Genomic DNA, 144,179 nt, shown 5'->3' on the forward strand with positions numbered 1-144,179 from the left:
TTCCCAGTCTCTAGCATCATAGAGGAGGACAAGTACAGAATTTTATTATAAATGCAACATTTATGAAAGTAACTAAAAGCAAGACAATAGAAAATGTTTGCTTCAGCAACTAAATTCCCTCTTATTCCCTAACATTTAATATTATAGATTTTAAATTGCTTCCTTTGGGTAAAGCAGAACACTTGATTAATTTTACTCTATTTATTTAATCTTATTACTATGATAACTAAAGCAATGCATGCTAATTTGGAGGAATATTTAAAACTAAATATAATGCAAAGAAGAGAATTCTTAGCTTCTAATTAAGACATAGACAATTATAAAAGATTGTCTCTTTTTCCCTAACAGTCAAAATAAGACAAACTACAAAAATCCACAGTTTTTCTGAACTCACCACAGAGGTCTGGATGCAAACAAACCATGATATGAGCTCTAAAATGTTATGCGTTTTTTATAAGACAGAGGATCTTGACATATCTCCACATGAGAGAATGAGTAACTTGCCATTAATGGAAGTAGGAAAAAATTAACTGAATACACTTTTAAGAGCTTGGCTTACATGAAAAATTAGAATTTCAAGGAACAAAAAAAAAAAAAAAAAAGAATTTCAAGGAACCCCAGACATAGAACAAGTCTGTACTCATTTACCAAGTCTTCCAAGGGTCTATACTATTTGCTTTGAGGCTACATGACAAGGGCTAGGGTGCAGAACAGGAGAATTGAGAAAGAGACTGTCAATAAGGACTGTGTGGCCTCCCACAACTATGAAGAAGTCACCTTCTGAAGATGGAAACAGAGCAAATACCTGAGGAAATAAACACAGATTTTACCTGGGAAGGGATAGAAACAAAGCATGATGTCATATCAGTCAGAAATTTTTTCTGAGTGTGCAAAGCCTAAAGCAGGTTTTGAGACCAAAGGAAACTCCCCAGAAACCAAAGAATCTGCCTAGTTTAGTAGAAATCACAGAGAAGGGGCGCCTGGGTGGCTCAGTCGTTAAGCGTCTGCCTTCAGCTCAGGTCATGATCCCAGGGTCCTGGGATCGAGCCCCACATCGGGCTCCTTGCTCGGCGGGAAGCCTGCTTCTCCCTCTCCACTCTCCCTGCTTGTGTTCCTTCTCTCACTGTGTCTCTCTCCATCAAATAAATAAATAAAATCTTTAAAAAAAAAAAAAAAAGAAATCACAGAGAAGTATTCCACAATTTGGAAAGCTGATAGCTCAACTATAAAGCACAGAGTTATCTCAAGAATTTCACAAGTTCTCTGACCCCACGCAACATAGAAGGAAAAAGACCAGTGCTCGATTTCTAAACATGAGGAAACAGAAATGAAGCAACACAAACTAAATCCATTCAGAGTGGGTATGTCAAAAAATCCCAGGCCTAGCTCAATACAAATGAAATTGAATAAGGCCCCAATTATAGTAGTTTATCACAAGAAGGTATATTCTTTTTTTCTAAATGTAAATATACTTTATTTCTGTCTATACTGTTCTTTTTCAGAAAAGACAGTCATATACTAACAAATTTACAAAATCCACAAATAAGCAGAAATAGAGTGAAAGAAAGACAGGTCCATAGTCAAGAAAGGTAATAATCAATAAAAGTAGATGCAGAGATGGTGCAATATTAAAATTATCATTCAGTGACTTCAAGATAACTGTTTGTTTTTTTGTAAGAACTCTGAAATTTGTGAGGAAGTAGAAGTCTTAAAAGAAATAAGTAAAAACAGGCAAAAAATAACTGATAAAAGTACTAAGGGATATAGTTGAAAATGTGAGAAACATAAGTTATGGAGAATTTTAGCAGAGTTGTAGAAATTATAATATCTGAAATGAATATTCATTATATGCATTTAATAGCACATCGAATTCAGTACAGAGAAGAATTAGATAATTTGAATACAGAGCAATAGAAAGCACCAAACAGAAACCTAAAAAGGAAGAAAAAAGTGTGAAAAAATAGAATAAAGAACAGATCTGTAAAAAATCAAATGATCTAATGTGTGAAATGGGATCCTCAGAAGGAAAGGAAATTGAAAATGGAGAAGACAACATATTTCAAGAGGTAAGGAAACAACACCAAAGATATATCCCCAAATCACTATATTGATCAGAGTAAATCTCACACACACACACACAATCAACTCTGTCATTTCAGTTTTATAACCTCCAAGAACAAATGAAGCTAATTTATGATGATCAAAGCTAGGAAATTGTTGCATCACAATGACGCAGGGAAAAAAGAAAAGAGGCAAAATGAATTTTTTTTGGTGATAAAACAAATTGTCTTGTTTTCTGTGGATTTTCAAGGGTATATAGAATTGTTGAACGGAACTGAACACTAAGGTTATGTGTGTGATTTTCAGTTAAAAAATTGTAAGCAGGGAAAATAAAGAACTTCATAGAATGATCACCCAGGAAATACCATGGCTAATCCCTTTATTTTGCATTTCATTTTTTAATGAGGATATATACATTGTGATAGTAATAATGAAAATAATGTTTTATATATCTAGTTAACATGGTTTTATACAAGCACATTTCCATTTATATGCCCAAGGAAATCAATAAAAACTTGCAATGTATCTAGGATTAAAATAGGAGAAGACCACATTTCTATCTATTTCAACAAAGGATTTAGGCACATGCCATTTTGGTTAAGAAGTTGCCAAAATTAGCTTACAGAAAAGAAAAAGGTAAGAAAACAGGGTAAGGGTTTTCTCTAGAAGCCCAAGGAAAAAGGGTATAATGAAGACTTATGAGGGGCTTAACCCAGAAACTAGAATATCTAACCACATACCCTACACTTTATTGAACTTGGGTCATATCGCCTCACTGAGATCCATCTTAATTCTCTCAGAGGTCCATTTTCTTAATGATTTCTTTGGTGTGACGACTGGCTTCTTTTCAGGATTGACTCATCCTAAATATTGTCATGGATTTATTTATTTGATGGCCCTATACAATAGCCTCAAAGCCATGAATTTTGCCCTGTAGCTTTTTTGTTTCTGTCCACTCTGTTTCTGACCTATCCAGCATCTTAAGCCAGTAAAATATTCAGTGCCAACGAAAGAAATGGGCTCAGCATAAAAATCGAATTTAGTGAAGCTACAAGACACAGTGTAAGACAAGGTGCAGACCCACATCCTATTCAAGAGTATTTTTCATACCCAGAATTGCAGGACTTTGAAACATTTGCCAAGGAAATTTCAGAATGGCTAAAGACCATGATTGGTATGTGTCTCCTATCCATCCTCTTCACAAATGGGGATGTTTCGTGTTGGTTTCTTATTTTTCCTTGTTTCACTGCTTTATTGTGGGTTGAAGAGGAGGGGTCGGGGGGGATGATTTGTTTCTTTACTTTATACTTCTCCTTATCAAGAAGATCCACATACTAAGATCCACATGCTAAGATAGAGCATGAATTCCTGGGCTTTGAGACTGCAGACATGGTTAAATAAACAGAGACTTCTGGGGGTCTAGAAAAGCAGCAAGTGTATTTTACATTTGAGGACACCAGTGATTGGTCTAGAGGGAAGACTTTGGTCACTGATTGTTATTCTGGCACAAATTAATCCACACCCCTTGCCCTGTAATATTGTGTTCTGCATCCATACTCTGACTCTGGGATGGCCTCTTAACTTGTTTGGACTAATGGGACATGGCAGGAGCGACTATGTGCAGGTTCTGTGTCTCAGCCTCAGAAGGCTTTGCATGTTTAGCCTGATTTCTTGTGCTTTGGAGCTTGCTTGCACTTCTGCTTTATGGCAACCTAGGCTGTTGGTTGGAAGGATAGGAGAGACTTATAGAAATAAGACAAAGGGAAAAGAACCAAGGTGATCTGATTGACACCAGCGATGCCCCAGAAACAGAGCTGCCTACTTGGTTCACAGCTGATCGAAGACTCATGATGGAGCCAAGCCAAGAAGAACCTGATCTGCCAACCCTAAAGAATCATGAGCTACAACTTAATATTATTTGAGGACATTAAGTTTTTGAATAGTTATTCAGCAATTCCCAATAGTAATATCCCCAAATTCTCCCTTATTGTGTTATACTCATTCTTAGAAGCCATAGCTCACAGGCATAGTTACTTCGCATCCTAATTTTAAATTCTTACCAATTTTCTACTGTCCCTGAATTAGTTCATCTCAAATTAGATCTCCATCTTCTGAAATATAAGGTATGCTGTGAGAAGGAGATCAGATAGTGAGTAGTACACTGCTGTCTCTAAAACCACAGGAAGGGTATATTTAAACCATAATAAGAGACTTTGGAAGGGAAATCCTAATAGCAACACTGCACATCCATATGAACAAAGTCCATTTTTTCTCACATATAGTTAATACTTTTAAATATTTGTATTTTTCAAAAAATTGGATTAAAAAAATAAAGTAAGTATTAAATGAAAGAAAGAGAGAAATAACAAAATAAAACCCAACCCAAACCAATGTAATGTTGGGGGAAAATAATGAAGATAAAAAAAATCCCAGAAATTAATAAAATACAAAGTGAGAAGTCAACGGTCAACAGGGCAAAGGAAAATGTATAAATAACTAATAAATAAATAAGGCATGGCACATTACAAAATAGTGGACATGTTTTTAACAAATATAACTTGGAAAAAATGGGAAAATACGAAGATAACAAAGTAGAAAGAAGATTAAACTAAATAGATATTGAAGAAACTATTAAATAGAACAAACAGACCTCCAGGTATGTATTGGCAAAGTAAACATTTCTTAACCCAGTTCTGAAAGCAGTAAGAAAGAAGAAAGAGAAAAATAGAAATTGGTATTTCATCTTCAGTGATAATAGAATTTAAAGATAAAATCTAAACTAAGTGTAAAATGTAGTAAAAAGGAAATGAAAGAAAAAAAAACAGAAAAAGGAAGCAGGCAGTCTAGTGAAACATTTATCAGGGTGAAGAAGGACACCAAGTTGGGACTTCTTCAAGAGCATGGGTATGTCCAAAGTAGGCAGCACATAAGAAGGGCAGAGCCCAGAAGCACTTGCACAGGTCCAGCACTAAGCGTCTAGCTATGGAGCCTCCTTGGCCCTGGTTGGAACACACCGTATGGCAATGGAGGCAGTGCTGAAGTGGGCATGGCATCAACAGAGAGACTCCTAGACATGCCACCTGGCCAAATGTGTCACATTACAGAGGAAAATGTGTGAATGGTGACCCTGTGGGAAGGGTTTTCAGAAAACAGAAATATAGAACAACCAGTTAAAGTTGAATTTCAGATTTAATAAATAGGATGCTATTTTGTATAAATATGGTGCAAATATTGCATGAGACATTCTTAGCCACACTCAAAAAGGCTATTGTTTATCTGAAATTCAATTTTAATTGGGTATTCTGTATTTTCTTTTTTTTGCTAAACTTGGCAACCTACTTATAGCTACTTATCTTTGTCAACTGAAACAATGTAATTATCTATTAGATACACTGAAATCTCCCTTTCAAATAGACTAGACGTTTGTGAGACACTTTTTACTAGCCAAGGTAGTGTCCTGGATCTTCCTTAATACCAAGTGTTCACAAAATACCACTTGTTTGGGAAGAATTCACCATATATAAAAATAAGTAGTAGTAAAATAAACAAACCTAAAATTTTAGGCTCTACACAAAGTACAATTAGAAAAATACAGAAAGAAACACAGGGGAAAAGGTAAATAGAACTTACATAGCAGTAAGAATTTGCCAGGAAATTGAAAATCAGGAAATACTTCTCAATTTATTCTAGAGGCCATCTCATCAGAAAAAAAACACATCACACACACATACACACACACACACACACACAAACACATTACAGACCAATACCTCTTATAGACATAGGTTCAAAATATCCAAATTTTCAAAATGTCTACAATTTTAGTAAATTTAATCCAACAATACGCAGGATGGATATTACATCATGGGAAAATGGCATTTAGCTAAGGAGAGCAAAGTTAATTTAACATTAAAAAATCAATAATGTTGGGAAGATGTTGAAGTAGCAAGTGCCAGAAACCTGTGTCCTCGGCTAGACAACAATTGCACTGGAAGAATTTTTCTGATACAACTATTTTAGAACTCTGGAGTCTATTGAAGCCTTACAACTTCCTGGGGAAGACTTGGAGAGTAAATTGTGGTTCATTTCATTCAATTTCAGCTTTTAACACAGTAGTAGCTTTCAACCTCCCTGACCCTAGCCACGCACTTGTTAATAGAGCAGCTTACACAGAGCTTGCAGGATCCATCATGAACAGAAAGGAACCTGTCCTCCAAATACTGGGAACCTGTTCTCTGACCTCTGATTGCTGCTTCTGACCACAGGGCTGTAGCCAAACAGGTGAGTGGATACTATTCTTGCAGATCCCCACCCCTTTTATTGTTGCAAGCCCCTCCCTATGTGACTGAGGTGACTTCCAGGGGATATGGATTTAAAGAGCCAGTGCCCAGCACCCCCCCTTCATTTTTCTCTTTACCCCCTTTCTGGGAGCCAGATACTAAAGGCCAGGTTATTCAAAAGCAACTGCATATAAGAGGAAAATTAGAAAGTGATTATCTATGCCTAGGGCAAGTCTCAGAAAAGACCTGAGAAGACCGTAAATTTATACCACAAGCTAATCTTTTATTTTTTTTCAGATTTTATTTATTTATTTGACAGAGAGAGAGAGCACAAGCAGGGGGAGCAGCAGGCTGAGGGAGAGGGAGAAGTAGACGCCCTACTGAGCAGACAGCCCGACACAGGGCTCCATCCCAGGACCCTGGAATCATGACCTGAGCCGAAAGCAGATGCTTAACCAACTGGGCCACACAGGCACCCCTCCCCCACCGCCACAAGCTAATCTTAAGCACAGAGATAGCCTGCAACAATATAAATAAATAAATAAATAAATAAATAAATAAAATACAGAAGATAATAAAACCTGGTGAAAGGGGAGAATCTGATTTCCAGAGTTGCCATATGATTCATAGCAGCATTATTCACAATAGCTAAAATGTAGAAGAAACCTAAGTGTCCATTCACTAACAAATGAAATGTGGTCTATCCACACAATGGAATGGTATTCAGTCTTAAAAGGGACAGGGATTCTGGCATATGCTACAACATGGATAAATAGTGAGGACATTGTGCTAAGTTAAATATGCTAGTCACAAAAAGACAAATACTATATGGTTTTACTTGCATGAAGTCCTTAAAATAGTCATAGTCGGGCGCCTGGGTGGCTCAGTTGGTTAAGCCACTGCCTTCGGCTCAGGTCATGATCCCGGAGTCCCGGGATCGAGTCCCGCATCGGACTCCCCCTTCTCTGTGGGGAGCCTGCTTCTCCCTCTGCCTCTGCCTGCCACTCCCCCTGCTTGTGCTCACTCTGTCTCTCTCTCTATGTCAAATAAATAAATAAAATATTAAAAAAAAAATAGTCATAGTCATGGAGACAGGAAGCAAAGTGGTGGTTGCCAGAGGCTATGGGGAGAGAGGAATGGGGAGTTACTTTTTAATGGGCATAGAGTTTGTTCTGCAAAATGAAAAGAGTTATGAGATGGATGGACAACATTATGAAGGTACTTAATACTGCTGAGCTGTACACTTAGACGTGGGTAAGATGGTGGATTTTATGTTTGTATGTATTTTACCTACAATAGAAAAATAGGAAAGGGGTGTCTGGGTGGCTCAGTCGGTTAAACACCTGACTCATGGTTTCGGCTCAGGTCATGGTTTCAGGGTTGTGGGATTGAGCCCCATGTGGGCCTCTGCCCTAGGTGTGGAGCCTGCTTAAGATTCTCTCTCTCCCTCTGCCCCTCTCGCACACTGTTCTCTCTCTCAAAAAAGGAAAAATCAATAATTGGATCCAGCATATTAACAAACAAACAAATACAGATTATCTTAATAGACATACCAAAGAGCATTACCAAACCCACTATCCATTTCTGATTAAATCTTTCAGGAAACTACGTATAGAGGATATTTTGTCAATCATCAACTGGATTAAAAGGCATCTACAGAAAAGACTGGTTATACTCCTTCATGGCAACAGACTGGATCCTTTGCCCATAAGACCAGAAACAAATCAAGGGTGTCTCTTCCTAGCACTCATATGCACTTATGCTAAAAGATCCAGTCATGCAATAAGGCAAGAACAGACATAAAAGCATACAGATTAGGAAAGGAAGAAGTAAAATTGTTTTTAGTTGCAGACTGCATAGGAGTCTATATTAAAAAATCTAAACAAATATGCATACAGATCAGTAGTCATTTGTGTCATTATATCACGACAAATTCAATAATTTGATCACATTTAAACTGATGGAAACTGAGGTTTATTCATTTAACAAATATTTATGAAGCATCAAGAATAGTATGTCAAGTTCTATTCTAAGCAATGTGCCTCTTGAAAAATAGTAAATAAAAATCTTTGCCCTGTTGCAGCTTATATTCTGGGGGGGACAGATAAAAGGCAAAATAAATACACATAAAAAGTGTAATAGAAGACAGTAAGTACTATGGGAAAAAATACAGTGGGTAAAGAGGCTCTATGATGAGTGGATACATTTGTAATTTCGTAGGGCGATCAGAGATACCTTCCCTGAGAACACCTGATGGTGTTGAGGGAAGAGCTCTGCACCTAGCTAGGGAAGTGTGCCTACATCCTCTGTACTGTTCTTCTTCACTGTAATAACTTCTGGGAGGGAGATAATTGGGAGATGCTGAAATAATATGTATGAGGAATTTCTCCATTGTGTTTCGTATTTGTTTTTTATTCACTGGAAAGTATGGAGATGCTGAATCACAATTGAGAGTAAAAAAGAATGAAACTCAATTTCCACCATATAAGGACGTGGATGTTGTCAAGAGTGTATCCAGTTCCTTCCTTGTTGTCTCTCACCACTCTCAGGAAAAACAGAAAAAAAAAGGATACTTCTCAGAAATAAGAAAGTAGTTTACTTTCAAGCAGTAAAGATGACTAGGCAAGCATGTTACCATGTACTTTTTTTTTTTTAAACAACATTGTGATTGGGAAGTTAGATCCTTACCTGTTAACTCCCAAGCTGTGCTCAATCCACAGCATATCTATCTTAGAAATATCATCAGACTGCCCTTTTGAGCCTCTGTCCCTACACTGATCAGACTGACAGTGCTCTTGTTAACTTTGAAGTGACTGAACTGTGATGTTTTCAGGGTGAACCCAGTGAGAACGGTATAAGATTCTTGCTTCCCCAACGACCCCTGATGGATATCTGCAGCACCACATTATTTATGTGACTGCAGGGCAGGAAAAAGGACTCCTTCAGGAATAAGGGAGACATTTTAGGAAAGCAAAACAAAATGCTTCTTGACATCTGGCATGTAAAATACAGTATAAACATTTGCTTTATTCTTATAGCTCCCTAACTCTAAGCTGTATTTTATTACCTACATAATTACCTAAGTAAATTCAAATGCTTTCTTGTAGTTCACAAGATTCTGCAATACGGAAAAAAAAAAATGAGTATAATGACCAAACCCTTAATAGTGGCTCTTTTTAGGGTGTGAAAAAATACTTACTTGTTTTTGCCCTTCTCTACATTTCTATGTTATGCAAACTTTCAATAGCAACCGTGTATTAGTTTTGTAATGGGAAAAATCTTTATTAACATAGTTTATGTTCATATAATGGTCTCCTTTTGTTCAAATCATGAACTGAAGTAGTATCAAGAACAGTATTAAGAATCAATACTTAAGTGCTTTCTATGTCTGAGCACCTCGGATATTTGATGACTGTAATTCCTGCCAATTTTGTCTTCTAGTGTCCCTTATTGTTTCTCCAATCTCTGTCTCTATCACTGACACCAGTGCCTTGCACTTATCATTCAAATTGCAGACCATAGATGAGCAAACTAGACCTCACACCAGAGTATTCAAAGGTTAGTGCAAGAGACAGAATTGAAAAACCTGAGTTCATAATGAAATGTATTTAACTTGACCTAGATCATAATAATTAATTTTGCCAAAGACAATCAGGGATCTGTAATAGAAACCCAGGAAGATGCCCTTATTTGGTGTGGGACAACTGAGAAGAATATAGTGATGATGACAATAATAAATCACGAGCATTTATTGAGAGAGGCAGGGGGAGGGGAAGAGAGAGCGAGTGAGTTGTGAAATACACCAACCAGAAGGGCTATGAATAGAACAATCTATCTCAAATTTTAATATCAACGGCTATTTATTGCAGACACAATGTTTTTTTTCTTTTTCTTTCTTTCTTCCCCCCCCCCGCCCCTTTGGCAGCTTCCCTTTGAGACTTTATGGAATTTGTAGAATTACCCCTTGAAATTTTAGTCAGACTTAGCTGTCCAAAGGATTATATTTAAAATAGTATAAAGCTCTATTTTACCTACTTTATCTCTTTTTAGATTTCAATTCAGAGCCAAGATGGTTGCCTGCATGTCCAGTATGCAAATATGTTACTGACAGTGACAGTCTCAAGTGGGGAAATGTCTATCTACCTCTTCTCCCTCCTGTACTTCATAGACAATGTGGTAAGCTTGAAAGTACACATAATACCATATTTCTGAAAAAAAAAGCACGAAGCCAGAAAAGGTTACTTTTAATTATACATAAATATATACAGAAAGAAATTCTAAAATGTTTATGGTGATCATTGCCAGCTAAGGAAATACATATTATCTTTATTTTTGCTTTATATTTTCTAACTTCCAAAATAAGCATGTATTTTATAGTCAGAAAAAAAGTTACTAAAGTATAAAATGAAAAAAAAATACAGCATAGATTATTGAGGCAATAGGATATAAAATTCAAAAACTATGTTCAGTGGATGAAGGAGTCCCTCCTGAACTATAATGGTACTCTAGTGCAGTGTCTGGGAGAATCAACAGAATTTAGGAAGAGAGGGAAGAATAGAGCATTCTTCAGAGATGGAACTGTATGAGAAAAAATACACACAAAGTGAAAAACCTTGAGTTGTATTAACCTGTTCAGCAGAAGCATCTCTACAACTTTTTAAATGTCCATTGATTTTCTCAGTAAGCATATATTGAGGACCTATGTTGTGCTAGACCCCTAGGTGCTGGAAATAAAAAGCCAGGTACACTAGAGCCCCTCTCCTTAAGGGACTTACGAATTTAGCAGAGACACCAGATGAGTCAATAATTACATTATGGTAAATATCAAGATAGACATAGTTACATCATATGGTGGAAACATAGGTAGGTCTCTAACCCAGACTTTGGGATCAAGGACAATTTTCTAGGGGAGGTCATGTTGAAACAGATTTTAAATATCGGCAGGCTAAAGATGGTGACTCTAGACAGAGTATCTAGCAGTTTGGGATACATAAACTGTGGAACAGGGGACAGGAATGCAGATAGTTTGTTGTGGCAAGGTCAAAGAGATGGGAAAGAGAGGAGAATTATAAACCTAGGGCAAGATTCCAGAAGGCATTCCATGCTAGCATCCCTGGAATATTTGTTGGCATGAAATAATTGTGGATTTAATGAGTGTGGCATAAGCACATGCGTCCCTGGCTAAGGAGTAGATTTAATTGCTGTAACAAATACATTGTAGACAGTGACTACTGTTGTCCTGTCCTCCTTAGCTACCTGAGTATAAGCTTTAAAAGAGTCTGAAATGATGCAATGCGTTGGTAAGATAAAGGTCTTATCCCGAGGGCTTTAAAAGCTAGCTGGGGAGATAAGACACAAATGAAAATGACCCAGAGACAAGGAGGAGAACAGACTGGAGATAGAAGTGGTGGTTATGGTATTGATGAGTTGTAAGTCCTCAAGGTGTTTACTAATGAAATGTCTCCTGGAGACTCTTCAGCACTAAAGGAGAACCCACAGTCATTTCATTTTTTGTTTGTTTCTTTTTTTGTTTTTTTGTTTTTTTATTATGTTATGTTAATCACCATACATTACATCATTAGTTTTTGATGTAGTGTTCCATGATTCATTGTTTGCATATAACACCCAGTGCTCCATGCAGAACGTGCCCTCTTTAATACCCATCACCAGGCTAACCCATCCTCCCACCCCCCTCCCCTCTAGAACCCTCAGTTTGTTTTTCAGAGTCCATAGTCTCTCCTGGTTTGTCTCCCCTTCTGATTTCCCCCCTTCATTCTTCCCTTCCTGCTATCTTTTTTTTTTTTTGAACATATAATGTATTATTTGCTTCAAAGGTACAGATCTGTGATTCAACAGTCTTGCACACTTCACAGAGCTCACCATAGCACATACCCTCCCCAATGTTTATCACCCAGCCACCCCATCCCTCCCACCCCCTCCACTCTAGCAACCCTCAGTTTGTTTCCTGAGATTAAGAATTCCTCATATCAGTGAGGTCATATGATATATGTCTTTCTCTGATTGACTTATTTCACTCAGCATAATAGCCTCCAGTTCCATCCATGTCGTTGCAAATGGCAAGATTTCATTCTTTTTGATGGCTGCATAATATTCCACTGTGTATATATACCACATCTTCTTTATCCATTCAACTCGACAGTCATTTCTATGAGCTTCTATAATCTTCAAGAGATAAAACACTGAAGCAATTTAGTTTATTTTGAAAAGAAGTTAAAAAGATCTGGTGATGATAGGAACTGAAGGTAGGTCACACAAGGGTTCTCACCATTGACATATCACCTCCTGTTTTAATTATTTACCAGTGCAGCCACAGTGCCCTATCAGATAGAACTCCCCAAGTACAGTATGACATATATTCATTGGCCTGATGAGCAGCTTACGCTCCTCCACGATAAAAAGAAAGTAGTATTCTTCAAAGAGGATTAGTTTAAATGGTCCAGCTTAAAAATACTTTTACGCAGCTGAGCCTTTAGAGGCTGCAAAGCACTTAAAGTTGGAAACAAGCTCCATGGACGAGAGACTTGGAAATCTTCCATTTCAAGCAGCATAATGCTTTGGAAGAGACCTTAAACAGAATCATGGAAAGAAGTTGCCAGGAAACTATAAACTCAAAGTCCAGTGAGAGTTTACAAGCCTCTTGGCAAAGTTCGCCTTATTCTTTGTTCAGACATACTGCGCTGAGTTTAAATTTAGGGCACCTAAATAAAACAAAAACTAAGAAATCTCTCCCTCCCCTGCCTTTTGCCTATATTCTACCACTGAATGGATGATACCAGTTAAAGAACCAAACCGGTACTTTATCCATAAAATTAAATTAGAATTAAATAAAGCAGGTGAAAACACTATGAAAACTGTAAAATGCTACTCAAAATAGGAGTTTGTGTGTTAGGTTAGAACTTTTTTTTAGCAAATCTTCCAGGCTTCTCCCCTACCTTCATGGAAGGAGTATACTTTCCCATCATTGACTCGGAGAGGTGGTCAGTAGGATCTTAGTAGATATGAGGAGAGCAGTGGACTGACACCTGCTTGTATTAATGGAATATAGGACAAAGAAAGCTCACTGAAGGATAATTTGCAGCAATGTTCAAGCCAGCTGTCAAACACAGCCATGATTCAAAATCAGTAAAATTAAAAACGAAAGTAATACATAGTAAAAACTCATCACTTCCTATCTGACTATTATCTATGCTCGTGAGGTTACTTCCATCTATTGAATGTGTATGATTGGAATTCTCTGTAAGGATGTGCTACCGCACGTCTCTTCCCATCTGCATTTGAACACAATTTTTTAAAATTTTTTATTGTTATGTTAATCACCATATATTACATCATTAGTTTTTGATGCAGTGTTCCATGATTCATTGTTTGTTCATAACACCCAGTGCTCCATGCAGAACGTGCCCTCCTCAATACCCATCACCAGGCTAACCCATCCCCCACCCCCCTCCCCTCTAGAACCCTCAGTTTGTTTTTCAGAGTCCATCATTTCTCATGGTTCGTCTCCCCCTCTGACATACTCCCCTTTTCTTCCTCTCCTGTTATCTTCTTCTTTTTCTTTTTTCTTAAAATATGTTGCGTTATTTGTTTCAGAAGTACAGATCTATGATTCAACAGTCTTGCACAATTCACAGCGCTCACCGTAGCACATACCCTCCCCAATGTCTATCACCCAACCACCCCATCCCTCCCACCCCCAACCACTCCAGTAACACTCAGTTTGTTTCCTGAGATTAAGAATTCCTCATATCAGTGAGGTCATGGAACACAATTTTTTTTAAGATTTTATTTATTTATTTGACAGAGAGAGACACAGCGAGAGAGGGAACACAAGCAGGGGGAGTGGGAGAGGGAGAAGCAGGCTTCCCGCTGAACAGGGAGCCCGATGCAGGGCTCGATCCCGGGACCCAGGGATCATGACCTGAGCCGAAGGCAGACGCTTAACGACTGAGCCACCCAGGAGCCCCTTGAACACACATTTTGCCTTCCGATAACACTAGTCATAAGTGATGTGACAAAAATACATATGAATTAAAACAACTAATTTCCTAAAATGGCATTTGGGCAGAGAAGAATTAGCATAGAAAGGCCTGCTTGGGAGGTTCGCTTTTGGCTAGCATCTGTAACTTGGATGTGGAAGAATTCCCACTATTCCCAGAACGAAGAAGAGTGGTTCCCTCTGCCTAAACTGTATACGCAATGTGGTTTATGCTGAACACCTGCTTTCCTTCTGGGAATTTGGATTTTTGGTGCATGCGAGCCAGAGGGTGTCTATGTGAACTTCTCCTGTTATAAACATTGCGCACTGAAGTTCAGATGAGTTTCCCTAGGTGACAACACCTTACATGTGTTATCACTATTGGATGCTGAAGGAATTTAGCATGCTGTATGTGTGACTCCATGGGGAGAACACGCTTGGAAGTGTGGGCCTAGTTTCTCTGGATTTTGTCCCATGTACCTCATTCTTTGCTGCATTTGCTCTTTATTCTCTTGCTGTAATAAATCTTGTGCTGATTCTTTTGAGTTTATCTAGCAAATCACTGAACCTGGGGTGGTTTGGGGCCTCCCAACACAGCATTATATAGGCTCAGTGAGTTAAAAGAATATATAAAGCATAAAAAGGACCTTGTCTGAAGTCAATTCTTACCTTGGATTTCTTGATGCTGGCTTTGAAGATTAAGGACTGCTTTCCTATTTGATACTTGCAATGTTTAAATCCTATAAATTTACTCCCTAAATTTTAATTTACAGTGTCTGGGGACTGTATGTACTAGAGATTTCAGTAAATCTCTAGTTTATGTCTTTGAATGACTTCAACTTTTCATGGTGAACCACAGATAGGGGTTTTGGGTTACATATTAATGCATATAAATTTGACCCTCCTTAAGATATTTTTTTTTTGTTATTTTCAACCAGTGACACAGTATACTTCGTTTTTAATATATTTACAGCATAATGAGCTTATGGGAACCCTGCTATAAATACACTTAAAGACTAAACATAAAAATAGGGTGAATATAGAAACTGACATGCATAATTCATGGATGGTAAGGTATTATGCAAGTTCCATGCTCTAGAGAATGGTTACATAAAATTTTAATGAAAGTTTTGGCAACCCAAAACTCATCTTATGCTCTTGAGTAACACAGGGGAATATCACTTTTCTCAAAGGTGTATCTGGGCAGCAAAATCACAAGTTGTAAAGGAGATAAGTTCATTAAGGTTCTTACAGACTTGGAAGAAATTGGAGTGAATTTCTGTCTTGTAATCTTAACTATCATCTGTTTAATACTTGTGTTTTTTTAGAAGAGTAAAAATAACATTTCAAGAGGCCCATTGAATGTATATTAATGTAAGTGCTAAGGTTATTGTTAATAAGAATACATTACAAAATATCCAATAGTGGATGCGTTTTATGTATAAACCATGTAGGATGAAGGAAGAAACTGTTCTATTTAGGGTAATTATTCTTTAAATTGCACCTAGGAGCTTGGCATGAAATTTTAGTAAGTATGGGTAGAAGGTGGTAATAGTTCATTAGCAGCAAGATTTATTGGTGAGAATATTGTGTTTTACCTAACATTCACAATAAGAAATATAGCTTTTTTTTATAGAAGACACGGATTACATATAGGGCTCAATATGCAGCTCGTTAGTATTATGTATACACAAAATGCATATTTTTAAAAATATTTTTTATTCTGGAATTTTTTTTTTTTTTTTTTACTTTATGCTTCTATCTAGATGGACTTGTCATTTTGGGGACAAGGATCTGAAAAATCATAGGAAACCACAAGATTCATACCCTCGATGAGTTATTCTAGGCAAATCTGTGGTTGAAGCAAATAGACTTTCAGTGAAAAACAAGGAGGTAAAAAGCAAACCAGGGTGAACATAGAGAGTACAGTTACTTTTTTTTTTTTTTTTTTGGTAACATTTTCCCCTTGCTTTTGTCCAGGAACTGTATTTGTAAAGTGAAACGTTTTTGATCCTGATGTTTTTCTTTGATGTGAATCGATCAAGTGAAGATTGATTGATTAACTTATAGTCTATGGATCTTTCAGAAATATTATTTGAAAGAGAAAAATGCCTCACAGGTTAAAAAAATGAACTTTTCTTTTTTTTTAAAAGATTTTATTTATTTGAGAGAGCGAGAATGAGAGAGAGAGAGAGCACATGAGAGGGGGGAGGGTCAGAGGGAGAAGCAGACTCCCCGCTGAGCAGCAGGGAGCCCGATGCAGGACTCGATCCCGGGACTCCAGGATCATGACCTGAGCCGAAGGCAGTCGCTTAACCAACTGAGCCACCCAAGCGCCCCCCCAAAAATGAACTTTTCTTATGCAATGACCGAAATGATATTACTGAGGAAACCACCGGTGATGTTAAGTGGAAAAAGAGAGCTAATTGTAATGTGGGACGTGCTTTACCTGAATAAAGCAGCATGAGCCTCAGGGGAAGGCAGCCATCTAATTATAAATAAACAATGGCTACCTCTGGGTGTTGAGTCTGTATTTAGAATATAGGAAATTATAGCAAATGAACATGTATGATTTTATCATCTGAAACAGTACATTCCTTTTAGCCAAAAAAAGGGTGAATGTATGTCTAAGGCAAGCATGCAGATGGCCATACCCCAGGGCAAGCTCACATCCACACCCTGCTCTTTCCAGCTTGGCTTTCTTGTGATTAAAACTAAGGAGCTCCCACCCCTGACATCTGTCCTTCCCTTCTGCAACTAATTTCAACTTTAGATCCTACTTAACCATAGGGCTCTCGTTTCTGGTTTTGCTCCTCTTTTTAGAGTAAATATTTGCTGAATATTTTAAAACAACTTTTCAGCACTAAGCTTACCGTGACTTTGGACCTGGAATTATTTTTGCTTAACTCCCCACTCTCCCTTGATATGCTTCTGTATATCCACTTTAAACCTCTCCCTCCCTAGCCATGGCCATCCAGACATATTTTTGCATATATCCTTGGTCTATTTTCTCCCTAGACTCCAGGATTACTTCCTATTTGGGACCCATTCGTTTCTTCCCTCAGTCCCCAATTTCAATTTGATAGGTTGCTGTTTCTACAAGCCCTGCATTGATCTTCACTAACTAGTGCATGATAGGTCCTCACCAAATGTTTGTTAGAATTAATGCATAAATAAATGAATGAATTAGTACTTCAGAGAAGCTGCCAGAATTATATATGGCTTCTAAGGATAGTACTTTTTCCTCCTTGATTAAATGCTTCCAGATCTTCAATTCTTGTTTACTAATAATGTGTGCTGTCTGATGCAGCCCAAGACTGGGTTTTCAGGGAGGGCTTGAGCTCATCTCAGATTATGTCTTTAGTGTGACAGCTTACTACGCTATAAATATTTGTGTCCCCCCCAAATTCATATGTTGAAATCCTGATCTCTGATGTGTTGGTATTAGGAGGTGGAGTCTTTGAGAGGTGGTTAGGTCAAGAGGGGAGAGTCCTCATGAATGGATTCATGCCCTTGTACAAGAGGCCCCAGAGAGCTCTCTTGCCCCTTCCACCATGTGAGATTAAAGCAAAAAGTCAGCCGTGTTGGAAAGCTGGCCCTCATTAGACACCAAACCTGTCAGCACCATGACTTTCCAGCCTCCAGAAATTTCAGAAATAAATGTTTGTTGTTTCTAAGCCACACAGTATAAGCTATATTTGTTACAGAAGCCCACACAGACTAAGACATAGCTGTTACTGCTGCTCAAGGAAAACAATAAAAATCAGGTTTTGTGTTTATATCGCCAAGGGAGGGGGAGGTTCAGTCCTAAAATTCTGATTTCTACATTACCCTTTTCCAAACCTTCTCTTGGATTCCTCACTCCTACTATTATGTGAAAATCATCAATAGCAGTGTAAATATGAAAGCAGTTTAAGTTTTTAAGAGTTATGAAATATCATGCTTATGATTTGAGGGTATAAGGCCATAATACCCTATAAGCGATGGCAGATTTGATGGTGAAGGTGTGAACATTATCTTTCCAATAATCTAAAAATTATAGCACATGCAGTTTCCTAGGGGACCTAGAAATGCTGTTTGAGTGTCAAAATATATATCAGCTCTCTAATATTAAATAAGTAGATATAAAAAACAAGTTGTTTCAAGTACTGTATTTTATTAAGTATTCATTGAAGAATGCATTGAATAGTTAAATATGTGTGATTAAAAACCAAAAGGTTTCCTTTTAATTTTCCTATAGATAGTCATAAAGAAAAATGATGATTGTTCTAAATAACAGAAACAGGCTGCATTTAACTTTCTTTGCTTTATTATTCTTCCATTGACATCAAGCCTTGTCTTTGCAACTTTAGCAACTTCCAGCAACAAAACTTGAAATTATGTTGTTTAGCGAGTGTCTAAGAGGGATGGAAGTCAGATAAAGAGCAACTCCCTCCCCAAACTGTGGAAGTGAAGCCTTTCTTGTAATAAATTTCAGTGTAGTCTTTGTAACTTACAGACTGATTGAAGAAGCAACTGTATTGTTGCCTTTCTGCAAGGAATCTAAGATAACATTAGCTACTTGTGCTCTGAAAAGTTCTTGACATCTTGGCTTGCCAGTCTCAGCCATGGTCAAACGGAACTCAAATGTCATTTGCAAAAATAAGTTTCAAAGGGAATGTGCATGTGTATGGAATATTTTTAGCCATCCTGTTTCTTTTTAAGGACATATCCAACAACAAAAGAAGCATAAATAATTCTTAGAATTGCATAAGTGCATTATATTTCCATCCAGCTGTGAATATTTTTTGGTAGGATTCTAGAACAAGTCGGGTTACAAAACATCAATATACTACACATGGAAAATTAAAATTTTAAATATTTATGCTTAACAAAGACAGCTGAAGCATGAGAAAGTCAGGCTGGAGATTTCTGGTAAGAAAAAACTGATATGTCAGATTTGGTGACAGATTACTTATCATTGCAATTACCTATACATTATTTTGGCAGTTTATTCTCACGTGTAGCACTGAGCATTTTTTCTCCTTAGTAGTAGTTTTTCTCCTTAATAGTAGCACAAAATTATTATAGACATTTAAAGATGCAGAATTGGAAAATATTAGTGATATGTGGACAAAATTTTAAAATTCTATGGGTTTTTTTGAGCCTAAATCTCCAAATGGAGTTCTTCCTACATCCTACTTGCCTAATTGAAGACATCCCGATTCAGAAAAGCAAAATGATATTGCATATTATGATAAAACAGCATGAGAATTAAAACAACAGATTGACAGCATTTTTCTAAGTAGATGGAAGCCATTTAGAGCAATCATGTATAGACAAAAAAGGTTTTTAAACTAGCTATTTGCACTAACAAGGCATATTAAAATGAAAGCACTAACTACTACAAAGCAAACAAATGTTCTAATAGCCAGGGGATCCTGGCTGGGGCCAAGTTGACAGTTCAATTATCCAAACAGGTTACAAATGATTGCATTGAAGACAAATGCCCATGGATTTCCATCTGTGAGTACTTCTCAATAAGACTGAAAAACGTCAGAGAAGATATCTTATCTCTAAATAACTATATATTTGTGAAATGTGGTAGATATGTGCGCGCGCGCGCGCGTGTGTGTGTGTGTGTGTGTGTGTGTATTGTTTAAGTAATTAAAAGAACCTAGGGCTTGGGGCATTTTTTTTAAAAGGCAATGTCAGTAAGAGCAGTTCACTGGAATGGAATTTCAACAACTAAAAAAAAAAAAATTCTTTTATCTCTCACCTCCATGACATTTCAATGAAGAATACTGTCATCGTGAATATCCTGAAGTATTAACAAGGTTCCGAACAACCTTTGGAATCACCACATAAAAATTGTGCTTTATCTGGTACTTGATGTGAGTTGTGAGTATAGTGATTCCATCTTTTATTCTTTATTTGTAAAGTAGAAAATACCAAATGACAATTAGGGCAATCACTACCCATAGTATCTGATTAACAAAACACCTCATTTTACCAATTAGATTGTTATTTAGCTAAAAATGAAAGGCACAGCAGCAGAAAGAATATGTAATGGGAGGCTTCACCTTTCTTTTTCTTACAGTGGGATTCTATCTTAAAAAATCATTATATGGACCAAACCAGAAGAAAACTGTGGTGTCTTTCATGTATTATAAATATGTGGATATTCAAATTATATACATAGAATTTGTGGAGCTTTCATAAAAGAAGGAATGCATCATGATAGGGTAGAAGGAGCACACATTTCAGAGCCAAGTCAACTTGGGTTCTAAGCAAGTAGTGCAATCTTGGACAACTTAGTTAACACTGCTAAACTTTATTTTATTTGTCTCTAAACTGGCACTGATAATTTTCTGTATTACTCCCCCACAGGAATAATAAAATGATGCTCCTAAGTTTCCAGGTACAATGTCAGAACATCGTAAATGCTTTGTTGATGTCAGCCACTATCATTATACTGAACTGGGCAGAGACATATGGTCTCTTGCTTGGGAATTGAGTGACACGAGTGTCACATCTTCTTTCATTGATCATCATAGCATTCGATATCTGGGTGTAAGTAAGTAATAAAAGGCACAATCTGGTGAGAGCAATATGCAAGCCAAGAAATATTTCAGTGGGGGTAGAGGTATGCACAGGATACCAAGGAAGCAGTGAGAACAAGGACATAGAATGTAGATTGGCAAATTAACTAAAGAATGGCCTCTTGGTGAAGATAATGGTTGAGTAGGGTCTTAAGAATGAATAAGATTTATCTAGGTGAAAGTGCAGAGCCAATAATTGAGGGGATGTGTTGAAGACATTTGCTAACCCATTTATATTTGGAAAGGAGATTATAAAAAAATGTGTTTCCTAGGGATACACCTGTGGATATCAGTCTAGTCTAGGAAAGGAGCACAAGATTATTATAGACATTTAAAGATGCAGAATTGGAAAATATCAGTGATATGTGGACAAAATTTTAAAATTCTATGGGTTTTTTTGAGTCTAAATCTCCAAGTGGAGTTCTTCCTACATCCTACTTGCCTAATTGAAGACATCCCCATTCAGAAAAGCAAAATGATATTGCATATTATGATAAAACAGCATGAGAATTAAAACAACAGATTGACAGCATTTTTCTAAGTAGATGGAAGCCATTTAGAGCAATCATGTATGGACAAAGAAGTTTTTAAACTAGATATTTTTGTTTTCTCTTGCTGTTTCCATCATGCAGTAATGTGGGGATTAGTATTAATGGGAATAATAAGCACTTGCAGACACATCTATTGTATTGCTGTGTTAAGTTCTATAAAAGGATAAATATATACATACGGTTCTTGCTATAAAACATGAAAGAAACACATGAATACTTAGTATGAGCTATTTATATTACATCAGGCAAAGAACCAAGCACACTATATTTTAATTTTCGGTCTTATAAATAGGGCTTATCATCCCCAATTTGAAGGTTGAAAACATTAAAACCCAAAGAAGAGGAGATGCTTGTCCAAAGTCACACAGTTTGTTGGAGATAAGCTGTTTCCCACCCAGCTTTGTAATCTCAAAGCTCATATCCTTTTCTACACTATGAAGACGTTTCCAAGAGCAACCTATTAAAAACAAACAAATGAATTTTAAAATGAATTCTAGCTAACTTTTGTAAGATGACTTGCTTTTTTTTAAGATTTATTTATTTATTTGAGAGAGAGAGAGAGAGAGAGAGAGAGAGACAGTGTGCAAGCAGAGGTAGGGGCAGAGGGAGATGGGGAGAATCCTCAAGCAGACTCCCCGTTGAGCAGGGAGCCAGGTGCAAGGCTCTTGATCCCAGGACCCTGAAATCAAGAGTCAGGTACTGAACCGGGTGAGCCACCCAGGTGCCCCTATGACTTTTTAATAAAAATGAATACTGAATGACACTCGAATGGTATTTAGAACTTATGGACACATACTTCTCTTGGTTTAATACTGCAGTGATTCAAGGGTGTATGTTAAAATTATATCTAGCTAATTACATGCTTTCTACATACAAAATTGTTATTTCTGTCTGTCATTTTGTGAAATCTTTCATTATTCCTCTAGCCAAAATATTATCATTATTAGTTCTGTGGTGGTATGTTTAATAAGTCTGCAGCTAAACCCCATAAAGCACCAAGAGCCATACCTGTTCCAACATGTTATGGCCCATTGCATAAAAGCCATTGAGACATCTGTGGAGCTTGTTTATTGTGTCTGTGTTTGATTCACACATTTAAAGAATAATTCCCATTGGTATTACTTGTAGTGATATTAAAGTGATGGTTAATAGGTAGTGAAATCGTAAGAAAAACATTAAACTGATGATTCTCAGATATCATCTGGTGTTATCATTACATAGATGAGTTTTCTGTAGTCTCTCCTCACCATTTATTAGTCATTTATGGGCTTCTGTTATTAACTTATATGCCTATTTAAGACCTAGCTCATGCTCATTTTAGTTATTTGAATATAGTAGCACTTTATAAAAATAATTCAGTATCATTTTGAAGAATGAATTTATTTTAAGTAAAAGTTCATATTTAATGCATTAATATCACTCTTACTTCCATTCAAAATGCTTAAATAAGATCATTAAATAACTTCTATAGCCATAAGAAGTCGCATTAAAAGTGTAATTTAATTTGAATGCTAGAGAACTAAGTTTGTTTGCATTTCTAAATCACTGAATTTTAGTTCCTAAATTTTACTCCTGCTTTCCTTCCTCATGTCCCATATTATCCCTTTGCCCACTCTTATTCCATGAGGCTAGAAGAGCTCATAATTTTAGAAAGCCTCCCATTTTCAGTAAGAAAATTAGGAGTGGTAGTAGAGAAGTGTAGATAAAATAGAAAGTGAACAGTGGAGAACCCCAGAATAAGGCTGGGTGGAGAAAGTGTTATCATTCAAATAGGATCCTCCTCTGTGGCTTTGGAGGAGGAGGAGGATTCCAGAAGGGAATATCCAGATGGGAAAAAAAAAAAGAGGTTGGATTATATTTTCTCTGACTTTGTTTCTGAATGTCACCCCCCTTTGTAATTCTCCACTACTTCCAACCCATAGCACCATATATGCTTCTTAAAACGCTGGCTCCAGTGTAGGCAAAAACTCTTCTCCTCGATTTCTCTTATCATAGAGGCTGATGTTTACATGGGGTATTTTTGTAATGATAAAGGTTTTTTTAAAACACAATCCAACAATTTATAGTTCAGATGCTAAACACCCCAGTATAGAGTAAGATCTCATTACAGAATACACCCTCCAGACTTCCTTGTTCCTCTGGTAACTTACAGTTTCTCCTCCAAGCGTCATTGGTGTGAGATCCCCTTCTGTCTTTAATGGTAGCATTTAGGAAGCCATTTAGAGCAATGGAACTAATGGTAGCATTAGAAAGCCATTTAGAGCAATGCACTTCCATGACGTGCATGGGATTTAAAAAAATTCAGTTCTGATTCCGTCACATGTTAACATTGTAACTTTGGCAAAGCCACTTAACCTCCTGAATACAATTCTCTTGAAAATAGCGAAGAAAATACTTTCTCTATAGGATTGTCATAACTTTCAAATGCGATACAGTCTAAAAATAAAGCTTAATAAATATTTGCTCTAAGAGGAACAAACAATGGCATACACTGAAAAGACTGTCACTTAATTCCTTCTCTCCATTTTGTTTTGTTTTCCATATGGAAGACCATATGTTAATACTATACTAGAGGGTGCCTGGGTGGCTCAGTTGGTTAAGTGACTGCCTTCAGCTCAGATCATGATCCTGGAGTCCCGGGATTGAGTCCCGCATCGGGCTCCCTGCTCAGCGGGGAGTCTGCTTCTCCCTCTGACCCTCCCCCCTCTCATGCTCTCTTTCTCTCTCTATCTCATTCTCTCTCTCAAATAAATAAAATCTTAAAAAAAAATACTATACTAGAGAAATTCACCTTTCAGGATAAAACTTTGTTTCTCAGGACCCCCTAGAATTTTTCCACTTAGCTTCTGATTTTTAGACCATATGAACTGCACAGTTGAATTCTTTTTCCAGACCCATCCTGAATGACATTTTTAAAGCCATAATTAAAAGTAAAGCCCTTACAGCCTCAGTTATTACCTTAGTGCTTCTCTGGAGCATTTTCTGATGATACATACAGATGAAGAATGTTCCTCTCAGTCGTCTATTTATGTACACTATACTGCCATCTAGAATACAGGACATTATAAAAATCTATTAGATTTTTTGCTCATTACCCATAATTTAGACAATTATACTGTATTGGGAGACATTTTCAATCCATTGATAATTGAAGTTGACACTCAAATGTTGCAGAATCTCAATGCTTTCTTAACCTAAATAAATGTTTCTGGAATTCTCTTGTTGTCTCAAAAAAAGCAATATGAATTTCTTCTATGTAGTTATCTACAAAATAGTCTTTTAAGTTCCCTGAGCTTTGCCTAACCTTATATACTTCAATGGTAGCCTACCTACATTTAACCGCCTATTATGCTGTTAAAACAGAACCTTCCTTCCGCTAGACAATCCTTTAGTTTCAACTGAACAAAGAGATAAAAAAATTAAAAAACAAAATGCCTAACAGCACCATGTCAGCTGAAGGTAACTACTAGTGCTATATAAGAACCTGAATCTCCCCACATCTCACTTTGTCCCCAGATGTTTGTGCTTGTGCATACACTTGTCCAGCTTACAAGCCCTACACTAATATGTCAGGACATAGGGTGAACCTTTGTTGGTAATTAGATGACAGTGTGATTGAGGGCACAGAAGAACTGGTATCCTTCCCTGCCATGCATAGTGACTTTGTTTTTAACCATGCGTAGAGACTTTGTGGGATTACTCCAAGAACCATATGCAAGGGAAGTCATATGGGAAACAAAGCCTAAGTGTTTTGGCAAAACTGGGCAGCCCTCAGGAACACCTTATGCAGAGCTTTTGTAAAAACTGGTTTAGAACATTAATCTTGGAGGGGCGCCTGGGTGGCTCAGGTGGCTAAGCTTCTGATTTCGGCTCAGGTCATGATCTCAGGGTCCTGGGATCGAGCCCCGTGTTGGGCTCTGTGCTCAGTGGGGAGTCCACTTCCCCTCTCCCTCTGCTTCTCCCCCCACTTGTGCTCTCTCCCTCTCTCTCCAATAAATAAATACAATTTTTTAAAAAAGGAACATTAATCTTGGATTTAAGATAAGCACACTTTCTTATTTCTTATCATCTGTTTCATGAGATTTAATTTTTTTTTTGATGGCAAAGACATAGCACAATGACATTCTGATAGATGAAAGTCAGAACTCTTTGCTACTTAGAGTTCTGAACAAGGAAAGGCTTCCAGGTAGGACCACACAGGGGGATGCAGCAGGGGACAGGGAAACAGCAAGCTGGAGCTCTAGGAGGCAGCTTTTGTATAGCAACCTGGGTGGGGTTAGCTAGGTTTCATGAATGCCTTCATGGATTAGTTGAGTTGAATAATTTTACAGGCTCCACGCCATAAAGGTTGCTCCTAGTTTTCTTGTACCTGGCCCTGCAGTGATTAGGGTGTGTTCCTATGCAGCCTTGGAGCATGAGAACCCCCATAAGGGACATAGTTGAGGAATGGATATAATCAGCTGCCCAAGAAGGGGAAATGACCAGCCTCTGGACTGGCCTTAAAACCAGGTCAAGACAGCATTTCAAAAAAAAAAAGAAAAGAAAAAGAAAGAAAAGAAAGAAAAGGAAGGAAGGAAGGAAGGAAGGAAGGAAGGAAGGAAGGAAGGAAGGAAGAAAGGAAGAAAGGAAGAAAGAAAGAAATTAACTGCAAAAACACAAAATACTTATACTATCCTCCATCACCTCATCCCACATTAAATCTTAGTCCTCTGACTAGCAACATGGAGAAAATAAGTTAAGGTAGGAAGGGGCTCATGTCCACAAGGTCTTTGCAGCATGCTCTGGTCAACAGACTTACGCAGTACATCCAAAGATGAGATGAGAAACCCAAGAGATGATCTAAGAGTGCAGAGTACCTTTGAGCCCACAGCAATGTTGCCTTCTTGCCAACCAAGTCCAGTCAATGTCTTAGACCTCAACTAACTTGTTCGCAGCTGCTCCTCTCTCAGGGAGATAAGAAAATAGGAGGGAGCTGGGAAAAAGTAAGCACAAATCTCTTCTTCTTTCAGGATCTCAAAACAACAAAAGCCCAGACTCTAAAGACATGACATGAAGATATCTGAAATCAAGAGCTCCACTCTTCTTCTCCAAGAAGAATGCATTGTGACAGAATTGTCTCTAACAATCAGTAACTTGGATGGGATTGGTGCTGACATGGACACAAGTCCCAGGGATTGTTTGAAGTCTGTGGATGTCTGGACTCTTTAATTTGGCTTAAAAGGCTTTTCATGGGATAGCTGTCAATAGCCTGCATTTCCTCTTGTCCAGGTACCTCCTGCACTTCATCCACTTTAAAGCTATGAGAGACTGGGGCACCTGGGTGGCTCAGACAGTTAAGTGTCTGCCTTCAGTTCAGGTCATGATCTCAGGGTCCTGGGATCGAGCCCCAGTTCGGGCTCCCTGCTCAGTGGGGAGTCTGCTTCTCCCTCTCCTCCCTGCTTGTGCTCTCTCTCACTGTCTCTGTCACTATCTGTCTGTCTCTCTCTCTCAAATAAATGAATAAAATCTTAAAAAAAAAAAAAGCTGTGTGAGCTTGCATTTTGTTTGTCATCAGGTGCATAGAGAAGTTACAGAATACTTTTGTGTAAAGATGCCATTTCAGGCTGAAGCACAGAGAACGGGTCTGGCTGGAGAGCACACTGTGGTGGCACGTAGTGACATGATGTCAGCAACGTGAACTGAGGTCACAGCATAAAGCATGCTTACTTACCATACTTAAGAGTTTGCATGTATCGTCCCCCCACCCTCACCCCCGGGCAATGGGAAATCATTGAAAAGTTGTAACTATGGAAGAGATACGAGGATATTTGAGTTTTAGTAAGACAGCCCTGACTGTTGTATGGAAGACTGTTAGAAAGTGGTAAAGTGGGATTTTAAAGACCAATGACAAAGCTTTTAAGATGAGAGATGTAGGCCATCCAAACTAAGTTCTCAGAAGGTGGAATGAGAAGAAGTAGGTCCAGCAGGCATTAAGAAGATAGAACTGCTGGGTGATTCATTGGCTGTGGGGAGTAGAAGACAATGGTGGTCAGGAATGACTACTAGGTTGTTGTCTTGAGCAACTGTCCGGAAGAAAAGAAAATCCTGAGATACAGTGGCAGGAACTCTGAGGAATGCTTGCTCTTTCCTGGGCTTGGGTTGCCTTTCTTCCCCTTCCTTCTAGATAAATCCTCCCTGCCTTTTAGCATTCTAATGAAGCATCACTTTTCTGAGGATACATCCCCTAAAGGACATAGTGTGCCAGCATCCTTAGGGATAACTCCATAACAGCATTCATCAAAAATGAATTGTTATTGTTGGTTTCTTCACCATTATTTCATGCTCCTTGGAGCTGCCTGAAGACAGAACCTGAGACTCTCATCTCTGTCTCTGATGCACTGATAATGCATACTACTGGGTGATCAATAAACATGAGTTGAAAGGGAGAGAGGAAGGAGGAGAAGAAGGGAGATTAGTAAATTGGTAATTTTCTGTAGTAAATAACAAAAAATTTCTCATCATCTTAACACAAAAACATATTTATTTATTGCTCACTTTGTAGTGATAGGTAGGTTTTTGAGCTTGTCCTCTATAAGTACCTCACCTCCAAATGATGAATCAAGGATAAGATGGCTTTCATTCTATGGTTCCATCATCCTCTGACTTTAAGGTAATTCAGTTGGCAGATGGGGGACAAAAGCATGGGAAAACCCTACCAGATACCCCTGATCTGAGGGTGAGACCTAGCACCTGTACTCACAGTTCACTGCAAGAACTAGACATATATCCAATCATAGAACAAAGCAGTTTGAGAAATATAATATGAACACATATATAAGAAAAAAGGTAGGGAAACCAAGTAATTGCATATGACCAGAGTGCAGAAAACAAGAGTCCTCATAAGTCCTCATATGCCCTAACATTCAGAAAGAAAAATTAGCTATGCATTGTGTGACTGATGACTTAACACTATGACTAACCAATGTACCAAGAACATCCCTATTAAACAGATCCAGAATCAGGAACATGAACTGTAAAGGAAGTATATACATTCACAAAATATCTTTTTTCTATGTTCAGTTAGCCACTGTATAGGACATCATTAGTTTTTTTTTACATCATTAGTTTTTGATGTAGTGTTCAATGATTCATTAGCTACGTATAACAAAATAACTTTTATATCACTGTACATATAGTATGCCACAATGTCAGTGTATCCATGGCTACATATATTACTTCAAATGTGTCATCTCTTAAACATGCTATTTCACGTATAATAACTGAGTTATTATACTGCCTGAGTTTCCCTTCATTCAGAGAAAAGTTAAAGAGCTGAAACTTGGCATGAGAAATTTTTTTGGTGATGCAATATCAGGCGATGCAATATTTACTGATGCAAAATCAGTAAATTTGCAATTTACTATTTGCAAATGTAACATTGAAGTATGCAGAGCAGAGATTAAAGTACATCAGCCAAAACTCATAAACTGACCTTTTTGCAGTCACTTAATGCAGTATGGTACCTAGAATTTATAGTATGACTTTTGTAATATCAACCTCGGTCTCAGGAGGTATCCTTACTATGCAAAATATTCCCCTAGTTATCCAGTTGTATTTATGTGTTTCAACAGATTTGTTTTGCACATTTATTTTTAAACATAAAATTAGGTTTCCTTGCTTGATTTTTATAGCATAATTAGCATATTCATAACATTGAAGGTATAATGTCCTTATTATTGAAACTCTGCCTCTAGAACTGCACTTTAGTAAATATGTCTTAATGTGTATTCATGAAACTGTAACAGGCATTGACATTGCATAATCTGAAACCACCCAAGATGTGAATGGGTGGGGATGTTAAAGGGAAAATATAAATCTGAAACCAAAGTCAAGCACTTCTAGGTCATTCTGGGGGATAACTGACATGGAGCATCCCCATAAAACCGTTCTTCTCATTTTCAGTGAACTTTCCAAATCCTCAGTTTCTTTGTCTTACTTACTATAGAGATAGGTTTGAGGATAAATTATATATATATATATATATTATATGTATATATATATATATCTCCCAAAAGTTATACAATAGTAAGTTGTAATCACTAAAACCTATCCCTACGGCCAAACTCTTCCAAATTAATACACAAGAAGCAGTTGATAGGATCATATGAAAAATAAGGTCTAATACTAATATGTCTGTTTATAATATCTCCTTCATGTTGGTAGTCTCGGGTCAGGATCCTAGGAATTATAGTAAAAATAACATTCTTTTTTTTTTTTTTAAAGATTTTATTTATTTCTTTGACACACAGAGAGATAGAGAACACAAGCAGGGGGAGCAGCAGGCAGAGGGAGAGGGAGAAGCAGGCTTCCCGCCGAGCAGGGAGCCCGATGCGGGACTCGATCCCAGGACCCTGGGATCATGACCTGAGCTGAAGGCAGACGCTTAACAACTGAGCCACCCAGGCGCCCCTAAAAATAACATTCTTGTGATCCTAGAATAACCGTTATGTTGTTGTGGTTTAGTTTGATAAAATTTTATGTAGGGTGTTTGCATCTTGTTTGTAAGTAAAATTGGTCTATAACATTATTTGCTTTTAGTCTTCGTGTCCACTTTTAATAATAAGTTATACTAGTTATATGAATCTTAGTGTATTAAAAAGTGTATAAAGTATCTTATATCAAGTGTCTGTATAAAGTAATTTGCATGGGGTGTCATTTCTTCTATTTCTAGCCTTTAGAACAATTGTGTAAGATGAAGGTTACCAGATTCTTGAGGTTTTGGTAAAAATTTCCTGTAAAACAATTTGTGCCTGATGCTTATAGGTGTGGAGAGAGAAGGGGTAGTAAATATTAATGCATCTCAATTCTTTAATGATTATAGGCCTACTGATTTTCCTTTTCCTCTTGAGTCAGTTTTGACCTGTTATCTTTCTAAGGCATTGTCCATTTGTTATTTTGTCCATGCGTTAAATTGTTAATTCTGATAAAACTTCTATGTGTACCTGAGTGGAATGGAATCTCTCAGATTGATTGATCCATATATATCCTCTAATTGTTGAGCATCAGATTATATATATTTACAAAATCAAACTACTTTTTATTATTAAAATTGAGTTCAGTTCTTAAGAGAGGGATGTTAAAAAATCTGTCTCTGAACCCAGATTCATTAAAATCTATTTGTAATTTTGTATTTTGTTTTTAATTTTGATTTTCAGCTGTTAAAGACTGTCAAAGATTTGAGTAGTTATGTCCTTATGAGGAGTCGTCCTTTCTATCATTTTGTCCTTACTAGGAATATTTCTTCCTTAATAATGTCTTTTGGACTGTATTAGTATTGCAAACCAGTTATTCTTAGTTAGTGTTTTTCCCAGTGTATTTTTTATTGTAAAACTTCTTAAGTCATTATATATTCTGTCATTATATTTATAAATATCTTGAGCTGATTGTTTTATATCCCATTTGAGACTCTCATTCAATAAGTACCTTTAATGCATTTATATTTAGAGTGACTATTGTTATATTTAGATTTCACTATTATCTATTATTTTTATTTATTTTTTTGTTTGTTTGTTTTAAAGATTTTATTTATTTATTCATGAGAGACAGAGAGAGAGAGAGAGAGAGAGAGAAGCAGGCTCCCCACTGAGCAGGGAGCCCGATGCGGGACTCGATCCCAGGACTCTGGGATCATGACCTGAGCCGAAGGCAGATGCTTAACCATCTGAGCCACCCAGGCGCCCTATCTATTATTTTTAAAGATTTTATTTATTTGAGAGATAGAGAGAAACAGAGAGAAAGAGCACAGGCAAGGGGAGGGGCAGAGGGAGAAATAGACTCCAATGAGGAGGGAGCCCAATACAGTGCTCGATCCCAGGACCCCGGCATCATGACCTGAGCCTAAGGCAGATGCTTAATGACTGAGCCACCTTGGCAACCCTAATATTTTTTTTAATTATCATACTTTTCTTTGGTTTCTTTGTTTTCCTTTTATTAACCATCTTCCTTTTCCCTTCATATTCAATGACCAAACATATCTTAGCTTTAATGATAGTCTCCTTGTTCTACTGGCTACATTATTTTTGTCTAATATTTTATATCTGCTATACCTTAATATCACCACATTGGTTATATATTGTATCATTCATATCCAGGGCTTATTTTGAATTACCAACATATTTGCCAATTTATTTGCACAGGACAGCTTGTGAAAAATAATTATTTGGGCATTTCCTTCCATTCTTCTGTATTTAGAATATTTCTTACTTAAAAAAATCATCATTTAGAAGTTCTTTCAGAGACAATCTCTATTAAGCTCTGTCATTCTCTGTATGAAAATACATTTAACTATCTTTCAGTCCTCATGTAATAATTAAATGTTTAGAATTCTAGCCTGCCAGTTTGTAAAGCACAATGAAAATACTTTATTGTTCTGGCTGATGAGAAGTGTGTTGTCTAGTTGTTTCAGGGTATATAACATATATTGTTTTAGTGGAAGCTTAAAAAAAAAGCAGCAGCTGGAACATATGCTACACTTAATGATCACTTATTAGAGCATTCCAAAAATACAGCATTAGCCTGCTTATAAACAGAACAATATGAAGGCCGTCTTTCCATCCTGATGCCTAGATCTGGGCTGCCTCTCTGCTCTGCTTGGTGGTTGGTTGTGATCTTAATAGTCCTTTCTTTTCTACAGAAGACATGCAAGAGGAGGGGTTAAGTTTCCTAGGTTTTCAGGAGTTCATTATATGCTGTGAGCCTTACATGTGGCAAGGATTTCTTCCCCACTTAAGCCTCATTACCGTCAACATTTCTTCTGTCCTTCCTGAATATTATCCCTTCCTCACTGTATACGTCAACTGTTATCACAAAAATATTGGGTAACAAACTGCCAAGAAATTTAGTTGCTGGGAGAAATCATTGTTTATTATTGATTAGGTGGGTCGGCAGGTGGTCTCCCTAGTTTTGGCTGAGCACATTCATACATCTGCAGTCATCTAAGAGTCTTTAAGGTAGTCCTGCTGATATTGGCTGCACATCCTCATCTGTTTAAGGTTGGCCGCCTGTGGGACGGTTGAGGATGGCTGTGATGTTTCTCCATGTGTCTTTCTCACATCCCTCTGTTGATCTAGCTTATACACGTTCCCAGGGTGGTGGCAAGAGTATAAGAATGGAAACAGCAATATGCAAGTTAATTTTCCAACTTCTGCTTATGTCAAATTTGCTAAAAACCCACTGGCTAAAGGAAGTCATGGAGAAGAAGCCCTGAGTCAGTGCAGGAGGTTACTACCAATCAGCATGGATACAGGGAGATATGAACAATTGGGGCCATTATTAGAATTTGTCACCACCGTTGTTTGGGTTTTTATCCTTTGCAGCCCACCTTCATGAACTCAATAGTGTAGTGGCTAATCTCTAGCTTACCTTCCACCTGTGACAAAACTCAGTGATGTAAGTTCCCCCAAATCACACAGCTGGTCATTGATAAAAGGAGGTTTTGAATCCAGGTCTTCTGACTCAAACTGTCAAGTTCTTCTCTATTTACTATGTTTCATTCTTTCTCACTTGGTATGCATTTTTATTTTTGTTTTTTGTTTGTTTATGCTTTTGTTTTAAGCTAGTAAAGTTATTCCAGTTACAATGAAATTTCAATATGAGGGACAAGTATGATAATACAATAATATTTTTAAACATAAATCCCACAAAATATTTGTTGGTTATGCTTTCATTTCTGTTTTTCTTTCTGCAAGGAATATGTTAATAGTACTTCTATTGAAGCATTCTGGGACATTATTTTTTTTTTTTTGTCTGTCATAAGTATCACATTAGAAGAGTAGGTGGCATGGGTCAAGTCTTCCTTATTTTGCATTCTACTCTTCATAATTTAAGGGATTTTAGACAGCTATTTTATCTTTATGTGTATCAATAATTTTTTAAAAGTTCATACCTTTCACATTAGAAGGAAATAAGAAAGCTTTTTAGCATTTTAATATTTATTTATATAATAAACATTCTTCAGAAACAAATAAAATGTATTACTTAGAAGTTCATGGCCAGGTGAGATCTACCATAAAGCAGTGCTTTTTCTGTACTACTTTCAGCATAATTTCTATTTCAGATAAAAGAACGCTTCTTAGTTCCTTGCAAGGAGTCATTATTGCTTTTTCTTAGTTATTTGAAGCTCATGACCTCATGCCTGAACTACTTCAAGAATTTCAGAACTAATCCTCCCCCATGTCCCTGCCTTCATTCCCTCCCCCATACAACTTTAATCTCTATCCTCTGTTTTTGATCCTTCATATCATACAAAGAATATTATTCATAACATTTTAATTTTCTCATGTTTTTATCTAGTTCAAAACTCACCAAAGAATACCCACAAGCCCACTTGTAAACTGGCAACTTTCCCATATGTGTATTGATCTCAACATTGACTAAAAAAATTAATCTTCTTCCCCTACCTGAAGACCATGGCTATTCCCTTCCCATGAATGTGGTACCCCATCCTCCCAGTTCCCCACAGGAGATGCCTCCCTTGCCTTCCCTTTCCTATCTAATCAATATTTAAATCTTACAGATTGTATCCCATTAATCTCTTTATGAACCTCCCGATCTTCGTTCTAACTACTGCTCCCTATTTTAGTCCCTCATTGGCTCTTACCTATTTAATTACAATAGCTTCTTTCTTAGATACAAGTCAGCCCATAATGCCATCTATGTTTTTCCTGTAATGTGATGGATTACTTATTCTGAGAATGTGTCATGCACTCTCACATCTTAATTTATTTTCACATGCTATTCTTGCTGCATAAGTTTTCTGTTTTCCACTTAAGGTGGTATTTTAGTCTTTAATATCCAGCTCAGTTATTACCACTCATTATAAAGCACCCTCCCAAACAACACAAAAATATTCCTTGTTCTTCCATAGGTTCATGGAAGTTATTCTTTGATACTATACTCATAGAAATTCTTTCCTATACACCTGTGATCTCACAAATGAATGTGAGCCCTTTCAAGGTAGCATTTATATGATAGTCATTTTTGTATCCACAGTGTCTAGCCTCGTATTAGTAATATATCAGGTCCTCAGTATATATTTTACTTGAATTAATGAGTGGATGGATAGTTAGGAGGAGGAAGTGGGTGGTTATGATTCTACCACATGAATACACTCCTCAAAACAGTTAATTCTCAATTTTTTGCAGGCTAATGTTCAAGTTACTTAATGCCATGCTGAAGACACTCCATTATATGGCAGGTTAAACTCTTATACTCTTGTTGATAAATTTTCTAGTTGCGCCATGACCATATCATTTCTGCTTGCCCCAGTTACATACTTTTTCAATCTACACTGCCTGTTCTATATTCAACAGACACATGCAATCTTGTGTGAAAGCAGAACTACATAGTATTCTCTCTTTGGTTGGTATGGCAGTAGGTCCTCTGTGCATCTGCTGTTCCACATGCATATCCATTTTCAAATATCATATTTGTCTTCATTCCAAGCATGTTTTCATGTACTCCTAATTTTGCACTTTCATTCTGCACTAGTGTCCCATTTAATTCTAAGCAAAACCATACCTTGATCATAGTCATGTCCATTCTTGGTGCCAGTACCCATGGTTTCTTAGCTCTTATGTCTTCTATTCCACTCACTGTCTTTTGACCTCATTTCTTTGTTATGGTTACAAAGTGATTACTTTTACCTCCTGAAGCTCATTGAAAGCCTACTATGGGCCAGACACAATTCTATATACTGGGGGTACATCAGTGAATAGAACAGACAAAGATCCCTGCCCTTGTCTAGCTTATATTCTAATGGGGACAAGGAAATAAGAAAAATAAACAATAAACAAAATAAATAAGTAAATTAGATCAAATTTTAGAAAGTGATAAGTCATATAAAAATAAGAAAATGTAGATCAGGGTAGGGAGGATGGAGTAACTGGGTGGTCAGAATTAACTCACTGAGAAGCTGACATTTGAGCACAGGTAGAGAGGAGATGAGGAAGTCTCAAATCTGGAGAAAGAAAATGTGAGGCCAAGGGGACAGTTAGTGGAAGACTCCAATCTGGGAGAGAGCCTGGTGGGTTTGAAGAATAGCAAGGAGCCCTGTGGTTGGAGATGAGTAAAGAAGTGGTGGGGTGGGGAAGGTGGGGAGGGTGGGGAGTTCGTAGAAGAGCAACCTAACCTGTAACTTACAGATCATGTAAGATGTTAGAAATATATCCATAATGCTGTAACTACATAATTATCATTTCTATTTCCTCCCTCACCCTGTTTTGTTGTCTATAGAGCATGTATTACTCTCTGTGATTATCCCACTTATTTATTTGTTAAAAGGATGCTATTTTTCTCCCCTACTAGAATGTAAGGTCTTTGGGATGAGGGACTTCACTGGTACCTAGAATAGTGCCTGGGACAAGTAGTGGCTCAATTATATTTGTTGAAAACACTAACATTGCATGATGTCTTCTTACATTTTCCAGCTGCTATTTATCTATGTTCTTTCTTCAGATCTGCTTTTCCACTCCTTGATATTGATGCTCAAAATATATCTGCTGATCTGAACTACAATGATAGGAAATGGAAGCAGCATAATAGCCTATTATAGGCATGTTTCCAGTCTCTCAGCACCAGAACCTTCCTCGTGTTTATTTATTTGTTTTCCTACAATCTGTATGCATGGAGCCACTGCAGCTACTAATTGGTAAGGAGAGCCTCTGGCTGTGCTTATCAAACACACAAACAAATAATAAATGAGCTATTCTTTTTTTTATAACAATCTAAAGTTGAAACTAGTGTTCTGTTGTCCATATCTCCAGAAGTTAGAACTCTGTTCACTTAGAAATATATTCTCAATGGAAAAAAAGAACATAAGAAAGAAAAGTGGAAAAAAAAAAAACACTAGTCCTCTTCAAATTAGTATTTCTAGGTTTGTAAATTGTTTCTTCACATATGAATAAACATATGAATAAACAGTGAAATAAGGTCATAAACATTTTTAAATGTGCCGAATCATCCACATAGTTTACTCATTTACTACTTGTAATTCTAAGTCGAGTGCTACAAAGTTTAGTTCACAGGTGCCTCTTGACCAATAGGTGGGGGTAGAAATAGGGCCAGTCGGGAACAACATGTTCATCCCACAGCCCTGATAGAACATTGTAATACTGACATTGAAACTAACACTTTATTAGGGGACATTTCAATGATATTTATTGTGAATAACCCAAAGGGAGCAGCACTATGGAGAAAATTTAAAGTAGATATAGTAAGATTTTAAACTGAAGATATAGAATTAATAAGACATAGTCCATTCAGTTGTTTCTGTCAACAAACTATTTTTTTTTATTCTTTATTTAAATTCAATTTAGTTAACATATACTGTATTATTAGTTTCAAGGGTAGAATTTAGTGATTCATCAGTTGCATATAATACCCAGTGCTCATTACTTCAAGTGCTCTCCTTAATGCCCATCACCCAGTTACCCCATGCCCCAGCCCACCTCTTTTCCAGCAACCCTCAGTTTGTTTCCTAGTTCAACATTTCTTATGGTTTGCCTCCCTATTTTCATCTTACTTTATTTTTCTTCCCTTCCCCTATGTTCATTTCTTTTGTTTCTTAAATTCCACATATGAGTAAAATCATATGCTATTTGTCTTTCTCTGACTGAGTTATTTTGCTTAACATAATACCCTCTAGTTCCATCCATATCATTGCAAATGGCAGGATTTCATTCTTTTTGATGGCTGAGTTGTATACACACACACACACACACACACACACACACACCACGTCTTCTTTATCCATTCATCTATTGATGGACATCTGGACTCTTTCCATAGTTTGGCTATAATTGCTGTTATAAATTATAAATATTGGGGTGCATATGCCCTTCAAATCACTATGTTTGTATCCTTTGGATAAATACCCAGTAGTGCAATTGGTGGGTCATAGGGTAGCTTTATTTTTAACTTTTTTGAGGAACTTCCATACTGTTTTCCAGAGTGGCTGCACCAGCTTGCATTGCCACCAGCAGTGGAGGAGGGTTCCCCTTTCTCTGCATCTTCACCAGCATCTATTGTTTCCTGACTTGTTAATTTTAGCCATTTTGACTGGTGTGAGGTGGTATCTCATTGTGGTTTTGATGTGTATTTCCCTGGTGCCGAGTGATGTTGAGCATTTTTTCATTTGTCTGTTGACCATTTGTATGCCTTCTTTGGTGAAACTATTCAAGGAGAAATAAGATGGGAGCCAGCGTAACTTGAGAAGCAGGATAGCCCAGGGTTGACAGCACAGATGTGAGAGCCACAGTGGTTATGCTCAAATGCTGGCAAAACTGTTTTTAAGATCTGTGATCTTGGGCTAGTCTCTGTGCCCTAGTTTCCTTACCTATAAAATGATATTAATAGTCTTTCTCTCATGGAATTGGTATTACATATCCATGAAATACTCAGAATATAGGCTAGTGGGTAATAAATACCTTTTTCCTTTTTTTTCTTTTCAAGTTTTTGTTTAAATTCTAGTTAACCTACAGCATAATTTTAGCTTCAGTTGTAGAATTTAGTGATTCATTACTTACATACAAAACCAGTGCTCATCACAGTAAGTGCCCTCCTTAATACCCATCACCTAATTAGCCCATACATACTTCTTTTAAAAGTTAACTATTTTGCATAGTTATAATGAATATGTGCCAAGAATATTCATTATCTTGTTTAATTCTCATACAAACAGTGCAAGGTAGTATCACTGTTCTTAATTTTTTTTAAGATTTATTTATTTGAGAGAGAGTAAGAGAGAGAGCAGGGAGAGGGGGAGGGGGAGAGGGAGAGAGAATCCCAAGTAGACTCTGTGCTGAGCACAAAGCCTGAACACAGGGCTCAGTCCTAGGACCCTGAGATCATGACCTGAGCTGAAATCAAGAGTTGGCTGCTTAACCGACTGAGCCAGCCAGGTGCCACTCACCATTCTTATTTGTAAAGGTAAGAGAACTGTGGCTCAATTAACTTACTAGTTCAACCCTAGTCCACACATATAGTAGATTCTGAATCCAAAATTTGCACTAGTCTGATCAGCTTTGAAAGCCCTTACTGCTAAAACTCTTTCTCATAACTTCCAAGATGATTACAGGTCACTATCTACCAATATGTAAAGTTGTTGGTGTTCGCAGTCTCTTCCCGCAAGTCCACAGAAGCTTTCATTTATTGATCCTTCCCTTAACTTTTGAGATTAGTTTCATTTTCTGTATATTGCTTCTTTGGATTTCTCAGTTGGCTTTTCAATAAATTTAGACTCCTCCTCATCCCTCTCCCACATTTATTCTCATTTATATTATCTTTATTGACTAGAATATATTTCTATTCTTTAGAAGGAACTAAAAACTACCTCTTGGGAACTCATTTTGCAAGCATAAGAACATATTTGGAGATAATGCACTCAAGAAGATTTTGCTCAGTAGAAAAACAAACAAATAATATGGCCCTTTTTTCTTATCATTTAACTATAACTACTGTTTAAAGCAAAGCATATTCAAAGAGACTTTAATTATTGTCTCAGCCAGTGGGTACATATTATGTACATCATGATACACACACACACACATATATATGTATATTGATTATATGTACAGTATATATAATATGGTATATATGTATATGCCATAATGATAACATATATAAGGCAGAAATGCTGCCTCAAACCTTCTTATTATGAATGGATTATAGCTAATTAATGTACAAAATCCAGGTAGTTGGAAACATCAAGATGTGTGACAAGATTTTTAAAAATAAATGATTCATATACATGTAGCATAAATAATTTGAAAATAAAAATTAGCTACTTTTTAAAAGACAAATGAGAAAAATATCCTGTTCATGCCTCTACTTCTAATTTTTGCATGACATTGTAGGGTGAATTTTCTGTCTAATGCTCATTTTTTATTTTCTATTATTTATCATTAAGGTACATAAAGGACACCTGGTTGGCTCAGGTGGTTAAGCATTTGCCTCTTGATTTCTGTGGAGCATTGGGCTCCGCACTCGGTGTGGAGCCTGCTTAACATTCTCCTTCTCCCTCTGACCACCCTCCCCCGCAAAAAAATAAAAAAAGAAAAGGAAAAGAAAGATATTAACTACTTCAAATATCTTTGCTGCATATAAAATAAGTTTAAGTTCATTCCTTACATCTGGTAACATGTTGCCTAATAAAAGGGACATTAAATAAAAATATGTTCTCTGATAAGTTGGATAACAAGTGATAAAGCCTTACAGAGGAGTCTGACAATGAGTAGTTATACCTTAGAAAACATTTTAGAAGTATCCCAAGGAATTTGGAATGTAGTAAGATAAGCATAGAATTCCAAGCGTTGAAAACAGCATAAACAAAAGTTTAAATTTGGTAATGAGTATGATGTATGCTGTAATAGGACATCAGGCCCATGATGAGTGACAGATATGGCTGAAATCATGATGATGTCTCATAAAATGAAACATTTGTTATCTCCTTCTCACTCACCTGTGACAGATATCAAGTTGGAGTTGTACCTGTTCCAATTGTCAATATTACTTCAGGGATAATGATTTTTGGTGTGAGATTCCTTTCCTTAAAAGAAACTATGTTGGTTTACAGTTTCAAGTTTGCCATTGTTCTGTGATATTCGATGGATATTTCTCCCACTGTAACCTCCATGACAATAGGATCTTGTCAATTATTGACACCCGTTAGACAGGTGTGTCTGGCAGGATACGGCATATACAACATGTCCTGTATATACCCAGTGTGTTACCTGTTTGCCGAAGTTAACTGAATTAGTAGAGATCTGCCTAATAACATGGTCTGCAACAAGGAAGCCTGAGAAATGAGTGTTCAAGGCAAAAGAGACAGAAATTTCAAGGCTCTGAAATAAGAACAATCCTGGATTTTTGAGAGATGACAATATGGCCCTGGTGGCTAAAGCAGAATACAGATGAAAAAACTGTAGTAGGTGGGCTCAGAGGGTACAGGGCACAGATTCTGTAGGATATCGTAGGGTGTGGTAAGAGATGGGGCTAACTCGAAGAGTAGAGACACATGATTCGATTGTTTTAGGGGGAGAGGGTTATGTGATATCATTTATTTATTTAAAGGTGACTTTGGTTGTTCTACTGGGTAGGAAGTAGACTTTTGGGAACCAAATGTGGGAGGCTGCCTTTGCCCAATGCAAGATGCTAGTGTCTCAGTAGTAGAGACGAAGATCTATTTAGGAGCTAAACTGTGCTTGCTGATGATTTGGAAGTGGGAGGTGTGGAGACAGAATAAGAAGAATCTAATCATCCTAATCATTTGTCTTGAGTAACTGGATGACTATCTGCAATTCTAGCACTGGGCAAGATGAGGTTGATACATGGTTTGGGCATATATATATATATCTCACAAGTAGTATTTGGGGCACGTTAATTGAAGGTGTCAAGCAAACAGTTGCAATTGAGTATGAGAGTTGAGATAAATGAATAAAGATTTCCTTAAATCTTTACAAACTGTATTTGATATTATTCATCCTCATGTTAAATTCAGAGTACTTAAGTAACTTGGTTAAGGTCGTGTACATTAGCAAAATCACCTGGTCTGACCTCCAAGCTAAAGTTGACTTGTTTATGCTGCTCTGCTCTCCTTGAAATGTAATGAAGCACCAAACATATATTCAGATGGCAGTAATTTAAAGCAGAGCGGGATTAATAAAAGTTCTATCTGAGAAGGAAGAGCATTTTTTCACTGTGGTAATTCATGATGTCTTCCTCAGGGAAGTAGCTGGTAAGTTGAAAAGGTAAAGTTTCAATTGGCAGACTAGAACCAAAGATTTTCTGTCTCCACTAGATAAGAGAGCCACATCTGAGCAAGAGCAGAGGGGTGAACAATTGTTGGTTTACATTAGGGGGTTTCAACCTCAGCATATTTAGAAGAGAAGGTTTAGGGATGGGCAGGGAAAAGGAGAATGCTGGAATGTTGGTGCTAGGTACTGGGTGGCAAGGTAGATAGATGAGATTTTATTCTAGAAAGGAAAACCTCTGTAAATTTGTGAGGAGGGAGAGATGCTGGCTGTATAAATGTAATATAAGTAAGCATATAATGTAGATGTGTCTCTCATAAAAACCATAAGAAGTCTAAGCCAAAAGGGGAAAATTGTTCAACTATTTAACACACGAAAAAACCTGAAATTAAAAGATTACTCACCAAAAATCATGTGGAAGTTTGTAGTTAATCTAGAATTAGAGCTCAGGTGTCTTAATACATAAATTTCCTTTCCATTTCCTGCCCAGGGTTGGGACTGTTTCTTATAATCCCATCTACTGTTCTTGTTTACCTCCATAATCCATCCACCTTCACCACTTTATCCACCATGCTTTATATCATACCCACTCAAGTGGTATTTTTTCAGAATTCTGTGCTGATGATAGCTGTGACAATACAGTTGTGGGGTATTTTGTTTTTTGGGTTTTTTTTTGTTGTTGTTGTTATTGTTTTGTTCTGTTTTTAATTTCTCTACTTCTTCCCCTAAAACTGAAATCACAACCAAGAGAGCAAAACCCAAACCCCCAAAACAACATCTATAAAATACTAAGTGTTTCCACAAACCTAACAATATAAGGGACAGGAAGCAAACCAGTGAAGGCAGCAAGACACCTATCCCATCAGGGACTGCAGAGAAGCCTCGGGACCTCTGATGACCCGTTATCCAGAGAAACCTGAAATAGTTGATATGTGCTCCCCAGAAATTACAGTAGTCCAGCCTGAGAATGGCAGTCCAAACCAGAAAGAGCTTGTAAGGCTCCCATGTGCAGTTGAGTGCAGGAGACTAAAATGAGATCAAAGGTGTAGGCCCAGTGAACTCTCAGAACTAACCTACTGAAGTTCCTTTGTGGGATGAAGCCACATACTGAGGAGACGCTACAGGAGAGAGAATCTGAAGTGATAAGACAGAGACAATAAGGGGAAAAATCATCCAGATATTATGGGGGTGGGACAATCAGTAGGTTATCACAAATTACAAAACTGTCTTTTATTTTTTTTAAGGTTTTATTTATTTATTTGAGAGAGAGAGAGAGCATGAGCGGGGGGGGGGGGGGGGGGGGGGGAAAGGAAGACTCCCCGCTGAGCAGGGAGCCGAATGTGGGGCTCAGTCTCAGGACACTGGGATCATGACCTGAGCCGAAGGCAGACGCTTAACCAACTGAGCCACCCAGGCACCCCCAAAACTGTCTTTTAAACACTCCTCAAAGAAAGCACAAGAGGGAGGTTAGGACCTGTGAAGCCACATGTAACTGCAAAGGAGCCTAGGACATGTGGTCTGGTTGTGTGCCTGGAAGGAAAGGGCAGCTGCAGATATCGGTCCCCTCTGGCAGCCTCTGCCACACAGAGAGCCATAATCGTTGCTGTATTTACAGAGATGAAGTGGACAAAATTAGATTCGTATTTTCATCTATGTGTATGCAGACATGCTGCCTTTATATCCAAATATTCTATTGTAAGCAGATTCACATGTTATTAAATAATCTGGAAAAAAACATTTTGTTCACTGATCATAACACGTTCCACCTTTGTTTTCCCTTGTTACTTCTCTATCATTTACCCTGTAGGCTGTTACCAACAATTAGCTATTATAAAGTATATGATGAACATGTCTGTGCATAACTATCTGTCCATCCACATTAATGATTATTGTCCAAGGATAAATTCCTAGTGGAGAATTTCTGGGTTAAAATTTGTAAAGAATCTTTATGGTTCTTGCTACATATTGCTTTCTTGTCCTATATAAGTGTTCTAGCAGTTTACATTCCCCCATGAGTGTTATTAGTCTGTTTCCTTGTACTTTGGACCATACTGGGCATTATTGCTTTTTAAAAAGCTCTGCAAATTTGTAGGAAATGTCTCAACATTCATTAAACTTGTATTTATTATCTGATTAAGGATTATAATAATGCCTGTGGCCATGAAATTGAGATAAAGGCAATAAAAATCTAAATTAAGAGCCCAGAATCATGTAAATCCTTTCAAATGTGGGAATCATGTAAGTCCTATTTCTTAAAAGAAGAAAGAAATGTGGAAAGTATGGTTTTAGGAGTGGCTTTAGAAAGAAATGGTTTATATTTGCCCCACATCTGATTCATCTTTTCCAAGAACTTGGAAAAGAACAGTCTTTGGTTATACACCACTATGAACCCACACTCAAGCTGTCCTTTGAGTTATCCCACATAGCAATAAGTTAATATATGTTTCATATAACTGGAACTTACTGAACATCAATCAATAATTTCATGAAGAAAATGCTGTGACCATAAATCCATTCTGCTCTACAATGCCATGGGTTATTAATAATTGTTTAGTTTTATTAGGAAGGATATTCACTTCTTATCTTAAACAGAATATGTAACTGGATTACCACAATATGTGAAACTTCTGAGTTATACCCACACTGTGAAATTCAAGAATGTTATTTACCAACAGTTGTTAATGTGTCTAATAAAAATGAACCATTTGTTGTTATAAGCTAATTATTGGACTTGATATAAATACATCAAAAATTCATTTGTTAATAGAAATATTGCTGCAAAAGAGGAAGGGGGATCAATTTCTAATCTTCTCTGGATTGGAATTCTGCATATTTTTGTCATAACACTTAAGGTATGATTGTTTACTTGTCTATCATGGAAAGACTTTATTTTCATATTTGTATTCCCAACACCTAGCTCATTGCTTGTTATTCAGCAGTTGCTGAGGAAGTACGACAAACCATTTCGATTACCCGAGAACGTAAAAAACAGCTGCAAGGCATTTAAAAAATTACTGTAGCATCACCATCATCATCCTCACTGCTACTATCACTTTTATTTTGTGACTCCCTCAAGGTCAATCTGTTTCATATCTTTAATTTGAAAATGAAAGAAACTCTAAACTCATCATTTTACCAAAAAGGAAAATTTATCATTAGCACACACTGGGGCATCCCTCTACCCCAAGGCATTCTGAGATGAAAATGTGGATAAGACTCAAGAACAATTGGGACCAACACTCAATTACTTACAGTACATTTTTTCCCCCTCTAATCTTATTTCTGCTCTTTTGTGCCTATCTGATTGTCTTCTTTGTTTTCCTCAAATTGGCTCTCTCTACTACTTGAGTCCCTGTATCTTCTTCAGTCCCCCTGGCTTCCATCCGTAGCCAAGACATCATAGGGTCTCTATAGGAGACTGTCTTTTTGTTTAGGCCCTGGTAACTAGAATTGTGAGGGAGATTCTGATTTGCCCAGCTTAAATTAAATGCCTAATCCTGAACAAATTTTTTCCATTCAGGGAACTGGTCATGTTATGATATGGGATACTATCATGTAGCCGGTCACAGAAATGAAGGTTGAAGATTAACCAATGTGATGAATGATTCATTCAGACAAAAGTAATTGCTAGAAGACATTTTCTAAGCCGTCAGTTTGCCAACTGGTTAATTGGTTAAATTTATCAAATATGCTAATTGGCAATTATGGTTTCCAACATGTTTGATGAATCTGTTAAGCTTTAACAAGAATGTATACTTTTGATTACTGCTGATAAAAATTTATATATGTATATTTGTATAAACATAAATTATAAATAAAAATAATAAAATATGTTACATAATATGATTTATATAATAAATATATATTATGTATGTGCAAATACTTTTTAGTAACAATTTTAAATTTAAATTTAACCTAATTAAAGTCAGAATTCACTGCTAAAAATAACACATTTACCTGATTTGCTTTATATTTGGAAGGTTAAAAAAAAAATACCCAAAAGCCTCTAAAAGAAATTGAAGTAGCTGAAAGAATTACATCATTTATGAAGTGCTGAAATTTTGGTTTCTAATAGGAAGCAACTGAAAACATCAACTTGTTACCTGTTCGGAGAATGATTTACTATCAAAAAGCCAAAGTGTCCAAGTGTGGAAGCAAGGCATAGGTGCCCTGAAGGGACCAATATAATGGACTCAATGGATAAAAATAAACTAGGAAGTGATAGGAGCAAGGACATCACATAATAAATTGCACACAATAAATTGTGGCAACTAATTTCTAGATATAACAATTGAAATTTACAATGCTACCTGAAATTGCCAAATGAATCTTAAAACTTTAACAGTTTGCAAATTCAAAATGAGTAAAAGCTTGTTACATTAACCTAACAAATTTTCATATAAAGTAATCAAACTTTGATTGCAGAATCTGTAATTGACATTTGGAAAGAAATATATGCATATATTTAGGATTCTAATATTAATGCTTTGTATTATAATTAATTGCATTGTTCATAAACTTATATTTCAGTAAGAGGGACAAGAATTGTATATCCTTGTGAAGCTCTTAAAATGTTCCTATCAAAGCTCTTAAACCATTCTTGTGTTAAAATTGTAATTGCTGAATTTCATAAATTTGTTAAATCAGTTATTTAGCAAAGTATCCATCAGTAAGACTGATTTTTGGCAGATTTACTACATGGCAAAATAAATTTGACTAATTTGGTTTGGTGAGTTTATTTTCAGAAAATTGGCTTGATTTCATGGATGTCAATTTGAATTCTCATAGTTGTTTTCTACATGGGGGTCCCAGATCATGTCAGTGGTAATTATCAACAAGTAACACCCCAGATATCCCTCTTTCTAGTTTAGCAGATATATCCCTTTTCTTTTTGTGATAGAAAACTGCTCAAGTGCCAGTGAGCTAAAAATATCATGCTCCCAGATGGGATTGCTAAAGGAGTTAAAATAAATTAAGTATTTAAATCACGCCTTTAGAATATTCCCCCGCACATACACATACGCCCAATCCAGTTTTTATCTCCACGTCCATTATGATCCTAGCACTCACTCTGTCAGAAGCCTTGCCATCACACAGACATAACCATTCCCTTTTTAAGTCTTGTTCTGTCTCTGTAGCTGGTTTCAAAAATTAGCAAATTATCTGCTAAGTTTGGCATTAAGGTAGATGTTTTTTTAAAAATTTGTTTTAGTGGTGGGAGGGGCAGAGGAAAAGGAAGAGAATCCTCAAGCAGACTCCCTGCTAAGCTCGGAGCCTGATGGGGAGGCGAGGTGGGGGTTCCATTTCAGGACCCTGAGATCATGATGTGATCCAAAATCAAAGAGTCTCAGGCTTAACTGACTGAGCCACTCAGGACCCCTAAGGCAGATGCTTAATACAGCATCAAAAAATCATTCAGGTAATGATGTCCATTTCAGTGCCATAGACTAAAATCCATTTCTAGTCCCAAGAGATGATCTCACCAAGTAGAAACTTTTTGTGTGTGGATGGACACATGTGAATGCATGTGTGTGTATATGTGTATATGTGTAAGCCTGAGTGTGTCTGTGTGAGTGGTTGTATAAGCTTTTATGTTACAGATGTAATATAAAATAAAAAGAAGGGAGATAGATCACCTAAAATTTAAGAATTTAAGGGAGATCCTTACTCAGAAAGTAAGACGTGAAGGATTTGAGGATTTGAGATATGAGGGACATATGTACTCCAGGGAAAGGGAAGAGGAATGCAAATGATCTCATGTGGGAGCTTGTCTTCCATATTCTAAGAGTAAGAAGGTCAGTGCTGCTGGAGAGGATGAATATGAGGGGAGGTCAGGGAAGTGACGGGAGGACAGATTGTGCAGGGGCTTGTTATTATGACGGAACTATTGTAAGGAATCATAAGGAATTTCAGGCATTGTTGACAATTTCCTTCATGCCTGCCATTCAGTAGGTAACTACATCAGATGGATCTATTCCAGAAATGCCCACCTAATTCTTTCACTTCCCTTACTTCCCACTGCCACTGTTCTAGATCAGCTCTCACCTTCTCTTGCTTGTACAATGACAGTGGTCACCAGACTGGGCACCCTGATTCTCTCCATCCTCCACACAGCCACTAGAGAAGTCTTTCTCAATTTCTTCAAAACCACAAATCTAGGGGCGCCTGGGTGGCTCAGTTGGTTAAGCGACTGCCTTCAGCTCAGGTCATGATCCTGGAGTCCCAGGATTGAGTCCCGCATCGGGCTCCCTGCTGAGCAGGGAGTCTGCTTCTCTCTCTGACCCTCTCATGCTCTCTCTCTCTATCTCATTCTCTCTCTCTCAAATAAATAAGTAATAAAAAAAACCCACAAATCTAATCATATAAAGACCCTACTCACATTTTCACTGCAACATGATAAAGCCCAAACACAAGCATGGCATTCAGACACTGGACAATCTTGTCTCAGCTTAATTTTTCAGCCTTATCTCTTACTTAGAGATAAGGCTTCCCCAACCTCTGCCCCAGTGTTATGTTACAGATGTTGTTGGCTTCCCCAACCTCTCTATACCTGCAACAATCCACCCATGCCTCATTTGAATTGGATACCACTTTCTCCATAGTATCGGGCTTCAGTGTCTTTGCTGTCAATAATATTTTGTCACTGGGGCGCCTGGGTGGCTCAGTCGTTAAGCGTCTGCCTTCGGCTCAGGTCATGATCCCAGAGTCCTGGGATCGAGCCCTGCATTAGGCTCCCTGCTCCACGGGAAGCCTGCTTCTCCCCCCCTACTCCCCCTGCTTGTGTTCCCTCTCTCTGTGTGTCTCTCTCTGTCAAATTAATCAATAAAATTTTTTAAAAAGTAATATTTTGTCATTTATTGTATTACTTAATACTCTTGAAGACAATGGACTGTTTATCCATGTGTTGTTCTTACCTGTGTTATAAGGGTGCTCCCTGCAGGTGGCTTGATGGTGCAGATTCAACCTAATAGGCCATTTCTGGGTATTTCTGGAGTGCAGAAGTGGTGAGATCACCTGGATGCTCCTAGCAAAAATGCCAAGGTGTTTGATGGAAAGGAACAATGCCTGAGTAGTAGTGGCTGACAACAAATTTCTAGATATGGAGCATGTTTAAGAAAGTGGACTCTGAAGTGAGAATGTTTGCTATTGAGAAAGTGATTTAAACTCCTGTATGTAAACTAGAGATTACAATGCCAGATTTACTGAGTTATTGCAAAGATTATGCCTGTTACATAGCATATTCTCAATAAATGATACCTATGTGAATATTATAAACCAGGTTCACATTGCACAGGTGGGGAAAGAATTCATCCTCTTCAGATAGAGTCAGATGTAGGAAAAACATATGAATTCAAGTGAAACATAGTAGCAGGTGCACAGAAAGATAAATAATGTTTCTGCTACAAGGGGGCCTCCTGGATTTGGTGTAGGTACAGTATGGGTACTGGGTGCCGCCATGAATTGGTGGATTCTCTGGGCAGTGGCAGGGCCCCTGGGGACCTTGTTGAGAGAATGCCATGGCACAGTGATATGGCAACTATATACCTCCATGCAAATGCCACTTGTGAAAAGTACCAAAGAGTACTATTGCTGAGAACTAGGGTTAGTCAGAGAAGATAATTTGCAATATATTTGGTGAGTTTGGAGTCATAAAATGATGTTTTGTACTATTTTATAATGCAATTCTACCCCCAAGTTGGTGCAGCCAAGATAATTACTTGCTATTATATATATATTTTCCTGGAGCCTATTGCAAGGAATGACATATAATAGGACTCAATAAGTTTTTGCTGAATGAATTAATGCTGAATCTTCACTTCCTCTTGGCAATCAATATTTTAATTACATTGGTGGCAGTTATGGTTAATTCATGAAGCACTAATGGGAAACAAGCACATTCCACAGGAAGAAAATATAGAACGTAAGGCAACAAATAGCATTATGGATACCATTAGGTAAATATATTAGTCTCTCTTCTTCCCAGCCTGTGAACTATAATCTGAATCCCATATGGACTCAAACAGCAGGCTCCATGCCTTCTGTTATTTCCATTTCTATTCATTTTACAACTATTTCTGCAGTCTTTGAGGCTTAGCATGTTGGTGCCAACTTTGACTCCCTTTTTGACCCTCTCCACTAATCCAATCAACCTATATTTGTTGAGCATCTCCTGTGTACTACGCACACTGTTAGGTTTTGAAGTAACAATGATTAAAGAGGAAGTCCTCACCATGTTCAAGTTTTGTTGTGGAGAGAGAGAAGTAAACAGAAGAATGCTGACTCTTATTCTTGAGAAATACCCAGAGAACTCTGGAGACAAAGAGAGTGATACCTGGGCTGGATCTTGAAGAACGATCCAAGCCAAATCATCTCCGTAATTGATCTTTCAGAAAACGTTGGTATCAATACATTTTTTTTCCTGACAGTTTGGTCAGATAGTATTTTTAAGGTAAGTTTCATTAATCTTCACAGATATGTCTTATGATACCCTCTCTTCTAAGTTGTATGAAAACAGCATGAGGAGTGTTGAGGTGGAATAATAACCCACTGAAGTTTGATGGGCCAGCCCTGCCTTATCCTATTATCCAGTTTAATGGATATTAATGTCCTATTCTACTCTCAGAGTATATTAACTTAAACAATAAATTGTATGGTCACCCTATTAAAGACTGACCAAAAGAGCCTTTATGCTTCCTTTAGCTTGACTAAACTTGAAACTGGTTCTTCCTGCCTCTAGACCCCTGACCTCCCTCTCACCACCCTGCCCTTCCAGGATCCTGGTGGCCTAACCACAGAAGCCCTTCCCCTCCCCGTTCTTAGGACATTTACTTTAGAAAACTCGTAATTATAAACTCTTCTTTCTCTGCTCCTTTGAGATGTAAGCCTTTTTAAAATCCTCTTGCCAGTTTTACAACACAAAAACATCTTTCTCAGGACATCTCCTTAAAACATAACCATCAAGGAAATTCCCAGTCTCTGTGGTAGGGTGAGAGCCTAACTTTGGTGGGTGCCTTGTTCCAAGTTGTAAGACATGAAGATAAAAGAAAGTTTACTTTTCTGTTGGATAAAGTCAATCAGCAAAGAGAAAATGGGCTAATATCTCCCCATCCCCACCCCAGCTCTTAAAAATTCTCCTTTTGGTCCAATAGAGTTCAGTTCTGGTCTCTCTCCACTATTGCAATAGCCTTAAGTAAAGTCTTCCTTGCCTGTTCAACTTCATCCAAGATAATTATTGTGTTTGTGTGTGTGTGTGTGTGTGTGTGTGTTGTTTTGTTTTGTTGCTTTTTAAAACTTATTTATTTATTTCAGAAAAAGAGAGAGAGAGAGTGGGGGGGAGGGGCAGAGGGAGAGGGAGAGAATCTTCAAGCAGACTCCCTACTGAATGCAGAGCCTGACACGGGGCTCTATCCCAGGACCCTGAGATTATGACCTGAGCTGAAATCAACAGTCAGACACTCAACCAACTGAGCCACTAGATGCCCCAAGACATTTCTGTTTTAACAAGACAGTGTCTACTGGATGTGGAGGCAAAATCAAAGAAAGGTCCTTGGCATCTTCTCTGACAATAGATTCTTATATTCAACTGTTGACTGAATATCTCCATGTTGATATCTAAGAGACTTCTGAAACTTCGTAGGTCGAACACATAAATCCTAAAGTCACCAACCCACCTCCCCACCACCATCACCACCACCACATACACAGAAATAGCTCCTTCTGGCTATTCCAGTGAATGGGAGCTTTATTGTTCTAGTTGCTCAGGCAAGGATCCTAGAACTCATCCTTTACTCCTTTCTTTTTTCCTTCCATATCTGATCCATTGACAAAACCCACTGAGTGTAAATACAAAATATATTTAAAAACATATTTTTAAAAATATTTAAATACTTAATATTTAATAAATAAATATTTAAATATATATTTTTAAATATTTTTAAAAATTCCCATTCCCTTCTCACCACTTAACCATCTACCACCTAATTCAAGCCACCATTTTCTCTCAGGGTGGATTATTTTTAAAATATATTCCTAAATTTATTCTTTGCCCCTAATCTTGATACCCCTCCCTTTATGGCCCCCCAGAAAGACAATTCTTGACCAACAACAGAGCTATCCTTTTTGAAAGGGTCTCCTGTTCAAAATCTGTTTTGACTTTCCAATATCAATCAGAATAAGAGCTGGAGACCTAATGCCTTTGTAGTGGAGCGTAATGATACAACCTGGGGAGTAGTCCAAATCAAGGTTAGAGCTGAATATCTTTGTTAACATACCATAAAGACTTAAAGAGGTGCCCTACAGGAGTTGGAAACCAGCTTTTAAGGGCCTGGAAGATGATTTTTTTGCCACATGGTATTTATGAGTGGACATATTGGACAGTTCATTTTCTGCACAGGGATTGTTTTCATCTTCTAAAGAGGGGCACAATTTAGTTTTGCACAGAAGATCACACTAGTTTCTGTATGTGAGAGCATACAGACAAAATCATAGTCCAGCTGCTTCTCTACACAAAGCATTCTTTCATATTTGTACTGTCAACTGACATACTTCTCAGGCCTCCACCATGACTCATTTGATTAAAATGGAAAGTTACGTCAAATAATATCCCTGTTTTAGGTCATCCTCCCCAAAACCCTTTCCCCACCCACCTCAACTGTATCACTCATCTTTAGAATAAAGACTTTTAAGTTCCAAAGTGTTGGAACTGAAGTTTTGTGACTAATCATTGCAGATAAAGGATGGCAAGAGGCCTCTAATGTTTTGTGTGCAACTTGACCTTGCAAAAAAGGCCAAACAGCAATTATAGGAAAAGACAGCAGGCAAAGATTGTTCCTTTTCTTTGTCTGGTACATCATGAACTCTTCAAACATACTTCAGTAATTACCCAGAGGAAATAGCTCTTGTGAGTTTTAAGTAGTTGGCTCAAGGGTTAAATGTACTTTTTGAACACCTAGAGTTGACATGAACCAATTTATAAAATTCAGTAAAAGCTTTTGGAACCCATTACTAATAGGTATTGGTTAAATGTGAATGTGCCTGCCATGCATGTAACTATTTTTTTTTAATGAAAGAAAAGTTAAAATATTCCGAATAAAATTAATAGAGAAGCAGGTGGTTGTAGTCTGCTCCTGAACTGTGTCTACATCTGCTTTCCACAAATCTGAGCACAAGTGTGGTGAAGTGGTGGAATGCCAATTCAGGAGGCTCTTTGCAAGAGTGATTGAGTTGCTTCGTTAGAGACAATTGACTCTACAGCAGTATAGAGAGAAAAGCAAAGCAAGTATGCTCATTATACAACTCTCTTGAAATGGTAGCTCTATGGAGGGAGGAAAAATTCTGAGGACAGCATGCTGTGTAGCACTCAGATTCACCTCTCCAGTATGTGAGCTTATGGTGCCGGTAGTGGGAGAAGGGAGGATGTGGGATAAAGCTTTGAGGCTCAAAGTCCAAATAACTACCATCACCAGGCTAAGGCATTCTCCCTCCTGGACACTGACTGGCTTGGCATCATCTTCAGCTTTCTTTTTCTGCTTTCTGGTGTAGGCTAACTCTCTTCTAGTTGGAACATTTATCTTTCATGCAACCAGATTGTTAACCCAGACTTGATGGAACAAATATGTAAGCAAGTTTGCATTCATATTAATTCTTGAAATGCATAATGCAGAAGCCCACTCCCTGATGACAGGCCATCAACCTCCTGCTCCTTCCTACCCATCTGTAAGCACTCTGACTTTATTGCAAATCACTTTTTGTAGGAATTCTCAGGGTAGTTTCTCAGGTGCTCTGGATAATGTCCTGAGGTCAGTCTTTTGATCAGATACCCTCACCAAGGCTCTGCATCACCATCTCTGTTGTCAGTGTCTATTATCAAAGAAATACCCCTGTCAAGGGCTCAACACTTTAAGGTTCCAGAGCAATACTGGCTTCAATGTAGAAGTGAACACATTATCTTTCTTTCTAAGTTTTCCCTGCATTGTGTCACTTGGCCTTAGAGTTGAACGCTTGCACCTCTATTACAGAGAGTACTTTAAGATAACAGTTTTTGCAGCTTCTGGCTCTGTATTTCTCATCTCAGAATTTAAAGAAGACTCTCAGATCAGTAGGACAAGGCAGACACCATTATAATGCTATTCTCCATTAATACTTATTAATCTAATAATGATAATAGCAATAGCAAACCACCTGCTGAGTATGCAGTGATTGCCAGGTACTTGTCTAAGCACCTAGCATATATCAGCCTTTATTACTGATAATTCTTCAAGTGATGCTATAGGCATGGCCGTATTCTGTCCATTTCACTGATGGGAATCCTGAGTCTTGGAGGAATTGAGAAAAGTCCGGTATGAGAGCTGTGACTGAAACCCAGCTCTATCTGATTCTAAATCCTAACAGTGTACTGTGATTTTCCTACTCCTTCCTTCACCTGTTCTTCTAGGGATTGTATGTGTATTTCTCTTCTCTCTCTTCTAAATAGAATCCATCTGCAATCTGCATATCAGCTCATTAAAAATAAAGTAGAAATAAGGAGAAAAGAAAAGAAAGCAAATTCAAAAGATACCCACAGGTAGTCAAATTTGAATTTCAGTTTGGGACTCAGGGCATTCTACTACATTTGGAAAAAAACAGTATTTTCAATCTACTTAGATCAAATAGTGTAGTTTATGATTCCTTTTTTTTTTTTGGTGTTATTAAGACACAGCAGACTTAGTAAGGCTCTCAATTAATGGATTTATACCTTTATTCAATAGTTCACTATTAAGCACCTAAAATATGCTTCACAATTGTGCTAGGTCCTGGGAATTCTACAATAAAAAAATTTTAAAAATGTTTTAGTCTTTACCTCCATGCACTTAATAGTCTAGTAGGGGCAACTGGCTTTTAGCAAAAATTATACAAGTATCTAATGAATGAAATTGCATTAAGTACTAAAAAAGAAAAACAGTATGACCTGAAAGCATTTAAGGCATAAGATATAATCTTGCCTGAGTTGAACTTTCAAAGGGAAACATTGGGTGGATATACTTTATAGCTGGCTTTTTGATCTTTTTTCCCCCAGATTTCTATTTTGCCATAGCCAATAAAGGTTAATTATTATAATAATTGACATCATAGCAATGATAGCATATGCAGAGCCCTTGGCATCATACTTGACACATAGCCATACTCAGTAAACAATAGTTCCCTTCCTCTGTGATATCTGTCATGTATGTACTCTGCCTCACCTTCATGAATCACCAATTTAACTGACTCTAAAATAACACATTTTGATAATGACAAATGACATTTTTTCTCTCTTTTGACTACCTCATTTTTTTCCCTTCTTCCTTTCTTTCTTTTTTCTTCTTTTCATTTAGATCTTTTAAAAAATATCTTCCTTCATGCATGCTAGGGTACCTGAATGTGCAAAAAACAGGTCATAGGCATAACAATTGTCTCTTATATTCACACATACCTCTTTTTCTTGTATTCCAATCTATCTCCCGCTCTTAATTCATTTTGACTCTTGCATCATCTTGGATATTCCCAAACAGTAACTCTAGTAACTTGGTTTCACAAGTTACTTTATGCTGTCTTGAATGTTCTCACAGTAATGATCTATTCAGATAAAGATTCCTAAGAAAAAAAATCTTACACTGTCCATAATTGCAGGTTTTCTTTTCCAACTAGTTAAGAATAAAAGGGTTGTTGAGGTTATCCATTTCAATTGATAGTAATATACTTCTGCCCAGTTAAAACAGTTTTAAATGTTGCTAAGCAATTAATCCATCCCAAATGTATGGACTGGTCCCCACCTGACTACTGCTTGCAAAGCTGCCAAACTCCTAAGGATCATCCCCTTGAGCATGCATTATAATGGCTACCATATCCTTTAACAAGTTATTGTTAATATAAATTACAGAGTTGTCCGGGGTTATATCATCCCAACCAAGATTTAGCCAAGACAGAGAGAGGTCTTTACAAAACATATGTGCATTCACTTGATTTTTGTTGAAATAAAGGAGAAAATGAAGAAAAATGTGTGACAAGTTACTGTTTTCAAATACTTGAAAGGCAGATTGAATGCATTAAATCTAATCCCATGGGGCAGGTCTAGGGTAAAGAGGGAAAAATCCTGAGACCAATAAGCAAGGTGTACAGAAAGGCACACTGTGATACCACACAAAGAAAGCCTTTATGGTCATTAGAACTGCTGAACAAAAATGAGCTGGTATGTTATATGGTTATGATCTCCTAACTTCTGAGATAACCAGATTGACAGCTGTAAAGGTTTCTGTACACAGGGAGTTTTTGTTGACTGGGGGTTCAGTTCAATACTCTCTAATGTCCTTAGCTCCTCTAAATTCCTATGGCTCTAAAGCAACTTTTTAAAAAATTTCATTACAATCAGGTGTGTGTGGAGATATCAGGGTAAGAAGTCTTTAACAATATATCAAATAAACTTTCATCAAGTAAAAAAAAAATTCTCCAGAGTTAATTCATGCAAAAAGTAATTAATAATGCACTGCTTTCTCAAAAGTTTGTTTTTTTTACCTTATCTTTATTTTTATCTCAGCACAACTTAAAACAGAAGTGGCTTTGAACTCTAGAGCCAAAAAAAAATCGTGATTTTTTTTTTTTTTTTTTTGCCCATAGTGGGCAGTGAATACTAAACAGTAAAGAGGAGATGTGTTTGAACATCTCTGTCAAACCAACATCAAAAATGGATGGAGTGTCCCAGTGTTTCTACACACGTCCTGAACATACAATTCGCCTTTTCACTATGGCAATTGCATTTACAGTTTTGAAACAATACAATGATTTTTTTCCCCAATTCATTTCATCAACAGGGTAGTAAGGATGAAAGAGACCCAAGGGACTGTCTGATCCCACCCCCTCCATTCCGGGAGGAAATATGCTCACAGAAGTGAAGCACGATGAGAAGATAGAGTAAATATTGCTTACATCCTAATCAGCGGTGCTGACTATCTCACCGCATGGCTCCCTTTGCTGAGACCCGCGGGGCCCTGTTAAGCTCTTTCTATGGTCCTGTATGGCTTGGATACCTACTTAGCTAATCTAGTCAAGCATTAACCCAAGTTAGATTGAGCCGGTACTGATGCTGGGAGTCCTGGCATGCTCAGTCCTAATTCATTGTGTTTCAGCAATCCTTTGTTGAGTATTTATTATGTCCCAGCCTCTCTACATAAAGTCCTAAGGTATAGGTATAAAAGACATAAAATCCCCATACTCAAGGAAGTCCCATCTAGGGGAGAAGACAAACAGTATAGAGTCAAAAAGCAGTGAATGCTACAATATCGCAATACAAGATGGGCAGATGGAGTGAGATTTTGGAACTGACTCAGGTACCAAAAGAACAGGGACTTCGTTTTATTTACTGCAAATCTCTAGTGCCTAGAATACCACATGGCACAATTCTAGAAAGAAGGATGTGCAAGGGCACAAAGTCATGAGTCAGGAGAGAACAGGTTGGGTTTAGTATGACTACAATTCAGCGTGCACATAAAACTTGGTGGAAAATGAGGCTGGGGTTGACAGAGGAACAAGATCATGAAGAGTGGAGTGGCCACACCAAGGGGATTCTGTTCCTCCTGGGAGCCAATGGGGAGAGTTTAAGTGGGGCAACACTCTGATGGCTGTGTGTAGGAGAAGGGGGGAAACAACGTATGGAGAGATGGAGGGAGAGCATTGAGCAAGTCACTGGAGAAAAAGAGAACAACTGCGACGTTGGCTCAACAAGCCAAGTTAAAAAAAAAAAAAGAAAAAAAACATTAACATGCTAATAAGGATCCCTGGCCATAACCTGTATGACATGTCCTTATGTGGTTACCTGGTACTTGATATATCACTTATTTCTAATGTCGTTCCTGAATATGAATCTGAATTAACGTGCTACAAGAGTTCATTTTCTCCTTACTCAGAGTGCCCCAGGAAGGATATTCCCGAGAGAGCTTGCAGCATGTAATAAGATTTAGAGAGGAAGAGAACATGGCCCAGGGCTCAGGGGGAGCTGGAAGTTCTTCATGTCCATTTGAAGTGTGGCGTGTGAATCTGAGCTAGGTAGACAGAAGGTACACAGGGAGCAAGATCACAAAGGGCCTTCTGCACTAGGTTAAGGAGTTTGAATATAATTCTGAAGTGGCATAAATACCCTGAAGAACTAAAGCACAAAGGCAGCATAATCCAGGAAATGCCAATAGTCAAAATTTAATAACCTCTGGGCAGACATATGAGCTCTACAATGACTCAAGCTCTTATTATAAGAACACCCCAGGAGAAATACTTTATATGGAGAAAATGGAAAGTAAACAGATAAATAACTCAGTAATTTTAATCTGCTTTTAGGTCTTTAATATGACCTGTTTGTTTGTTTCGTGTTTCATTTTTTTCTCTTAGTCATGTTGAAGGTTGATGCATTTTCTCTTCCCCCGTCCACTTCCTAGGAGTGGTCTGGGAAAGAAAAGTAAGGACAGGAATGTGGGTTGCTTGCCAAAGGCATCTTAGTATAGACTTGGATATGCGAATGCTCAGAAAAAGGTGAAGTGGAGGGAGGGAGTGTCATTACCATGATGAAAGAAAGCTGAGATCGAAGACTCCTTGCTAGAAGTGGATGGTTACCAGGGGCTCACAGGGTTAGTGGATGGTTTAGGATGGCAAAGAGGTGGTTTGAAATGGATGAACAAAGACAGGAATGAATAGGTGAGGTGATAATGGCTAATTCAAAAGTGAGAGATATTTGGACCAGTAAAAAATTCTAAAGAGAAATTTTAAAAATACTTATAGGGATCCAACAGGGACATGGCTAGAAATTATGTGCAGAGCCCATGGTAGTGTTATACTCATGCATGTCAGACTGAAACTGCCTTCTGGCAAATTACAGTCTTATTTTTTCTCTCTTTCTTACTCTCTCATACACACACACATACACACACACACCCCATAGGCACCAGAAAATATTTTGTTGTTACTGTACCCAGTCATGTTATAAAAATAAAAGTATTCTCCTACTCACTTTTTGTGTGCCAAGTTTTACATGACTTATATAATCTAATCCTCCCTCAAATCCTAGCAAATAGGTACAATTTCTGCGTCCAGTTTGAGATCAGGAGCCTGAATCTCAGTGATGTTAAATAACATACAAGAGTAAATGATAAATCTTTTTGGAACACCTATAATTATCATATGACTCTGCAATTCATTCCTAAGTATATACAGAAGAGAAATGAAACATGTCCATACAAAACTTAGAGCAAATGTTCATAGCAACATTATTTATAAAAGGCAAAACTTGGAAACAAGCTAAAAGTGCATCACTTGGTGAATGAATAAACAAAATATGCTACATCCATAAAATGGAATATTATACAGAAATAAAAAGGAATGACATTCTGATATGTGCCACAAGTTGGTGAACCTTGAAACATTTACTGTATGTGCAAGAAGGCTTCACAAAAGACTACATATTGCATGATTCCTCTTAAGTAAAATGCTATAAACAGACAAATCTGTTAACAACTGGAAGTAGATTAGTGTTTGCCTAAGGCTGGGACCCAGAAGTGGGAGGAGAAGAAGAAAAGGTTAATGACTGTTAATGGGTTCTTTTCTGGGATGCCATAAATGTTTAAAATTAGATTGTGGTGATGGCTGCACATAACTCTCTTTAAGTATACTAAAAACACTGAACTGTATACTTCAAATGGGTTGATTGTATGATATGTGAAATTTATCTCAGTAGCTGACATGCCAGAGCCAGGATTTATATTGAGTCCTACTAAAGCACCTAAACTTGTAACTAATACACTAACCAGTCTTCTTCTACACATCTAGGGCTGTTGTCATCCCTAATTGGCATCTATGAAATGAAAAAGACACTGTTTCCATAGGTCTTCTTACCTCCTGGGTTTACCTACATGTTTATGCAGTGCAAGCTATCAAACGAACTCTCCTCTGCTTCAAAATGACAAATGTCCTTTCTCTTTTCTAAGGAAAATTTCTTCACTTAAGTTTCTTGATTTTACTCTCTTCTATCTCTTCTCTCACTGTGCTCCATCTTTCACTCTTCTATGGAAATTCTCTTTCTGTTGCTTGTTCTCTGGCTACCAACATTCTCAGACACTCCTGATTAGAGAAGAACAAGAAATGCAGAACAAGAAACCTTCTGTGTCCCTCCTTCCCTCTTCATTCTGTCACCTTACCTCTTGTTTTATAGCTGTTAAACTTATAAGAGAGATCACTTGGTTCCATTTCTCCAAAATCTACTTAGGTGAAACCTCCTGCCCTCAGAGCGCCTTTCATCTCTACTGCTTATCTGTTCTTTAAATTCGTCTTCTAATTGACTCCCAATGGCCAAATCCAGCAGACTTTCTAATCCCCAAATCTAGAGGCAATGCTGAGTTAGAAGGAGACAGATTTAGGCTTTGGTACAAAAGTCCAAATTCTGCCACTCTGAGTCTAAATTTTCCTCTTTTAGTTAGTATAGCAAAAGGTATTGGAAATATTATGTCAGAAACACTCATCAACCCTACAGAGTGCCAGACATATACTTAGTATGTGTTAAAACAATCTGAGTTAACACTTCTGGATTTCAAGAAGTGAAGAGATAAATGTCAATTCATCTCATTTTTAAGTGGTATCGATTGGGTCTTCGTTAGAAAATATATAATGTGAAGGTAGGAATACTTTGAGGAACAGTACAACTGCTTGTATAGGTTTCATTTGTCTAAGCTTTTGATGTGGTACATATGAAAAGATCTTTAGGATGCTAAAGTGCAATCTAAATTAAACCCAGCCTGTAATAATTATTTTCTATTTCATCTTGCAATCAAATTCTGCTGGTTACGTGTCACTTTCCTTTGAGCAAAGCACACTTACTATCTGTTACGGATGATGTGCATATATTCAAATATCCTTAGATGGAGAGAAAAATTTTAGACCTCTCACTATATTTTGCTAAGAGTGCCAAGGCAAAGCTTTTTAAAACTTACTTTCACTAAACATATTGCATGGAGTCATTAGCAAGGGGGAATAGTGACTTCTAAAACCCAATGGCTCAGCAGAGGCTATTGAGGATATATCCTTAACAAGTACGTGTAAAGTGTCAATAGGAAGCCCAATATCCCTATTTGCATTCTTTATTGGATTACAGATGTCTTGCTGGAGGTTCAAAGATGAAGACATGCACCCAGAAGTAATCACAGTAAATATAAGCTTCATTTAGCTCTATTGTTGATATCAACTGGTTCCTGGGGTTACAATTTTAAAAATAATGGAAGAACTTCATGTTCCATATCATTCCTTAAATTCATTTCCAGTTAAGAGCCAGTAGTAGGAAGAATTTTAGCCCCCATACTCTCGATCCCCTGGTGTTACTCTTGCAAATACATAGTAAAAGGGACTTTGAAGATCTAAGATTATCAATTACTTGACTGTAACATTGTAAGACTATCCTAGAGGATCCAAGTGGACCTAATCTAAACACATGAGTCCTTACAAGATTTTTCTCTGGCTGATAGCAGAAAAGGAAGTCAGAGATTTGAAGAACAGGGATTCAACATGCTCTAGTTTGCTTAAAAATGAATTAAAATTATTGAATTTTTCCAATAGCCTGACTCTATATGGAAGCAGGGTCTTCCCCAGAGCTTGTAGCTAAGAGGGCAGCTCAGCCAGCACTTTGAGTTAGACCTTGTGAAGCTCTGCACAGAGGATCCAACTGAGCCACCATGTGCTTAGACTTCTCACCATGAAACTGTGAGATAATGAATGGAAATCATTATAAGCCACTCAGTTTGTGGTAATTTGTGACAGTGGCAATAAAAAAGTAACAGGAAGCCTTGCCAATAATTTTATAAGGTTGTGATAAGGCTTGCTATGTTTGATACTGGGTACATTTGACATTAAAAATGACAAATACAAAATTTTTAACTGCAGTCTGTCCATGAAAACATACATATGCAGGCTTACAGAAAGAGCTGAAAGACACCATTGCTGGAATAACTATGTTCTATGTTTTATATCCTTGGATATGACAGCAACAGTAATACATCTTTGCTATATATGTATCATGGTGTTATATGTATGCATAAAAGATAAAACCAAACTATTTTTGATTGGAGTATACTTTTGAATTCCATATCTCAACAGATAGTCTTTATGTTCCTCTTGAGGATGAATGAATTAAACTTGGTCTTCAATGTGTTGTTTCTGTACATGTAGCCAGAATAAAGTAGCTGATGTGAAAATAATTCTTCTGCCTACAAATGACGAGGAGAGAATTTGAATAGTTTCAATGGTTTCTCAGTGCGATAAGCCTGGGTTCTGTAACTGAGAAACTCCTTTAAAGATCCTGTACAGCAGTTGAATCTTAATGGCAATTTCAGTAATGATTTAAAGAGCTCCTCACTGTATTTTGGCTGTAGTTTGGTTCTGCTCTGTTAGAAAAATTGCAAGAGCCCAGTCAAAGGAAATTATTAACCACAATTTATACATCATGAAAGCCCAATTACGTGTCAGGCAGAAAAGTAGACAGCAGTTCTGAAACTATCACCTGAGTTGTTCCCTATTAATTATTATTAATAAGTTTCAGGATCCAGAGCGTCAACTTGAATGTAGATAATCAATTCTCAGGGACAATTTATTCCTTTTCCTTTTTCCTTGTCCCCCAAGCTCATGAATATACTACTTTAAATTTTTATTCATTCATTTATTCATTGACCTAGTAAACATTCATCTAGTATCTATTATGGACCAGGAGCTCTGCAATATCAAGAGGAAAGGTTTGTAAAAGTCCTGATCCCCACTCTCAAAGAGTTCAGTATGTAGGAGGAAAGACATATTTAAATATTAATTGAAATATAGTGTGGTTTAAATAAGAATTAGAAATAATTGTGTACCAAATGAAAAGTACTTAATATCATGTTGGGTCAGGGAAGGCCTCACAGCTGAAGAGATATTTGAGAATTTGGAAAGATAATTAGAAATAGGTAAGATGTCACAAATCTATGCCTGGAATGGAAGGGAGTATTTGGAGATTGGATGAGCCTCTTAGCTCTAGTCAGACGAGGAAAAGCCTCTCATGTTCTATATGTAACAGATTTCAGATACCTAGAAAGAGAAAATACACTAAAAGGTATAATCAGGGGGATATAATGCTGAGATCTGTGTTTTAGAAATATAACTCGAGCTACATTGAAGAGAATGGATTTATGATATGGGCAGTTGAATACTTCATTTATAACATTACATTTATAAGAAATTTCCAGAAAAAGCAAATCTACAAAGAGAGATAGATGATTAACAGTTGCTTAAGACTTACAGTGGGAGTGAGGATTGACTCCAGTTCCACACAAGGGATCTTTTTGAGGTGATATAAATGTTCCAAACCAAATTGCGGTGATGGTTGCATAGCTATACATTTACCAAAAAAAAAAAAAAAAAAAAAAATTGAAGTTTACACTCTCAGTAAAGCCTATTTTGTGATTTGTGGAATATCTTAATCAAGATGTTTAAAAAAAATGACTGGTACTACCCTATACTTCTTCCTTAATTGGTCATTGGATATGGGCTATCGAAGCAAGGTTGTTAACTTGGGCGGGGAAGATTTGCAGCTGATGCAATCCCCGAGTGTACTGATAACCAAAGCTGCTAGGACAGCACTCCCAACAATTAAGGCAAAATATCCTTCCTTGAAGGAGGATCTGAGTGTTGTATCATAGTGCCACCACAGACTTCTTTATAATTTCTTAGAGAATATTAAGAAGACCGACTTGACTAAAACAGACATGTTTGGCTGTATTTTGAGGAGTAAAAAGAGATACATTTGGACAACTGACATATAGAGCACTTGAGAATCATACTTTTACTTAATCTAGAAATTCAGAGTTATGTGATTATGAAGGGAAGTGGCATAATTAAATTGGTACTTTAAGAAAGCTATTTAAATGTACAATTCAGAATGATTGGACTGGAGAGAATTTTCAGAATTAAATTTTGTAGGTACCTACACAGACATTTTTTAAAAATAAAGGACATAAATGATTTGGTGAGTGATGAAGAAGAAATCACTATGAATGTATTGGTTTCAGGCTGGATGTCTCCAGGGGCAGAGCATAAATATGCAATGCTTTAGGGGCCATTAGCCAAAAGGCTGAAATGCAAATGAAAAAAAAGTGCTCAAGAAGTTGACTTGCAGATGAGACTCATAAGTAGCAATATTGATCATTGATGGAGACAGAAATGCAAAATTTAGTTCTTCAAAAGTGGAGAACTTTTAAGAAAACAGAAATTTCCAAGTGGGAATGGTTTGTTCAAGATACATGTTAACTATAATAAGATGGTTCAGGAGATAAATCATCAAGTCACCAGACATTTCTTTAATGAGAACTAAGATTTTGATTAGTCAAAGAGATGGACCCTTAAAGAGCCAACTATGACAAACTTCAAAATTTTGACTTTTAAAATTTCAAAGGTGAATCTCTCATGGATTGGAATAAGGAATCACCAAACTCCAGAGCTTGTAGAAACTGCAGAAATTATCTGTTTGTTTTATTTTATTATTTTTTTTTATATTTGCACTTTATTGTTGAAAAGTATTTTGCACATACTATCACAGTTGCTTCCTACCCGGAGTCTTCTTATTACATAAAGAAACATACCTACATTTTCCTTATGAGGTTGTGAGGACTCATGGAGGCATGTGGACTCGAATTATCTATTTGTTTTAAAGAGGGAATACAGAGACACATCAAAATTGGGTTATTAGCCCTAGGACTTATAGCAAAAATTGAATAGATTTATAAAATAAAAATGGTACATATGGACTCGGGAAGAGCATTCAGTTGATTATTGTTGAGTGTGAGGTGATAACAGGACCCTAAAATAAAAGTACCCATTTAGGAAAATGGTAATCAGTGTGGAATTGAAGGCACGTACACAAGGGTCAATCAAATAAGAGTAGACATTCAAGTACAACTCCAAGAACTTAGCATTGGGGGAAGCCTATGTGTAGAAGAAGACAGGAGAAGAAAAGAAAAAGAAAGAAATTGTTGAGATGAAGGACATCAAAATATAGACAGAAAATAGAAGAAAAAGAAAAGGAAGCGCTTGAAGGCAAGGTAGAATGACTTCTAAGATGGGTATTTATCTACAAAGTTATTTTCTGCTCATTTCAGAGAGAATGAAGACTGGGGATAGAGATCAGATAGAAGAGAGGATATATAATAAAACACATCAAGGGATTATATTATAGTAATTAAGAACCTAGGTTCTGGAGTTAGATCTAAATTCAAATCCTGTTCTCTATTTAGCTATTGTGGGAATTTGGATGACTTGCATTTTAAATCTCATTTACAACAAAAAACAAAGACGATCAAATTAACTACCTTTTAGAATTGTGGTGAGGATGAAATAAGGTGGGGCATGGAAACAAACAAACAAAAAAACCTACTTAAATTTTAAAGCAGGGATATGGTCACATTTGCACATTGCAAACACTACTGTCTGCGGTGCAAAGTTGATGTTGGACCTAGAAGACAGAGGGGAAAGAAGACCAGTTGAGAATGTGGTGCGCGTCTGGGAGGGAAAAATGAAAACAGTCAGGTGCAATCAGCAGAAATGAAGAATAGTACAAAGATTGACAAAGGAGGTGAAGTACAATACATCTTAAACCCAGGAGCAATTTGTTTGAGAAATCTGGGTTTTGAGTGAGCCCCCATCAGTGACGATAATCAAAGGCATTTAAATCTATTTAATCCAAGGCTTGGGACATAATAGTATGACATTTGTGTTTTCTCTGTTGTGGATTATGGAGTTGGAGGTATTATAGCAATCGGGATGCTAAGGATGAAGTGTTATGAGTGTCCTTTTGAACTATGTATCTGCAATATGAATTTCCTGAAAACAACTGGTCTGTAGTGCATCCTGAAGTTAATATTTGGAAATATAAGTTATATTTACATCTAAATCACATTTTAGTGTGGTAGCATAAAGGGGAAAATGTTTTTACTGTTCCTGGCAATAATGCTATATTTTGCCTTCACTCTGGAGTTTTAGATAGAAAAATAAAGTGTTAACAAGAAGAAATTAAATGGCTCTGTTGTGATATCTTCTTTGCAGTTTATTATTTTTTAATCCAAATTTCATTCTATGTGTTAGCGTTCTATGAAAAATAAAAAAAAAACTGTAGAGAGACAGATTCAATATCCTTCTTCTCCTTTAGGAATTCATTTACTGATAAAATGGCTATTCTGTCAAGAATTATCATCATAAAAAGAGACAACAAAAGAATCACTTTCTCTATTCCTTTTCGAGCAAATTATTTCTGCTGTTTTTTCATTTGGTGCTTCTGTGACTGAGACAAACCTTATAATGGAAGACTGCATTTCAGCCATTTAGAGTCTTGGTACCAGGGACTGGTCAACCTATTGGACCAAGCTGCTTAACTATTTAATTACTTCAATATTTATGAGAATCTTTGACATGGAAGAATCTGTACTTTCTAAAAAAAGGTGCATACTCTAACTTTCAAAGCATATGAAGTTATCATGAGAAAGATCAAGATGAGACAGCTACTAGAGGTCTCCTTGAGGATGACCTCTTAAAGATGGTCGAGCTATGCTACCAGATGAAGTTTGTCTCATGGCGCCTTGGTTAGACTCCCAGCAAAACAACTGTCTTAATACACATGTATTGAATCACTCTTTATTGCAATGTCACTCTGTGTAACTGTTGATGCTCTTTCATTAAAATTCTATTGAGTATGGTATTAATATCATCACATCAGCCTTCTTTCATTTATATTTGGCAATCTTGCCCACGCCTCTTATTTTATTTTTAAAATTTTTGTGAATTTTTGTGTAAGAAGTAACCTCGCAAGCAACATATACCTAGGGTTTAAAAAAATCTCATCTGAAATACAGGCTTATTCTATTAATATTTATTGTGGTTAATATATTAACACTTGTTTTTTCTGGGTTTTTGCTGTGCTTGGGTAAAGTTTTCTTCATCCCTCCCTTTTTAAATATGCTTTTCCCCTTTACTGGTTTGTAAATTTGAGATAATAATTGTTTTTTTAAAAATTAATTATTTAATTAATTAATTACTTTTTTTAGAAAGAAAGGGCACATGAGCAGGGGAGGGGCAGATGGAGAAGGAGAGAGAACCTTGAGCAGGCTGCACACTCAGCATGGAGTCCCACATGGGGCTCGATCTCACCACCCTGAGATCATGACCTGAGCTGAAATCGAGTCAGATGCTTAACTGACTGAGCCACCCAGGCACCCCTAAGATAATAATTTTAAATGTTCGCTGGTTACACCTAAAATTTTAATATATAGACCTTACTGTACATACTTGTAACAAGCCAAAATTATTTCATTCTATTCTGTTCCTTCCAAGTGGATAAGGACCCCCATGTGTTTTAATGCTCTTTTTTTTTTTTTAAAGATTTATTTATTTGAGAGAGAGAGAGTGAGAGAGCAGGGGGAGAGGAAGTGGGGGAGGGAGAGGGACAAGCAGACTCCCTGCCAGTCTGGGGCTCTGATGACCCTGAGATCATGACCCAAGCTGAAACCAGGAGTAGACACTTGACTGACTACACCACCCAGGCGCCCCTGTTTTAACACTCTTAACACTTCATCTACATGTTCTTTTTTTTATTGTTTTCTAAAAGTTTCAAGCACAAATCAGTTATTATTTTACAGCAAATATTGAATTAAACTTACAAATATATTTCATTATTTTTTTATCACACTATTTTTTCTTCCACCAGACTCCACACTCTTGCCTTTTCTTTATGTTGAAATACCTCCCTTAGTTGTTCTTTCAGGAAGGTCTATGGGTGCTAAACTCCCATTAGTCTGATTTTTTTTCTCTTACTTCATCCTAACTCTTGAATGATAGTTTAACTGGCTACAGAAATCTAAACTGTTAGTTATTTTTCGCTCAACATCTTGGAAATACTACTCCACTATATTCTGGCTCATACTTTTGTTGATGAGAAGCTTGCTACTTATCAGCATCCATATGTATGTAATTTGTCTTTTTATGGGATAATTTTATTTTTTAAATTTTCTAATTAATGTTTTGTCTTTAACCTTAATGTTCCACAGTTTTGCTAAAATGTGTATAGTTATATATTTATTTATTTTTTTCTACTTAGCCCTCAGTGAGCTGGATTAGTCTGTGGACTACATCTTACACTTCAGAAAAATCCCAGCTGTTATCCCTTTCAATATTGCTTCTTTGCCATTCTGTTTTCTTCTTACTGAATGCCTAGTAAATAATTATTGGTGTCTTTTAATCTGTTCTCTGTAACTCTGAACAGTTTTCATCTTTTAAAGTATCCCATCTGCATTTTGAGTGAGTTCCTTGGTAGGACCTTCCAATCTCAATCTTTTTTGTTTTTGTCTACTTATTTATCAATATCCTTTATTCTTTTTATAAATGATATTCTCTCATTTATATCTTTGGAAATTTTAAAATTCTTTACTTAAAAAAAGTAAGTTATTTTTGTTGACTGCCCTTTTAGCATGATTATTTCTCACTTTTTTTGTTTCTTTGTATTTTGATTTTCAGGCATATCTTGACTGAGACTTCAATCCTCTTTCTTCCTCCTTGCCTCATGCTTCATTTACACTGAGATTTCTCTTTCTGTTGGTTATGTATTGATCTTCACACGAGTCCTTGAGATTGTAGTAATACCACCTGGTCTCATAGGGGCAGCTCAGGAGTCCTGACCCATGAGCACAACTGGAATATTGGGAATCCAGTCATTGAACCACTGAGGAGTTTAATCTGCGCTCTGGCTGGTGAGGTTATGAGGTTATGCCTGCTTTCTCTTGGCTGCTTGGGGAAAAGCATCACATAAGCCATCATGTCAGCTAGTGAAGGTCAGCTGCAATGTATTTTAGCCTTCTTTCACCAATTTAGGAGCATTAGCAACCTCTGATATTAAGATATGAGTTTGACTTCTCTCTCCTATGTATGAGCACTATTTTTTCTGATATAATTTTAAATACTGCCTTTACCTGCCTGCAGATTTAAGGCCAAGCAACTTCTCTTTTTAAATACATTTTTGCCCCCTATGTTCTTCCCCATTTCCTCAAATATATGTGAGAGAAAGTAAACCTTGGATCATTGGTGTTATTCTTTTTGACTTCTAAACATCTAAATTGTGGATCCAAGACCATGACTCCTGTTTCTGTATCTATAATAATTTTGCTATGTCCTACCTCAATAGAAAAATCTAAGATCTGAGACACCTGGGTGGCTCAGTCAGTTAAGTGTCTGCCTTCGGCTCAGGTCATGATCCCAGGATCCTAGGATTGAGTTCTACATCGGGCTCCCTGCTCAGTAGGGAGTCTGCTTCTCCCTCTGCCTGCCGCTTCCCCTGCTTGTGTGCATGCTCTTTCTCTCTCTCTGGCAAATAAATAAATAAAATCTTAAAAAAAATCTAAGATTTGGCTTCATATCTGTTTATGCAGATAGAGTTCTCTTCATCTTTTTTTTTTTGATGCCTTCTGACTATAAAAGAGGGGGATGTGTGATTCAGTTATATCTAGATTTTATATTTGGTAACTCCCAACATAAAAATCATAAACACACACACACACACCTCACTTTTGAGAAAAAATGTAAACAAATGGGAAAATGCAAGATGGTTAAGATGGAACACTGACATAGTAACAGTACACTGTTTTTTTGTTTTGTTTTTCAATTTATTTTGTTTTGTGTTTTGCTTTTACTTCTGCTCAATAACAATGCACACTTCCAAAATTAACGTTTCCTTTAATCAGGCCCAGTACCTTGGAAGAGAGCCCATGAGAGCATGGCTGATGATTGAATTCCCACAATTTTCAAAATACTAGTTTCCCTTGCTGAGCTGTCAGCCATCAAAGGCAGAAACTATAGATTGCTAATAAATGGCTATAGTCTAAGTGGTACAGCATATTCCTTGGTCTTGAAGAAATTGAAAAAGAAATCCCAAACTGCCCGTAGCTTGCAGTGGTTTCATGTTCAAAAATTGAGAGGAATTTCCGAATGGAAAATTTATGGCTGATGGAACCTACATAGAGTAGCAGAAGCTCATATGGAAAAACTACAAACAAATCTCAAGTGAAGGTCTTACCCAAGCATACAGATTCGATATCTTGGGCTGAGGGTCCAGGGGTATATTTCAAAGTTAACAAACTGATACAGAAAGCCATTCTTGGGACAGCAGAGGCTGCCTTCCCCAGATCTATTTAAATTGCTCTATTCTTAAGGGACAGCAGAAGCCAATATTTAGTGTGTGTGTGTGTGTGTGTGTGTGGCCTGCCTTGCTATTTTTCCTTTTTTTTTCATTTTAAATCCAATTTTTTAGTGTTTATTCTGGTTTCCCCAATTTCAAGGTACTTCATTTTTTTAGAGTACTTTTAGGTTCATGGAAAAATGGAGCAAAATGTACACAGATCTCATATACCCCCACAAGCCCACTCCTTCAGTTTCTCCCACTTCAACATCCCACACAAAGTAACATTTGTTATAATCAGTGAGCCTACAATGACATATTATCATCCAAAGACCATAATTTTCCTTAGGGTTCATTCTTGGTGTTGTACATTTGTTTGGACACATATGTAAAGATACAGACCTACCATATAGAAGAGTTTCACTGCCCTAAAATCCCTAGTCTTCCCTCCCTGCTTCCTACCAACAACTGGCAACCACTGATTCTATTTGTGTGTGTGTGAAATTTTTTTATTCTTTAAATTTTTTATTGTTATGTTAATCACCATACATTACATCATTAGTTTTTGATGTAGTGTTCCATGATTCATTGTTTGTGCATAACACCCACTGCTCCATGCAGAACATGCGCTCTTTAATACCCATCACCAGGCCTACCCATTCCCCCACCTCCCTCCCCTCTAGAACCCTCAGATTGTTTTTCAGAGTCCATTGTCTTACATGGTTCGTCTCCCCCTCTGATTTACTCCCCTTCATTCTTCCCCTCCTGCTGTCTTCTTTATTTTTTTCTAAACATATATTGCATTATTTGTTTCAGAGGTACAGATCTGAGATTCAACAGTCTTACACAATTCACAGCGCTCACCATAGCATATACCCTCCCCAATGTCTATCACCCAGCTACCCCAACCCTCCCACCCCCCCACCACTTCAGCAACCCACAGTTTGTTTCCTGAGATTAAGAATTCCTCATATCAGTGAGGTCATATGATACATGTCTTTCTCTGATTGACTTATTTCACTCAGCATAACACCCTCCAGTTCCATCAACGTCATTGCAAATGGCAAGATCTCATTCTTTTTGATGGCTGCATAATATTCCACTGTGTATATATACCACATCTTCTTTAGCCATTCATCTGTCGATGGACATCTTGGCTCTTTCCACAGTTTGGCTATTGTGGACATTGCTGCTATAAACATTGGGGTGCGTGTACCGCGTCGGATCCCTGCATTTATATCTTTGAGGTAAATACCCAGTAGTGCAATTGCTGGATCGTATGGTAGCTCTATTTGCAACTGTTTGAGGAACCTCCACATTGTTTTCCAGAGTGCTTGCACCAGCTTGCATTCCCATCAACAGTGTAGGAGGGTTCCCCTTTCTCCGCATCCCCGCCAACATCTGTCGTTTCTCCTGACTTGTTAATTTTAGTCGTTCTGACTGGTGTGAGGTGGTATCTCATTGAGGTTTTGATTTGGATTTCCCTGATGCTGAGCGATGTTGAGCACTTTTTCATGTGCCTGTTGGCCATTTGGATGTCTTCTTTGGAAAAATGTCTCTTCATGTCTTCTGCCCATTTCTTGATTGGATTATTTGTTCTTTGGGTGTGGAGTTTGATAAGTTCTTTATAGATTTTGGATACTAGCCCTCTATCTGATATGTCTTTGGCAAATATTTTCTCCCATTCTGTTGGTTGTCTTTTGGTTTTGTGGACTGTTTCTTTTGCTGTGCAAAAGATTTTTATCTTGATGAAATCCCAATAGTTCATTTTTGCCCTGGCTTCCCTTGCCTTTGGTGATCTTTCTAGGAAGAAGTTGCTGTGGCCGAGGTCGAAGAGGTGGCTGCCTGTGTTCTCCCTTAGGATTTGGATGGACTCCTGTCTCACGTTTAGGTCTTTCAACCATTTGGAGTCTATTTTGTGTGTCATATAAGGAAATGGTCCAGTTTCATTCTTCTGCATGTGGCTGTCCAATTTTCCCAACACCATTTGTTGAAGAGACTGTCTTTTTGCCATTGGACATTCTTTCCTGCTTTGTCAAAGATGAGTTGAGGATAGAGTTGAGGGTCCATTTCTGGGCTCTCGATTCTGTTCCATTGATCTATGTGTCTGTTTTTGTGCCAGTACCATACTGTCTTGATGATGTCATTTTTGTAATACAGCTGGAAGTCTGGAATCGTGATGCCACCAGCTTTGCTTTTCTTCTTCATCATTCCTCTGGCTATTTGGGGTCTCTTCTGGTTCCATACAAATTTTAGGATTATTTGTTCCATTTCTTTGAAAAAAGTGGATGGTATTTTGATGGGGATTAAATTGAATGTGTAGATTGCTATAGGTAGAATTGACATCTTCACAATGTTTGTTCTTCCAATCCATGAGCATGGAACGTTTTTCCATTTCTTTGTGTCTTCCTCAATTTCTTTCCTGAGTATTTTATAGTTTTCTGAGTACAGACTCTTTGCCTCTTTGGTTAGATTTATTCCAAGGTATCTTATGGTTTTGGGTGCAATTGTAAATGGGATTGACTCCTTAATTTGTCTCTCTTCTGTCTTGGTGGTGGTGGATAGGAATACCACTGATTTCTGTGCATTGATTTTATATTCTGCCACTTTACTGAATTCCTGTATGAGTTCTAGCAGTTTTGGGGTGGAGTCTTTTGGGTTTTCCACATACAGTATCATATCATTTGCAAAGAGTGAGAGTTTGACTTCCTCTTTGCCGATTTGGATGCCTTTGATTTCTTTTTGTTGTCTGATTGCTGTGGCTAGGACTTCTAATACTATGTTGAATAGCAGTGGTGAGAGTGGACATCCCTGCCTTGTTCCTGACCTTAGGGGAAAAGCTCTCAGCTTTTCCCCATTGACAATGATATTCACTGTAGGTTTTTCATAGATGGCTTTTATGATATTGAGGTATGTACCCTCTATCCCTATACTCTGAAGAGTTTTGATCAAGAAAGGATGCTGTACTTTGTCAAATGCTTTTTCTGCATCTATGGAGAGGATCATATGATTCTTAATCTTTCTTTTGTTAATGTATTGTATCACGCTGATTGATTTGTGGATGTTGAACCAACCTTGCAGCCCAGGGATAAATCCCACTTGGTCATGGTGAATAATACTTTTAATGTACTGTTGGATCCTATTGGCTAGTATTTTGGTAAGAATTTTTGCCTCCATGCTTATCAAGGATATTGGTCTGTAATTCTCCTTTTTTGATGGGGTCTTTGTCTGGTTTTGGGATCAAGGTAATGGTGGCCTCATAAAATGAGTTTGGAAGTTTTTCTTCCATTTCTATTTTTTGGAACAGTTTCAGGAGAATAGGCATTAATTCTTCTTGAAATGTCTGATAGAATTCCCCTGGGAAGCCATCTGGCCCTGGGCTTTTTATTTTGTTGTTGGGAGATTTTTGATGACTGCTTCAATTTCCTTAGTGGTTATAAGTCTGTTCAGGTTTTCTATTTCTTCCTGGTTCAATTTTGGTAGTTGATACATCTCTAGGAATGCATTCATTTCTTCCAGGTTATCTAATTTGCCTGCATAGAGTTGCTCATAATATGTTCTTATAATTGTATTTCTTTGGTTTTGGTTGTGATCTGTCCTCTTTCATTCATGATTTTGTTGATTTGGGTCATTTCTCTTTTTTTGATAAGTCTGGCCAGGGGTTTATCAATCTTGTTAATTCTTTCAAAGAACCAGCTCCTTGTTTCGTTGATCTGTTCTACTGTTCTTTTGGTTTCTATTTCATTGATTTCTGCTCTGATCTTTATGATTTCTCTTCTCTTGCTGGGTTTAGGCTTTATTTGTTGTTTTTTCTCTAGCTCCTTTAGGTGTAGGGTTAGGTTGTGTATTTGAGACCTTTCTTGTTTCTTGAGAAAGGCTTGTATTGCTATCTACTTTCCTCTCAAGACTGCCTTTGCTGTATCCCAAAGATTTTGAACAGTTGTGTTTTCATTTTCATTGGTTTCCATGAATTTTTTTAATTCTTCTTTCATTTCCTGGTTGACCCATTCATTCTTTAGTAACATGCTCTTTAGCCTCCATGTATTTGAGTTCTTTCTGACTTTCCTCTTGTGATTGAGTTCTAGTTTCAAAGCATTGTGGTCTGAAAATATGGAGGGAATAATCCCAATCTTTTGGTACCAGTTGAGACCTGATTTGTGACCTAGGATGTGATCTATTCTGGAGAATGTTCCATGGGCACTAGGGAAGAATGTGTATTCCATTGCTTTGGGGGCAACCACTGATTCTTCATTGACTCCATAGTTTTGCCTTTTCCAGATTGTTATATAACTGGAATCCTACAATATGTAGTCTTTGCAGATTGATTTCACCTAGTAATATGCATTTAAGGTTCCTCCATATATTTTCATGGCTTGATAGATCATTTCTTTTTAGCACTCAATAGTTTCCCATTGTCTGGGTTTACCACAGTTAATTTACCCATTCACCTTCTAAAGGACATGGTGAATGCTTCCAAATTTTGGCAGTTATAAATAGAGTTACCATAAACATCCATGTATAGATTTTTGGGTGGATCTACATTTTTAATTCATTTAGGTAAATATCAAAGAAAATAATTGCTGGATTGTATGGTAAGAGTGTGTTTACTTTTGCAAGAAATGGCCAGTCTGAGACATTTCTGCAAAGAAGACATCCAAATGGCCAAAAGACACATGAAAACGTGCTCCACATCACTCGGCATCAGGGAAATACAAATCAAAACCTCAGTGAGATACCACCTCACACCAGTCAGAATGCCTAAAATTAACAAGTCAGGAAATGACAGATGTTGGCAAGGATGTTGAAAAAGGGGAAGCCTCCTGCACTGTTGGTGGGAATGCAAGCTGGTGCAGCCACTCTGGAAAACAGTATGGAGGTTCCTCAAAAAGTTGAAAATAGAGCTACTGTATGACCCAGCAATTGCACTACTGGGTATTTACCCCAAAGATACAAATGTAGTGATCTGAAGGGCACGTGCACCGCAGTGTTTATAGCAGCAATGTCCACAATAGCCAAACTATGGAAAGAGCCAAGATGTCCATCAACAAATGAATGGCTAAAGAAGATGTGGTATATATATACAATGAAATATTATGCAGCCCTCAAAAAATGAAATCTTGCCATTTGCAATGACATGGATGGAACTAGAGGGTATTATGCTAAGTGAAATAAGTCAATCAGAGAAAGACAAGTATCATATGATCTCACTGATATGAGGAATTTGAGAAACAAGACAGGATCGTAGGGGAAGGGAGGGAAAAATGAAACAAGATGAAACCAGAGAGAGAGACAAACCATAAGAGAATCTTAATCTCAGGAAACAAACTGAGGGTTGCTGGAGTGCAGGGGGGTGGGAGGGATAGGGTTGGTGGATGATGGACACTGGGGAGGCTGTGTGCTATGGTGAGCGCTGTGAATTGTGTAAGACTGATGAATCACAGACCCCTACCCCTGAAACAAATAATACATTATATGTCAATTAAAATAATTTAATAAAAAAAAAAAAGAAAAAGAAATGGCCAGTCTGTCTTCCAAATTGACTATACCATTTCACATTCCCACCAGGGAATGAATGAAAGTTCTTTGTTGTTCCACATCCTTACCAGCATTTGGTGTTGTCAGTGTTTTGAATTTTGACCAATCTAATAGGTGTGCAGTAGCACCTCATTAATGTTTTAATTTGTAATTCCATAGGGACACATGATGTGGAACATCTTTCATATGCTTAGTTTTCATCTGTATATCTTCTTTGGTAAGATGTCTGTTCAAATCCTTTGTCCATTTTTTTCCTTTACCAGCTTGTTTGTGTTCTTATTGTTGAATTTTAAGAGTTCTTTGTATATAACAGATAAAAGTCCTTTATCAAATATGTCTTATACAAATATTTTCTCCCAGCTGTGCCTTATCTTCTCATCTTCTTCACAGTATCTTTTGCAGAGCATAAGTTTTTAATTTTAATGATGTTTGCTTATCAATGATTTCTTTCATGGATTGCACTTTGGTATTGTATCTAAAAAGTCATCACCATACCCAGGTCATATATATCTTATCCTATGTTATCTTCTAAGAGTTTTATAGTTTCACATTTTACATTTATGTCCATGATCCATTTTGGGTTAATTTTGTTAAAGGGTATAATATCTTTGTTTCCTTCTTCTCTTTCTCTTTCTTCTTCTTCTTCTCCCTCTTCCTCTTTTTCTTCTTGTTTTGCATATGAATATCTAGTCGTTGCCCCACCATTTGTTGAAAAAGACTATCTTCAGTCCATTGTCAAAGAACATTTGACTGTATTATGGGGGTCTATTTCTGGGCTCTTTTCTGTTCCATTGATCTGTTAGTTTATTCTTTCACCAAAACTACACTGTCTTAATGACTATTAGTAAGTCTTAATGTTGGGCAGTGCCAGTGCTCCTGCTGTTTTCCTCCTTCAATACTGTGTTGGCTATTCTGGGTCTTTTGTCTCCCCATATAAACTTTAGAATGAGTTTGTGAATATTCATAAAATAACTTTCTGGAATTTTGATTGGGGTTGCATTGAGTCTATAGGTCAATTTGGGAAGAACCGACATCTAGACAAACTTGAGTTTTTGTATCCATGTATATGGAAAAGCTCTCCATTTATTTAGTTCTTTGATTTATTTAGTTGTCTCATACAGATTTTGTACACATTTTGTTCAACTTCCTTTTTTTAGGATGCTAATGTAAATGATATTTTGTTTTCAATTTCAAATTCTACTTGTTTGTTGCTGTTACATAGAAAAGTAATTGATCTGTATATATTATCCTTTTATCCAGTAATCTTTCTATAATCACCTATTAGTTTCAGAAGTCTTTGTTTGTTTTATTTTGTTTTGCAATTCTTTTGCATTTTCTACATAGATAATCATGTAATCTTTGATAAAAAACAGTTTTATTTTTCTTCTCAATCTGTATACCTTTTATTTATTTATTTATTTGACAGAGAGAGAGACAGTGAGAGAGGGAACACAAGCAGGGGGAGTGCGAGAGGGAAAATCAGGGAGCCTGATGTGGGGCTCCTGATCCCAGGACCCTGGGATCATGACCTGAGCTGAAGGCAGACACTTAACGACTGAGCCACCCATGCGCTCAAGTTATAATTTTTGTTGTTGTTTGTTTTTTCTTTTTTTCCTAGATGTTCTTTACCAATATGTGGAAGTCTCCCTCTATTCCTAGTATGCTGAGAGTATTTATTATAAAATGGTGTTGGAGTTTGTCAATTGCTTGTTCTGCATCTATTGAAATAATCTTGTGATTTTTCTTCTGTTGTCTGTTGGTGTGATGGATTACACTAATTGACTTTCTATTTGTTTTGTTAATATTTGGTTTAGGATTTTTGCATCTATGTTCATGAGATACAGATTGGTCTATAGTTTCTTTTCTGGTAATGTTTTTGTATGGTTTTGGTATTAGAGTAATGGCCTCATAGAATGGGTTAAGAAGTATTCTCTCTGCTTCCCTGTGTTCTGGAAGTGATTATAGAGAACTGGTATAATTTCTTCCTTACTTATTTGGTAGAATTCACTGATGAATCCATCTTAATCTCAAATTTTAAAATATATTTTAATGAGAGAGCATTAGGCAAATGCTTAAAAAACAAAAACTCTTCTTTTCTCTCTTGAGTTTTTCTTAACAATACCATCTTAATCGTGCTTTGGTTGAGTAGATCACTAATGTATCACTCTACTCATAAGATAAATTCTGAGTTTGAGCCACTTGTGAGTTAGTTAATTTTGCAGTGCTTCATGACCTTAGTGGAGCCCATGCTAAAATATATATGTTGTTGCTCATTAGAGCACCATAAAGAGTATTTAAACTGATCAATACAAATCTATAGGCACTACTGAAGACAAAGTTACAGACATAAAATAACGTATCTGTCATTAACATCTGCCCCACATACAGAAGTCACATATATGGTAAATTCAAGGAATACCAACTTATAAAAAATGCTGACCTGAGGAAATGTATATGGTCTCAGGCAAATAACTTTTACAATATAGTTCCATGTAACAGTGCTACATAAATTTAATCTTAATTTTGTACTTATCTATGCATTCACTTCAACAAATATGTCTCAAGTTGTTGCCATAGTTGAGATGATGTTGCTTTTGGGAGGAATGCAAAGATATATGCGTTATTGACTCTTTACACAAGGAGCTTTGGATCAAGTAAGGGGAAAAAGATCAATAAATAAATGCAAAACAAATTGTGATAGGTATTTTAATAAATAACCAATAAAATGTTATAGCTTTATAGAGAAATGGAGAAATAATTTAGATTGGAGACAATAGCCAAAGGTTTACTTTAAGAAATAAAGCTTAATATGCTTCATAAAACAGGTGAATTTCCTAAAAGGTGAGTATATCTGGACTTCTGCATATTATAATGTTTGAAGGAGTGTTTATTCAGAAGCTTAAAATACTGATTTGGATTGATTTTCAAATTAAAAGCTGTTACCACGCATTACAATTTTCAGAGACAGCCCAATACTTAAAACAGTGGCATTTTAATGCATTTTATCACACAGTTAAAGTTCTTTTGTGTAGACCAGGTTTTATCTTAATCTAGTCCATTAACAAGAATGCTTCATTCCTGTACCTTGCATAATAACAGTAATGATGAAGAAGAGGAGCATGATGGTCGCAGTGAACAGTTACTGAGTGTTTTTCAGCTATCCGGCAGAATGCTAATGCTGTTATGCTATACATGTAATATCTTTTTAATACCACGTAATTCCAGAAAGCAAATTATATCAGTATCTCCTCTTTATGGATAATAACATTGAAACAAATATTACCTCACCTACAGATAAGTCCTACTTTAAGAACTTTAAATATATGAAAGGTGATATCTGCACATAAGATAAAGTGAGTGACTGTTTGCTTTCTAAAAGTTTGTTCAGTTATCAACATTTTTTGCAACTACTTTTTCAGACCCTGAGATGGATGCTGAGTTATGAAGAAAATAAAAACATGCCCCTGTCCTAAGGAGACTACTATATAAGAAATATGAAAAACAAACAAATAAATAAAATAATGACAATATGATACATACAATATGAAGAATGAGAAGTAATGAAGTACAGATAATGAAGAGTGCCTCCACTCCTAACAGTCTCATACACTGTTTTTGGAATTTGGGATCTCTAGTCAAGCTGATTTGCCATTGGCATTTATCAGCAAAAAGTTGTCTAGAAATTAAAAGCATAATCATAATATGTTACTTGGCAAAAAGTGAACAATATTTACATAATCAGAATTAATCAGCATTTTAAGAAAGTTTTTATGTTTGGTATCTTTCTCTATAAAATGGTAGTAATATTTCTGATAATAATATTTCCAAAAATAATAATTCCATGAAAAATGTTGTAAGACTTAAAGAATATGATGTATGGAATGTGCTTGGCAGAGTACTTAGCACATAGAGATAAATTGTACCTATTAAAAGAAACTACTGCTCGGGCGCCTGGGTGGCTCAGATGGTTAAGCGTCTGCCTTCGGCTCAGGTCATGATCCCAGGGTCCTGGGATCGAGTCCTGCATCGGGCTCCCTGCTCCTTGGGAGCCTGCTTCTCCCTCTGCCTCTCTCTCTCTCTCTCTCTCTGTCTCTCAAGAATAAATAAATAAAATCTTTTTAAAAAAAAAAGAAACTACTGCTCAGACACGAGAATCTACAAAATTCTTAAAGAATGTTATTATTAGTGAAAAAAGCAAGAATAAGAAATGGCCCTTAAAAATTGTAAATCCCATAAATGAAGTTTAACATTGTCAGTAAAATCATTCAATGATATAGCCAACAATAATTCCCATAGATAAAAACAAAGATAAAAACAGGAGATAAAATACATGAAATTAGTTAAGAGCTCCAACATCCAACTAACAGGGATTAGAGAAAATAGGAGGTGGGTATTCTCTAAAAGTTAACGTGTCCTGGAACTAAAGGGCACAAGTCTCTCTATGGTCCCATGGAGAGCACAATACAATAAATGAGGAAAAATAAAACACCCACATTAAAGCATGTCATAGTAAAGCCTTACCACAATTGGATAAGGTGCTAAAAGATTCCTAAAAAAGACAAAACAAGGCAAAGCATCAGGATGGAATTACACTTATGAACAGAAACACTGGAAGTTAAGAGACAATGGAACAATAACTTCAAAATTCTGAAGGCTAATACATTCTAAAGTATATTCTTGACCAAACTTATTATCATTAAAATGTAAGAGAGGGACAAAGACATTTTAAGATATCAATGATCTCAAAATGTTTGCTTCCCATCCACTCTTGATTAGTAGGTGTTGCTAAGAAGTTAAGGAATAAAGTAAGAAAGAGGCAGCTATGATTTTTAGGAAGCAGGGGGATTAATGCAGAAGAGACGTCCAGAGAAGGCTGTATTTAGCTGTATAAAGAATCTATAGTAGAAAGCTATGCAGCCATCACCTGTAGCAGACCCCAACAGACTGGGGCAGAATGTTAGGGAAGATAGCTCCTTTTCTAGGGAGCTACTCGAGTCAGTGGGGAATAAAAACTACATATGCAAACATGGGAATATGAGAGGTTTCCAGATGCATTTTACTATTTGGAGATTACATAACTTAAATTGTATTGAGAATTCTGAAAATAATACTAGTAGGTGTTTAGAAGATCTGTTTAAGAATTTAGGAAAAAATATATTAATTTTTACTTAAAGCACTAGACAAAAAAAATGAAGCAAATATAAAATTTAGGAAGAGCAATGAGTTGTATAAGAAAGGAAACATTATTGTAATATATTATTTGGTGGCAATAAGAATAAGAATAAGAAAAATGCTATTATGACTACAAGATGTCAAAAATTCCATGAAGTTGAGTCAAGTTTGGAAGGTGAAGGGAAGGATATCTAGAGGATGTAGGTGGGGAGGCACTGGGCCTATCAGAGAATTAAATGTTTATCTACCATGAATTAAATCTGAAATCCTTTAATGCAAATAGCAGTATAAGCAAATCATTTTGAAATATAGAAGAGTTGCTTCTGAGAAGTCGGTCTGGGCAACGTGATGTCATGGAAAGAAGACTACTCCTTTTTGGTATGAGCCTGATAACATTATTTGGAATTTAAATGATGTGTGTGCTTATATTATTCTAATAAAAATTTTAAAATACATTTAAAAATATTAACAAAAATTGTGGCTTCCCAGAGGAATAAATTAATCATAGGTGTTGGGGTGCCTAGGTGGTGTGGTCGGTTGAGCAGCCAGACTCTTGGTTTCTGCTCAGGTCATGATCTCAGAGTCATGGGGTCATGGGATTGAGCCCCTCTTAGAGCTCCATGCTCAGCCCAGACTCTGCTCGAATTTCTCTCTCTTACTCTCCCTCTGCCCCTCCCACTTGTGCTCTCTCTCTCAAATAAATAAATAAAAATCTTTTTAAAAATGTAATCATAAAGGGGCGCCTGGGTGGCTCAGTCATTAAGCGTCTGCCTTCGGCTCAGGTCATGATCCCAGGGTCCTGGGATCGAGCCCCACATCGGGCTCCCTGCTCGGCGGGAGGCCGGCTTCTCCCTCTCCCACTCCCCCTGCTTGTGTTCCTGCTCTCACTATCTCTCTCTGTCAAATAAATAAATAAAATTTAAAAAAAAAAAATGTAATCATAAGTTTTGACCTGCTCACCTTTATTTGTTTTTAAGCTCCACACCCAGTGTGGAGCTGAGGCAGGGCTCAATCTCATGATCCTGATATCAACACCTAAGCAGAAACTAAGAGTCAGATGCTTAACCAACTGAGCCACCCAGGTGCCCCATGACCTGCTCACCTTTATTCTTTAAATAACTAAATCAAGTTTACCTTCTGTAAGTGCTAAGTTTAATGTAATTAAAGGGCCTGTATCCCCACTCTCCACACCCAACACCCATATACACCAAACCTATTTTCACCTGCCTTCAGAAGCTGAAGATGTCATTAATGGACATAAAATCCTTTTTGGTACAATTAAAGATAACATACCTTTTTTTTTTTTTAATTTGATAGAGAGAGACACAGCGAGAGAGGGAACACAAGCAGGGGCAGAGGGAGAGGGAGAAACAGGCTTCCTGCTGAGCAAGGAGCCTGACGCGGGGTTCCATCCCAGGATCCCGGGATCATGACCTTAGCCTAAGGCAGACACTTAATGACTGAGCCACCCAGGCGCCCCAAGATAACACACTTTAATTCAAATGCATTTATGGTTTCTCTCAGATACGAATGCATTTCCTTGGAACAGTAATTATTCAGCAAGTTAGCCTGATGAGGTTGTTATATGAGATGGTTCAACCTTTCCAGAATGTTATCTGTGATAGTAATTTTGGAAAAAGAGAACCCAGCACATAATTGGAGCTTTGCCATGCCAGCTAAGCATTCAGCTTTTAATACAATGACCTCATCTCTGATGACATATCAGAATCACCTGAGCTCAAAGAGAGCAGAGGCTAGGTGTCAGAGGTCATCCCTAAAAGCAGAAAAGTCTCCAATGCAGTTTCCTTCTTTTAGGGAGCATTGTTGCCCCTGGAGAAGCTACTCAAGGAACAGAAGTCTGACTCAGAGATTTTTATGATGTCTGGTGTCAAAAAAATTACCTGAAGCAACTAGATCCCTTTAGTGCTGAATAAAAACATGAAGAGAAAAACTGGCAGAAGGATATGAAGAGAGAGAGAGAGAAATTTTCCAGTGTTTGTGATGCTGAAGACATTAAGATGGGTGAGTGGCCAATGGGCCATCCACAAGCCAATCCAAAATTGTAAGGAAATAAACAGTATGAATGAACAGAAGCTATGAGATAAGAAGTGCAATTTTGAAGAGAGGGCAGAAGTTTTGATACATTCATCATGTACTCACAAGGGCCCAACAAGATGTCAAGAAATAGAAAACGAGATGGCACAGAAATACTGCCAGTCCAGTTGAAGTTGGTGATCGCTAATCTGCCCTTACTCTATTCTTAACTTTGTCAGTATGAAGGCTTGGGAAAGTCATTGGCCCATTTAGATCTTTGTTTCAAAAATGCAATCAAACACACATTCCTGTCTTTCTCTGCGATGTGAAGGAGCTAAATCGTGCCCCAGTTCATCCGTCCAGCACATAACAATGTTATTCATCATTAGTAAGTCATTGCATATGAGGCTTGAGACAGAAAGTGAAAAGATTCACAAGGCATATTCTCGCTCACAAGTGCTTCGGGATCTTGGCAGACAAAATCCATTCTTACAAGAATCGGAGACTGCATCCAAGCATTGTATTGACTATAATAGTTTCTTTCAGTTTAGAAGACATAGTAAGTATATAATTGATGATATTTTTCTAGCCCTCAAATCAGTGTTTCTCAGGGCTTTGGAGAACTTAATGAATGATGAATGCTGTCTGCTATTTTTCTTCTAGTGCTGTATGTTTCCTATCAGATTTCCTACTGCAGCATTTTGATTATTTCTGTTTTGAAGCTTCTTCCTCCAAATTGCTTTTTGGGGTGGGGATCTGCAAGGAGATAAAAGTATGGTTTGTAATCTTACAGAGTGATTCAGGAATTAGAGCCCCGGCACTGAGTCCCTTGCTTATATCCTGCTTACCTTGCTGTATGAAACTCTGTTCAAAATGTCCAGGGTTCCATCTGTGATGGTAACACAGGAGAGCAGAGAACCATTTGTTGGAACTTTGAAATGTCACCTATCTTTTGTTGCTTTTCCTCTGATGTAAGCATCATAACCTTTAGTACAGGGATATCAATGTCACTTCAGGAGTTTTAAAAATAGAATTGTCTAGGCCTTATCTTTGGGTATTTAACTGGTCTTGGGTATGTCCAAAGTATGTGTGTTTGTTTTTCCAAGTGTTCCAGGTGGTTCTCACGTGTGGTCAGGATTGAGATCTCACTAGGCTAAGTGGGTAAGTTGTAGAAATTATAGAATACTCTGGAAAAAGAGGGCAAAGCATCTTCTCTGATTCAAAATGCTGTAAAAACATTCCTCCAAGATTTGCTAAATGAAGAATGCCCAGTGATATAGAGTGGAGAAGGAAGTACATTCAAGAGGGGGTGGATTAATAATGCTTAGGATTAGGAGGAGAGTGGGAATGGGATGGAGAATGGAGTTTGGGGGAAGGTTCTTTATAATCTGATATTTCCACAGGGTATAGAAATCTCATGCAAGATTTCTGTATGAAGCTCTCCTTAACAGGGCTGAAGAAAAATTAGGGATATTTAAAGTCACTGCTGATATTTCGCAGGTCCCCTTAACATTGCACTTGCTATGAGTGTGATTCAGCAGAGGGCCTATGGGCCAGTGGTAATTTGCATGCCTGATCCCTTGATGCTAACAGAGGTCAAAGTTTTGGAATGCTTCCTCTATGAGTAAGACTAAGCTGAACTACAGATGAGTTTTTGATTTTTGGAAATAGGGCATGTTATTCAGAGTGGTAATATCCTGTTCAGATGTTGATTAGCTGGCTGTCTGATTCTGGGCTGAGAGCTGTCAATGGTTCAAAGAAAGCAAAATTATCTTTACGGTCCATCATCTTTTTCTTTTTCTTTTTTCATCCTCTTTTCTAATGCCCCTCCCTCTGGAATTACCCTGTCCCTTGGGCTTTCAGTGTCTGTTTGATCTTGCTCTTTCCTTCTTCCCAAACTGTGTGACTTCCCTGTCTCATTGTTTCTGGGTTTGCCACAAGTCTGAAGATTTCTGATGGCAGAATAGCACATGCAGCATCTGGAGACTGAAGAACTGTGTTAAGTTAAAGGGGGAGTTTGGCTTGAGGCAAATCCCTTGTGAGCAGTCAAGAATGCCATTCATTTCTAATTCTTGCTTCTCCAAACCCACAGGAAATAAATATGAATAATATAGCCAGAGGATAGAGCTCTGGATCCTTAATGGTGGTTCCCTGATGTAGGAAATCACCCTTTCTTTTCCCACCTGATACAAAGAGCCATTTTAATTTATCTCTGAGGCAGAATTGAGGGTGACTGTCTTTTTTTTTTTTTCGGCTGCTGCAGAGGGAAGAGAGGGTCTCCTGAGTGTGTTTTCCCATGGAAGGGCTTTAGCTAAAGAGAAAAGCCTGCTGATTGTATACTTAATTTACATGCATTGTAAAGACTGCTTCTTTCCGCTGCTAATTGGTGTGTGGTCCATTAATGTTGTGAGTCCTGGAGCAGCCCCTCTCCTGGTCAGTCATTTAAAGCAGAGCCTGGGGAAATCATCCAACTCGGCAGAGGAATGAAACTGTCGGAAGAGTAATGAACTGAGAACTTGTACGTACACAGTCACTAAAATGAATTTTAATTTAGTTTCAGATGCATAATATCTCCGTTAATTTAATAGCCATTTGGTTCTTCTGTAAGATTCTGGGTGAATTATGTTCTTTTACAATTGCTTAGGACACAGTGTTTTTTTTATTTTTCTAAGTAAAAATTTCTAAAACCTAGATGGTTGTCCTAAAGTCCTGAAGGACATGTAATCTTCTTTTTGAGGATTGGGCTCTCCTGGAACAATATAATGTACTATAAGGACTCTAATTCTAAACCTCTCCAAACCAGTTCCTGAGTGTGCTGGGCACTTAAGGATTATCTGCCCTTAGGTATTTAGAGGTCTCCAGTGTTTCTCTCTGTCAGCTTCGCCTTATTTGATGTCTCAACTTATTTTACATCAAGTCATTTTGGGTGTGGTTATTATGAAACTCCATTGTTCAACTTAATAAAAATCTGCATAATGTGGAAAAAAATCTCAGGTTTGAAACCAAATACCTGTTTGGGTTCTATTTACCAACAACAATTTGTGTGGCGAGTTGATTAATATTGAAAACCGCTCTTCTCTTCATTGTATAATAGAATTAGTATGATTAAATGAGATATTGTACGTAGAGTATCTAGCACAGAGGCAAGCCCATGGCAAGAGCTAAACAGGTAGTCAGTTTTACTATTACTCCTACAACTACTGTGAATTAAAGTGCTAGTCAAAATCTAGGCTTTTGACTAGAAAGGCATAAGAAACAGCTTTCTGAGATGATAGATATGTCCTAGGTCTTGATCTAGGTGATGGAAATGCTCTCCATCTCTGCCCAAGTCATTTATTTATGTAAAAGTTCACTAAGCTGTGGACTTAAAATTTATGCGTCCTACTAATTTTAAAAATGTGTTTTGTGAAAGCAGTTTATTATCACTTAATCGCTCTGACTTCAGAATCTTCCTAAACATTAATGGGATCATCTTAATAAAACTGATATATTAGTAGAGTATGTAAATAGAAAGTATATAATCAGAAGACAATGCATTTGCCCATATGTATGAGTGAGAAGATAGCAGTTTAAAAATAACATGTAGTTTGCTTAGGTTATAAAAGTATTCTATTTTCACTGCAGAAAATTGGGAAAAGGAAAATTTAAAAGCTCACAACCAAGGTAATCAGTCATAGAAAATAACTCACAATGTCATCATTTAGAGAGAACCAGTGTTAACACTTGCTAAGTCATCTTTTTGCACATATACATATATACACATATATATCATACATATTGTAATAATGTGTCATGCTGGTGGAACGTGCTATTTTTACTTAATGATGTATTATATTCACTGTATTTCAGATACTTCCATATGATTTTTAACGTCTACAGAGAAGTTCATCGTATGAAAATATAACTTATAAATTCTTGCTCTGACATTTAGATTAGTTCTCTTTTTGATTTGACTTAATTATAGTTATCTTGCAATAAGCTTTTTTTGTAAAAAAAAAAAAAAAACTGAGTGTACCTACCTAGAAAGAGAATTGCTGGACTAAAATATATGTACATTTTAAAACTTTTGATAGCTGCATCCAAATTACCCTTCCAAAAACTTACAGTTATTTACATTCCTGCCTACAAGTGAATCACAGGCCATTTGCTCACATGCTTGCCAGTGCTGAATACTAAAAAAAAAAAAAAAAAAAACTTTGCCAAAGCAATAGGCAAAATGCAACATTTTAGATTATGTCATTTTGGTTCCTAGTGAGGTTAAACTTTTTAAATATGTATTTTACCTTTTATAATTCCTACATATATGTTTGCTTACCTTATCACAGTCTTCATGTAATTATAATTAAGTAACACGAGCCTGTTACATATTTAGGGTTTGGGGATTTTACCTGGAGATGGATCATTCTAAGTGCAGTTGCACCAGGATTTGGTCCAAGGACAATATCCGGTTAAAACTCTACATGAGATCACACTCTCGTAATTCTCCAGCAACACAACTCAGTAGAGGTTTCCCTAATGAAGATAGTGGTTCTCTTCTTCTTCAATGAAATACGGATGTCAAACCTCCACAAACCCTGAGGGATTTTTAAATGGAAAATGAAGTGTTCCTCCTCCATCATCTCTGATGGGGAACAAATGGTGAGACCCAAACATAGCAGACAACTTTTTCCTTCTCTTTTTCTGACCACTATTTTGGAGATTGGTAGCAACCATTGAGCTAAGGACAAAACCAGAATATACTAAATATCCTGAAGGATTGCCCCCAACATATGCTGTTTGGGAATTTGTGCATAGCAGTGGGAACGGGGACTAAAAAAAGGGCTATCCTTTGAGTGTACTGAATCCCAGTAAATATTTTGGGGGGGTCCCTTCACTGCATAACACTTTGATTAAATGGTGCAATATAAAATTCATGGGCCATGTGAGGTATAGTGATTTATTGATAGAGAGTCAGCAAAATGGATAAAGAAGAAGCATGCATTCAATTTTCTACTGTCCTATCCATCAGCACACATGAAGAATCTTTGTAGTATTCAAGCACCATCTTCTCCTGCACAGTACAACAACCATCTCTCTCCCTCTCTCTTTCTCTTTCTTTCTCCTTCTCTCTCTCCCTGCTTTCCCCTTTATGTCAACTGTGCAGTTTCTGGCTAACTTCACATCTTCTAAGACAAGAAAGGTAGTAACACTGTTATTGCTCACAGTGACATGGCTTATTGGAATCTGTTTGTGTTGCAGTAATAGAGATCCTCTTGCTCTGCAGTTCCTAATCTCATTGACTTAATGCTGGCTACATACTCATGATGCTGCATCATCCACCCTATCACCAGTGACCACTGACTTCCAGTGACTCTCTCAAGGTTTTTACTTTGCTTTAGCGATGATGCCCACAAAGGCAGTTTTATCCAGAGCATGGAGGAACATGTGAACAATAATTTATTTTCCTGCCATGTTAAATTTATCATTTGGAACTTCCTAGCATAAAGGTAAAACCACATCTTTCCTTGAACTCTTCAAGCCATGATCATTGCATTCCTAGGATGATGACCTCTTTCAATTTTGATGATACCTCTATCATCTAGTTCCCACTCTGAGGGCAGAGTGAGAAAAGTGGTCTGTTCATACAAGGAATGTCTATCCCTCTAATCATCATGGACTAAGACCAACTCAGGAGAGAATAATGTCCTCAATACAGACATCAGAGAAGGTAGCAGAAGAGCCCCTTTGGTTTACACAGCAATGGTTTTAAATCCCTTGGAGGAGATAGACAACAGCCTCTCCTGGAAGACTGCTACACACTGGGGGTGGAGCTGGCAATTGGTGTGGAGTGAGAGCCCTGGTTTCAGCACTGGAGGGTACATGGGTTAAAGATATCTGTCCCTGCTCCTGCTGTCCCCACTCCTGTGGCTCATGTGTCCAGCTGTCAGAACACAAACTGGTGAGAACCAACACAGAAGCCATACGTGTAGCCTAAACCTAAGGGTCAGCTGTGGATCATCCCATCGGTAGCCCTCAACTCATCCTATGGGCAATGTGAGTGAAATTCACCCCAAATCAGCACATGGCAGCCCAATTTCACACAACCTTGGGGAAAACAAAAATTACACTGGATAATATGAGTAATCTGATTAGTGGTCTGCCTTTGTTAGCAAAGATATTAATGTTTTTGTTTTCTTTCTGGTCACAAAATTGGTATCTGCTCATTTAAAAAAGTGGACAAATTCTAAATGTAGCAAAAGAGAAGTCAATGATAATGGCATAATTCAGTGTTAATGTCCTAAGTGTGCTTTGAAAAGCTAAGTAAAGATAATATTGGATTATAACCCCCCAAATAAGTAAATATATATGAGCCCATAGTGATATAAAAATGAATACATTAACAACTGCAGGAGGGATCTTTCCTACAGAAGTACTCCAGACAATATTTGTAACATACTCCTCTTTAGGCAGTGTGGCTTCATTCTCTTTGCCTTTAACGCAAATTCTGCTTACTCACTTTAAATGAATACAGTATGGCGGGGCGCCTGGGTAACTTAGTTGGCTAAGCATCTGACTCTTGATTTCAGCTCAGGTCTTTATCTCAGGGTCTTGAGTTCAAGCCCCACAGTGGGCTCCACATTGGGTGGGGAGCCTACTTAAAAAAACAAAAATAAGTAAATGAATAGAGTATGGAATAAACAATGGTAACTTCACAGCAAAGAAACTTGCTAAACACTACCTCAGCCAGGTGATCAAGATTAATATCATCAGTGATAAATCATTGTTGTTAAGTTGATAAGTCACTTGTTATCATGTACCGCCCAATATGACATAATGAGAAGGGCACTTCCCCTCTATTGTATGCTCTCAAAAAATTCCATAAACTGAGACTAATCATGAGAAAACATCAGACAAACCCAAATTGGGAAACATTCTAAAAAGACCTGACAAGTTTCTTCAGATTATTTAAGGACTTGAAAAAATAAAACAGAAGACACAGAGAAATACTCATAGATTCGAGAAGACTCCGGAAGCATGGTAACCAAATGCAGTGTGGTATCCTAGATTAGATCCTGGAACAGAGAAATTATCTTAGTGAGAAAACTAGTGAAAGCTGAATAAAGTGTGTAGTTCAGTTAATATATTGTGACACTGTTAAATTCTTCACTTTGAAAATGTACCATGGACTACATGATATCATTAGGGGAAGCTAGGTGAAGTGTACACAGAAACTCTATACTTTTCTATAAATTTAAAATTATTCTGAACCAAAAAGATTTAAAAAAAAATGTTAGTACATTTCTTGACAGCTTTTTTCCTGCAAATATTCTTTTCATACAAAAGAAATGTTTGTGTTTTCTATGGGATTGGCCACTTATAATCTTATATGTGTTTTAATATTATTAAAAGTTTTCATAAGAGCCTTCTAGTATATGAACAGTTAAACTTACTTAACTCTTTCAATATCACTAAACATAGAGATTTTTGTAATGTTTTTCATCATCACAAGTTATTCTGTGATTAAAACATTTTGTGTAGAAATCTTCATTTGCCATTGGGTTTATTTAGACAAATATTTCAACAAGTGAGCATGATAGGCCAAAAAGAACATGAACTTAGATGAAAAGGTTTCCAATATATGTTATCTACTTCCTTTGCAGAGGGTTTATTGACTCATTTTAAGAGAAATAAAGGATATCTAGAAGAAACTAGAATATCAGGAACAAAATGAATGAGACAGTCAAATCATAAGAAAAAGGAGAAAGAGAAAGTTGTATTCCCTTAGTAGGAGGTGAAGTATTCCAGCCCAGCAGATATTACAGACTTTGGAGAACTATCAAATGCAGGGGCCCAAGGGAAGCAAGGAAGTAAAAATAAAATCAATCTTTTTCTAAGATTCATTTTTTTATTTGAGAGAGAGAGCTCACCTGTGCATGCATGTGAGAGGGGTGAGGGGCAGAGGGAGAGAATCTCAAGCAGACCTTCCGCTGTGTGGAGGCCAACATGGGGCCCGATCCCCACAACCCATGAGATCACAACCTGAACAGAAACCAAGAGTCGGACGCTTAACTGACTGAGCCACCCAGGTGCCCCAAACCAATTTTTTTTTTTAAAGTAAAATATGTATTGCTCAGTTCCCTAAAGTTTTTCAAGGGGATTTACAAACACCCGCTCATCTGGTTTCAAGTATATTGAATACAGTAGGACTGGCACCTGATCCAGGTTCTACTAATTATAACTCAGGTTGAGTCAGTACTTGTCTCAGCCTTTGTTTCCTCAAATTAAAGGAGACAGCTTTATAGGTATCTTTGAAAATCCTTTCCTTTAACATTTCTAGGCTGGTAATCACCACTGATCTGTTTATGCTTCTAAATTTGTAGAGAAATATTTGATTAGCTCTTCCTATGAAATGGAGGGGTTGGCATATGGGATTTTTACTAAAACTTTTTCTCATGTTTTCCCTTTGACTATGGAGTTTGAGGAGCTACAGGCATTGCAGGCTTCCAGTTAATACAAGGGACTATGATGCTTCTACCCACCTTCTCTGAATGCGTTCAATTAAAACATGCTATGCGCTCCATTTGCTGTGGCTTTTCCACTGGATTGACTACCTATCCCCTAGCTTTAACAATCATCTTGTCTTTGTGTGAATACTTTATGAGAGCATGGGACAAGCAGACCTTGGGCATTGTGCTAGGACCTAAACACTTTCTAATTAGACTCTACTTACTTTATTTTTTGTAATTATTTTTGTTAATTTTTTTAAAGATTTTATTTATTTATTTGTTTGAGAGAGAGAGAGAGAGAGAGCAGGATAGGAGCAGAGAATCTCAAGCAGACTCCGTGCTGAGCACAGAGCCTGAGCTCGATCTCACGACCCCAAGATCATGGCCTGAGCTGAAACCAAGAGTTGGACACTCAACCGACTGAGCCACCCTGGTGCCCCTCTATTTACTTTAAATTAAAGCTTTTGTGGACTATTAAAATTTGGACAAATAAAAGCTGAATTCCCTATGATAGAGAGAGAGTAATATCACTACCTACTATCTGACTTCTATGGAATACTGTCACCACGTACAAGTATCCCCTTTTCCCTCTGCATATCCAGTTCCGTTGCTCTTTTCAATGCTCTGTCCAAATCTTTCTGTTGCCCTGAGTTTTCTTTAGTTTTTGTTGTTGTTGTGTTTTCCTTTTCTCCACGTTCACACAAATCTTAACTGCCTTTCTTCCTCTCCTTGTTCTTTTGTCTTGTTTTGAAAGTAACGCTTAACCAGAGACTTACCACATGCTTGTTCGTGTGTACCTGGTAGGGGTGTGGTTATATAATAGATCATAGCTTCCTGAGTCATGAAACGCTGGACTTGAATCTCAGCTCTAACATTCACTAAGGGACTTTGGGCAAGTTACACAACCTCACAGACCGTGTCGTTCCTTCTGTAAAATAGGGAAATAATTCCTTTGCAGGCTTGTTTTATGGCTTAAATTAGATATTCACCATATAAAATGCCTTGCTTTAATAAGTGTTCGGTTTCATTTCTAACCTTCCCACCCCTAGTTGATTATTGTCTTATAAAGTTTTGGTTGAACAAGAGATATTGGCAACACTGAAAGCCTTTTGGAAAGTCAAGTGTCACAAATTTAGCATAAATCAAACACTTGGCCCAAAGTTGGGGTTCAGTTTCTAAAAATTCTGCTAAATAAGTTTGCCACATTAAATCAGGTTACTCTCCTGCTTTGTTGTTGTCGTTTTGATTTTGGGGTTTTTTTGTTTTTTGTTTTTTGTTTTGCTATAGTGACTTTTCCCCATCTGTACCTAACACATTTTAGTTAGTTTCTTGTTGTTAATATTCAAACTCCCAATTCAACACCTTTATTCTGTTTAAAACTAAGCTGGCTGTGGTTGGGTCATTATTAACTGGACTAGGAAGTTGGCAGAATGCAGAGTGCTCTGTATTTATTAGCAGGGGTGTGAACTGCCAACCTTACAAGGAATGTGGCATGTGCAAAGTATAATTATAGTCTTGTTCTGATAGATTCTAATGGAGTGTAACTACATATTGCTCACCTAGTGTTCTGATGTTAATTACATTCCCCTTTGCTAGAGGCTACTAAGTTCCCCCAAATGGCCAAAGACAGTGTCTGGCTAAAAAAAAAAAACAGAATAGTTGCAAGTAGTAAATATCTACATTTACCTACTTTAAGGACTTCACTTGGATGCTATTCATAGGTGGTAATCAGTCCTGAAGTTTGACCCACTGAGAGCTTAAATCTCCAAGTGGTCAAAATAATATGATAAACATGGTCTTATCAGCACATTAAACTCTATTTGTTCTAATTCCAGCTGTGAGGATTATGTATTATATTGTTCAAGGGCACATTTCCTTGCTTACAGGAGCAGAGGATGCTCTTTTAAACTGTGTAACAGTGGCAAATGGCTAAATCTCCTTCATGGCCAGAAAGTTTAGTCTTTAAATATTTTATATCCTCAGTCACAAAGGACCATCTTCCTTGTCAAGAGATTAGAAAACCGCAAAAGATTCTGTTTTGGGAAATTATTTATTTCCTTGTGTTTGAGACAACTAGCTGAGGTTTTTGATTAAGCCATGCCTATGACAGTTTGATATACACTCTTGGTATTCATTTTGTGTTGTTGCCCAGTTTATAACAATATAATATTAATAGAAAAATAATGTTATTGAATAAAAATTTAATTACAGATAAGGAGATAATATTTACACTACAACAAGATTCCTACAATTTGCCAAGAAATAACTAAAATGCCCAAAAGAAAAGTGATCAAAGAATGAAAATAGACAATTAACAGAGACGAAAATGTAATAGTCATCAGACAAATAATATCTTATTTGTCTACATTCAGTATTGATCATGGGCTTACAAAGTACCAATGAGATATCACTTTGACCCACCAGAGCAGCGTTTAAAAAAAGAGAGAAGAGAGAAAGAGAGAGAGAGAGATAAGATCTATTGCTGGTAAGGATATGAAGAAAAGTATTCTCTCATGAATTTCTTTTGGAAATGCAAACTTTTTACAAAAGTATGAAAAACAACACTTAATAGAATTAAAAATATCTTTTTTTAGAAAAGATTTTATTTATTCATTTGAGAGAGAGAGACAGAGGAGGAACAGGAAGAGGGGCAGAAGGAGAGGGAGAAGCAGACTCCCTGCTGAGCAGGGAGCCTGACTCGAGGTCCTATCCCAGGACCCCAAGATCATGACCTGAGCCAAAGTGAGATGCTTAGCCAACTGAGCCACCCAGGCGCCCCTAGAATTAAAAATATCTTTAAGTCCAATAAGCTCACTCCTAGAAATCTATCCTAAAGTGATAAAGGCCCTAGTCAAAGGCTTTATGCATATGCATGTTTATCAAAGCATGTCCATAGTAGAAATAAGTAACCACAAACAAATGACTATCAGTATGAGAGTGACTGAATAAACTATGTACAACCACAATATTGAATATCATATAGACATTAAAAAGAAAAATAAAGTTATATCATTTGATATGGATCAATTTCTTTTAGTTATTACTGAATAAGCAACATAAAACACAATTATAATATTCCATTTAAAATAAATTTTAAAATAAATATGCATATTTACACAGATGATTATGTACATTACATTTTCACTTTGTATGAATATTTGTAAAATGTACAACTTCTAACAGTAGTATTTGTATATGGTTAAATGAGCTGGTAGCAAAGTATAGAAAAAAGCAAGACTGAACACCATGTTTTTATTTATTTATTTATTTTTTAATATTTTATTTATTAGAGAGCGAGACACAGAGAGAGGGAACACAAGCAGGTGGTAAAAGGGAGAAGTAGGCCTCCCACAGAGCAGGGAGCCCAATGCAGGGCTCAATCCCAGGAGTCTGGGATCACGACCTGAGCTTAACAGCTGAGCCACCTAGGCGCCCCTGAACACCATGTTTTTAAAAGGGGTTGTCTGAGACAAACCATAAGAGACTCTTAATCTCAGGATACAAACTGAGGGTTGCTGGAGTGGTGGGGGGTGGGAGGGATGGGGTGGCTGTGTGATAGACATTGGGGAGGGTACGTACTATGGTGAGCGCTGTGAATTGTGTAAGACTGAAGAATCACAGACCTGTACCCCTGAAACAAATAATACATTATATATTAATAAAAAAATTAAAGAAAAAAAAAGAGTTCTTTATACTGTTTTTTAAAAAAAACATGGGTTGTCTGTGGGATGGGGTGAGGGAAGGTGGAAGTGGGTGGGGGAGTGGAAAAGAAGGAAGTGTGGAGTAAACAAAGAAAAAATACTACAATCAGATAAAAACAACGTGTAATAGACACTATGTCAATAACACATATGTGAGTACTTACATGTTTACAAAATTAGAAAAAAAAGAGGGCGTTAACCCATATCTATTGATATGATATGTATATGCTATATTCTCAAGTTAGTAAAACTAAGTTATTCAAAATTCAAGACAGTGGTTCTCTCTTGGGAGCACTGTGGCATTGAGTCGGGATAAGAGGTAGGAAATGTAATTGAAGAAGGGTACCTATGGTTTCCAAAGCTTTTAACAGTTGTTACAATATTAATTTTAATATCTTATGTATACGTGCGACATAATGGTTTGTCTATGTGAAATGTAACATAATATTAAAATGCAGTTTTTCGTGTAATATAAAAACAAGCAGCTAAGTGATGTATATGCATGATTTTTTAAAAAATAAAAATGAGCAAACAGAAACCTAAAACTTCTTAAAACACACACACGCACACACAGAGTTTCAGAAGTTACATGTATTCCAGGCTTCTAGTTAATATGCAATTCAAGAGCATGGAGAAATTGTGGAAGGAATCTGGCAAGGATTTTTTTTTTTTAAGATTTTATTTATTTATTTGATAGAGCGAGAGAGCACAAGCAGGAGGAACAGTAGAGGGAGAGGGAGAAGCAGTCTCCCTGCCAAGCAGAGAGCCCGCTCGATCCCAGGACTCTGGGATCATGACCTGAGCAGAAGGCAGACGCTTAACCATCTCAGCCACCCAGGCACCCATCTGGCAAGGATTTTAATACTGAATGGAGTTTGGGAATGAAGTAGAATGGGATTTAATGAAGGGAAAGAAATGCTGTTGTTTTGCCTTCGTACACTTTTGTATCGTATTATCTCCTTTGTGTAACAAGCATTATTCATACCACGGTTGCAATTTGGAAGAAAAAACACAACTTTAAGGGAGAGCATTACAAAAAAATTTTTAAAAAAAGAGGGAAATGTATGTAATAGGAAAGACGAGGTTGAAACACAGCTTAAAATATTTTTCAAACTTCAATTTCAGCTCAGAAATCCCCTCTTTCTGACAGCCTTCCTTGTATTTTCCCTCTTTTCCTCTGATCAGTATAGATTAATCCTTATCACTCACTGCGTTGCTGGGTCAACCAATGTAATTATTGGAATTATAATAACCTGTTTGTTTCCTTCACTAGAATTGGGATTCCAGTGTTTTATATCTTACTTGTTCCTAGCTTCTAGCCTAATGCCAGAGTCCCTGCAGGAACACAATAAATTCCTGAGGACTTTCATATCACTTATAAATCAGTGAACTTGCTATTTCCTGAACCAGTTCAATTAACCCTATTCCATCCACAAGCAACCTCCTTAAATCAGACCACTAATCAGTGGAATCTATCTGGAAGATAAAAAGTCAGAGTGATGAGGAGTGCCTGGGTGGCTCAGTTAAGCATCCAACTCCTGATTTGGGCTCAGGTCATGATCTCATGGGTTGTGAGATTGAGCCCCACTTTGGGCTCCGTGCTCAGTGGAGAGTCTGCTTGAGATTCTCTCTTTCCCTCTCCCTCTGCCTACCCGCCTTGCTCTTTCTTTCTCTCTCAAATAAATAAATATTCTTAAAAAAAGCATCAGATTGGTGAATAGGTCTTAAAAGCTAAAAATATACTCCTACTATTAGAAAAAGCCATGAAAATAAATAACTCCTGCTGAACGTAATAGTGAGTTATATATATGGGGAGAATATATGGATATATACCATAACATGCATGGCAATGTCAAATATACTTCTTAGATATGTTAATATCATTATATGCAAGATGATAATTTCAGCAAAACATTTTTGCTTATGACAGATATTTTTCTACATTATCTCATTCAAATCAGTGCACTATTATTATCTTGATTTGACATATAAGAAAACCTAGGCAAAGACAGGTTAACTAACTTGTTAAAGATTATCAAGCCAGAAAATATCAGAACTCAGAATTTAATTCAGGTAGCCTCAGGGTCTATGCAATGTTACTTCTAAATATGAGAAATGGATTTTAATGGTTAAAAAAATACTTTTTAGTTTTCCTCTATGTATAAATAATAAGCTTAATTTATAAAACATCTTATTTAAACATTTCTATATATAACATTTCAAAAGGTTTATGTTAATTGGAAGAAATCTGTCACTTTTATAAGTTGAATAAAGGCAAAGAGTTTTTTAATTGAAAATGTTTTTAAGAATTCCTCTTATAGAAACTTTCCCTCAAACTAGGATTTTCTTCTATGACCTCTCTGACGTCATTAGTCACCACTCAAAGAGTTCCAGTCAAGGCACTTGGACCTGCCCTCCCTACCCTGTGTTCAGTGTCATCTTTTTTTTAAAGATTTATTTATTTATTTTGGTGGGGGGGCAGAGGGAGATGGGGAAAAGAATCTCAAGCAGACTCCCTGCTAAGCATGGAGCCCAAGGCAGGGCTTGATCTCATAACCCTGAGATCATGACCTGAAATGAAATCAAGAGTCAGATGCTTAACCGACTGAGCCACTCAGGGACCCCTCAATGTCATCTTTGTATTCCAATCATTTTATTTTATCAAAAGTTTACTGGCAATACAAATGCTTCTTAAAATATGTTTATGAGCAGTTTAGCCTATTTGTCCTACTTCTGTATATGCATTTGCCCTACCCTACAAATGTGGTATTATGCCAGTCTTTAAAGCCCAGAAAATAGGTGAAAACAAGTCGCCGGCAATAACCCATGTTTCAGGTTGTCCATTCACTTGCTCACCTTACCCTTTGCTCCTTATTCTTCTCTCCTCAGCTCTTTGAGCCCCATGCCTGGCCTAAAAAAAAAAAAAAAAAAGATAGGACACTTTAGAATTCCAATAATAAATTCTACATGGTAGATCTTGAGTTAATTACATGATGCTCATATCAAGTGTTTCTATACTAATTTCCTCAGGTAGTCAAAGTGTATCTTACATTTTTCAAACACTTAACCATGAAGGTCACATTTTTCTGAATGTGGTCTACTTTTTCAGTAACCTTCAAATTCAGAGCAGCAGAGAACACAGCTTTCTTTTCTTCTTTTTTTTAAAGATTTTATTTATTTACTTGAGAGAGATAGAGAGAACGAGTGGTGGGGAGTGGCAGAGGGAAAGAGAAAGAGAAGCAGAATCCCTGCCGAGCAGAAAGCCTGATGTGGGGCTCGATCCCAGGACCGAGAAATCATGACCTGAGCTGAAGTCAGCTTAGCTGACTGAACCACCCAGGCGCCCGAGAACACGGTTTTCAAGGCAGTCTGACCAGTGCAGTGCAGTGGGATGACTATCTCCCTTCCTTACAGACAGAATCCACATGAGGAGTCCTGTTACATGACTGCCTCACAGAGGGTACTGTTGGTGTTATCCTCATTTTTCATTTGTTTGTTTATCACATTCTATTACCTGCTTTTTTGTTAAGTCATCTCTATGAGGAAAATGAGGCTCCAACTCACAACCCTGAGATCAAGACTCCCATGCTCTACTAACACCCCTCTATCACCTGCTTTTTTAAAAAGATTTTATTTATTTATTTAAGAGAGAGAGAATGAGAGAGAGCACATGAGAGGGGGTAGGGTCAGAGGGAGAAGCAGACTCCTTGCCAAGCAGGGAGCCCGATGCGGGACTCGATCACAGGACTCCAGGATCCTGACCTGAGCCGAAGGCAGTCGCTTAACCAACTGAGCCACCCAGGCGTCCTATCACCTGCTTTTAACCCAGATCTATCCCAGCTTCTTCCTAGACAGCTATTTTTAAAGGACAAAATTAAAATATTTTTTAATACACTCTTCCAAATCTTTTCTTCAGTTACACCAGATAATAAATATTGAGATCTCTGATCATCATTATATGTCTCTGTTATACCTGACACTATACAGACAGCATCTGTGTGTTTGATAAGCTTGCCTTCTGTGGTCCCTGATGTCACTGATAAGCAAGTTGACTGGGATGCAAATAGAACTCACTGAGGGTGATTGTTCAGGCTACTTACTTACGTCATTTTTTATTCATTCATTCACTTATTCACTCAGTATACATTTTTTGAAAGCCAGTTATGTATGAGAGAGTGTGTTACGTTTCAGGAACATAGAACATAAGTCCCATATCCCCAAGGAATTCACAAATGAATGGGATACAAAGGAACTAAATATTATGATATGGATAAAAAGTAGCTAAGACAGTGTAAAGGAGGCATTTCTAGAGAGAAGAGATTGATCGTGTTTTTCTCTTTCCAGCAACATAGTGCCTGACACAGAGAAAGCACCAAACACACATTTTATGAATGAACACCTACTGTCCTTAACTAAACAACATGTCATTTGATTAGGGAATTTTCTTCTGTCCCTCACATTTTTTTTAAAGATTTTATTTATTTATTTGACACAGGGAGAGAGACAGCTAGAGAGGGAACACAAGCAGGGGGAGTGGGAGAGGGAGAAGACGGCTCCTGGCCAAGCAGGGAGCCTGAGATGGGGCTCGATCTCAGGACCCTGGGATCATGACCTGAGCCGAAGGCAGACGCTTAATGACTGAGACACCCAGGCACCCCCCTCACATTTTTTAAGCAATGATAAGCAAACATTCCTACCACATATGGTGGGGAATGTACCATCCCTTTGCCAAAAACTGCTGTTAAAATATCATCAACTATGGTCAAGTAAACCAAAATTTAGTTTTTTAACACCTACTGCGTGCTCCACATATCTATATTCAATTTCCTCCTTTCTTTGCCAAAGGCGGGAAAAGGCATAAAACACCACCTGTGCTCCAAGATCTTCACATTTCTATCCCAAACTTCAAAATGATAAAGGACACATTCCCAGAAGATTCTTTTACTTGTGTTGCCCTAGAATGATTTCTTCACACTTTGTATCAGTCAAGACTTTTAAGTACAAACAACAGAAACCAGCTTTGGCTGATTTAAGAATAAAATGAATTCATTAAAATGATAGTGCATGCATTACCAAACTGAGGGGACAGCTTTAGAACCAAGCTTTACAAATGGACACAGCAGTGGAAGCCAGGTATTGACCAGAGCCATGGCCAAAATCATGCCACAAAAGTGGTAGAGTCAAGACAGCACAACAACTCCTGCTGAGCAGCAGACAGATCCCAATGTTTGCACCAAGCACTTCCACTGAACACTCGATTTGTTGTTGCTTCCATCTACTAAAACCCTTACTAGGATGGACCCCTTTGATTGGCCAAACCTGGGTCATGTGTCTATCTATAGCTTTGTAGCAGGAGGCTGAGATAAATGCAGTCTCTTCCACCCAAAAAGGCTTATAATAGAAGGGTTTTTCAAACATGAAACATGCTGGATAGTCCAAGGTGGGGAAAGCAAAAGAAAAATGTCTGATAACCTACTTGTACTAAGTGAAGTATGTGATAAAGAAAAAAGAAGATTATAATTTTTGGCAAATAATACTAGAACAAAACATGGAACAGAACATTCCAGAAAAGCATACTCCCTGGTTATGCTAGCTATCAATATAACCAATGCTGTATATCCCTCTCTCTCCAAAGGGTGTTTCTACATGTCATAAGAGGCATCTTCACACACAAAACACATTCCCTTAAACCTCACAATTCTTGTGAATTTTCTGTATGTTGTGGGAAGTTGTGGAAACTTCATGGGATGAGGTACACATTTATGTTATGAGTAAGTATTCCATTTTCATTGTAGATAATAGAGAGGGCACAATTTTGCAAATAGGAGGAAAAAAATGACACATGATTCTGCCACACCCAACCAACCATAGATACCAGTAATGACTGTCCTAGATGAGTATATCCGTGTACATATTGTGCTTCTATAGTCATAATACAAAGTTTGTATGTATTTGTGTGTAAGTTTATGGCTTATAGCCTTATACAATATGCTGCTTTAATCCTGAATTTCTAAATTAACAACTTATTAACTGAGAAAACATTCTCAATATTAAAGTTTCTGTATTGCTTCTATATGAATATTTCTCCTTTTCTTTTCATTCTCTATCATTTTTTTTAATTGCCCACTCTTGAAATATTTTAATTTGTCTCTGCCTTCTCAGGAAAGAAAAGTTTTTTATCAATATTTTTATCTTGTATGATTTTTGCATACTATCTCTGTACATTTTTATTTTCTTGAGAGGTATTACTCAAAATCAGGTAAAGAAACCAGCTGGCATTTTCACATAATTGGTGAGTTCCTCAGGCAAGAAGACAAATATAGCACATCCCCTGCAGGTTGCCGAAATATTTCCCTCAGTGTTCATACATCCAAGGTATTGAGATGGGCTCTCAACCTTCTTGTTAACCAGTAGCAAACCCTACCTATCACTACTGCAAGGAGTAGCTGAGTTTTGACACCTTGAACCCTTTTGAATTTCTAGGAGGTTGGACTTTCTGGAAAATGCTGCTTTCCCTCCCTTCTCTTCTCTCACTAGGGTGTGTTAAAAAGGACCAACTTGTTTCCTTATATGAAAAGACAGTGAATCAGTTCAAGAACAACTGTTTATAGTCTAGTAGTATGAGGTTGTGTTGCAGCCATAAGATATTCAAACTGGCTGAGCTTCCATTTTCTCATCTACAAAATGGGAATAATAATACAGACCTCTCTGGCTTGCTGCATGTTAACATACACTGGATCCATAGAAACTCACTTCTGAATATTTCCAAAATTTTCTTACCTGTTGTTCACTTTTTAGCTTATATTTACTGTGGGTTCTCCTATACAGCTGATTTTAAAAATAAAGAAAACAATATTTACCTCACCTTTGCCCTATGTTAAGGATACATACAATATATTAAACTGAAATGTATTTGAACCAACACTCTCTCACCAAGTTTTGCCTACACAATAAGCTTTCAAAATATTAGCTGTTTTTCTCCACAAATAGGACATTCAGGATTTGTTTTTTTTTTTTTTCCAATTTTTTAACTTAACAGCCTACTGTTGGATAACCCCTGCAACTTAATAATAGCTATTGTTTGTATAATGTTTTAAGTTTAAAGTTTCATTTAAGCCAGTGCATGATCTCTGCTTTGTGTTTTTCTAACTACAGATTTGTCCTTGTTTCCATAAGTTGGTTAATGAGAAATGGCTTACTTACATTTCTTTGTTGGTTACCTATAGATGTCTTTATGTAACATAGCCGTATACGTAAAAGTAAAAGCAATTAATTTTTTTCATCAAAGTTAATATTAGGAACATAAAAATACTTCCAGGAGAAATGAACTAAGATCCCTACATAATTTAGCTAACTAATTCCTGTGATCAGAGGGGTAAGAACCAGCAGAGCCAAAACTCAAACCCAAGACAGTGTGATTTGAAAATCTGTCCTTTCTCTAATATTTCATGTTGGTTGTCACTGGACACTAAATAGTAAAACAAAATGCCCTTCATAAACTAAATTAGGGCAAAACATCACTACATAATTCTCACACTATTTTAACATGAAAAATAACTACCCTAGAATTTGATGATGGGTATCAAAAGTCTTTCAAACATACTTGTCCTTTGACAATTATCCTGGTGAAAATGCTAATTGAATATAACTGTAAATATATGACCACAGCCAATGTCAGAGTTTTTTTTCTTCAGATTCTTTTTATTATTATGTTATGTTAATCCCCATACATTACATCATTAGTTTTTGTTGTAGTGTTCCATGATTCATTGTTTGCATATAACACCCAGTGCTCCACGCAGAACGTGCCCTCCTTAATACCCATCACCAGGCCAACCCATCCCCCCACCCCCTCCCCTCTAGAGCCCTCAGTTTGTTTCTCAGAGTCCATTGTCTCTCATGGTTCGTCTCCCAATCTCAGAGTTTGTTCATAATACCTCAAGCAGTCATGTCAGCCCTGGAGCTCAGCACTCTTCCACTTCCCATTGTAGCACCTAAATATACTTGCCTTTGCTATGTGGCTATTTGCGTTCACATATTTGGTAGCTTTTTCCTTGACTTTTTGTGAGGGCTTCACCTGATCCATAAGTGCACCCCACAGCAACTCTGCGAAGAAGTGATAGAGGTGATATTGGAAAAGTTGCTGTGACTAACATGTAAATCTGATGCTACTCTAATGCCTAAAACTTTTTGGTGACTTCCAATCAAGTATGGATCAAGATTCTTGCTTATCAGGGTGCCTGGGTGGCTCAGTCAGTTGGGTGTCTGCCTTCGGCTCAGGTCATGATCCAGGAGTCTGGGGATTGAGCCCTGCATGGGGCTCCCTGCTCAGTGGGAAATCTGCTTCTCCCTCTCCCCCTGCCCCTCCTCTCTCTTGCTCACACTCTCTCTCTCAAATAAGTAAATAAATAAAAATAAATTTTAAAAAATGATTCTTGCTTATCTAGACCTACCTATGTCTCTAGCCCTGTAGAACACCACCTGTTGTGTTTTCTGAGTCCCAGCTCTACTGCACCATCAATTCTTAAAATGCACTAATGCTCCTTTCACCTCAAGATATTGGCTCATGCAATGTCTTCTACCTCAGAAAAGCTCCAGCATTCTGCACCCCTTCTACCTTGACGATGCTTTCTTATTCTACAGTTCTCAACCCAGGAATTAATTCTTCTTGGAGAAGTCTCTCTAAATTTGAATTGCAGATAAAACAAATACTTCAGGTAAACAAATACTTCAGGTATTTTAGTATAAATATGTCCCAAATATTGTATATGATGTTTTGTATTTGTGACTGTATCTCAAATTAGAACAGATCTTCCTCATAAATACTTTCTTAGCAACTTCATTTTGAATTTTTGGCCATTGTCATAATTCTAGTCATGTTTTTACATAATTACTTTTTTTCTCCCTACCACTTTGCAAGCTCCATAAGGAAAAGACTATGTCTGTTTTGACCACCATCCTACCCCATGTGCTAGCACAATAAAAGAAGAGTAGAGGGGTTCAATGAATCTTCTAAGAACAAATGAAAAAATTAATAACATAAAAATACATATGTAAAGGTGAAATTGCAAGCTAATGGTGAAATATTTTTAATGGGATGAGAGAGTACATTTGAATTCCTAGAATCATTATTAAAGTAATAGTTTCTGAGAAAAAAAAGAAAAAAGTAAAGTAATAGTTTATTTTAGTTATTATTATTATTACATTAAATATTTGTTGAGTATTCTATTTCAGATACTAGTTAATTTGAATAGCAATAAGTATTTTGTGAACATTATTTCCTTTAATCATCATGACAACTCTATGATGTACATTATTAACACGTTTATAACATTAGAACACTAAGAATTAGAGAGGAAAAGTCATTTCAACAGTCACAAAGTTGATATGTTGCAAACTGGGTTGGAACGTTTGAGTCTAATTCCAAAGCTGGTATATTTAATAACTGTGCTATTTACATGTCATACTCAGATATACTTTTTGCACTAAGTGGTGCTTAACTAGGTTTCCCTACTTAGGGCAGCAGAAACTCCACTCTTTAATACCTATGTAAACACTATCCAACAAAAACAGGAGTGTGTGTGCATCTGTGCATACGCACTTACATACATGTACATATGGTTGCACAGAACTAAAGTTTTGTTTTGTTTACTTAAGAATTTTAGAGAAGCTATCCAAAGTACTTGTTAAGAATAATTGTGGTCATAATCTACAAAAATATTATGTGCAAACATACACCCATACATATATACATGTACATACACACACGCTGGAATATCCACAGCAGGAAAGGATGACTTTGTAAACTTACTATGTACCAGTGAAGTTATAACTCTTGATGACATATAAGGAAAGCCATTTCCAAATAAAAAGACTTTAAGTTTCACATACTTCCCTTTTACCTAAATTTAAGCCAACCCTATTATTTCTGATACAAATTTCCTTAGTACATGTTAACTTAAGGTTAACAACAGTCAATATTATGTTAATTGTTTTTTCCTGCTATGTATCTTGGTTGGAAAAAGATTATTCTAGATTACTTGTACTTTGGTCATTAAAAGAGAGTTATCACCATTTGCCTTGTGAGGAAAATCTAGAAGTGATTGTCAGAGCTCACCACATACACTTTAAAGTTTGTTTCATGTCAATACAAGCCACATGAAACAAAACGCATTTCCTAAGATGAATGGTTAATAGTAGATTTGTATTCCCTAAGACATGAGACTAAGTCAAGGTTATGATCTGGAAATAAAGCAACCGATGATATGGAAGCTCACAAATCCCCTGTTGGGCTACACAGTATCTTGGCATTGATGTGGAATGTTATTTGCCTAAGTGTGCATATGGTATTTATTTAAAGCAATAATAAATAATAGATTCAGAGTTCATCTGTGGTGAAACTGCCAATTTTTTTTTCTATGACTATTTAGTGTATCCTGGTATTAAGAGCGTTTAAACATGTTATTTTATTAAGACTTGGTCTCTTGCTAAATGAGAGTAATTTTAGCTTAGTTCAAATAAATCTTAACCACATTGTTATTTAGTTGTGAAAGAGATGCTAAAAAAAAAAGAGAGAGAGAGAGATCCCAAACCTCTCACTGAGTTGAGGGAATTAAGCTAGTTAAAACCATATGTCTCATAAAAAGAGAACGCCCTGAAGGGTTTCACAGAGAAGAGCACTTCATACGAAGTGCTCTATGCTGTATGCTCTTTCTGTGTTTGGGGGCCTTGTGCTATTCATCCCATGTGACAGTGTGTTCTGGATGCTGTGTGAGACATGGAATTAAGAATGTCTAATAAATATAAATTTTGCTGTCTCAAGGCTCATAATGAAAATGATTATCATTTATGTGAGCACCTACATAAGAATAAACTATTATAGCCAAGATAGAGAAGCTTGATTCTCAGAAAGGCCAATTGCAGAAAGGTATCATTCCACCCTCTTGCTCCTCCTCTTCGGCATCTCTGAAGAGATAGAGAAAATCTTCTTTGATTATGAAATACATCTGAGAAAAAAGCAGCATCGTTTGAATATTTTTTGAAATTTCCTCAAAATTGATTAAAGATAAGGAGAGAAATCCTATAATTTGGGTAAAAACAAAAAAAGAACGTAAATATCTTACCCTAGGAGGCAACAGCTTGGCTGAAAATAGTTGCCTGGTGCCATTTATTTTGCAAGGGGTTGTCTCCATAGCAAGCTGGGACCTGCCCCTTCCAAGGAGAAAAGAGCCCTTAAAGCTGCCATCAGTTGTGAATTAGGTTATAGAGGCATCATTTTAGTTAACACTAGAGACTAACATTCCCCAGTTTCTCTGGGAAAGATCGTTAGATTCAGTACAGCCCAAAAGCTACCCTCAAGTTAGGAAGTGGTTAAGAATTCAGCTTACCCTGCAAAATGTGAGCCCTGTAAAGGCCGGAAGTGACGTCAATTGCCCAAACCTGTAAACACTGGCAATTTTAGGCCCCTGCAGGTAAATATTTACTGCACAACTAGCCAAATTACTTTTGTAGATGTGGAAGTGCAAACACCCATTAGCTGAGAATTTAATGAGTCAGTTCTTCTATCAGTAGAGTAATGATCCACAAATGATGTATTTTAGGCACAATCTTAAGTTTAAAAGCTGAAAGAAATAATTCTGCTGTGGAAGTTCATTAGGATTCTACCAGGTTGAGAATTAGATAACATGGCATGGCTTACACCTTGTTTTTTCACAGAACATTGAATATTTTTATGTATTTAACTTATTTTCTGCCTTCTAAGATATGTGAAATATAAAGTGAAATGTATTAAATTATTAGTTATGCTACTAATTAAATTAACTGTATTAATGTACCAATTGAAAGTCAGTATGATGAATGCCATGTTAATTTTCCAAAGAGGATTCAGTTGTAGTTCATAGGAAAGAAATCTAATTCAGGGTAATGGTGTCAGGAAAATTACCAAGAGAGCGTACATTTAATCATTGGTTTAATAAACAAAACAATGGTGTCCTGGGATCAAGCCCCGCATCAGGCTTCTGGCTCGGCGGGGAGGCTGCTTCTCCCTGGGGCGCCTTGGTGGCTCAGATGGTTAATAAACAAAACAAAACAAAAACCCCCCAAAACAAATCCTTTTAAGAAGGTTTAACATGTTTCCAGCAAGGGAAACAGTACAGGCCAAGTCATGAAAAGGAAAATACAATGAAATGCAAGCAGCAGAATATGGTTAAACCCAAACCCAATAATATCCATGTTATGGACTGAATGTTTGTGGTCCCCCTCAAAATTCGTACATTGAAACCCTTACCCCCCCGGGATAGTATGAGGAAGTCAGGCCTTTGGAAGGTAATTAGGATTAGCTGAGGTCATGAGGGTGGAACCTCTGTGAATGGGATTAGTGCCCCTGTAAGAATCCCAAGAGAGAGCTTGCTTCTCTCTGCTCTCTGCCATTTGAGGATACAAGGAGAAAAACGGCCACCTGTAACATAGAAGAGGGCTTTCACCAGAACCCAACCATGCTGGCACACTGATCTTGGACTTCTAGCTTCCAGAACTGTGAGAAGTTTCTGTTGTTTAAAGTCACCCAGTCTGTGGTATTCTTTTATAGCCTGAATCAACCAACACAATCCATGAGTTCTTGATATTTATGAATAATATTTTGTATAGAGTAACTTGTTGCATGTTGTTTTGTTTCTCTTTGTAGATTTTAGTATTTTTGCTTAATGACTGTACTGGCAGAAAAGGCAGATTATAAATGTTTAAAAACAGAAAACATGTATTGGATAGCCAAGATACACACATTTATGCATGAACTCCTATTTTTCCATTGATTCAAAAGCAAATCTTCATTAGTGATGCCTAATGCAGGTACATAGCATAAGTGATATATCTGTTTATTCTTTTCTTTGAGATAGGTAATTTTGACTTTGTATATTTATCATAGAGTGACCGTGCCTTTATATGTTATGAGGTTTCTTTTTTCCTTTTGCCTTTCAGCTAAAGTGAAATATCTATATTTTCTGCATTACTTCTCTTATCTATCACATTTCAACATGTTTAGATTTATGTGGGCAGTTTTCTGCCTTTATGTTCTGAATATATTTTTAAACTTACAAATGAGTATCTATTGGCACTTATAAAAGTAACTAACATAGTGTTGTTATTATTATACAGTAGAAACTCAGAATTTAGTTCACTGACCGTCTCTAATAATGCAATGAATTATACTTAGGGTAAAAGTTCTTCCTTAAAGGAAGAATCTTGCAGTCACATTAAAGTGTCTTAAGTGTGTGTGTGTGTGTGTGTGTGTGTGTGTGTGTGTGAATTCATATATTTTCTTCTCAAAATCAATATGGATGATATATTCTTTGAATACTTATTTATTCATTTTAGTTATGAAATACTTGTAGATATTAGCTAGTACAGTAGATCCCCCCCATCTGTGGGAGATATGTTCCAAGACCCCCAGTGGATGTCTAGAACCCTGGATAGTCCTGAACCCTACATATACTACATCGTTTCCTATACATACATACCTATGATAAAGTTTAATTTATCCATTAGGAGCAGTAAGAGATTCACAACAACAACTATAATAAAATAGAACAACTAGAACAATATACTGTAATTATGTGAATGTGGTCTCTCTCTCTCTCTCTCTTTAGAAATATCTTCCTATACCGCACTCTCCCTTCTTCTTGTGATGGTGTGAGATGATAAAATGCCTACGTGATGAGAGGAGGTGAGGGGAGTGACACAGGCATGTGACATAGCATTAGCTGCTATGTACCTTCCTACAGTTTGTCAGAGAAAGAGTATCATCAGCTTCCGGACCCTGGCGACCACGGAAAGCAAAACCACAGATGGGGGTGGGGGGCACGCTACTGTATCCATTTCACTACAAATCAGGCACTGTATTAAGGTTAGAAAGAAAAAGGTGAGTAAACAAGTCACTATCCTGAAGGAGCTACATGTAATTATTTGGCAGTTGACCGGATTCCAAGTTGAAAAGTTCTTGCTTATGTCAGGATCCTATTCCTGTTTTGCTGAAATAAATTCAGAGCACATTTTTCATAATTGCAGCATAAGTAACAGCTTCCTACCCTCTTGAAAACAAAGCCAAACTCTTTACACTGGCAAGCAAAAGAGTGATGATGTGGCAGGTAGGGGAATAGCAGAGGGCTAGAGAAAGATTTATATTGCTTTTTACTAAATTTGGATAAAAGTTCAATAGGAATTAAACTCTTTTCCTCTGAGTACACTGTGGAGAATTATGAAAGACAAGGGTAAGCTATGCTGAACTTGGCAGCTTATTTGTTGTTTTATAGATTTCTATTCAGGGAAGGACACAACCAGTGATGCACTTGCCACCGTTTCTCATCTATTTTGTCTTATTTCTGAGTGCGCAGATCCCATTGCATGTATCTTATCGAATTTAAGTTTTATGGTCCTCCAGATTTAGTGGGAATTTGAAAAACAAATTAAGTGGTACTTTTCAGTTTCAACCAACAAGAGGGAACATATTAGGAGTTTGATATACATGTCCTGCCCTGTTCAAAATTATCTTTTAGTATCAGTCAGTAGTTTTCAACCAAGGGTCATTTTATCTCCCAGGGGCCATTTGGCACCGTCTGAAGACATTTTTCGTTGTTACCATGGGGGATGTTGCTGGCCTCTAGTGGGCAGAGGCCTGGGATGCTGTTAAACATCCTCCAGCACACAGGCCAGTTGATTCTCAACAAAGCATTATCCGCCACACTGTCAATAGAGCCAAGTGAAGAAATTGACATCGATGAGACCTCTGAGGGACAAGGAAGTGCATCACCTGTGTTTCTGAGTCAGTTCAAAATGAATGGCGTTTCCCGTCCCCTTCTTTTACTTTTTATTAACTCTTCCTCTTTAGTTGTGGACTATTTATCATAGACTACTAGAAAATCTAGTATAAATGTAGAGTATGTGGAGACACTAATTTATGGTGATAAAAGGTACAGTATTAACAGCAATACTTCTAAAATCAGACAGAACTAAAGTTGAGATCTAGCTCTGCTATTCATTGACCTTGTGCCCATGGTTAGAGTACATTCCTATATCTGAGTTCTCTTAGCTTTTAAAATGTCTGCTATAAAACTTATCCCATTGGGTTTTGTAAAAATTAATTGAAACAGAATATGTTTCAATATGATGGAATAACTTGTAGCAGACCAACACCCTCACCACAAGAACAACTAGCAAAGCTGAATAAAAATATATACTTTTGAATGTATTAGAAAGCTGCTCAGTGGGTTAGGGGTTGAAAGGCCAAGATCTCTGAGAAAAAGTAATTTATTAAGGGGAGCCCTGAATTGTGCATGCTGATTTTCTCTCTGGGGTAGTCAGTGAATTAATTACACAATGGCATAAGATTCAGAATCCAGGCAAAAACCAGCAGAACTTTGGATAATTTCACAAGATAGAAATTGGAAGATAGAAATTGGAATTCGGGGCTTTCAAGGCAGGTAGGACTTGAAGGAAGTGAGGCAGAGAAGCAAGACAGACACTCTAAGTTTGCCCATGAGGCATTGTCATATGTAAGATACAGTGTGAGGGCTTAAGAGATCCCGTAGAAAGGGGCTGAAAGTCTAAACAGAAGTTTTAATAGTCTTATGCTCCTGCAGAGAGAAAACGTGGAGTTCAGACTTGCCAAGGAAGAGGGATTTGGTAGGTTAAATATTCCCTAAATGCTGCACCCTAGAAACAAGGGAGAGCAAGAGTTGGACTGAACCTTCCAAGGTCTGTGTCTGTGGCTCAGAACAGATTATTGGAACCTGTGCAAGGGGTCGAATATGTGTGTGTGTGTGTATATATATATATATTTTTTTTTTCCTCTATCTCTGTCCACTGAGAGGACCTAGGAGCAGCGACATCCCAATGTCAGTGACCACACAGCATGCCTGCATTGTTGATTTCCTTCAAGGATCTTAGAAGTTTATAGAGAAATGATTTGTGGTAGGACAAAGGCAGGAAAGTACAAGATCTTATGCTAGAAAGTAGGTGAGTCCTCAACGAAAAAGACAAAAAATCAGCTTGAAAGGAACTCCACTTAATACATCTGAGAAAATTTGAACATTGGCATAAGCAATGATGATATCAGATTATAACCCAGTGAACAAAATTGGACTCAAAAAGTTTACAATGTTATAAATAAGTGGATAAGTAAAGTAAGTAAATAAATGGTAAAGTAAATGGGGAAAAGACATTTTTCTGTACAAAAGAATGAAACTATAAATGTAATAAGAATGGTCAAGTTAGAAAAATCACAATTTGGCAAATATCACAGAAATAATTAGTTTAGCCAGAAACATTGACAGTCAAATGAGTAGGCAAAAGTCTGTAAAAGTAAGTAAATTAGTAGGTAAAAATCTGATAAGGAATGGAATTTTTAGAGTCTCAGAATACCTCCCCACAAAGTACTTATTAGTTGCAAAAAAAAAAAAGAGTAGTTTTACTGTGGATAAACCTTTTAATTACCTTTAATTAAGTGATTAAAATTAATATTATCAGAAATAAGACAAATCAAAATTGTGTACTAGTAGAGAAATAAGTGACAATGAGAAGAACACAGCATTGGTTTTATGATGTAATTGTTGAGAACCTATAACTCAAATCTGAAGCATATAAATTCTACCTGAGGGACATTCTTCAAGATAACTGGCTGATCATTTTCAAAAGTGATGAGGTCATGTAAGTCAAGCAAATTTAGGAAAAATTCAAACACCTAGAATTAGAAGATATATGTACATTGTATCTTAATGTATATAAAACTGCTACATAGAAATCCTCATAAGTTACTGAAAGAGGGGGGAAATTTTTAACAGACTGTGGTATCAATCATGCCCACAGATTGGAAGATTCAACATTGTGAAGTTGTTAATCACCCTTCCCCATTTCTTTGTAGATTCACTAAAAACCCTTCAAAGTCCTAGCATTGATAATTTATCAATACTGACAAGCTGATTCTAAAATTTTAACATAAAGGGCCAAGAATGGAAAGACCATCTTGAAAAAGAACAAAACTAGACTGTTTGTGTGAGCAGGTATTGACATTCATTTATAAAACAACAATAAAGACAGCGGTCTTGGCACAAGAATAGACCAACAGAATAAAAGAGAGCCCAGAAACAGAACATGCATACACAAACTTTTGATTTGTCACTAATATAAAACTGAAGGACAGAGAAAGAATGACCTTTCCAATACCTCCCTATAAATATCAACCTATATTTTTCCATATCCATATAATAATAAATCAGGGAGTATGTAAAAGTTTTACACCATATACAAAAAACAATTCCTATTGTACATTTAAATCATAAAAGGTAAAAGATGTTAAAAGAAAAAAGAAGATAGTAGGAAGGGAGACATGAAGGGGGGGAAATCGGTGGGAAAGACAAACCATGAGAGACTATGGACTCTGAGAAATAAACTGAGGGTTCTAGAGGGGAGGGGGTTGGGGGGATGGGTTAGCCTGGTGATGGGTATTAAAGAGGGCATGTACTGACTGGAGCACTGGGTGTTATACACAAACAATGAATCATGGAACACTACATGAAAAACTAAAGTGTAATGTACGGTGATTAATATAACAATAAAAATATTTAAAGATAAAAAAACAACGAATGATGTAATGTATGGTGATTAACATAACATAATAAAATAAAAAAATATTCCAGGCAGAAAGCCATTATAAAAATAAATAAATAATTAATTAATTAAAAAATAAAAAATTTTTAAAAAAGTAAAAGAATAAAGCTTTGATAAAGTATTAGAATATCTCCATGAGGGGTGCCTGGGTGGCTCAGTTGGTTAAGCGACTGCCTTCGGCTCAGGTCATGATCCTGGAGTCCCTGGATCGAGTCCTACATCAGGCTCCCTGCTTACAGGGAGTCTGCTTCTCCCTCTGACCCTCCCCCTTCTCATGTGCTCTCTCTCTCTCTCTTTCTCTCTCAAATAAATAAATAGAATCTTAAAAAAAAAAAGAATATCTCCATGATCTCCATCATTAGCCATCAGGGAAATTCAAATCAAAACCACATTGAGATAGCACCTTATACCAGTTAGAATGGTAAAAATTGACAAGGCAAGAAACAACAAATGTTGGAGAGGTTGTGGAGAAAAGGGAGCCCTCTTACACTGTTGGTGGGAATGCAAGTTGGTACAGCCACTTTGGAAAACAGTGTGGAGGTGCCTCAAAAAATTAAAAATAGAGCTACCCTATGACCAGCAATTGCACTACTGGGTATTACCCCAAAGACACAGATGTGAAAAGAAGGGCCGTATGCACCCCAATGTTCATAGCAGCAATGTCCGCAATAGTCAAACTGTGGAAAGAGCCGAGATGCCCTTCAACAGATGAATGGATAAAGATGTGGTCCATATATAAATGGAATATTACTCAGCCATCAGAAAGGATGAATACCCAACTTTTGCATCAACATGGATGGGACTGGAGGAGATTATGCTAAGTGAAATAAGTCAAGCAGAGAAAGTTGATTATCATATGGTTTCACTTACTTGTGGAACATAAGGAAGAGCATGGAGGACATTAGGGGAAGGAAGGGAAAAATGAAAGGGGGGGAATCGGAGAGTGAGACAAACCACGAGAGACTATGGACTCCGAGAAACAAACTGAGGGTTTTAGAGGGGAGGGGGTGGGGGGACGGGTTAGCCTGGTGATGGGTATTAAGGAGGTCACATACTGCATGGAGCACTGGGTGCTACATGAAAACAGTGAATCGTGGATCACCACATCAAAAACTAATGATGTATTGTATGGTGACTAACATAACATAAAAAAATATATATATATCTCCAGGTAAAGACATCTTTATCAGGACACAATTCAGAGCCATAATACCAAAATATGAAAAAATTTAACTACATTTAACTAAGAATTCCTATGTATTAAAATATAACATTTAAAGAATAGAAAGCCATAGAGTATACATATATATGTGTATATGGAATATATATGAATATATATACATATGGAAACGGAAACATGTTAATAACTTGAACAGGCTACACTTCAAAAAAGGGATAGAACTTCTCAACCCTTGATATATAAAGGTAAATAGTACCAAAGGTTGATGTCCCACCAATGGTGGAAGTGTAAATTGCTACAACCATTTAGAAATCTCTTAATGGTATCTACTAAAGTTGAACATGTATGAATGTTCATAACAACATTACTACTTTAAGCCAAAATTGTAGAAACACTCAAATGTTCATCACTTAGGAGTGTGGACAAGTCACCTATGTAGTATTTATTCAGTGAAATACTAGAAGAAATAAGAATTTAAAATTATGTCTAAACACAAAAACATGAATGAATTTCTTAAGCACAATGTTGAATGAAAAATAAATTCAATCACACAATCATATATCATATAAATTCTATGGTGATCACAAAATAATATATAAATTCTACAGTGATTGAAATCAGAAGGGTAGTTACTACAGCAGAGGAGTTAATGATTGGAAGAGAGCATTAAGTTGCTTCAAGGGTGCTACTGAAAAATCATGACCTCTTCACTTTTTCCATGTATTTTTCTGTATATATGCTGTGCTTCAATAACATTTATTCAAAATTAAATGGAATAATTCATTTAATATTTTTAAACCCGTCAATACTGCAATAGTATAGATATTAGACATACTAAATGCCCAATAAGTGGTCATTTTTACTACTATTATTGTATTTCTTCAATTGATATAAAGCAAAACACATATGAATGCACTTCTAGATAAAAGAGCAGATTTTCATAAGATTTGAATGGAGACGTTCTCTTTTATTTTTACTGGTAAGGCAAAGGTTTTGAGCTTTGGTGTTTGATCCCAAAACATAATTTTCTCTTTTGCAAATTTGCGTTTTGTTGGATCATTTAGGGGCAATTGTTTATGGTCTGTTTCCGTATTAACTGGGACTTTAAACTGAACTGCATAATCAGAGAGGAGTAGCTGATTAAATAAGAGCACTCAGTTTGTTGTGATGAATCAAATTTGCAAAACTCCTTTAGGTTTTCAAATGAAAGCTTTCATAACAGTTGACTGCTAATGTTGGCGAGACATTTTCTGTAGAGAAATATCAAAATTACATGATCTCTTTAATTTTTACAAGAAAATGCTCAATAAAATCTCAATTACTTCAGAAATCGTGGAAAGTTCAAGCAAAGCACAGCCTCAAGTGAAAAATAAAAGTTAATTTAAGTATTCCTTTGATTTGTCTATTTGGATAAGATAGACTCTCTGTATCTGTCTGGAATTCTAATAGATGAGAAGAGTGTATAGTTTTAAATTGTTGGGAGATCATTTACCAGTGCACTTTAAGAAGTTACCTACCAATAAGGCAGCTGTTACATGCTCCCAGACCAAACTGCTGATTTGTTTATAAGCCAATGAAACTGTAAAATCTAACAAAACCAAATAGTTTACTTGGTATGTTTGTTAACCAAACTGTTTAAATAAAATTTAGAGGAGAATAATCTTGGGAAGACTATAACAGATAATAGTTGAACCCTCTAAGTTCTGATGTAGAATTACCTCATTCCCTCAATTCTACATAATTCTCCTCTTTAAATGACGGGTTTTTTTTCAAATATAAAATTTGTACACACTTTAAAGATACCTTGAAAAACAGTTAATGATAAAAGCAAGGAAAAATTTCACATTTCATTACACAATGCAACCATTGTTTAGTTTAATGTAATTTCTTTCAGTAAATTCTGGATATGCTTGTAAAACTGAGATTATATGTCATATATAACTTTAAAACTTTGTTTCACTAACTACTATATTAGTGTTTTAAGGATATTATAATTTTCCCTAAATTTTTAATGAGTTAATAGTATTCCATTATATGATTATACAATTATTTTTTGGTGCATTAAATACTATTGTGTATAAAACCTTCTTGGTGTTGCAGTTATGTCCTTATTAAATATTATAGGAAATAAAGTCATTGGATCAAAGTGTATTAAAATTTTGAGTATTTTATTTTTGATGACTTCAAAAATCCTGTAGAGGATCATTTCATAAACTGATCATGGAAATAAGATAGAATGTTGACTTTTGTGTTTCTATATTTAACAAAGGTATTCAGATATTGTGCACAAGGTGTTACCTCTGATCCTTTCTACATATACTGTGTGTACCTGTTTGCTCAAAAGCACATAATTTAAGAAAATTGTTTTTCTTAAACCATTTTCAATTATTCCACTTGTTTTTGGAGTCAAGAACAATATTATATTATAGTTATATTTTGAGATTCTTATCTATTTTGATATTAAAATAAGTAGGTAGCTGGATAGTTGATAGATGATAGTTGGATGGATGGATAGATAGATAGATAAACATGAAGGACAGATGATTGGAATTCCATGCCATCTGGCATTTAGTTAAGTAGACCCATGGAAACCCTGTCTGAGCATGCCAGACAGAAAGATTTTGTGAAGACGAAGAGTGTGGCTCAGTGTTTGCAGATAAACCATAAATAATTAATATTACTGCTCTTCAGTATTAAAATTTTTGATTGATAAGGACCAGTTTATGACATTTGTATACGAAGCTCAAGTATGTGCAATCTTCTATAGGTATAGTAACGGTGAAGGGGGGAGGAGGCATTGGAGAATTTAAACAGGTAATTAATTTGATCGAAGATGCATTTAAAAGAAAAAACCACACTACCAGCAGCGTGGGCTTACCCGCTGGATTTAGTAGCAAGTGAGGGAGTAAGGGTAGAGTGAGTCAGGGGCCATCATCATGGAATTACTGTTCATTTCTTGGCAGTGTATTCTAATTTCAAACAAAACACTCAAGAGGGAACACAGAGACACCTAAATGAGCTGGGATATGTGATACAGCCAGAGTCACTGTTGGGGGAGCACTAACGTAAGAGAAGCTGACTTTTCACAACAACATTTGAGGCATTTGTCTAATAAGTGCCTTGGTTTGGATTCAAGAAGAATTTGTCTTATTTAAAGTCTGTTATACAGTTGGCAGAGCAAGATGGCGGAGGAGTAGGAGACCTGGATTTCGTCTGGTCTCAGGAATTCAGCTGGATAGGGATCAAACCATTCTGAACACCTACGAACTCAATAGGAGATCGAAGACAAGAATAGCAACAACTCTGGAACAGAAAAGCGACCACTTACTGGAAGGTAGGATGTGTGAAGAAGTGAATCCGAGGCGATATTCGGGAGGATAGACGGCGGGGGAGGGGGCCTCCGTCGGCCGCTTCTGGCAAGTGATAGAGCCGTGGAGCACAAAATCGGAACTTTTTACAAGTCGGCTCTGCGGAGGGATGTCACTCCGGTGGCTAAGCGGGGGGTGGAACCCTTATGGGACAGTGTGGTCTCAGGACCCTTGGGGTCACAGAAAGACCGGGGGTGCCTGAGTGCAGCAGAGCTCCCAGGTATTGGAGCAGGGAAGCCAGCTGCAGAGACGGAACCAAGGTGCGGGCTCTCAGCTCTGGATTGCCATAAACTGTGATTAATGACACAGTCGGGCCACTGCTCCTCCAGCAGGGACCCAACAAGCAGCAGATCTGGGGAGACTCACCTTCCTCCCCCAGGAAGACCGGCGCAGGAGCACACCGCAGGGGTCTGCTGGGTTTGGAGACTCCACATGGGGTTGGGTGCCAGAGATAGAAACGCTCGGTCATAGACCAGGTGAGCACGGAGTGCGCCCGGAGACCGGGGAGACGGGAGTGACTGACTGCTTTTCACTGGGGGTGCACTGAGGAGCGGGGCCCTGAGTTCTTGGCTCCTCCAGGCGGAGATTGGGAGGCCACCATTTTCACTCTCATCCTCCAAAACTGTACGGAAAGCTTGCAGGGAACAAAAGCTCCCGAGAGCAAACCCAAGCAGATTGCTTAGCCCGGAGGGCAAGGGCAGGGCAATTCCACCTCCGGCAAAGACATTTGGGAACCACGGCAACAGGCCACTCCCCCAGAAGATCAGCACGAACAGCCAGACAAGAACAAGTTTACTGATCAAGGAGAACGGGAGAACTCCAGCATTAGGGGAATACTGCACATAGAATTCATGGCTTTCTTTACCATGATTCATTAGTTTTTCAAAGTTAGTTTTTTTAAACTGTTTCTTTTAATTTTTCTTTTCCCTTTTTCAACCAACATCTTATCAATCCCTTTTTTAAAAAAAAAAACATTTTTCTTTTTCATTTTTAGAGTCATATTCTATTCCTTCATAGTAGATACCCTTATTTTTGGCATATATATATAAGTTGTTCTCACTTTAAAATTTTGAGATACGGTTTCTTCTAACAGATCAAAATATACCCTAAATCTCTAGTGTATGGCTTTGTTCTAGTCTCCTGCCTGCTCACATTCTCTCCCCTTTTTTTCTTTTTTTTAAATCTTCTTCTTTCTTTTTTCAAACAACTTCTTATCAATTCCTTTCATAAAATCTTTTATAATTTTCATCTTTACAGTCATCTTCCAACCCTTTATTGTATCAACCCTTATTTTATACATATATAAGTCTTTCTTTCTTTAAAATTTTAGGAGGCACTTTCTTCTAACAGACCAAAATGCACCCAAAATATAGTGTGTGGCACTGATCTATGCACTAGCCTGATCATATTTGATCATATTCTCTTTTATTGTTTTGTTTTGTTCTGTTTTTGTTTGTTTATATCTTTTCTTTTTTCTTTTCCCTTTTTTTTCTCTTTTTTCTTTCTTTTCCTTTCTTTGCTACTGGTTTCAGGTCTTTTCTGATTTCTTGAGAGTATATTTGATGGGGACGTTGTTAACATGTAGCATTTTGTTCTCTCATTCATCTATTCTCCTCTGGACAAAAAGAAAACGAAACAAAAATGAAAATGAAAAAATTCACCTCAGCAAAAAGAAGAAGAGGTAGTACCATCTGCCAGGGACCTACTCAATACGGACATTAGAACGATGTCGGACCTAGAGTTCAGAATCATGATTTTAGAGATACTAGCTGGGCTTGAAAAAAGCATGGAAGTTATTAGAGAAACCCTTCCTGGAGAAATAAAAGAACTAAAATCTAACCAAATCGAAAGCAAAAAGGCTATTAATGAAGTGCAATCAAAAATGGGGGCACTAACTACTAGGATAAATGTGGCAGAAGACAGAATAAGCGGTATAGAAGACCAAATGATGGAAAATAAGAAGCTGAGAAAAAGAGAGATAAACAACTACTGGATCATGAGGGCAGAATTCGAGAGATAAGCGATACGATAAGACGAAACAATATTAGAATAATTGGGATCCCAGAAGAAGAAGAAAGAGAGAGGGGCAGAAGGTATATTGGAGCAAATTATAGCAGAGAAATTCCCTAATGTGGGGAAGGAAACAGGCATCAAGATCCAGGAGGCACAGAGAACCCATCTCAAAATCAATAAAAATAGGTCAACACCCAGACATCTAATAGTAAAACTTACGAGTCTCAGAGACAAAGACAAAATCTTGAAAGCAGCTAGGGAGAAGAGATCTGTAACCTATTATATAAGTTTCTAGTGGTAGAAACATTAGATTGGCAACAGACCTATCCACAGAGACCTGGCAGGCCAGAAAGGACTGGCATGATATCTCCAGAGCACTAAATGAGAAAAATATGCAGCCAAGAATACTATATCCAGCTAGGCTGTTATGGAAAATAGAAGGAGAGATAAAAAGCTTCCAGGACAAACAAAAACTAAAGGAATTTGCAAACACGAAACCAGCCCTCCAAGAAATATTGAAAGCAGTCCTCTAAGCAAAGAGAGAGCCCAAAAGCAGCATAGACCAAAAAGGAATACAGACAACATACAGTAACAGTCACCTTACAGGCAATACAATGGCACTAAATTCATATTTTTCAATAGTTACCCTGAATATAAATGGAGTAAATGCCCCAATCACAAGACACAGGCTATCAGATTGTATTAAAAAACAAGACCCATCAATAGGATGTCTGCAAGAGACACATTTTAGGACCAAAGACACCCCCAGATTGAAAGTGAGGGGGTGGAAAATCATTTAACATGCTAAGGGACACCAAAAGAAAGTGGGGTGGCAATCCTAATAACAGACAAATTAGATTTTAAAACAGGACTGTAATAAGAGATGAGGAAGGACATTATATCCTACATAAAGGGTCTATCCAACAAGAGGATCTAACAATTGTAAATATCTATGCCCCTAACATGGCAGCAGCTAATTATATAAGGCAATGAATAACAAAAGCAAAGAAACACGTTGACCACAATACAATAATCCTGGGGGACTTTAACACCCCTCTGACTGAAATGGGCAGATCATCTAAGCAAAAGATCAACAAGGAAATAAAGACTTTAAATGACACATTGGACCAAATGAACTTCACAGACATATTCCGAACATTCCATCCCAAAGCAACAGAATAGACAGTCTTCTCTAGTGCCCATGGAACGTTCTCCAAAATAGATCACATCCTATGTCACAAATCAGGTCTCAACTGGTACCAAAAGATTGGGATAATTCCCTGCATATTTTCAGACCACAGTGCTTTGAACTAGAACTCAATCACAAGACGAAAGTCGGAAAGAACTCAAATACATGGAGGCTAAAGAGCATCCTACTAAAGAATGAATGGGTCAACCAGGAAATTAAAGAAGAAATAAAAAAAATTCATGGAAACCAATGAAAATGAAAACACAACTGTTCAAAATCTTTGGGATACAGCAAAGGCAGTCCTGAGAGGAAAGTATATAGCAATACAAGCCTTTCTCAAGAAACAAGAAAGGTCTCAAATGCACAACTTAACCCTACACCTAAAGGAGCTGGAGAAAGAACAGCAAATAAAGCCTAAACCCAGCAGGAGAAGAGAAATAATCAAGATCAGAGCAGAAATCAATGAACTAGAAACCGAAAGAAGAGTAGAACAGATCAACGAAACTAGGAGCTGGTTCTTCAAAAGAATTAACAAGACTGATAAACCCTGGGGCAGACTTAACTAAAAGAAAAGAGAAAGGACCCAAATCTAAAAAATCATGAATGAGAGAGGAGAGATCACAACAAACACCAAAGACATACAAACAGTTATAAGAACATATTATGAGCAACTCTATGCCAGCCAATTAGATAACCTGGAAGAAATGGGTGCATTCCTAGAGATGTATCAACTACCAAAATTGAACCAGGAAGAAATAGAAAACCTGAACAGACCTATAACCACTAAGGAAATTGAAGCAGTCATCAAAAATCTCCCAAGAAACAAAATCCCAGGGCCAGATGGCTTCCCAAGGGAATTCTACCAAATATTTAAAGAAGAATTAATACCTATTCTCCTGAAACTGTTCCAAAAAATAGAAATGGAAGGAAAACTTCCAAACTCATTTTATGAGGCCAACATTAACTTGATCCCAAAACCAGACAAACACCCTATCAAAAAAGGAGAATTATAGACCAATATCCTTGATGAACATGGATGCAAAAATTCTCACCAAAATACTAGCCAATAGAATCCAACAGTACATTAAAAGAATTATTCACCATGACCATGTGGGATTAATCCCTGGGCTGCAAGGTTGGTTCAACATCCACAAATCAATCAACGTGATACAATACATTAACAAAAGAAAGAACAAGAATCATATGATCCTCTCAATAGATGCAGAGAAAGCATTTGACAAACTACAGCATCCTTTCTTGATCAAAACTCTTCAGAGTATAGGGATAGAGGGTACATACCTCAATATCATAAAGCCATCTATGAAAAACCTACAGCGAATATCATTCTCAATGGGGAAAAGCTGAGAGCTTTCCCCCTAAGGTCAGGAACGCGGCAGGGATGTCCACTATCACCACTGTTATTCAACATAGTATTAGAAGTCCTAGCCACAGCAATCAGACAACAAAAAAGAAAGGTATCCAACTCGGCAAAGAGGAAGTCAAACTCTCACTCTTTGCAGATGATATGATACTTTATGTGGGAAACCCAAAAGTCTCCACCCCAAAACTGGTGGAAATCATATAGGAATTCAGTAAAGTGGCAGAATGTAAAATCAATGCACAGAAATCAGTGTCACTCCTATATAGCAACAACAAGACAGAAGAGAGAAAATTAAGGAGTTAATCCCATTTACAATTGCACCGAAAACGATAAGATACCTAGGAATAAATCTAACCAAAGAGACTAAGGATCTGTACTCAGAAAACTATAAAATACTCATGAAAGAAATTGAGGAAGACACAAAGAAATGGAAAACCGCTCCATGCTCATGGATTGGGAGAACCAACATTGTGAAGATGTCAATGCTACCTAGAGCAATCTACACATTCAATGCAATCCCCATCAAAATACCATCCACTTTTGTCAAAGAAATGGAACAAATAATCCTAAATGTGTATGGAACCAGAAGAGACCCCGAATAGCTAGAGGAATCTTGAAAAAGAAAATCAAAGCTGGTGGCATCACAATTCCGGACATCCAGCTCTATTACAAAGCTGTCATCATCAAGACAGTATGGAACTGGCACAAAAACAGACACATAGATCAATGGAACAGAATAGAGAGCCCAGAAATGGACGCTCAAGTCTATGGTCAACTAATCTTTGACAAAACAGGAAAGAATGTCCAATGGCAAAAAGACAGTCTCTTCAACAAATGATGTTGGGAAAATTGGACAGCCACATGCAGAAGAATGAAACTGGACCATTTCCTTACACCACACACAAAAATAGACCCCAAGTGGTTGAAAGACCTAAACGTGAGACAGGAGTCCATCAAAATCCTAAAGGAGAACACAGGCAGCCACCTCTTCGACCTCAGCCACAGCAACTTCTTCCTAGAAACATTGCCAAAGGCAAGGGAAGCAAGGGCAAAAATGAACTATTGGGACTTCATCAAGATAAAAAGCTTTTGCACAGCAAAAGAAACAGTCCACAAAACCAAAAGACAACCGACAGAATGGGAGAAAATATTTGCAAATGACATATCAGATAAAGGGCTAGTATCCAAAATCTATAAAGAACTTATCAAACTCAACACCCAAAGAACAAATAATGCAATCAAGAAATGGGGAGAAGACATGAACAGACATTTTTCCAAAGAAGACATCCAAATGGCCAACAGACACATGAAAAAGTGGTCAACATCGCTCAGGATCAGGGAAATCCAAATCAAAACCTCAATGAGATACCACCTCACACCAGTCAGAATGGCTAAAATTAACAAGTCAGGGAACGACAGATGTTGGCAGGGATGCGGAGAAAGGGGAACCCTCCTACACTGTTGGTGGGAATGCAAGCTGGTGCAGCCACTCTGGAAAACAGTATGGAGGTTCCTCAAACAGTTGAAAAGAGAGCTACCCTATGATCCAGCAATCGCACTACTGGGTATTTACCACAAAGATACAAATGTAGGGATCCGAAGGGGTATGTGCACCCCAATGTTTATAGCCGCAATGTCCCAATAGCCAAACTGTGGAAAGAGCCAAGATGTCCATAGACAGATGAATGGCTAAAGAAGAGGTGGTATATATACACAATGGAATATTATGCCACCATCAAAAGGAATGAGATCTTGCCATTTGCAATGATGTGGATGGAACTGGAGGGTGTTATGCTGAGTGAAATATGTCAACCAGAGAAAGACATTTATCATTTGACCTCACTGATATGAGGAATTCTTATCTCAGGAAACAAACTGAGAGTTGCTGGAGTGGTGGGGGTGGGAGGGATGGGGCGGCTGGGTGATAGACATTGGGGAGGGTATGTGCTATGATGAGTGAATTGTGCAAGACTGTTGAATCACAGATCTGTACCTCTGAAACAAATAATGCAATATATGTTAAGAAAAAAAAAGAAGATAGCAGGAGGGGAAGAATGAAGTGGAGTAAGTCAGAGGGGGAGATGAACCATGAGAGAGGATGGACTCTGAAAAACAAACTGGGGGTTCTGGAGGGGAGGTGGGTGGGGCAATGGGTTAGCCTGGTGATGGGTATTAAAGAGGGCACGTTCTGCATGGAGCACTGTGTGTTATGCACAAACAATGAATCATGGAACACTACATCCAAAACTAATGATGTAATGTATGGTGATTAACATAAGAATAAAAATTAAAGAAAATAAAGTCTATTATATACATGCAATGTTTATTTCCATCCAAAATCTTAGGTGGTGTTTGACTGTTGGACAGACGGCATTGTTGTTCATGCAGTGTTGGTACTCCTTGCTGGCTCTGGGGGCAAGCTGGGAGGCAGGCTACACTGATTGGTATTTTTCCATTCTTAATAATGGCTGGGCACATCTGTTGCTACAATGTGCGAGGACAGAAAAAGGATTTAACATTTTGTCCCATCTCCCATCATAGCTTTAGGAGGGAGAGTCAGCTAATAATTATCAATTATCCAAAAAAAATCATCCTTTTTTTTTTGTTTAACCTTTGCAGAGTTCTTCATTAGCAAGAATGGAATGCAACCTTACTTAATATTTATTTATAATCACAGTGGTTCAGTTAAAAACTGAAGCAATCTCATAACACAATTGTGACCTTATCTATAAATCTAAACTTGGTTTTAATAAAATCTTGCTTGTATATACAATACTAAGGTTTTCATTCTTCATTATAACTAATGTTAAATAAAACATTACATAATAGAACCATCCCTTTCAATAGCTTGCACTGACTATAGTATTTACCATGTGTAGACTTGACACATGGTGAGATTTAGCACTTGTGCATATACACTGCCTTTGCTTGAAATAATGAGTAATCATAATATCCTTCTATGTAGGGCTTTGCACATAAAAGAAAAACAAAAACAAAAAAAACACCTACTGGTACACTAATGCCTTCTTTTTATTTATTTACTTTTAGTCCAACAAAGAGCTTTCCTATAATAAAGAGCAGAGTGTTCTCATTACACATCTATATATATAGATATGTAGTATATAGAAGGATATGTATATAGCATATAAAGGCATCAATGAACAAGTCAAAAATCCAGAAATTCTTCTTTCTACTTGTAGGGTTAAATCACCTATGAAGACTCTATTCAGGTGGAAGACATTAGATGCATCTTAATGATAAAACCTTTTATAAAAGAAGCAAACACCAATTACTTTTTGATCAACACTCTCTAGATACATTATTTTTAAAATAACTTGCTAAATTTTCAATTTAAAAATGCTTTGAAAACCTGGATAAAAAGCACCTGTTTCTTGTCATTGAAAATTCCACTATAAATTAAGAAATCAACATGCCTATCTGTCTCATATAAATTTTTATCATGTGTCTGCCATCATGGAGTGCTATCTATGGTAGAATATTCATAAAGTTATACTTCTGAATCTGCAATTCTGAGAATCAGGCTCTTGCATTTTCATTTATAACAGTTCTGAAATCAAATGTGTGTCTTTTTTGTCCCCCACAGCAGCCAATTCTCCAACTGTCTTGACCCCAAATGAGTGATTTACAATTCAATTATGACACTATTTGGAATTAGCACAGATCCCACAGTTTAAAGAGGGGTCTTGATGTTTAAGTTCATTTTCACAGAACTGTCCTCCACAACAGATACCAATCATAAGTTCCAGCCTTCCATACTTCTGAAGACCAGCATAAATTAGGGGTTCCCATGACCTCCCTTTGGAGTTTGAAATTTGCTATAACTACTCACAGAACTCTGAGAATTACTTTATTTACTGTTACTGGTTTGCTATGAAGGATCATAATAAACAGCCAGATAAAAAGCCATATGGGGTAAACAACAAAATGGTCCTGGGCACAGGAACTTCTGACCTTGTGGATTCAGGGTGCACCATCCTCCCAATATGCAGATGCATCCACCAACCCAAAAGCTTTCCAAACCCCAGAATTCAGGGGTTTTTTAATTTTTATTTTTTTATGAAGGTTTCATTATGTAGACAAGATTGTTTAAACCATTAGTCATTGGTGATTGAATTCAACCTCCAGGCACTCTCCCCTCCCTGGAAGTCAGGGGATGGGGCTGAATGTTCCAAACCCTAATCATGCCTTGGTCTTTCTGGTGACCAATCCCCATCCTGGAGATGACTAGTGGTCCCCAGCCACCAGTCATCTCATTAGTATACAAAACACTCATGACTCTGGAGATTCCAAGTATTTTAGAAGCGTCTAAAAGGTGGAACCAGAAACAAAGACCAAATATACATTTCAAATTATATCACATAGACTTTAGCTTTAGTGAAAACAGTTAATATTGTCAGATTCTCTGAAAGGTAGTCCTTTGACCTTCTGCTTCCATGCCTGCATCTTTTTCAAACCATTTACCTTATAAATAATACACAGGGCAAAAACCCTAAACAATGAAAAAGGAGACCTAGATTTTAGTCCTTCTATTGCCTTCCTATTTAGTCCTATCAACTAACTGAATAATACTGGACAACTCCAATTAACCAATGAGGTTCAACATGCTCATATGGAACATGTATGTAGAAAACTGTATAATCTTCAAGATTCCTCACATCTAAGATTCTATAATATTATGCTCTGTTGGATGAGACAACTCTCAAGAGTGCACAAGGTCCAAACAAATTAGCTGTACTTAAGATACAATTAGAGTTCATTACTGAAATAATATATGTTGTTCCTTTGCTCTGTGATCACAATAAAATACTAAAGATGCCAGGTAAGTTTAATTTCAAAATAAATTAGAATTTTTTTTCTTCTGTTCTCTTGAATTTACTGCTTGTGTATTCAAGAATATATCAAGATTCAGGCAAAAAGTAGTCCTCATAGCCACTTTGATACATGAAAAGTAAAAGGTAGTTAGTACCCTAAACCAAAGGACTGTTGGAGTCAGATGGGTGCAAACAGAAGTTGACCAAATTGCACTGTGTAGATGTGATGCAGAGAAAGGGACATAAATCACAATGTTCAAAGATCATAAGTCGTGTCAGTCTAATTCAACATAAGAGCAACAAAGAAAGTAGTGGAGTCTTGCCAGGTGAGTAGAGTATAGATGAGGAAAAAAGGGGTAAGCCATAGTCACAAGTCTGGGCTGGCAGGGGATCTTTATTTGGGGATCTTAGTGGAGATTAGCCCACTCACAAAGTGCCCTAGGAAAAGTAATTATATGGACAAAAATTGATATCCTGCTGTATTGTAGAATAATGTGGACACATGTCATTATACATTTGTAAAAACCCATAAAATTTACAACACCAAGGGTGAACCCTAATATAAACTGTGGACCGTGAGTGATAATGACGTGACAATGTAGATTCATTGATTATAGCAAACATACCATTCTGGTATGCGATTTTGATAGTGGGAAAGGCTGTGTGTATGTGGGCAAAGAAGCTAGATGGGAAATCTATGTATCTTCTGCTCGATATTGCTGTCAACTAAAAATGCTCTAAAAAAGTGTCTACTTTTTAAAAATCACACCCTGTCCTTTATAGTCAAACAATTCAGGGAAACCTGTGGGAAATGTAGGCATCTAGCAATTAATCCTGTATCCCAAATGTAATTGTAACAAAGGATATTTGGAAAATAACACAAAAGATCATGGTTATGAGCATGGATTTTTGGGCTAAATTTCATAACTGTGAATCTGGTTATGATTTCTTGCTTGAATTGAAATTAAATTTAGGGGCGCCTGGGTGGCTCAGTCAATTAAGCATCTGACTCTTGATTTCTGCTCAGGTTGTGACCTCAGGGTTGTAAGATTGAGCCCCACAGCCCCACATTGGGCTCCGTGATGGATGTGGAACCTGCTTGTCCCTCCTGGCTTGTGTTCCTTCTCAAAAAAAACAAAACAAACAAACAAACAAAAATAAAACAAAACAAACACACCAAAGTTAAAAAAATTAAAAAATGAAATTAAATTGAGAATATAGTGGACCTTCAGATAAAATGCACATATTGAGTGGAAAAAGTTCAGTGAGCTCTGCTATTAGAAGAGAAGAAGGCAGAGTCAAGTGTAGATGAGAAAAGACCACTAACCATTCACTCTTCTCAGGAAAAGAACTGAAGGGCATTAGCTAATATTGTCCGAAAACAGTAAATACCTTACATACCTTAGATATACCTTAGTACAGGGCATATAAAGCCCCAATTTTTTAATATGAAAAATAATCAGTAAAAATGTTTTATAAAATACGCCAGGATATTAGTATAATAATAATTGGAAAACCATACACGTTTTTGTTTCCTTTGTTTTTTCCAGTGTGTGTGGGGGGACTGAATGTTTTTTTTGCTTTTGTTTTTGTTTTTAAAGAGGGAGAGAGAAAGGAGGGGTAGGGGCGGAGGGAGAGGGAAAGAGAGAATCTTAAACAGGCCCTATCCCCAGTGTGGAGCCCGACAGGGGGCTCAATCTCACAACCCTGAGATCATGACCTGAGCCAAAATCAAGAGTCAGATGCTTAACCAACTGAGCCACCTAGGCACCACCCTTTGAGTGATTTTATCAAGTGCAGCTAGAAATATATAACATTTATACTTTAGTGAAAATGTTGTGTTTTTTTATGTTGCAAATTTGAACATGCATTTATGCCTCTAAAATTATTGCTGTTATAAAAATTATTACTAAATTTCTCAAAAGTTATTACTAGCATTAGAGACTATACTTATGTCTTTAAATTTATCAAGTTTTAAAGTTTGAACCTCTCAAGGTTACATATGTATAATAGTGAAGGTACATTTAAGTAATTCTTTAACTTTTAATCAGGCTGGCAAGAGATAAATAACTCTTATGAGGTTTATACTTATAGAGCAAATGGAATCAATTCACTAATGGAATAATTTAGAGATTTTTTTCAACATATAGTATACTGTCTTCCAAATGAAGTTTTAAGTGTTTGCATTTTGAACTCTTTCATGGGGAAGGAACCCTTGGCTTCTTTTATAAGAAGAGCAAGAGAAATGCATTATAATGATTTTTATATGGACACACTGTACTTTCACATGCCTGGGTAGGACTCTAACTTCAGCTATGCCACTCCTGGATAAGGATTTAAAAGCATCATCAGTCAATAAAGATTAAGGTTAAAGTCAAAACAAAAAATACTGTAACACCAGGGTTCTCTTCTAAAACATTTAGGCTGACTGCTCTCCTTAGTCCATACTCAGTGCATCTCCCTAGACTTAACTACTTTTGTTTAATCACCTTATATCATTATTATTGTGTATGTAAATGTATTTTCTGATCATTTCTTCAGAGGATTTCATAAAAACTAAATGTGCACATCATTTTAAGAGGTATATACTTGGAATTTATTATATCAAGCAAACATTCTCATTCCCTATTAAAGGAAGAAAACACTGAGACTTTTTAAATGCTTATTTTGCTATTTATTTCCATATCTCTAGATAGCATGTTCATCAAATGCTGATTTATTTTAATGATAATGAAGCTTCAATTCCTCTCACTTGGATGAACCCCTTGCAAGGACTCTTCTTTTTTTTTTTTCTTTTTTTTTATTCTAAGTAAATATTCCCTTTTGTACCTATTTTTAAATCCATAGTTCTAATTGTTTTTTCTTAAAGAGAGGCTCTCAAATATTGTAAGCTTAAAACCTCATTAAAAACTGGATCCATTCTTGGGGTGCCTGGGTGGCTCAGTTGGTTGAGTGTCTGACTCTTGATTTCAGCTCAGGTCATGATCTCAGGGTTGTGAGATCAAGCCCCTCATCAGGCTCCACACAGGGCAAATAAAGCCCCAATTTTTTAATATGAAAAATAATCAGTAAAAATATTTTATAAAATATGCCAGGATATTAGTATAATAATAATTGGAAAACCATACACGTTTTTGTTTCCTGTGTTTTTTCCAGTGTGGGGAGACTGAGTGTTACTAAGAATATTTTCTATGATTGAAAAGTATGCATTTACAGATTGAAAATGTACAGCAAATACTTGAAACAATATAAGAAAACAGACCATCCTAAAACTTTTTTTAAAACTTAAATTCAATTAATTAACATATAATGAATTATTAGTTTCAGAGGTAGAGGTCTGTGATTCATCAATCTTATAAAATACCCAGTGCTCATTACATCATGTGCTGTCCTAAATGCCCATCACCAGTTATCCCATCCCCCCACATCCTCCCTCCAGCAGCCCTCAAGTTTGTTTCCTATGATTAAGAGTCTCTTATGGTTTGTCTCCCTCTCGATTTTGTCTTAGTTTATTTTTCCCCTCCTATTCCCTATGATCCTCTGTTCTGTTTCTTAAATTCCACCTATGAATTAGATCATATGATAATTGTCTTTCTCGGATTGGCTTATTTTGTTTAGCATAATACCCTCTAGTTCCACGTCATTGCAAATGGCAAGATTTCATTTTTTGATGGTGTGCAATATTCCATTATACACATATATACCACATCTTTTTTATCCCTTCATCTGTCGATGGACATCTGGGCTCTTTCCACAGTTTGGCTATTGTGGACATTGCTGCTATAAACATTGGGGTGCACGTGCCCCTTCGGATCACTACATGTGTATCTTTGGGGTAAGTCCCTAGTAGTACAATTGCTGGGTCATAGGGTAGCTCTATTTTCAACTTTTTGAAGAACCCTCATACCGTTTTCCAGAGTGGCTGCACCAGCTTGCATTCCCACCAACAGTGTAAGAGGGTTCCCCTCTTTCTGCATCCTGACTTGTTAATTTTAGCCATTCTGACTGGTGTGAGGTGGTATCTCATTGTGATTTTAGTTGTATTTCCCTAATGCCGAGTGATGTGGAGCATTTTTTTCATGTGTCTGTTGGCCATTTGTATGTCTTCTTTGGAGAAATGTCTGTTCATGTGTTCTGTCCATTTCTTGATTGGATTATTCATTCTTTGGGTGTTGAGTTTGATAAGTTCTTTACAGATTTTGGATATTAGCCCTTTATCTGATATGTCATTTGCAAATATCTTCTCCCATTCTGTCAGTTGTCTTTTGGTTTTGTTGTATGTTTCCCTTGCTGTGCAAAAGCTTTTTATCCTGATGAAGTCCCAATAGTTCATTTTCGCCTTTGTTTCCTTTGCCTTTGAGATGTGTCTAGCAAGAAGTTGCTATGGCCAAGGTAATAGAGGTTGTGTTCTCCTCTAGGATTTGGATGGAATCCTGTCTCACATTGAGGTCTTTCATCCATTTTGAGTCTATTTTTGTGTGTGGTGTAAGGAAATGGTCCAGTTTCATTCTTCTGCATGTGGCTGTCCAATTTTCCCAACACCATTTGTTGAAGAGACTGTCTTTTTTCCATTGGATATTCTTTCCTGCTTTGTCGAAGATTAGTTAACCATAGAGTTGAGGGTCCATTTCTGGACTCTCTATTCTGTTCCATGTTTCTTTTGGGCTCTCTCTTCACTTAAAGGATTCCTTTTAATATTTCTTGCAGGGCTGATTTAGTGATGACAAATTCTTTTAGTTTCTTTTTGTCCTGGAATCTTTTTATCCTCCTTCTATTTTGAATGACCTCCTAGCTGGATAAAGTATTCTTGGCTGCATATTTTTCTCATTTAGCAGCCTGAATATATGATGCCAGTCCTTTCTGGCCTGCCAGGTCTCTGTGGAGAGGTCCACTGCCAATCTAATGTTTCTACTCTTGTCCCAAACTGCCTTCAGGATTTTCTCTTTATCTCTGAGATTTGCAAGTTTCACTATTATATGACAGGGTGTTGACCTATTTTTATTGATTTTGAGGGGTGTTCTCTGTGTCTCCTGGACTTCAGTGCCTGTTCCTTCCCCAGATTAGGGAAGTTCTCTGGTATAATTTGCTCCAGTATACCTTCTTCCCCCACCCCTTTCCTCTTCTTCTGGGATCCCAATTATTCTAATATTGTTTCATTTTAAGGTATCACTTATCTCCCGGATTTTCCCCTCATGATCCAGTAGTTATCTCTCTTTTTCTCAGCTTCTTTATTCTCCATCATTTTGTCTTCTATGTCACTAATTCTTTCCTCTGCCTCATTTATCCTAGCAGTTAGAGCCTCCATTTTTGATTGCATCTTATTAATAGCCTATTTGGTTTTGACTTGATTCAATTTTAGTTCTTTTATTTCTCCAGAAAGGGATTCTCTAGTGTTTCTATGCTTTTTTCAAACCCAGCTAGTATCTTTATAATCATTATTCAGAACTCTAGTTCTGACATCTTACTTATGTCCATACTGATTAAGTCCCTGGCAGTCAGTACTGCTTCTTGTTCTCTTTTTTGAGTTGAGTTTTTTTGTCTTGTCATTATGTCCAGAGATGAATGAGAAAACAAAATACTAAAATGGCAACAACCTCCCCAGAGTAATATACACTAAAATCAGAAGAGACTGAAACCCAAAAAATAAATAAATAAATAAAAATTTACTAAAAATAGAGAATATACAGGTGGACAGAACAGAGCAATACACTGGATCCTGTGTGTATTTTGGTCTGTTTGTTAGAAAACTAGATCCCAAAATTGTAAAGAAAGAAAAACTTATATATGTACAAAAATAAAATTAAATACAATGAAAGGATAGAATGTAACTGTAAAAATGAAAATTTAAAAGACAAGAAAAAAAGGAATATAAACAGACAGGTGAACAGAACAGAGCAATACATTATTTCCTGAGTATATTTTGGTTGGTTTGTTAGAAGAAACTACATCTCAAAATTGTAAAGAAAGAAAAACTTATATATATATATACAAAAATAAAATTAAATACAATGAAAGGATAGGATGTAACTGTAAAGGTGAAAATTTAAAAAGACTTTAACAGACAAAAAGAGAGAGAGAGAGAATATGATCAGACAGGTGAAAAGAGCAGAGCCATAAACTAGATTATGGGTGTATTTTGGTCTGTTAGAAGAAACTGTATTCCAAAATTGTAAAGAAAGAAAGACATATATACAAAAATAAAACTAAATACAATGAAAGGATAAAAAGTAAATGGAAAAATAAAAATTAAAAAAGATTCTTTAAAAAAAGAGTAGATAAGTGGTGCCTAGGTGGTTCAGTCATTAAGTGTCTGCCTTCGGCTCAGGTCATGATCCCGGGGTCCTGCTCAGCAGGAAGCCTGCTTCTCCCTCTCCCACTCCTCCTGCTTGTATTCCCTCTCTCGCTGTCTCACTCTCTCTGTCAAATAAATAAATAAAATCTTGAAAAAAAAGAGTAGGTAAAATAAGAAATTAGTTGAAAAAGGAAAGAGGAAAAAAATTAAAATTGAAAGACTAGAGAATCATGGGGAAAAAAACCCATGAATTGTATATACTATTTTCCCCTAGCGCTGGAGTCTTGCAGTTCGGTGTGATCAGTAAACTTGGTCCTGGCCAGATGTTCTTGCTGATCTTCTGGGGGAAGGGCCTGTTGCAGTGATTCTCAGGTATCTTTGCACTGCCCTTGCCAGGGGGCCAGGCCAAGTAAGTGGCTCTGGATTGCTCTATGTGGCTTTTGTTCCCTGAAGGCTTTCCATGCCACTTTAGAGGATGAGAATGAAAATGGAGGCCTCCCAATCTCCAGCCATGGAGCCAAAAGCTCGGGCCCCACTCCTCAGTGTGCCCCAGGGAAAAGCACTCCTGTCTCCCTTGTCTCTGTCCATAGTCCGTGCTGACCCAGCCTGTGACTGAGCATTTCTATCCCAGACACACAACCCCATTTTGAGTCTCCAAATCCTGCAGACTCCTGTGGCTCTCACCCAGGCCACTCCTCCTGGGTCTCACCAGTTCTGCTGCTTACTGGGCCCATGTTCAGACAGAGAGCAGTTGCCTGACTGTGCCACAGTTCGCAGTTTATGGCAGCACCAGGGGAGAGCCTACTCCTGCGCTGACTGATTGCAGTTGGCTTTCCCGTTCCAGTGCCTGCGAACTCTGCTGTATTCAGGTACCCCTCATCATCCCGTGACCTGGAGGATCCTGAGACCACACTATCCCACCTAGGATTCCACCCTGCTTTGACACCTGAGCACCTTTCAGGCAGGGACGTCCCTCATTGGAACAGACTCCTAAAAGTTCTGATTTTGTGCTCCTGGGCTATATCACTTTCCGTAGCTGGCTTATGGAAGTTCCCTCCCTTCACAGTTTAGCTTCCCATATACTGCCTTGGATTCACTTCTCTGCACCTCCTACCTTGCAGACAGTGGTTGCTTTTCTATTTGTAGAGTTGCTGCTCTTTTCTTAGATCTCTGGTTGAGTTCACAGGTGTTCAGAATGATTTGATAGCTATCTAGCTGAATCCTGGGACCAGATGAAACAAAGGTCTCCTACTCCTCCGCCGTCTTGGACTCCTTCATTATAACACTTTTTATCTAGGAAGTTCCTGGCAGCAAAGATCTAAATATTTTCAGAAAAAAAAAGTTGATACATACCCAGTAATTAAATTTCAGAATGATCTTGTACTTATTAACAACAAGATGGGAAGGTAGAAAAAAAATGGAACAAAATCTTTATTTATTTGACAAAGAGAGAGCAGCAGCAGGGAGAGAGGGAGAAGCAGATTCCCTGCTGAGCAAGGAGCCCGATGTGGGACTCGATCCCAGGACCCTGGGATCATGACCTGAGCCGAAGGCAGACGCTTAACCGACTGAGCCACCCAGGCGCCCCTGGAACAAAATCTTTTTAAATATAAGAAAAATTTATCTCTGACCTAGAATTTTATCCTTAGCAAAATTGTGCAGTGTGATGGCTAAATAAATATATTTTCATACATGTAAAATCTCAACACTTTATCCCCCTGGGAAAACATTCTCAACCTTTGCCAGAGTAGGCTAGATGTTGTTTCTATATGTTCTCTTGGATTTCAGGAAATATCTCTTTGAAAATTCTAACAAAATCCCACTGAACAGGGCGCCAGGGTGGCTCGGTCCTTAAGTGTCTGCCTTTGGCTCAGGTCATGATCCCAGGGTCCTGGGATCAAGCCCTGAATTTGGCTTCCTGCTGAGCAGGAAGCCTGCTTCTCCCTCTCCCACTCGCCCTGCTTGTGTTCTGGCTCTCACTCTCTCTCTCTCTGTCAAATAAATAAATAAAATATTAAAAAAATAAAAAATAAATAAAGTTTAAAGTCCCACTGAACAACAGATCTATCCTTCCCTTCCTTCCTTCCTCCCTCCCTTCCTTCTTTGCTTCCTTCCTTCCTTCTTTTCTTCCTTTCCTCTCTCCCTCCTTACCTCCCTCCCTCCCTCACTCCCTTCCTTCTTTATCAAATATATTTGAGAATCTACTCACTGTTAGGTATGCTTGGTGAACAAAATAGAGCGTGCATTAATATAGAGACTTTCTTCAAACTGGATTTGTAGTGAGGATCTGGTTACGCTTCCCATAAAGAACAGAAGAACCATCTTAAGCACAAGTCATACCTGGCCCTCTCTTTCAGTTCATGCTGAAAGAGAATTGCCCATTGTTTAAGACTCACCTCCCCGAGTCCCCAAAGTTTATTGCAATAGGATGACTTCTAATACATGCTGCTGTCATTTCTTCTATGGCAAGTATACTAGGTAGAATAATGTTCTCCAAAAATTCAGGCCCAACCAGAACCTTAGAATGTGAGCTTATTTGGAAATAGGGTCTCTGAAGGCATAAAGATGAAGTCATACTAGATTACAGTGTTCCCAAATTTAGTATGACTGGTGTTCCCATAAGAAGAGAGACATTTGTACCTAGAGCCACAGATATAAGAGAAAAAGATGGAGGAAGAGATTGGAATGATTCAACCACCAGAGGTGGGAAGAGACAATGAAGGATCCTCCTCTCGAAACTTCAGAAGGAGTTTAGCACAGTCAACGCCTTAATTTTGGACTTCAAGTCTCTAGAACTGTGAAACAATACATTTCTGTTGTTTTAAGTACTGCCTCCCCCACCCTACCAAAACAAAAACAAAAACAAAAAACAAAACAAAACAAAAACAAATAGAGCCTCCAAGGGAGAAGACTATGAAATACTAAACAAATACATACACATAAAGCTTATAAAAAATTATGAGGAAAATAAGTAGGGTATAGTCTGTACAGACCAAATTTCAATTTCCTCAAAAGTTATTTATTTTTGCATTCCCAGGGCTTCGTACAGTGTTTTCCATTGAGTAGCCACTCAATACATTTTTGGTCAACTATAAATAAATGTTGAATACATATGTTTATTTTCATAATAATCAAAACCATTTTATTTTGCATTAAAACCTAGTGGAAACAATCTCAATGGTTTATGTGTGCACCTCAAAGAGTTAAATTTTTAATTCTGCCATGTATTAGACTTCTTAACATATTTCTTTAGCCTTTCAGGTTGTTGCTTATAGAGTATGATTTAAACACAATGCACAACAAAATTTAAAACAATTATCCCTTTGCCATTTTTGCACCTGTTCAGTGGAGATGAGAGTGCCGATGATCTGAGTACCTCATTAATTCACAGAAAAGATTGCTTTCAACCTGTTCTGCAATTCCCAAACTCCACGAGCAAGCTGAGATCCAGCTATAAGATTCTACAGCACTGACAGTGTCATGCCCAGTTTAACAGTAGATAGATAAATGTGAGTAAATAGTGGATAAATGCAATTGCATTGTAGTGGAAAATGTGGTAGTAAAGCAGATCATCATGACTACATAATGGGCTAGCAATCTTTCTATACGTTGTTTCTGTATATACAATAGTCAAACCTTAGTCAAGCCTCTGCATATTTAAAATATGCAGCTGGAAGTCTTCTGTATCATAAGATTTCACTCAACCCATCACGTAACAAATCCAAAAGGTATAAATAGGAACCGATTTAGTACTTGGAGCTAACAATAGGAATCAAACAAATTCTTTATGCTAATTAATGTTATTGGTAACTTTACTATTGGTTTGGAAATAGCAATGAACTGCACCTAATTAGTTTTGGATTTTGTGTTGTGTGTTCTTTGAAAATAGCAAGGAGGTTTTTCTCTAAACAAAGATATTAGAAAAGAAAACCAGTTGATTTGTAAGTCATTTTGTAATTTTGTAATTTTCTCTCTTGACACTGTGGATCTCTGAATAAAAACTAAATTATATTGATGTATTTGCCTGTGAATGCCAAATATAAGTTAAAATGCTCATACTGATTTTTATCATCCCTGGAGAATTTGGATAAATTCTTTGCTAATTTCAAACTCAAGATATATGGTTTAAAATTTAAATTAAATCCACTAATTTCTCCAAATACAGAATTAGACATATGTACCTTCTCTGCATGAAGAAATAAAGTGAAAGTAAGCCATATTCTGTCATATTTTTGTCATGATACTTTTGTTCTACATAGCTCATCTCCCCTTCACAGGATCCCCTCCAAATCCTAGTATCCAGTTCTCCTGAAATATATCCCAGCTCTACCAGCGACCTGTGCTTTCTTTCACTTTGTTCCAACTTATCCTTTCAAATGACTTTTTTAACTTTCTGTGAACCCTGTGGCACCCTGACTTCCTCTATGATAACACGTTTTAACCTCCTGTCTTTCCCCTCACTAGGTTGAACATTTCATGAAAACAGAGGCTCTGTCTTGCCCTTTCCTTAAAGATTTTATTGGACAGAGAGAGGTACAGTGAGAGATAGAACACAAGCAGGGGGAGTGGCAGAGGGAGAAGCAGGCTTCCCACTGAGCAGGGAGCCTGATGTGGGGCTCGATCCCAGGACCCTGGGATCATGACCTGAGCCGAAGGCAGACGCTTAACCACTGAGCCACCCAGGGGCCCCTGTCTTGCACTTTCTTATATTCCAAGCACAGTAGCTTAGTCCTGGCACATCATAGACTCAAAGCACATCCACTGAACAAACATACAAAGCAAAGAACTATTAAAAATATCTAGCATTAGGCTCAATTTGAACATTTAACATATATATATGTATATATACATGTATATTTTTTTTACTGTGAGAACAATTTCAGTGTTGGCAGTCTATTTTATAAAGACTGGCAAGTCTCATTCTCAGCTCCTAAGGTCCATCTTCACATCCTAGGCATGTGAACCTTTTACAACTTGCCAACTTACTTCTTCAACACCAGCAAGAGATTGTCTCTCTTCAGTGAGAGCCCATTTCCTCTTTTAAGGGATCTCACCTGATTAAGTCAGGCCCACCCAATAAATCTCCTGAGACCTTATTGTTATCTGTGAAATCCTTTCACCTTTGCCATATAAAGTGGCCTAATCAGGGTGAGATATCCTCTCATATTCACTGTCTGCCCATACCCAGAGGAAGTGGACTATATAGGGCATGTACACCAGGAGAGCTGAATTTGGGAATCTATGTCAGAATTCTGCCTACTGTATTCCCTAGCCTATTCCCCTAGTATTACTTCCACATCTTCCCCTTGGTTCTGTGTACCCAGCTAAAAGAAAGTACCTGGATTTCTTACAGTTTATTCTTGACCTTTCCTCCTGTTTTTAAACTAACAATTATTGATATGTTATGTGCCAAATACTTTCGTGTTCATTATGTTTTTCAGTGCTTACAATAACTTAGATACATTAATAATAATATCTCCATGTATGTATATGTATATATATACACATATGTATACACACACACATACACACACTGAGGACCGAAAGTTAAACAATTTCCATGCTTATGACCCAAGTTCTAGAATATTTAATCATAAGATTCATAGTTCATTGACTAATCTTTTATCTTTTCCATCTGCTAGGTTCTTTATCTAGAATTCATCTGACCATGCTCATCTACATAATACCTAACAATCTTATAAAACAATTTCTCCAAAATCTTATTATGAGATTTTCAAACATATAGCAAAACTGAAAGTATTTTATAGTAAATGCCAACATATTTACCACTTGTAACTACCATTAACATTATTTCACTTGCTTTGTCATATATGTATACATCCATCCACCCAACACTTTATCCAAAATTACATTGTAGCTTTTGATGTATTTCAAAGTAATTTGCTGGCATCAGTATACTTCCACCTAAAAATTATAATATGTAATCTATTAGGTAAATTCCAATATTTCTTTATAGATTTTCTTTTGATGCAAATTTTGCATACAATGAGATACATAGATATTAAGTGTACATTTGATGAGTTTTGACAAATGCTAACATCTGTGAAACCCAGATGCACATCAACATAAAGGATATTACATTGACTTCATGCATTTTCCCAGTTAAACCTCACCCTACAACCTCTCTTTTAATCCTTCCCAACCATTAATCGATTGTGCCTGGTGAAGAACTCCATATAAGTAAAAGGTAGTATGTTCTCTTGCATTTTTTTTCACAACAGATGCTTTTGATATTGAGTCTTGTTTTTGTGTGAAACAGTAGTTTGTTTACTTTTGCTGCTGAATAGCCCTGCATTACATGAACATGCCCCAGTTTGTTTATCCATTATTTTATTGATGGAAACTGTTTTCTTTTTGTGACACTTCTGAATGAAATTTTCATGAATATTAGTATACAGCAAGCGTTTGCATAAATATTTGTTTCATTTCTTATGAGTGGATACCTAGAAGTGAAATTTCTGTGACATATGCTAAGTGTGTATTCAGTTTTAGAAGAAACTAAGACACTGCCATAATGTTTATAAAGTAATTGTATTATTTTACATTTCCACAAACAATAAATGGTATTACAGTTGTTCCACATCTTCAAATACATTTTATTGTCAATCTTTTTTATTATTTCAATCCATTTGTTGGGTTGTAAATTTAATTTTCATTTCCTTAATGACTTACAGAATATCTTCTTTTGCAAAGTATCTATTAAATACTTTCTCCCTTTTTAATAAGTCATTTTTCTTTTAACTGTTTGTAGGAGTATATTATTCTGTGTCTCTGTCTTCTGTGACTGTATAATATATACTCACATATAGGGCACCTGGGTGGCTCAGTTGGTTAAGCAACTGCCTTTGGCTCAGGTCATGATCCTGGAGTCCCTGGATCGAGTCCCGCATCGGGCTCCCTGCTCAGCAGGGAGTCTGCTTCTCCCTCTGACCCTCCCCCCATCTCATGTGCTTTCTCTCTCATTCTCTCTGTCTCTCAAATAAATAAATAAAATCTTTAAAAATATATATATATATACTCACATATAGTTACATATATATACATTCTAATGCATATATTTTTGCTTTCATAGTTACTGATTTCTGGGACTTATATAAGAAACACCTGGCTCACTGCAAGTTACCATATTCTTCTGCATTTCTTCATAGTTTTAATTTTTTCACTTTGCGATGGATATTCAACTATTTTTGCATTATTTCTTGAAAATAAAATTTAATCCACTGGGTTACCTTGGTGACTTTGTTGAAAACGAAATGACTATATAATTTTGTGTCTATTACTTGATTTTTCATTGTGTTACATTGATCCCTCTTTTTCTCCCTCCCCTCCTTTCCCTAATATTTATGGTTTAATCTTACAGTCTTGATTATGTAGCTTTATTTTAATTCTGAAATTGAGGGAATGTAAGACCTCAAACTGTTTTACCCCTTTCAAAATTGCTTTGCATATTCTAATTCCTTTGCAGTTCAATATATATTTTAATCATCCCATCAAGTTTAAAGAAAAATTTTGGGTTCTTTAGGATGACACTGAATCTATAAAGCAAAATAGATAAAACAATATCTTAATATCAAATTTTCCAGTTAATGAAAATGGTATATGTTTCTAGTTATATCTTGTTAAATTTATCTCAGCTATGTTTTATTTTAGAGTTTTTCCTCATCTTTTCTTAAATTTGTTCCTAAATATTTTAAGTCTTTTGATGTTATTATAAATAAAACTGATTTAAATTTTATTTGGTTTTTAAGTAGGCTCCATGCCCAATGTGGAGTGCAACATGGGGCTTAAACTCACAACCCTGAGATCAAGACCTTAGCTGAGATCAAGAGTTTCATGCCCAACCGAGTTACCCAGGCACCCCTAAATTTTAACTACTTGCTACCGGTATATAAAATGCAATTGATTTTTTTAAATGCAACTGATTTTTGTTTTACATCCTTATGAAAAATATGTGAGGATTTTGATTTCTCTGTATCATTAACAATACTTGTTATTTTCTGTCTTTTCTTATTATATCCATCCTAGTGAATATAAACTAGCATCTCATTGTAGTTTTGATTTGCATTTCCGTGATAATTAATGATATTGAACATCATTTTATAAGCTTATGGCCACTTATTTATCTTCTCTGGAGAAATATCTACTCAAATAATTTGTCTATTTTTTTAACATTGAATAACTTGTCTTTTTATTATTGAGTAATTAGAGTTCCTTATATTCTGAATAGAAGCTACTTAAGAGATTCATGATTTATAAATATTTTCTCCCATTCTTTGGATTATATTTCTCTTTCTTGATGGTATAATTTGCAGTGCAACAATTTTTAATTTTGAAGTCCTATTTATGTATTTTTCAAATGTGACTTGTGGTATTAGTGTTGTATCTAACAACTACTGCCTAACTCAAGATCAGGAAGATAGTACATTAATATTGAATGTAATTATTTACATAGTTAAATTTAGATCCATAATTTTACCATTTTGTCTCTGTCAGTCTCTTTAATTTCTCCTTTTCTGCTTTCCTTTAGATTATTTAAATATTTTATTTGGAATTATATTTTAAATTATGTGCACCACCTATATTAAATTACCTATTGATACTTTAGCTCATGTATTTTTTAATCTCATGTATTTTAAGTAACTGCTCCAGAGATTGAAATAAGTATGCTTCACTTTGCAGTCTAAATCTAGGGTTAATGTAATACTTGATTTAAAATGTTGAAATCTTCACAATTTAAGTCTAATAAATTACCACTGCCACACATTAGCTGTATGCCAAAGTCAGAATTTTTTTTGCATTTTTCAAATGGATTTTTGTTTTATTTACTTTATTTTTTATTTGAGTAGAGTTGACACACAATGTTATATTAGTTTCAGGGGTACAGCATAGTGATTCAACATCTTTATATGTTATGCTATGCTTACCACAAGTTTAGCTAACATCCATCACCATACAATGCTATTACAATACCATTAACTATATTTCTTATGCTGCACCTCTTATTTCTGTGACTTATTTATTCTATAACTGGAAACCTTTGTCTCCCACTCCCATTCCATTTTTTAAAGTATTTATGTATGTATGTGTGTATGTATGTATTTATTTATTTATTTATTTGAGAGAGAGAGAGAGAGAGTGGGGAGGGGCAGAGAGAGATAATCTTTTTTATGATTAATTTTTTAATTTTATTTATTTTTTTAAATTTTATTTTATTATGTTATGTTAATCACCATACAATACATCATTAGTTTTGATGAATCTTAAGCAGATTCCACACCCAGCATGGAGCCCAACACAGGGCTGGATCCCACAACCCTTAGATCATGACCTGAGCCAAAATCAAGAGTTTGACACTTAATTGACTGAGCCACCCAGGTACCCCATTTAGGTTTTTATTTAAATTCCAGTTACTTAAAATACAGTATAATATTAGTTTCAGGTGTATGATATAGTGATTCAACACTTCCATACCAACATCCAGTGCTCCTAACAGGTGCACTCCTTAATCCCCATCAGCTATTTAACCCATTCCCCCACCCACTTCCCCTCTGGTAACCATCAGATTGTTCTCTATATTTAAAAGTCTGTTTCTTGGTTTACCTCTCTCTCTCTTCCCCCAACCTTTGCTCGTTTATTTTGTTTCTTAAATTCCACATATGAGTGAAATCATTTGGTATTTGTCTTTCCCTGACTGATATTTCGCTTCGCATAATACTCTCTAGATCCATCCCTGTCATTGCAAATGAGATCACCTCATACATGTCAGAATGGCTAAAATCAACAAAACAAGAAACAACAGGTGTTGGTAAGGATGTGGAGAAAGGGAACCCTCTTGCACTGTTGGTGGGAAGGCAGACTGAGGCAGCCACTCTAGAAAACAATATGGAGGTTCCTTAAAAAGTTAAAAATAGAACTACTGTATGATCCAGCTATTACACTACTAGGTATTTACCCAAAGAATACAAAAATACTAATTCAAAGGGATACATGCACACCAATGTTTACAGAAACATTATCTATAATAGCTAAATTATGGAACCAGCACAAGGGTGTCTATCAGCTGATGAATGGATAAAGATACTGTGTGTGTGTATGTATACACACACGCACGCACACACACACACACACACACAATGGAATATCACGCAGTCATAAAAAAGTCAAATCTTTTAATGTAATTGCTCAGATTGCAAATATTCTGGACTGCAGGCTATAAATGGTTTCCATTGCATATTCTGCTTTTGTTTTGTTTTGTTTTTATAAACTTTTAAAATGTAAAAAATAAAAAGGCAATTTAGAGCTTGAGGGCTATACATTTAGAAACTGTAGGCTGGATTCCGCCCATAGCAATAGGTTTGCTTTATCCTGTCATTATAGATATTACATGCATGTACCTTATAAATTGTAGAAGAAAATGCCCTCTTTTTCTGTTTAAAAAATATATATATATAGTAAAAAAATGATGAGTGTTTATATTTACCCAATTGTGTAACATTTCCTATGTTCATCATCCTTTGGCTAATACCAATTATTGGGAAACCAAGTTCAAGATGATGAAAGGAGATCTGACCTAATCTTCCTCATGATAGGATTGGTAAAACAGAATGTGTAATCTGAACATGTATCCTTAGGACCTGGCAGAATTACCACAATAGCTCACTGACACACCAAGTAAGGACTATTATGGGTGAAAAATACAATTAAAATCAAAAGCAAAACCAAATCCTGGGGTAACTTCAGATATTAGAGTCAATGTCAAAACTTTAAAGAATCAGGAATGGTGGTGCTTATCACATTCCGATTTAAGTTTCATCTTGGCTGATGCAAAAGATAAATGTCTCTTGGAGAAACACAGTGGAATATCTTAAGTTTAATCATCATTCCAATGCAGTTGTTCTTCCAGATATGGTCTTATTATAGGAACAAATCAATTTAGCTGGCAAGCAGTTATTGACCTGACAACTACTTTTTCTCTACTGCAATAAGATAAAAAAGCACAAGACTGCTTTCACCCAGCAAGCCCAGCAGTAAAACTGTTATCACTTGCTTCAGGATTACTCACCCTCTATCCAGGGCTACCACCACTCTTTAAAGGACTATTTTTTCTCTCAATTAGAGAAAAAAAAAGCCTCTTTGTGTGGACAAATTAGGAAAAATTGCACATTGGGAAGTACAGTTAGAAAAACCTGCTCTCTGAGGGGAGATGGACAAATTTGATAAAAGACATATTTTTGTGAGCCTTCCTATGGGCAGATGCAGCCCAATTCCAGGTCACAGAGCTGAGTGAGGTGAAAGCAGACTGGATTTCAGTTTGCCCTCTTTCCCTTAGCTCAGTGCCTTTGTGTAGTCCACAAACTGTGCAAAGCCATGTGACAAACCAAATTCTTTAACACAATTCAGATATCAAGGAATTTCAACATTTAACTGGTCAACAAAATGAATCACTACATAATGATACTATATATATATTTTTTAATTTATTTATTTATTAGGGAAAGAGAATCTCAAGCAGACTCCTGGTTGAGCTCAGAGCCCTACATAGGACTCCATCTCACAACACTGAGATCATGACCTGAGATGAAATCAAGAGTGGGATGCTTAACTGACTGAGCCACCCAGGTGCCCCATAATGATACTATATTTTAAGAATGGGATTATAGGAAAGAGTGAGAGAATTTTCTAAATGGCCAAAGATCTGGGACATGCCAGGTTCTTCCTTCTAAGGGAGTGAATAAAGATGCTGTAAAGTTGTGCTCTCCATCACGAAAAAGGCCTCCTGATTGATTTTGGAGGAAATATATACCACATTTTAAGGAATTGTTCCCAATGCATTTCCTGAATC

Source organism: Callorhinus ursinus, unplaced genomic scaffold (assembly GCF_003265705.2).
Source record: "Callorhinus ursinus isolate GAN/ISIS: 27379988/994484 unplaced genomic scaffold, GSC_fseal_2.0 scaffold52, whole genome shotgun sequence".
Lineage (NCBI taxonomy): Eukaryota > Metazoa > Chordata > Mammalia > Carnivora > Otariidae > Callorhinus > Callorhinus ursinus.